The sequence below is a fragment of the Hesperophylax consimilis genome, chromosome 12 (genome assembly GCF_061612785.1).
Source record: "Hesperophylax consimilis isolate HC1 chromosome 12, BYU_Hcon_1.0, whole genome shotgun sequence".
NCBI lineage: Eukaryota > Metazoa > Arthropoda > Insecta > Trichoptera > Limnephilidae > Hesperophylax > Hesperophylax consimilis.
This window is the reverse complement of record NC_142847.1, coordinates 13690958-13835136: the sequence shown is the minus strand read 5'-3', so window position 1 is coordinate 13835136 and position 144179 is coordinate 13690958. Positions and strand designations below refer to the sequence as shown.

Below are 144179 nucleotides of genomic sequence, written 5' to 3'. Positions count from 1 at the left end.
TTTAGTGAATAATGGTTTATTATCATCCATCATGAAAGTTTATTAGCTGCGAGTTAATCCACAAGATATGAGAAAATACATTAAAAACGCATAATCGATAATATATTCATCATCGCGTCGAGTTCAAAGCTACCCAACCAACATTATTAGTATCGTAAAAAGAGTTTATTCGATACGAGAAGTGCGATACATTTTATATTACACAACTACCGACATATTACAAGTGCGCCCCACTGTTGATTTTTGCAGCCACCTCTGGTCAGCCAGCCACAAAGTATCTGAAAAAACCTGACTCTGCAGAAACAGACGGTCCGATTGATATATTCCCCTATCTTAACAAGCGTATTGAAATATTTAGAGCAAAGGCGTCAGATAGGTAAGCGGTATGCTGTCCTTTTTTCTACCGCTATTATCGTGGAAGGTGCTCTGAGGAACTGGCGTCATTGATCTCTTCGGCACTGGTGAATAATGGGGAAACACGACAAACGCGCGCCCAACATATGTACACTGTTGACATTTGTCACATGAGAACGGGTCTAAGACTCGTTCTTGCGTTCAACAGCTCGGCTGTGGAACGATTTGCGTGTTTCCTCCGTCCTATTAATATCTGTCTCTTCAAGAACCTTGTTCACTCCTTCCTCTCCTCAAAAAGACCCTTCCATACAGCATCCCCAAGGATGAAATAGTATGCAAAAATTATCACAAAAATATCTGTAAAATTTTCTATTCTTAAATTAAGGTCTTTCGAATAGTGTATCTCAATTATACCCATCACTAGTAACCACAAAATTCGAACATCTCGCTTTTTATGTGCACTTTCTTTTTTAGGTACTCGAACTTTAACAAACGAAAAGGTAAAAAAAACTTGGCATTCAATTAGCTATGATTGTTACTTATTTAATGAAAAAGACTTTGCTATGTATTGTGTGGACATTAACCGATATAAGAAAGTCTGAATGCGAGTCGGGAAAACTTTATATCACTATTTAAAAGTGTGTTGAATTGTCACTTTTTTATTTTTATTTTTTTATTATTTATTAAATTTAATATAATTACATTTAATACAATATAAGATATGGGTAGTCCCACAAAGCTGTGACAATCAGCTTGTCTGTAGGTTCTACCATTTAATGTTATAACATAATACACATTCGCTTAAGTTTAAATATTAATACCAAATATAATGTTTAGGAAAGATAAACGTTTTGTTCATTTATTAACCACTTTTTTGTCAGTTTAGGGCAGGGTTCCTCATTATTTTTCAAGTTAAAGTTTTCGTTAAATTTGTTATAAATCACAGGTATCAAATAGTCAAGTGTTCTGCTACCATACTTATTTGATATTAGTGGAATTTTTAGGCCTTTTTTTCAGTAAATCTTGTTTTGTGACTATGCACCAATGGCTTTTTGTACGCATTTTCTCCCGCATTATCCATAATTATAATAAACCAGAGAAGCCCTTTAATTGGGAGTAGGCCCTCAGAGCCATACAGTAATTTTAAGTTGTTTCTTTGTTTGTAAATGCTAGGTTTAACAATTTTTTTAATTATCGCAGTTTGTAGATTTTGAATGTATTTAATATTAATATTACTCGAGTGTCCCCAAGTTCGAATTCCATATCTAAGTATTGATTCGACCATAGAATGATATATAAGTTTGAGAGTACATCGAGGCAATACAAATTTTAATTTATAAAAATTACTCGCCAAACATCGGAGGTGGTTACAAATTTTGATCACACTTTTGTCCCATTTAAAGTTATTGTCTACGATTATGCCAAGGTAAGTATATTCGTTTGCAAAATCAATTTTTTCACAGCAGCAAATATTATCAATTTTTTTATGTATACAATCAAAATTATGTGCAGTTATTTTAGGTAAGTTCCACATTTTAAAGCTCGGTGATCTTATATACATGCATTTAGTTTTTTTGACATTAATAATTAATCCTACATCATGAGACCATTTAAGTAACTCGTTAAAGTCAATTTGTAATTCTTGAATAGCTATTTCAGGGTTTTCATTAGAGACAACTAGTGCAGTATCATCAGCAAAAATAAATCTACGGGCTATTTTAAAAAGTTTAGACATGGCAATTACATATATAATGTATAATTTTGGTCCTAAAATTGACCCTTGTGGCACCCCTGATTTAATAAATCTAAAATTACTCATTAAATTCAAAATCTTTGCATACATTTTTCTATTTGTTGAATAGTTTTTGAAAAATGATAGGAGTTTACCACGGATAACTGTGTTGAGTTATCATGGAACCATTTTTTGTATATGAGTACCACACAAAAGTGTCAGCTGTTACCAACCGTCTGGACCCAGTGAGACTATGATTTCATAGGGAATTCTCTTCACACCAAAAAATTACTTATTATTAATTATTCACATGTAGAAACACTTCAGACACAAGAATACATAGTTTTTATAATTTTCAAAAATCATTTATTAAAGTTATAATGACTTTAAAAACAGGCGCGAACGAAATATTTAAATGCAGCTAAAAACGCCCGGTGATTGATCAAGCGTTCAAGGGCGAACGATGACGTCACTGTTGACCGGCCTGAGTAGATCCTGCAAACCGATGGCGGCGGCGGCGGCAAAGGTGTGACGTAGCACTTGTGACGTAGCGGTCAAAATGGCGCATGACCGTTTTCAGAGCCAAAATAGCACGCAATTTTTAAAACAACTACAAAAAATTGAAAATGCATTTAAAAAAAAGAAAAAAAGAGGCACATAATAAAATAATTATCTTTATTGAAATAAATTATTTGCAAAATGCACGAGAATTCCCTATTGGGGAATGTTGTGAGGCTCATGGTAGTGAGGAGAGGAAGGAGACGGGGAAGAGGAAGGTAGGGGAGTACCTGGCTATTCAGATCTGGTTAAAGCCATTTCAAGCAATGTTTCAATTCTGAATGGTGGTCCTACTCCAGGGCGATACTGAAAGTATCTTCCACTCTGGAACGTGCCTCAAGTCAAGTGAAATAACATAAATTCAACCAATAAAATTTTCTTGCGCACGCTGGGATTTAAACCCGCGACCTTCGGACTGCGGTCGAGAGCCTCACCTTCCTCAACTATGGAGTCCGTTTTCTGAATAGAACTAGCTATTCTGGGTAAACTAATTATATTACATTATATACTATGTTCATAAATATATAAACTCATTATCTGCTAAGACTGTACAGTTCACAAGACATAATTTTGCAAAAAAACAAGTAAGTTATTATGAAAATAGAATCAGATGGCGAACTGCGAAAATTTTGATGCTGCTCAACAAGAGTTGAATAAAGTAAATATGTTTCGAATGTTTATAGGCAAGTCGGAAAAAATCTTTTTTTTTTTAAATTATTTCATTTTAAAAATGAAGATATTGTTGGTAGTTCTTATTCGAAGTATGATACAATTAAATATGACCGAAGGAGATAGGTTACCATTAGCTCAGTTGGTAGAGCGGTGCCCTGGAAAGGCAAGGCAAGGCAAGGCCTGCTGGGTTCGAGTCCTAAACGTGACCGTTTCTTTTTCAGATTTTCTGTCTCAAATTTTCATTTAGGAATCGCTAATATTGTCTTCAATAATTAAATATTACAATTACCGGTTTTACTGCAGTGCAATGAGTTCAAAGTGTTATTTTTGTTTTTTTTATTAAATTTTAGTTTCAAGCGCCATTTTTAGGAATCTGTTGTTGATTGAATGGGTAATATACGGGGTACAGTTGTGTGTTCAAGAATTTCGATCTTTATGATAAAAAAGTGTCCTAAAAATGGTTACCAATTACGAAACTTTAACAAGACAATGCACAAAAAAAATTATTTGTTTTAGTTTAATATTAATTTATTTCCCATGTTTATTATTTTGATTTAAAAACTCGTGTTATTTCTACCTATGGAATAAAAAAAGAACACCAGAAGGGTCTTCGATACAAATCGAATGAAAACAAATGTTTTATTTAGCCCAATAGTCCAGCGCTCTGTTTCATTTACACTCGCCTGACATAGTAGATCTCCATCGTAGGTACACGGAGAAAAAAAAACTGATTTATTGAAATCCTGCTCAAAACGTGTTTGCAATTCATTTCCCAATAAAATATTAATCTATTCAGAATATATCGTGTTCATGCAGGTGTACTTTTCCTGATAAATATAATGTCGAAATGTTACAATATTATTTTATGAACTCGGGTTCTGACATCCTAATCACATAGTCGTGTTTTACTGACAGTTTGTAAGGAAATCTGTCAATTCATTCGTTGAAGGCCTGCAGTCTCGTTTTTAACAGGAATACGAATAATTGAATCAGATTGTCAATAAATTTGCAGTATTTAATATCGGTAAGTTTTTTCCTTGTAATTTACTACCTACCTACAGGAAATTATGAGTTGACATATTTTTTAAAATATTTTTCTACGTAAGATACTAACAACTCCTCCAAGCTAACAATATACGTAACAGTTTGTTATATTTTTACCAGCTGTGCGAGCCTTTCATAATATATATAACACCCTCCGACAATTCGTTATTACTTCAATGGTTAAGGTAATAATAATGTAATTATTTATCTAAGTCGAAAACCTTGATGAATATGAATCAATTTAAATTAGATAATGAAGCTTATGCAGTCATGCGGAAATAAATAACATGCGTCAGAAATCACTTTTATCTTCCACAAGTATATTGTGGTAATAAAGTAATTTGATTAATTTAACTCAGAAATGTAACTAAATGGAAATAAAATATGGAAATAAGATGAATGCGAGGGAGTTCAACAAATCGCGTCTGAATATAAATTTGAACGTATGGGAGCAGGTGTGAATTGGAAAATTAATAAAAATGAATTGTTAAAAAAATCAATGTTTGCAAGACATGATTTGAGATTTTCATGCCGTCGTTTCATCATGATTGATGTTTGATATATTTTTTGGTTTGACTGAGGATTGAACCTTCCTCCACAGGGACTGATTAAACTGAGTGAACCACGCTATCACTTAAGCCAAATCCCAATTGGATGGTACCGATATTTATTTCGTATATAAACTGCCGTAATGTTATACAATTTCAGAGAAATGCTTATATGTCGGCTTGTGTTCATGTGATTGCCACCAAATTGATAGAATGCATTGTCATCGACATCGATTATATACTACACATGCTGGATCGGATGTCGGGAAGTGGGTTAATTTTCACATCCATTTCATTCATTCATTCATTCAAGAAAACAAAAGTGAAATTTCAAATAAAATGTAGTCTTTATCTAAGCTTCTATTTTATTTTTGAAATTTTTTCCAAATGAAAAAAATGTGTCTGAGAAACCATAAATGTTTTTGAAATTTTGTGATATTGATTTAAGTGTGAAAAGGAAAAAGGGAAGGAAAAAGATCCTTCATGTCACGCCAAACATAGCTTGTGCCATTGCAAGCAAAGCTTCAAATCTAAACGAGGACCTTAGATACAAGAAGGTAATATCAAAGTTCACTTTGATAATGGGATTTTGAGTTATTTTTAAAGGCTTAATAAATGCACCAAGCGCACCGTCCCATCCCATAATATCGTAAATGATTGAAGATAAACATAGATCATTTTCAGTTTGTCAATATCAAGCACTCCCTTGAGTCTAATATATCTAGGGATGGACTGTATCAATAGTAGCACATACATATTTTCAACTTTAGCGAGTTCATTGTACAATGAACATATTACTTGATTGAAATTTGTATTGTGGACTCTAATTACAGAATGATTATTTACATACATAGTGGAAGATACTCTCAGTATCGCCCTGGTGTAAGACCACCATTTATATAAGATCTAAATAGGCGGTTACTTCCCCACAGCCTCACAAGATACACCAATTAGGGATGCTGTAGTTTCACGGGCTCCAGACGGGTGGGAACAGTTGTTCGATATTCATATAAAAAATGCACACTGTGCAAAAAAAATGCCGATTGTTTTTTGTATGTATAACATAAAAAGAAGTATTCGATACGGTACACATTTAGAGAACATTATAACAGTGCCTGATAAGACGTATGCACAAGAGCCTCAGGCAACAATTTTTATCAATTCATGTTATAAAGACATTCATCACCTGATTGGGATAGATTATAGACTTTAAAAGAGGAAGATTAAAAACTTACTGGATTAAACTCTTCTTCTTTAAATTTTGTATTACTAGGTTATTCTTCGAAAATTTGGGCACACCGGAAAAGAGGCCACCCGCTCCTGGGCTGTTCAGTTGTCCGTTCCTATGGGAGCACAATTTTCAAATGCTTAGAGCGTTTTCTAGAGCTCATAAATCTACAGAAAAATGAACAAAATATCGTTTTGGCTGTAGGTATTAAAAATAAATTAATATTCGCATGTGAGTAGGTTAGAAATAAAATGATTATTAACGGGAATTTTAGATTATTTTTGGTGACTAAAACTGAATAACCAGGTAAATAATAAAAAAAAACAGTTAAAACATACCTAATCTAAGTAAACCTGATCCAACCTAATCAAAACTAAGCTAAACCAACCTAAACTAACATAACCTAACATATCCGAACATTACCTAACATAACCTAACTTTTTTGTAATATTTTGAAATTATTATTTATATTCAATTAATTAATATTCGTAATTTTATCTTTTAAAATACATAACATATAAAAAATTATAATATTCGTACAAAAATACAAAGTGAATGAACAAAATAGTGAAAAATTTGTTTTTTTAGTATTTCTACCTCAATAAAGAGAATATCTTTTAAGTTTGGTGTGGTACATAACGTAATATTGCAACATAACCTAAAAATAACCTAATCTAACCTAACATCACCTAACATAACATAACCTAACATAACGTAACCTAAAATAACTTATCATTACATAACCTGACATAAACTAAAATAACATTACATAACCCAATTTATTATTTTTCAATGTTTTGTAATGTTAATGTTCTGTATTATCCCGTTACCGGTAGGTACAATTATATCATGTTATTAAGTAATGCAGCTGCAACACTATTTCACTTCATGCTGGTAAAAACTACCTTAATAACACCTTAACAACTTAATGGATCTGCAATTCAACCGCTTACAGTGACATTGACATGGTATTCCACTTCTCTCTTTGTTTGCCGACTGTTCTATTGCACGATTGCATTCATAGTTTGTCAAATCATTCACTGCTTAAAAAAAACTTCAAATACTTTGTCGAACCAGTCAAGAGTCAGAATAAGAAAATAGTGTGTATGAGACGATGTGTGAACGTGAATGAAGCAAGTATGTGCTTAGACAGAGTTGTGAGCCTACGGCGAAACGGCGTGATAATTAGCCAGTTTCTAAGTGTAGGTAATTCAAAAGTAAACATATTTTAACATATTAGAGTAAAAAAAATCTTTAAATTCTTTAAATATTCCTCACTCCCACTGGGGAGTGAATTTTGGCATATTTTGCCATTTTACAAAAACGTTTTGAGAGATCGCTTCTCACAATATGCCATATTTATAGAACCTAAATATATGCGATAAACGGCGAAATCAATTGGATTCATTGGCATTAAATCGCAATAAGCAGTTTTATATGTTTTCATATAAATATTTTGAAGAATGGTATTAATTAAATAAAATCATAAATGTATATACAGTGTGTCCGGGGTAAAGTGCACTAACTTCTATATGATTCTATATGATGGTAGAAGTTAAAAGATAAATAACTTTTGTCGAAATTCAAACTGGTTTTTTGCTTACTAGACTATTTTACCTAAAAACTACCTTAAAACGTTGGAAATTCAAAAAAATGATTATTTATTATCATTTTATTATCTTTATTATTCATCATTTTAATTTTTTTTTTAATATATCAACCGTATAAAATATACCATATACAGTAAATTATAAACAGTGACATAAGAAAATATACAATTAACAGAAACTCTAGATGGATATAAAAATTCTATTATATTATTTATCTTTTCTACTTCTAAAATCATGTAGAATCACCCCCTGAAATTAGTGCACATTACCCCCGGACACCCTGTATATGAAACCAATCGTTCCTGTGATGTTATTTTTGCTTTATCCAAGATTGCCAAAGCGGAGAACACATATAATGAGAAAAATAATTGTATGGAAACAATTGTGATCATTGACTTACTACCTTTTGGTTCTAGCCATTTAACGCGCACTCTGTCTCTCCTAAATTTGCCTGACATCGTATGCATTTGAAGTAATAATGGATCATGGTGAAACACAGTTTTGTATAGGAAATTCAAAGTCAGTTCAATTCAGGACCAGACCTTTGGAACACTTAATTCTTTAAAATAGAAAATAAAACATTTTTTAACTTATTTCCACTTGTTTATTTTACCACTACCGGTTTCATCCTATTATGGACATCTTCAGGCTGGCAATTGAAATTCTTTAACAAAAGTTTTGTTAAAGAATTTCAATTGCCAGCCTGAAGATGTCCATAATAGGATGAAACCGGTAGTGGTAAAATAAACAAGTGGAAATAAGTTAAAAAATGTTTTATTTTCTATTTTAATAATATATAATTCCACCACGTATAACAGTAAAATAAATAAACTTAATTCTTTATTCTATTGGATAACATAATAATTTCACTACACAAATGTCATGTTTTATATCTAACATTGGTAAATGAAAATCTACGATTTCAAGAAATTAAAATTATTTCATTAAAGACCAATTCTATAAGAACATCCAAATTAGGCCAAGAAAAAACTTTTTATTAGGTATCTTCAGAATTTTAAGTTCATTAGTTCCAACATAATATTCTTAATATATACCGGCAAGACAAGAAAACTAATTTACTGTAGTGAGTTTCTTACAAATTAAGGATATATAGCACCTGGTATAATTAACTAACTATCAAGTTTCAGATATTCTAATTGAAAAGCCTAACTTTTGCATACCTTTATTATAAATTCATGTTATCTGCTTTTAATGACCAAAAATGTTCAGCATTGACTACAATCTAGAACTAATGTTTATGACTATTTTATGCAAATTATACACGGTACGTAAGAGACGAATTTTTCAAAAAGCATATATCGCTACCTACAATCTAACCTACCCATAATCAAGGTTTTCTCTAAGTAGCTCTGTAGACGTTGAATAAATGTTGAACAAAGTTTCTATCAAGATTATTATTGATTTATTCTACGCCCATAATGACTTTTACACATGTTTAGTGGAATAGTGATAAAGAAGTGAAATTTGCTATTAGTTATATAGAAATTCAATGCAAAAGAATAGTAAAATACTAAGCCGAATTATTAATATCAGTAAGGTATGGTACTATAGCCTTCTTGTAGCTCTATATACTGAACATATCTAGTATTTCTGCGAAAGTATTGCCAACTGCGTGTGAATATTTTTTATCTTTTTTTCTATTATAACATGTGATTTGTTCGTGGTTGGGGAGAAAAATAATTATTCTTCTCAGTTTGTCTCAAATATTTATACTTGGATAAAATGGAAAATATCCAAAAAATTGGCAAAGCGTGCAATTTTTTTACTATTATATACGGCACAAAGAGTGAAGTGACAGTTCTTATTAATTCCCTACACAAACGGAAAGTGTTTTCTAAATACCGAAGTCTTTCAAAATTATGGACGTTTAGAGACAAAATGTTTCGGTAAATTTTTTTCTTCACATTTTCATGTTTGATGTTCAAAAATGTTAATGTAAACAACCCAAAGATAATTTCATCTAGTTTCTAAGACGGCATTTTTTACGACAACTTCAAAAATAAGAAATATATAGCACATTTAAAATACCTTTTTTCCGAAATTCCATTTCTCTTACTTGTGGGTAAAAATATTTTATATCCTGAGGGGTTAAGTCGCTGCTAATGCCATGGTACTATTTAATTATATGCGAGTGGTTAACAGTGGAGCTTGTCGTATTAATTCTCACTCATTTAGGTTTCAGAGAATTTGAACAATTCTTCAAATTTCAAACTTAATTTCAGGTCTGTAAAGTAACTGGCCTATAATGATATAATAACAAAACTTGAATAGGACTTTCACAGAACTTGAAAGCGGACGTTGAAATTTGACGAATTGTTCAAATTCTATGAAACAACTTATCCTTAATATCATCTCAACATACTTAAACGTCTGTCAATTAATTTATAACTAAATTAAACTTTAACTAAAATAAAGCAGAGAGTATGCGAGTGCACAAATATGTCATATTCCCACCAAGGCATCATCGGTTCAATCTACTGCTAGATAATAAGTACTTCATCATCAAGCGTACTTGAAGTCAAATGACACTAAGCTGCGCTATATAAATGCTTTGTTATTATTATCGCACAAGTATTTTTTTCCGGTTACAATTTATTTTATTGGGAAAATCAAAATTTAAAATATTTTGCGATGTATGGTAGAATATGTATAATTGTTGAACCAATTGATTTTCACTGGTGCTTCTTGATTATAAAAGAAAAAAAATTGCCTACGGGGATGGGTTGGTCGGAGGGAAGGGAAAAGGATGGATCTGGCCTGTGTAGAGTTATATGTATTATGTGAATGTTATTTATAATGATGGGGGAAGGATGAATTAAATTATTGATATTTGAAACAGGAAAATATTTTGCTTTGATATAAGTGAAAATAGATTACCTAAATTGCAATGGAAATGTCAGTATCAAAAATCGAAATATTAAGAATTTGATCCACTCAATCTTCTATTCTTCTTTCAATCTTTGTTCATTCTTCCTAATTCTTCATGGCGTTAATACATTACAAATAAAAGTAATTAGTTTTGCTTGTATCTGACATGTCTTTCTGTAATTTTTAGTGTCTACTATTATTTTAACCTAACCAATGTACCTATTCCATTTACCTTATTTTTGTTCGACATGTATTTTGTTTGCAAAAGCCCTACAGGCGTTAAATTAGTACATATAGGCCTCATATTAAATTAGGTACTTGAAACATAGTAATGGTTTTATATTACCCACACTCAGGCAGTGCCTTAGTGGGTTTTCATTTCTTGTGTATACAATTTTGGTAATATATATTATATTATTATTTACTGTCTATTATTATGTATAATATATGTAAAGAAATGAAAATAAATAAAGTAAAAAAAAAAAAAAAAATTAAATTTTAAAACTGCTTCCCAGTGATAACAAACTAGGATAACTTCCCTCCTTTTTCAGATACAGTTTCTCCACAGAAATCTTTAACATTTTAACTACATCACACAACACAATAAGTTTTTAAAACCCATAAGTTGTGAATAATAAAGATTCATTGGTAGGCGTAGCACGTTTTACGCATTAAAAATAACGCACCTAACCCTCTCACTCAGAAAAAAACTAGAAAATGTGGACTTTAAGAAAATCGTCAGGACGAAAAGCAATTTCCGCTGCGTGAAAGTTTTAAATACAGTGGTGCCTCACACAACGAACGCCTCGCACAGCGAATGCTGCACACAACGAACTTCCTTTTCGTTCATTTCACGATTCATACAACGAACTTCGCTTCACACAACGAAGTCGCCCGATCTTCTACGATCACTGCCGATTAATTGCATCCTCCCGCGCAGGCAGTCGTTAGACTCGTTAGTCACTGCGTAGTACGCTTAACTTACGCATGTATCGCAGCAATCGTTCTTCATTACGAATTAAATCGCACACGTATCACGGCAGTCGTCCTTTTAAGATAAACTCAACATTTTTTTATATGATGGGTTCTAAAAAAATACTCTTGTCCGTTATTTCCGGCAGATGTTGAAGAAAAGAGAGAAACAAACGACTTTGGACAGGTTTTTCACTGCACCATCGGCGGAAAATGGATGAAGATGTGCAAGATTCGATTATTTCTTAAAATTAAAAAATGTGTGTTTTTTTCATTATGTTTTTAGATGTATCTAAATAAAAATAATAACAAAAAAATTATCTTTTTTTATGTCATCTTACCATATTTTATGCTACAGAACGAATTATTTTTTTTAACATGTATTGTTATGGGAAAACGCGTTTCACATAACGAACTTTTCGCATAACGAACTTGCTCCTGGAACGAATTAAGTTCGTTGTGTGAGGCACCACTGTATATCAAAACCATGTATCTATTTTTTTATGTACGTTTTCTACTAACTTTGTCTAACATCTTTGGCGTATAATCGGTTTCTTACAAGTCAATTTATGTCGGGATATATTTGACTAAGCGTAGCGAAGTTATGTTTTAACTCGACCGTTTTGCATTTTATCTCCCTGTAAATTTGTTTTGTACGTTCCATTTCCATTTCACAAGGTGATGGCCGTTTTAATGGTTCAGTAAAAATTATTTTTTGAAATTTTAAATCGTCATGTTTATTTATTTTTTCTTTCTTTTTTGCAAAGTTCAATAGGTATTATACCTACCTCGAAAAAGTTAGAAAATACAAATAATTTTCACTGCGACAGTGACGTGATTCACGATTATATTTCACAAAATGTTTGTATTTTAACCTTGATAGGTGTATTTCAAACAATAATTCCAAACAAAAATTAACGGTTAAAATATTTACACGTTTTACGGATACTGACAAACACGCCTTCATATTATAAATTTAATAGTGGATTTTCAAAAACGATCACACCTTTAAAATGGTAACTTTAAAACTTCGAGAAGTTTTGAAATGATTTTTTTGGTTATATTCGAACATTTCAAAAAATTATTTTTCCTAAACACTCATTTCTATTTGTTGCAACGTTTGCTAATCTCAGAAAGTAAACAACAATAAATTCAATTATTCTAGATAATATTATTAATTTTAAAACGAAAATTTGGATCAGAAAATAATACGGTCCCATCTGGGATTTGAACCTAGAATTGATCTGATTTTTTTGTCTTGTTTAAAAAATTCGTTTAAAATCGCTAATATTATCCTCAATAATTTAATCTTACAAATTGAGGTTTTACTCATTAAGTTATTCAAAATTATATTAATTATAAAGTTATAAAAAAAAACATAAATACTCTAATTCAGTTTGCACATGTGATTTGAGTTTTTATAGCTGTACGTGGAATAAGAAATTTTACATGTAGTTTTATAACGACTCTATTAACGGAAGTTTGCTCGACGCTCACATTTTAATTATTTCTAATGAAAGTATTACTAAAATCTTAAATGTTTCTACAAAGATCCCTACGGATGTAAGTTATTCATATTTAGTATTAATAAAAATAGGACCTTACCATTAACATATTTAATGTAAAACCGTTTTAAAATTTTATAAAACGTTTTTCCACTATAAAATTAGCTGTAAGCATCAGATTTTATTTTTACAGACGATGAATTCGTAACTTACCAAGGGATCTTCTAGAAGCATTTGAGATTTTAGTAATACGTTCATCAGAATTAGTTAAAATAAACCCCAAGGAAAGATTGATATTCTAGGCCTGCTAGGGCCACCGCTAGTGGGTGAAAGCCAAAATAAAGAATAATAATAAAAAAAGATTCTAGGTTTATTTAAGGGTATTGTCTCGTCTTAACGATCTGGTACCTCTCTCGAGATGCGCAAATACTAAAATAATTTAGTTAATTCAACCAATTCTTATAAAATAATGCACAAGTCTATCAATACATCAGTTTTAGATACTAAACCTATAAAAGAGAGTGTTTTAAGGGATAGATTTTTTATGTAGAGTTGTTTGAACGAGAATAATAGAAATGTTTTATTTTCTTTAATCTCGTGTTTTTTCATATAACTCTGAAAAAAATATCATCAGTGAAGATTCGCTTTTATGATAAAATACCCAGAAATTCCTAGGAGAGGGCGGAAGTTGTTAGGGGAGGGGTGGGTAAATCCACCCACGTGAATAACAATGACTGAAGGTGGCAACTCACTTTAACAAAAATATTTTCATTCGAAAATGTCAGGAAATTTTGTAACAAATATTTTTAGTCGTAAAAAATTACTGGTAAAAGTACTTGGGGATCAAGTGGATCATCGTGTTCAATTAGTTAAAAATTAATTAGTTAAATTGTTTATTTGAAGATGGTAAAAGTTTATATGAACAAAGGCATAATAATGGTCGAGGGGTAAGGCTCTCGACTAACAAGCCGATGGTGACGGATTCAAATGCGCAAGTAATTTTTATTTTATTAATTTGTATTATATTACAAATTATTCTTTTATAAATTTGGTTTTTTTTTCTCAAAAAAAAATACGATACTGAAAGAGTTATTATTTTTTTTTTTTGACAAATACATTTTTTGTAACGTTTTGAAATCTGCCATTTTCGTTTAGCCGCCAAAACGACGTGTTCATTTTAATTCTTGAATTCGGCGGTATTGACGTCACACCGGACAACGTTGGTGACAGCCGTCTTATTAGCCATTGGCATTTTTATGTTATAATGATGTTGTAGCCAGTTGGAACCGTTTCCAAATGTGCAGTTTTTTTTTTAATATCAATAAAAACACATTTTTAGCACAGTGAACAGAATCAGAAAAATAAATCGTAAATTTTTAACGGTAAAACCAAATAATATATTGAAGACTTGGCTTGTTAAAAGAAATATTATTTACTAGAATATATTATCTCCAATACAAACTATTTCTATCAGACTATATATAATTGTAAGTTTGTGTACGTGTATGTATATGTATGAATCTTTGTATATGTGTATCTTCATATAAAATACATATATATAACCAGATCCCGAATAATTGCCTAAATGGGTAAAGGTAAATTAATATATATTATATAAATATATATACCTGGAAAAGTGATTGTTTTATTATACATATAAGTACATGTCAGATTAAAGATTTGTTGGCCAATTTTACAATCAACGAAGAGTTTCTATCTTCCGATTGTGTTTCGTGTTTTTTTATTGGGTTGGCAGTGCCTACACTTCCTACAAACAAACGCTTATTATGCGCGAACTTCATATCGGTGCTGTGAATTATCAAGTTGAATTTGATTAGAATTTAAGTCATATATTTTAAACATATTTTAATATACCTTAATCTTAATAATATTAGGTCACACTGTTCTCACAACAATTAATAATTAAAAAAATTGAAAAATGAATCTATCAACTGAAATGGGTATTCTCACCATATAGCTACAAATAGAGGCGATACTGCGTACTAATATCTCGTCGAAACTTGTTCCACTATTAGAACGCGATATAGCGTTGCGCGTAAACCGAATGCGGTAGTTTTAGGTAGAGCGTTGGGAGATTTGGAGGTCAGTTGGAGTCAAAAAAGCGGAATCTATTTTTTCGCTTCATGTCTCATCTAAATATAATACATCAATGATTTTGACCAATTCATAGCCCGATTGAACTAAACATAATTTTCAAAAAAAAAACCTCCAGCATACACAATTCTCCCTGATATTATATAAGGTATGGCATACATAAATAAATTGGAATTAATAAATTGTAACAGAAAATATAACAATGGTGATTTAAGTTTTAACGGAATTCGCATAAACGGTTAAGTATCTAAAACTTCCAGTTATTTCGGGGAACAAGATTTAAGAAAAATCTTAAAAGACACGAAATATTTTTAACTATCCCGCAGCCAAGTGGGGGAGTAGGTAGTATCCAAAATTACTATCCTCCTTATATTAGCTGAAATACTTGACATATAATTTTAGTATTTTACGTATTCTTGCGGAAATACATAAGTTGCCATTAACAAATAAATTCAATTGAATAATTGGGATTTGTATAGTTTAAAAACCCACAAGACAAAAAAATGTAAGACCCACTTGGTTACAGAAGTTTTATTTGCATCGTGGTCTGTCAAGAGTTAATGAAGTCTTTTGCTCATAAAAGCAAGACAATTTCAATTGAAATACAAAAAATACTGCACAAAGAGTTCGTGCCTATTCTAACCTTCAAAATTAATTGTCTGCGAAATTCCCCTTTTAAAACGACTCTGTTCGCCAAAGTAAGATCAGTTCGTAATGTAAAGATTCATTTTGGACGTAAAACCTTGAGATAATCCTTCCATACCTCAATTTAGAATAAAGAATCTTTGCAATAATGTCGTAAGAAATTTATTGCCTTTTAAAAACAAGCCTTTATGTTTATGTTTGTATAAAGACAGATATATTTTTTTCATGCACATGACATTTCCGTGCTATGACAAGTTAGTGATTACTGTCTGTGAAAAAACGGTTTATTGTCTTTTAAAGACTTCAAACAAGTAGGTAAAATACTTGACTAACAATGGAAAAATGACAAAGTTTTACGCTTGAAACGGTGTTGTTTATTGAAATACAAATTGTTATCCGTTGTTTTCGAAAACAATGGGTATGAATCAACGATAATCACATTAATAACATAAGATTGAACGGCTAATCTAACAGAAGGACAGAGGCTGAAGTTACTATCGTTTATGTTTCGGGTTGTTTTGATCCAGTGAGGTTAATGATTATGGCAACGCGCGTTAGGAGTCAGGTCCTTTATTTAAGGCTTTCGAAAACTTACAACAGTTTCATCAGGTTAGAAGTCGAGAAATATTGATTTAGTCGGTATTGTGTAATGAACAGAATATACAATTTTGGGGCTTACCTTTATAAAGAAATAATAACAGAACTTGAATATGAATTTTGTGATTTGATGAAAAGTTCTGTGAAATAACTGGATTTTATCTTAAAATACCCTGAAAAAAACACTTATTTCCCATCGTGTAAAATCAGAAAATGTTTCAATAATTGGATGAGTTCTGTGGCAGAGCGCTAAAATCCTTGGCTTTGAGAAATACCTATTCTTATAGATATGTCAATGCAATACTGTAAAGAGATGAATGTCAAAAAAATGTCAAACTGTAAAGAGATGAATGTCAAAAAAATGTCAAACTGTAAAGAGATGAAATCAGGAAAAAATATTAAGTACTTAGGTGTAACCATAGATTCTCAACTAAAATGGACCAGCCATATAGAAAAAACTGTTAACAAACTGAGATATTTAAATTATATTTTTAAAAGAATGTGTAATATAGTTAATATAAAAACCATAAAATTAGTTTATGATGCACTAGTTCATTCATCTATTTCCTATGGAATAATTGGTTGGGGAGGAAGTTACAATAATCATCTCAAACCATTAGAAATTGCCCAAAAATCAATAATTAAGATTATGTACCAGAAAAGTAAATCTTATCCCTCCAAACAATTGTTTAGGGAAACCGATATTTTGGACCTTAGACAAACCTATAGTTTTCAATGTCTTAAATTTATCTACAAGCACCCAAACAATTTTATTAAAAACTCTAATCGTTCCAGTCGAAGATGTGGCGCCTGTGAGTATGTTGTACCCCACTGTAAAACTAGACAGGCCCAGAGACACATTAGTTTTATTGCTCCAAAAATCTATAATTCAGTATGTTCAACCCTTAAAGAGACCACTCGTCAAAATCTTCATTCATATAAAAAATATATCAAAACTTGGCTCAAAACAGCCAAAATAGATATTTTTTTCTTATAAGTTATTAACAAAGCCATTAATTATACTTACAATTAATTAGCTTTAAGAGTAGATATATAATAAAGTCTGCTATGTGTTTGTTGTATCAATTAATACTTGTTGTACCAATTAATATTCATTGAGCACTTAAATATTTTTGGAATTTTAGTAAAAAGTAACTGAAATTACGGTAAAATCAATCACCATGTACAATATTTTATTTTTATTTAAACCACTGTTTTAAATATCCACATACAAATAATAATGCCCACGCACAGGCCTCGCCTTTGTGGGATTTTTTTGTTACTCTCTTTTATTTTTTGTTATTATGTATGTACCTGTATATATATATATATCAAAAAAATTTTCAATAAAAAAAAAAAAAAAAAAAAAAACATTTAAATAGGTTTTTTTGTAAACCATAAAATAAAAATAAACAGATCTTGAATCTTTAATGTTCGTTGTGTGACTTTTCTGATCAAAAAAAGTCACCCAATGAACAACGCTGCAAACCTTTGGCTTTCTTTAGCGTGCTTAACTTTTTTACGCATGGTCTGATTATTTTAATGTGCGCTCTTTGGTGGTCAGTGTCATAGCATTAAAAGCATTCTCGAACCCAATTGGTGCTATGTATGATGATTACGTGGTTTGCGTCGAAATGATATTCAGATTTCATGATAGAGCAAGTCTATTAATTTGGATGTCCATGGGTCAGAGGTTAAATGGATTTATCTCTTAATGTTTAGTGAGTTAACTGCCTTCTTGCACTTATTCTTAAGTGCGCTTAAATAGTAAAATTCTGTTTTCGTGAAAGGCTTCTACCCTTTATGAGTTAGTTATGTCTACCACCATTAAACGCCATTGCCTTTGCACTTAAAAGACTCAGCAAATCTTCGTTTTTATTGGACCTACTAATGCCCAACGTCAACGTTTCTGTTGCTATGATAACTCGAGAAAAACGTCTTATACCTACTTGTTTTTTGTTTACTTATTACTGCACTTTAATAATGACTAGCTTTTTGCCCGTTGCAGGCAACTAATGGGTAAAAATTAATCGCGTGGTGTAGTATTTGAATGTAGATGAGGCGAGGGTGTGGGACTACAAATTTTTAAGTAACATATATTGCCCCTTAAATAACGCCTGCTCGCGTCCCCTTTAGAGTTACATCTCAGTTTTCAAATAGTATGTGGGCTACGCTAGGTTTTTATAGACTGGTTTGTGATTTAATTCTAAAACCTATTTTCCATGTTATTTTCTTAAACATAAATTGCCCCTTAAATAACGCCTGCTCGCGTCCCCTTTAGAGTTATATCCCAGTTTTCAAGTAGTTTGTGGGCTACGCTAGGTTTGTATAGACTGGTTTGTGATTTGATTCAAATACCTATTTTCCATGTTCTAACCTAACCTAACCTCAAAAATACGCAAAATTCAAAAACTTTAAAAAATGTAATATGTATGTTTGCATGTGAATGAAGCAATGAATGTGTGACCACAAATGTATTGAAATATATGGTTGTTTAAAAAGAAATGAATATTTTGAGAAAAAAAAAGAGCCAAGGAGCTTACTGATCATTTTTTCACCGAGCCGTTCGGATTCTGTGAGTCGAGACGCGTAATTTGATATCCATATCGTATGTACGGTTTTTGTCACCAACATTCTTCAAAATTTGTTATTTTGGAAAAAAAAATTGCTCAATTAACACGAAAAATATGTATGCTTGCATGTGAATGAAGCAATGAATGTGTGACCACAAATGTATTAAAATATATTTAGTTTAGAAAGAAATGAATATTTTGAGAAAAAAAAGAGCCAAGGAGCTTACCGATCATTTTTTCACCGAGCCGTTCGGATTCTGTGAGTCGAGACGCGTAATTTGATATCCATATCGAATGTACGGTTTTTGTCACCAACATTCTTCAAAAGTTGTTATTTTGGAAAAAAAAAATTGCTCAATTAACACGAAAAATATGTATGCTTGCATGTGAATGAAGTAATGAATGTGTGACCACAAATGTATTAAAATATATTTTTGTTTAGAAAGAAATGAATATTTTGAGAAAAAAAAGAGCCAAGGAGCTTACCGATCATTTTTTCACCGAGCCATTCGGATTCTGGAAGTCGAGACGCGTAATTTGATACCCATATCGTATGTACTGTTTTTGTCACCAACATTCTTCAAAAGTTGTTATTTTGGAAAAAAAATTGCTCAATTAACACGCAAAATTTAAGAACTTTTAAAAATGTAATATGTATTTTGGCATATAAATGAAACTATGAGTGTGTGACCACAAATATATTAAAATATATGTATGGATAGAAAGAAATGGATATTTTGAGAAAAAAAAGTGCCAAGGAGCTTTCTGATCATTTTTTCACTGAGCCATTCGGATTTTGTAAGTCGAGACGCGTAATTTGATACCCATATCGTATGTACGGTTTTTGTCACCGACACTCGTCAAAAGTCCCAGCGAGTTTTATTTTGGAAAAAAACATTGCTCTATAAACAAAAGCAAAATGTAAAAACTCTTATTGGAAATTTTTTATTTTTAAATTTAAAATCTACCACTACCACTACACTACCCCTACCCCTACCCCTTCCCCTACCCCTACCCCTACCCCTACCACTACCCCTACCACTACCACTACCACTACCACTACCCCTACCCCTACCCCTACCCCTACCCCTACCCCTACCCCTGCCCCTACCCCTACCCCTACCCCTACCGCTACCCCTACCCCTACCCCTTCCCCTTCCCCTACCCCTACCCTACCCCTACCCCTACCCCTACCCATACCCCTACCCCTACCCCTACCACTACCACTACCCCTTCCCCTACCCCTACCCCTACCCCTACCCCTACCCCTACCCCTACCCTTACCCCTACCACTACCACTACCCCTACCCGTACCCCTACCACTACCCCTACCCCTACCCCTACCACTACCACTACCACTACCACTACCACTACCCCTACCCCTACCCCTACCCCTACCCCTACCACTACCACTACTTCTACTACTTGGTACAATTTATCAATTTGCGTGACGCTATTGATGTTGTTTTTCACCACGGGGCAACGGTACCCGTGCGAAATTATTGATCGGTTTTTTTTAAATTTTCAATCCATACGTTATAAAACAACACTACGGACCGAACCTAGAAAACGGGCTAAATCACGCTGTCAGTACCTGCCTACCTAGGACGTCTACCCGGTACCATCTGTGTAGGTACCTGCACCTACTATTAAAAAAATACCGAAAAAATATTTGCATAACGCAATTAGGCACCTACTCGTTAAAAAATAAACAAATGAAAACTTTAAATATGAATCGCTTCCAGGCTAACCTCATCCAATTTCTGCGCTCCTGGTAGAAATTAAAAATCTGCGTAACGCTATTGATGTAGTTTTTCACTACGGGGCGACGGTATCCGTGCCAAATTATTTTTACCGAACTTTATTTTATTTCGTTCAAAAGAATTATCGATTTTTAAAAATATACTGCCAAAGTAAGTACCTCTACAAATTTTATCGTTTCTTTGAGATCACATCCCTAAAATAAAAGCACATCACTTCGGTGTGTCTATGATTGGCTGATTTCTGACTGACCAAAAGCTGACTGTTGGCATTTTTTGTTAAAATAGCAAATGTCAAAAGTTTGGCCGGTTACTGTGACACATTTTGAACCGAACGCCATTTGTGGGACGGCCGAATAACGTTCCTTAACATTCGGAGGATGATTTTTTTCGATAATATTAAAGGCGGACGGCGTATATGCTACGGATTGCAATCATCAAGTTGAGCGTGTAGATTTTATAAAAAAGCATACCGCGTAGTTTTTGCTTGATCACGTGACTTCGCGAAGCTCTCCCGATTAAATCATTTTTTTGCTTGTCGGGCGAACCTGGCGGCCGGAGAGAGAAATGCGCCCTTTCGCAAGGCGCGCCGCGAGCGCTTCCAGTTTCCGCCGCTAGATGCTACTCAAATTTTTGTCGACAAATTAGCCCGAACGAAAAAATTAGTAAACATTTTCATAGAAAATCATACTGAATTTTGCCCAAAACGCGTCCCGCCATAGTGATCCTCGAGTCGAAGCGGCTCAGTGAGAGCGGCGGTCGATTTTCGCTCGCCAGGAATTCGGCAAAAAACAATTGAATGGGACTTTTTTTCAAGCACGCCAAAACGAACCTAGTGTCCTATGCGACTTTGGGGTCGAGTGGTCGATTTTCGCCTAATTTTAAGCGACCAAATAAAACAAAGAAACTGAGTATTAATATATGTACTAGCTTTTTGCCCGTTGCAGGCAACTGATGGGTAAAAATTAATCGCGCGGTGTAGTATTTGAATGTAGATGAGGCGAGGGTGTGAGACTGCAGATTTTTAAGTAACATAAATTGCCCCTTTAATAACGCCTGCTCGCGTCCCCTTAAGAGTTACATCCCAGTTTTCAAAAAGTATGTGGGCTACGCTAGGTTTGTATAGACTGGTTTGTGATTTGATTCAAATACCTATTTTCCTATGTTCTAACCTAATCTAACCTCAAAAAACGCAAAATTTATAAACTTTTAAAATTGTCATATGTATGTTTGCACGTGAATGAAGCAATGAATGTGTGACCACAAATGTATAAAAATATATTTGTGTTTAGAAAGAAATGAATATTTTGAGAAAAAAAAGAGCCAAGGAGCTTACTGATCATTTTTTCACCGAGCCGTTCGGATTCTGTGAGTCGAGACGCGTAATTTGATACCCATATCGTATGTACTGTTTTTGTCACCAACATTCTTCAAAAGTTGTTATTTTGGAAAAAAATTGCTCAATTAACACGCAAAATTTAAAAACTTTTAAAAATGTAATATGTATTTTGGCATATAAATGAAACTATGAGTGTGTGACCACAAATATATTAAAATATATGTATGGATAAAAAGAAATGGATATTTTGAGAAAAAAAAGTGCCAAAGTGCTTTCTGATCATTTTTTCACTGAGCCATTCGGATTTTGTAAGTCGAGACGCGTAATTTGATACCCATATCGTATGTACGGTTTTTGTCACCGACATTCTTCAAAAGTTGTTATTTTGGAAAAAGAATTGCTCAATTAACACGCAAAATATGTATGCTTGCATGTGAATGAAGCAATGAATGTGTGACCACAAATTTATTTAAATATATGTTTGTTGAGAAAGAAATGGATATTTTGAGAAAAAAAAGTGCCAAGGAGCTTTCTGATCATTTTTTCACTGAGCCATTCGGATTCTGTGAGTCGAGACGCGTAATTTGATACCCATATCGTATGTACTGTTTTTGTCACCAACATTCTTCAAAAGTTGTTATTTTGGAAAAAAAAATTGCTCAATTAACACGAAAAATATGTATGCTTGCATGTGAATGAAGCAATGAATGTGTGACCACAAATGTATTAAAATATATTTTTGTTTAGAAAGAAATGAATATTTTGAGAAAAAAAAGAGCCAAGGAGCTTACCGATCATTTTTTCACAGAGCCGTTCGGATTCTGTGAGTCGAGACGCGTAATTTGATATCCATATCGTATGTACGGTTTTTGTCACCAACATTCTTCAAAAGTTGTTATTTTGGAAAATAAATTGCTCAATTAACACGAAAAATATGTATGCTTGCATGTGAATGAAGCAATGAATGTGTGACCACAAATGTATTAAAATATATTTTTGTTTAGAAAGAAATGAATATTTTGAGAAAAAAAAGAGCCAAGGAGCTTACCGATCATTTTTTCACCGAGCCATTCGGATTCTGTAAGTCGAGACGCGTAATTTGATACCCATATCGTATGTACGGTTTTTGTCACCAACATTCTTCAAAAGTTGTTATTTTGGAAAAAAAAATTGCTCAATTAACACGAAAAATATGTATGCTTGCATGTGAATGAAGCAATGAATGTGTGACCACAAATGTATTAAAATATATTTTTGTTTAGAAAGAAATGAATATTTTGAGAAAAAAAAGAGCCAAGGAGCTTACCGATCATTTTTTCACCGAGCCATTCGGATTCTGTAAGTCGAGACGCGTAATTTGATACCCATATCGTATGTACGGTTTTTCTCACCGACATTCTTCAAAAGTCCCAGCGAGTTTTATTTTGGAAAAAAACATCGCTCTACAAACATGTAAAATGTAAAAATTTTATTGGAAAAAATTATATAAGAAAAAAATCTTCAAACTTAATATATTTAAAAAAAAAATTACCAAAAAAATATATTCATAACGCAATTAGGTACCTACTCGTTAAAAATAAAGAGACCAAAACTTAAAATATGAATGGCTCCCGGGGCGACGGTACCCATGCCCGCCTCTCAAATTTATTACAAACACTCAAACTGGAAAAATTTTTGATTAAAAAATGTTTATTTTACAAAACAATAACACCGCTTCACCCTATATAACTTCTGCGCTCTGGGTACAATTTATAAATTTGCGTGACGCTATTGATGTAGTTTTTACTACGGGGCGACGGTACCACTACTACAACTACAACTACAACTCCTACTCCTACTCCGGCTCCTACTCCTACTCCTACTCCTACTCCTACTCCTACTCCTACTCCTACTCCTACTCCTACTCCTAATCCTACTCCTACTCCTACTCCTACTCCTACTCCTACTCCTACTCCTACTCCTACTCCTACTCCTACTCCTACTCCTACTCCTACTCCTACTCCTACTCCTACTCCTACTCCTACTCCTACTCCTACTCCTTCTCCTACTCCTACTCCTACTCCTCCTACTACTTCTACTACTACTCCTACTACTACTCCTACTCCTACTCCTACTCCTACTCCTTTCCTACTCCTTCTACTACTACTACTACTCCTACTACTGCTACTACTACTTGGTACAATTTATAAATTTGCGTGACGCTAATGATGTAGTTTTTCACTACGGGGCGACGGTACCAGTGCAAAATTATTTTTACCAAACTTTATTTTATTTCGTTCAAAAGCATTATCGATTTTTCAAAAGATAAACTACCAAAGTAAGTACCTGCACAGATTTTGTCGTTTTTTTTAAATTTTAAATCCATACTTTTTATTAAAATACAACGGACCTAACCTAGAAAACGGGCTAAAACACGCTGTCAGTACCTGCCTACCTAGGACCTCTACCCGGTACCATCTGTGTAGGTACCTGCACATACTATTAAAAATTTACCGAAAAAATATTTACATAACGCAATTAGGCACCTACTCGTTAAAAAATAAACAAATGAAAACTTTAAATATGAATGGCTCCTAGGCTAACCTCTTCCAATTTCTGCGCTCCTGGTAGAAATCAAAAATTTGCGTAACGCTATTGATGTAGTTTTTCACTACGGGGCGACGGTATCCGTGTCAAATTATTTTTACCGAACTTTATTTTATTTCGTTCAAAAGCATTATCTATATAAAAAAAAATAAACTGCCAAAGTAAGTACCTCTACAAATTTTATCGTTTCTTTGAGATCACATCCCTAAAATAAAAGCACATCACTTCGGTGTGTCTATGATTGGCTGATTTCTGACTGACCAAAAGCCCGATTGTTGGCATTTTTTGTTAAAATAGCAAATGTCAAAACTTTGGCCGGTTACTGTGACACATTTTGAACCGAACGCCATCTGTGGGACGGCAGATAAACGTTCCTAAACCTTCGGAGGATGAATTTTTGCGATAATATTAAAGGCAGGCGGCGTGTTTGCTACGGATTGCAATCATCAAGTCGAACGTGTAGATTTTATAAAAAAAACATACCACGTGGTTTTGCTTGATCACGTGACTTCGCGAAGCTCTCCCGATTAAATCATTTTTTTGCGTGTCGGGCGAACCTGGCGGCCGGAGAGAGAAATGCGCCCTTTCGTAAGGCTCGCCGCGAGCGCTTCCAGTTTCCGCCGCTAGATGCTACTCAAATTTTTGTCGACAAATTAGCCCGAACGAAAAAATTAGTAAACATTTTCATAGAAAATCATACTGAATTTTGCCCAAAACGCGTCCCGCCATAGTGATCCTCGAGTCGAAGCGGCTCAGTGAGAGCGGCGGTCGATTTTCGCTCGCCAGGAATTCGGCAAAAAACAATTGAATGGGACTTTTTTTCTCGCATGCCAAAACGAACCTAGTGTCCTATGCGACTTTGGGGTCGAGTGGTCGATTTTCGCCTAATTTTAAGCGACCAAATAAAAACAAAGAAACTGAGTATTAATATATGTACTAGCTTTTTGCCCGTTGCAGGCAACTGATGGGTAAAAATTAATTGCGTGGTGTAGTATTTGAATGTAGATGAGGCGAGGGTGTGGGACTACAAATTTTTAAGTAACAAAAGATTGCCCCTTAAATAACGCCTGCTCGCGTCCCCTTAAGAGTTACATCCCAGTTTTCAAATAGTATGTGGGCTACGCTAGGTTTGTATAGACTGGTTTGTGATTTAATTCTAATACATATTTTCTGTAACATAAATTGCCCCTTAAATAACGCCTGCTCGCGTCCCCTTTAGAGTTATATCCCAGTTTTCAAGTAGTTTGTGGGCTACGCTAGGTTTGTATAGACTGGTTTGTGATTTGATTCTAATACCTATTTTCCATCTTCTAACCTAACCTAACCTCAATAATACGCAAAATTTATAAACTTTTAAAATTGTCATATGTATGTTTGCATGTGAATGAAGCAACGAATGTGTGACCACAAATGTATAAAAATATACTTGTGTTTAAAAAGAAATGAATATTTTGAGAAAAAAAAGTGCCAAGGAGCTTTCTGATCATTTTTTCACCGAGCCATTCGGATTTTGTAAGTCGAGACGCGTAATTTGAAACCCATATCGTATGTACGGTTTTTGTCACCGACATACTTCAAAAGTTGTTATTTTGAAAAAATAATTGCTCAATTTACACGCAAAATTTAAAAACTTTTAAAAATGTAATATGTATTTTGGCATATATATGAAACTATGAGTGTGTGACCACAAATATATTAAAATATATGTATGGATAGAAAGAAATGGATATTTTGAGAAAAAAAAGTGCCAAGGAGCTTTCTGATCATTTTTTCACTGAGCCATTCGGATTTTGTAAGTCGAGACGCGTAATTTGATACCCATATCGTATGTACGGTTTTTGTCACCGACACTCGTCAAAAGTCCCAGCGAGTTTTATTTTGGAAAAAAATATTGCTACTACCACTACCACTACCACTACCACTACCACTACCACTACCACTACCACTACCATACCACTACCACTACCACTACCATACCACTACCACTACCACTACCACTTCCACTACCACTACCACTACCACTACCACTACCACTACCACTACCACTACCACTACCACTACCACTACCATACCACTACCATACCACTACCACTACCATACCACTACCATACCACTACCATACCACTACCATACCACTACCAGTACCACTACCACAACCACTACCACTACCATACCACTGCCATACCACTACCACTACCATACCACTACCACTACCATACCACTACCAGTACCACTACCACTACCACTACCATACCACTACCAGTTCCACTACCACTACCACTCACACTTCCAGTACCACTACCAGTACCACTACCACTACCATACCACTACCAATACCACTTCCATACCACTACTACAACCACTACCACTACCACTACCACTTCCATACCACTACCACTACCACTACCACTACCATACCACTACCATACCATTACCACTACCATACCACTACCATACCACTACCACTACCACTTCCATACCACTACCACTACCACTACCATACCACTACCACTACCACTACCCTACTACTACTACTACAACTACTTAACTACAATTTATAAATTTGCGTGACGCTAATGATTTAGTTTTTCACTACGGGGCGACGGTACGTACCAGTGCAAAATTATTTTTACCAAACTTCATTTTATTTCGTTCAAAAGCATTATCGATTTTAATAATATGAACTACCAAAGTAAGTACATGAACAGATTTGATCGTTTTTTTTAATTTTAAATCCATGTACCATCCACCCGGTACCATCTGTGTAGGTACCTGCACCTACTATTAAAAATTTACCGAAAAAATATGAAAAATGAAAACTTTAAATATGAATGTCTCGCAGGCTAACCTCTTCCAATTTATGCGCTCCTGGTAGAAATTAAAAAATTGCGTAACGCTATTGATGTAGTTTTTCACTACGGGGCGACGGTATCCGTGTCAAATTATTTTTACCGAACTTTATTTTATTTCGTTCAAAAGCACTATCGATTTTTAAAAATATACTGCCAAGTAAGTACCTGCACAGTATTTATTGTTTCTTTGAATTCACAACATTTCGCTGCTTGTCTACGATCGGCTATTATCTCTGACTAACCAAAAGCCCGCCTGTTGGCATTTTTTGTTAAAATAGCAAATGTCAAAACTTTAACCGGTTACTGTGACACATTTTGAACCAAACGCCATCTGTGGGACGGCCGAATAACGTTCCTTAACCTTCGGAGGATGAATTTTTTCGATAATATTAAAGGCGGACGGCGTATTTGCTGCGGATTGCAATCATCAAGTTGAGCGTGTCGATTTTATAAAAAAAGCATACCGCGTAGTTTTCGCTAGACCACGTGACTTCGCGAAGCTCTCCCGATTAAATCATTTTTTTGCTTGTCGGGCGAACCTGGCGGCCGGAGAGAGAAATGCGCCCTTTCGTATAGCGCCGCGAGCGCTTCCAGTTTCCGCCGCTAGATGCTACTCAAATTTTTGTCGACAAATTATCCCGAACGAAAAAATTAGTAAACATTTTCATACAAACTTACACTGACTCGAGTTTCACGTTTTTACACGCAAAATTGAACTTGAATTCTATGCAAACAGAGAGGCGTCTCGGTCTACTTTTGCTTGAACACTGAAACAAAAGAAAGGCAACTTTTTTCAAGCACACGAAAATGAACCTAGAGTGTGAGCGACTTGAAGGTTCAAGTGGTCGATTTTCGCCTAATTTTAAGCGACCAAATAAAACAAAGAAACTGAGTATTAATATATGTACTAGCTTTTTGCCCGTTGCAGGCAACTGATGGGTAAAAATTAATTGCGTGGTGTAGTATTTGAATGTAGATGAGGCGAGGGTGTGGGACTACAAAATTTTATAAAAAGAAATGAATATTTTGAGAAAAAAAAGAGCCAAGGAGCTTACTGATCATTTTTTCACCTAACTGTTCGGGTTATGTAGGTCGAGACGCGTAATTTGATACCCATATCGTATGTACGATTTTTGTCACCAACATTCTTCAAAAGTTGTTATTTTGGAAAAAAAAATTGCTCAATTAACACGAAAAATATGTATGCTTGCATGTGAATGAAGCAATAAATGTGTGAGCACAAATGTATTAAAATATATTTTTGTTTAGAAAGAAATGAATATTTTGAGAAAAAAAAGAGCCAAGGAGCTTACCGATCATTTTTTCACCGAGCCATTCGGATTCTGTAAGTCGAGACGCGTAATTTGATACCCATATCGTATGTACGGTTTTTGTCACCGACATACTTCAAAAGTTGTTATTTTGAAAAAAGAATTGCTCAATTAACACGAAAAATATGTATGCTTGCATGTGAATGAAGCAATGAATGTGTGACCACAAATGTATTGGAATATATGTTTGTTTAAAAAGAAATGAATATTTTGAGAAAAAAAAGAGCCAAGGAGCTTACTGATCATTTTTTCACCGAGACGTTCGGATTCTGTGAGTCGAGACGCGTAATTTGATATCCATATCGTATGTACGGTTTTTGTCACCAACATTCTTCAAAAGTCCCAGCGAGTTTTATTTTGGAAAAAAACATCGCTCTACAAACATGTAAAATGTAAAATTTTTATTGGTAAAAATTATATAAAAAAAAATCTTCAAACTTAATAAATTTAAAAAAAAAAATATATTCATAACGCAATTAGGTACCTACTCGTTAAAAATAAAGAGACAAAAACTTCAAATATAAATGGCTCCCGGGGCGACGGTACCCATTCCCGCCTCTCAAATTTATAACAAACACTCAAACTGGAAAAATTTTTGATTAAAAAATGTTTATTTTACAAAACAATAACACCGCTTCACCCTATATAACTTCTGCGCTCTGGGTACAATTTATAAATTTGCGTGACGCTATTGATGTAGTTTTTCACTACGGGGCGACGGTACCACTACTACTACTACAACTACAACTACAACTACAACTCCTACTCCTACTACTACTCCTACTCCTACTACTACACCTACTCCTACTCCGACTCCTACTCCTTCTCCTACTCCTTCTCCTACTCCTTCTCCTACTCCTTCTCCTACTCCTACTCCTACTCCTACTCCTACTCCTACTCCTACTCCTACTCCTACTCCTACTCCTACTCCTACTCCTACTCCTACTCCTACTCCTACTCCTACTCCTACTCCTACTCCTACTCCTACTCCTACTCCTACTCCTACTCCTACTCCTACTCCTACTCCTACTCCTACTCCTACTCCTACTCCTACTCCTACTCCTACTCCTACTCCTACTCCTTCTCCTTCTCCTACTCCTACTCCTACTCCTCCTACTACTTCTACTACTACTCCTACTCCTACTCCTACTCCTTCTCCTACTCCTACTCCTACTCCTCCTACTACTTCTACTACTACTCCTACTACTACTCCTACTCCTACTCCTACTCCTTTCCTACTCCTTCTACTACTACTATTACTCCTACTACTGCTACTACTACTTGGTACAATTTATAAATTTGCGTGACGCTATTGATGTAGTTTTTCACTACGGGGCGACGGTATCCGTGACAAATTATTTTTACCAAACTTCATTTTATTTCGTTCAAAAGCATTATCGATTTTTCAAAAGATAAACTACCAAAATAAGTACCTGCACAGATATTATCGTTTTTTTTTAATTTTAAATCCATACGTTATATTACAACACTACGGACCTAACCTAGAAAACGGGCTAAAACACGCTCTCAGTACCTGCCTACCTAGGACCTCTACCCGGTACCATCTGTGTAGGTACCTGCACCTACTATTAAAAATTTGCCGAAAAAATATTTACATAACGCAATAAGACCCCTACTCGTAAAAAAATAAACACATGAAAACTTTAAATATGAATTGCTAACAGGCTAACCTTTTCCAATTTCTGCGCTCCTGGTAGAAATCTAAAATTTGCGTAACGCTTTTGATGTAGTTTTTCACTACGGGGCGACGGTATCCGTGTCAAATTATTTTTACCGAACTTTATTTTATTTCGTTCAAAAGTATTATCGATTTTTTAAAATATACTGCCAAAGTAAGTACCTCTACAAATTTTATCGTTTCTTTGAGATCACATCCCTAAAATAAAAGCACATCACTTCGCTGCTTGTCTACGATCGGCTATTATCTCTGACTAACCAAAAGCCCGATTGTTGGCATTTTTTGTTAAAATAGCAAATGTCAAAACTTTGGCCGGTTACTGTGACACATTTTGAACCGAACGCCATCTGTGGGACGGCCGAATAACGTTCCTTTACCTTCGGAGGATGAATTTTTTCGATAATATTAAAGGCGGACGGCGTATTTGCTGCGGATTGCAATCATCAAGTTGAGCGTGTCGATTTTATAAAAAAAGCATACCGCGTAGTTTTCGCTAGACCACGTGACTTCGCGAAGCTCTCCCGATTAAATCATTTTTTTGCTTGTCGGGCGAACCTGGCGGCCGGAGAGAGAAATGCGCCCTTTCGTATAGCGCCGCGAGCGCTTCCAGTTTCCGCCGCTAGATGCTACTCAAATTTTTGTCGACAAATTATCCCGAACAAAAAAATTAGTAAACATTTTCATACAAACTTACACTGACTCGAGTTTCACGTTTTTACACGCAAAATTGAACTCGAATTCTATGCAAACAGAGAGGCGTCTCGGTCTACTTTCGCTTGAAGCCTGAAACAAATGAAAGGCAACTTTTTTCAAGCACACGAAAACGAACCTAGTGTCCTATGCGACTTTAAGTTCAAGTGGTCGATTTTCGCCTAATTTTAAGCGACCAAATAAAACAAAGAAACTGCGTATTACTGTATATATAATATATATATATTTTTTTATTTTATTTTTTTTATGTGACACCTCACAAGAGTGTCCCTGCCTGTGCAGTGTACAGACAGGGGAACTATGTCACCACCCAGTTGGGCGGCGTTGTGAGGCGGAATAAGGTAGGGGCTGTAGGAAGGGATTTGTTAATGCGGGCCTTGAAGAGGCTCGGATTATAGGAGGGAGGAAAAACAGATGCCGGTAGCTCGTTCCACATACGAGCCGACTTACACAAAAACGAGTCGTAAAAACGGCCCGTTCTCATGAAGCCAACGTCAACCGTGAACGGGTGTTCAGCTCGTGTCCGTCGAGTTTCGTGCACGTGCACCGGTGCATCAGGAATCAATGCTGCTAGCTCCTTGGAGCAGGCTCCATTGAAATACCTGTAGAACAGACACAGCATGCCTACATTGCGTCTATGGATTAGAGAAGGCAATCGGTCTGTTAACAACGGATTGTCAATCAGACGGATCGCTCTCGTTTGCACAGATTCAAGCAGGTTTATCAAGTATTTTGGGGCAACAGCCCAAAGGTGGCTCCCAAATTCAATAGTTGGGCGGACTTGAGACTTGTACAGGGTCAGCAGCTGGTCACTGTTGAAGAATCTCCTAGCCCTGTACAAGACGCCCAACTTTTTGGAGGCCTGATTTACTCGGGCTTCTATGGATCCCCGATACTTGAGCTGGTCTGATATAGTAACTCCAAGCATTTCAATGGAGTCTTTGAACACGAATTGCTACGTATTGCTACACGAATATGTATGAAAATTGAGAAGGCTTTAATATGTTATATACGGTGTCTGGACGTATTTGATACATTTTAATAGATATTAAACTGCTGATATTAAACCTACTAATAATAATAATAATAATAATATTTTTATTCCAGGATGTGGGGAGGTTAGTGCAATCCCACACGTCCCATATAAATATACATATAGATTTACATTGTATAATACATATAATAAATTTACTAATAAGGACAACTATGCAGGGTGTGGTCTTGAGTGCGCTTGGGCCCAGCGCTCACTCAGGAGTGGCGCTTGGTGCTGGTAGGCTGCGGTCACCAACTTGTTGGCGGAGGCCATTAGCCGCATCCTGGCTCCAGTGACCCGGTGTCTCATCAGGCCGGCAAATCCATGCAGTCCTAGTTCCGTGAACATCGTCGATGCGCTGCTGTATCGTCGGTATCCAAATATTATTCTACAGGCGTCATTGTATTGAATTCGGAGTCGTTCCATCGAGCAAGTTCGGTAGTGACACCATGTCTCACACGTATACAGGCCAGTACAGAATGCGTTGAATAGTATTTTTTTAACGGTATTGCTGCATTTGCAAAATCTGCGGGCAATCATATTGGACACTATGCTTAGGCTTCTCCTTTGTCGTTCGATATCGCCATCGTCCGATAGGTCTTCATTAATAATGTGCCCCAAGTATCTCATGTTCGAACATGTTTTTATTTTTGCCTCGTTAAGGTATACGGGGAGCATCTTACTTGTATCTTGTCTTTTTCCGTGGTGGAACGCAATCAATTCCGTCTTCTTCGGGTTGTACATCATATTATGCTGTTTTCCATATTCTTCACAAATGTTTAGGAGTAATCTTAATCCCTTGATCGACGGAGCTAGGAGTATCATGTCGTCCGCGTAGCTTATATGATTCATACATATACTGTTAACACGACAGCCCGCTCTGATATCCAGGCGACTTGATAACTCGTCCATGTATACATTAAATAGAATGGGGGACATGCACCCTCCTTGCCTTACTCCTGACCGCAAATATATCGGCTGGGAGTATGTACTTGCCCACCGTACAACATTTTCCTGCTGGGAGTGCCATCGGGATAATATGTTTATAAATAAGGTAGGTATATTCCTAGCTTTCAATTTATCCCATAATGTCTTATGACAGACCCTGTCGAAGGCTTTACTTAGGTCTAAGAAGCACCCGTATACGGTAGTTTTTCGTTTCTTGTAGAATTCTATTATTTGCTTTGCAGTATATATTGCCATATTAGTGGATAATCTACATTTAAATCCCATCTGGTTATCTTTAGACATAAGTTTATCATGTATCTCATTTAGTATTACCCTTTCAAATAATCTTGCAGTTATAGTTGCTAAAGATATTGGCCGGTAATTGCTGGAGTTAGTCATGTCAGGCTGTCCCGATTTCAGGATTGGAGTTATAATCGTTTTCGTCATTGCACCCGGTATATGGTTGTGTTTAAGTATTGCGTTGAACAGTATGTTTAGTAGTTTGGGTATGTATCTACCTCCGTATTTAATGTGTTCAATACTTAGATTATCATGTCCCGGAGACTTACCAGCCTTGGTGCCTGTTATGGCCTTCATTATACTACTTTCAGATAAGTAAACGTTTTGTCCATCATATTCCATAATATCAGGGACAGACAGTACTTCATTTCCGGAAATATCTGCAAAGGTTCTTCTAAAAGTATTAGCAATTTCCTCCGTGTTTGTGGACCCATCAATTTGGCTGGCGATTCGATTTTTTGGTTTGATCAGGTTGTTGCTTTTCTTCCAGAATTGGGCAAACTGCTTTGTGTCAAGTGATTTTACGATATCATCCATTTTTGTTTGTTCAGAAGAGCTTTGGCAGTGTTTAAGAGCTATTTTGAACTCCTTCCTTTTTCGTTTTCTTTCATCCGCAATGGGACCATGTAATGGTCTCCCATTCTTAATCCACTCCATCAACGCCGATCTGGAATTTTCGTAGTGTTACTTAACTTGTTGATTCCACCCAGCAATGTCACGATGTGTTTTTGGATTGCTTTGATCGTTTTCCCGATGAAATACGGTATTGGCAGCCCTACTTAAGGCTTCAACGATGTCTGTGTATATATTTTCGATGTTTTGTATATGGTCGCATCTGTCACATATAGAATCCGAATTACAAATGGATTCGGAGTGTCTTTGATAGATCACACTAAGTAATGCTTCTGCTACAGACGTATATTCACTGATTTTCTTATTATTATTCCTTCTCCATATTATGTTATTAGGCTGTTGTGGAATATTAAAAATAGTTGCAGTTAATTTTTCAGCAGCGATTACGCAAGATGTCGGCCTGTGATCGGACCAGTCGGTATCATAGTGTATTTTTATATTATCTATTTTGTTTTTAAGACTATTAGTGCATATACAGTGATCGAGCCAGGAAGTGGTATTGTGTGCATCGCTAATATATGTATATGTGTCATTCGGTAGTCTTTCAATATCGATACAATTGTAGTTATTTTCGGTGTTGAAATGAGAGAGTTCTTTCCCGAATATGGAGGATGGGTGAGCGTTGAAATCTCCCATCACAATGGTTTCAGAGTGTTCGTTATCTTGAATGATCGTATGTATTTTGGAAAGGTAGTTGGTGAAGTCGGTAAGGTTGTCCGCGTGACATACCGGCATGTAGACAGACTAAAAACAAAATTTAGACATTTAAACAAAAACAGACATTTAGACTAAAAATTTTAACATTGATTTTAGATTAAAAATTTCAACTCCGGACTTAAAAACGAAAGCTCAGACCAACAAAGTTACACCGCAAAATTAACTCGAAATGTGATGTAGATTCATCGGTTTCCCGCTTGTAACACGAAGTTTCCGGACACCGTGTATTGGTGTGAGGAATGATAGTCGAACACCCTTTAATTTAGAAGGTGTTTTATTATAAAATATATAACTTGTAATTAATAAGATCAATATAAGTTTATTTTGCAAGAAAGGTGAAGAGATGCAGCTCGTCCAAGTCGAGAGTCACGAGTGCCATCTGCTATTGGCACTAGTGTGTTGTAGACTGTTAATTAATGTGTGTTGTCAGTGACTAGTTGTGCCTACATGATGGTACTTATTATTAATATGACAGTAAATCTAATTGGCATTATTTTGTTGCAGACTTCAAGGACCGACTGACCCTGCAGGCCAGGCAGCGAATGAAGACAGAGCTCAGCGTGTCGGTCTCACTCCATAGATTAAGGCAAGACAGGAGGAACTTTGTCTGTGAGAACCGACCATTGAAGACAGAAATATGGCTTCAAAGGTATGCCAACATTAAAAAATTATTTTCATGTCTAACCTTTAAATTATACTTATTTAGCGTCTGACTGAAGCTTGCACGGAAATAGTTATCACGACGAAAACAAACTCTCACATGACAGGACGCAGGAGGAATAATTCAATGAAATTAAACGATTATAACTTTGTATGTGTGATGTCTGGGATTAATTTGCAATTACTACCTCTTGGTAGTAAATATACTTGAGTACGAGAGTCTTAAATAAATGCCTGATTCATTCAAGATTATAAGAAGTTTGTTATCGTAGATAATTACAATTAAAGTCTTACTGGACACGCGTCCGTTCTGATTTGAGTCAATGAGTACTAGGCTGCCGAGGACTAGAAATACAAATGAGCTCCCGAACTAAGAATCGGCTATCCTCGGGTGCAGTCGGAACCTTTCGTACGACAGGTAACTATCACTCAAAATAATCTTAACTGGATTCTAATAACAACACCAAATAACAAGATTACAGTATAAAGGGTGTCCGGGTTTCAGGGGAGTACAAGTGAAAAAAGATAAAATGGATCAAATTTTTTACGTAGTTTTCAGGTACAATCATTGAAGATATATGTTTGTATGGAAAAAATTAAATTCTTCTGTATTATTTCGATTTTTTTAAAATCATCTTTACTTTTACCATCACGTAGAATCACCTCCTGAAGTTTGTGCTCTTTAATCCCGGACAACCTGTATAAGCACAAATTCATTTAATTTATTATGTTGCCAAGGTCATTTTTGTGAAGAATATTAGTCTGGTGCTTGGATTAAAGGTATGATCTTTATCAATAAGATGATTGGCGAATGTCGAAAAACCATTATTATTTGAGCACCGATGCATCTGATGATGCTTGTCTTAAGAAAAACCGGTTGGTAATTTTTAAAATTTATTTAATATTCATTAATGCCCTATCGAGCTTTTACAGAGGAAGTTGACCCTTTATGTATGTAAGTGTAACATAATACATGGATAATAGCATAACTATTTACAAAAAAAATTAAAAAACAAATGCTAATACTAAGATTATCATTAAATCCAAATAATAAAACCCGTCATTGTAAATAAAGCAAAGAGTCAAAAATAAAGTAAGTATGTACATTGTACATTCGTATATAAATACAATTATTCGTGTTTCTTGCAAACCGGTAAGACTGAAAAACAGGAAAATAATTTACAGGCATATAAAAAATAAATACATTTATAAAATATACTGATATGTATTTTAAAACAATGAAAAAGAAGAAAAATAATGTCTGTTGAATCTATAAAAAAAACAATGAATAATAGCAAAATACCAACGCTGTAATTAATGTAGAATTTAAATAATAGTACTTGAAATTGTAAATAAATCAAAGTATAATATAAATATCAAGTATGTCCGTATATGCATACAGTCAATGTGAAACACAAATATGCTAAGGAGTATGTGATATAAATGTTGGAAGGTATAGAGACAAGGCTTTTTTAAAAAGCTAATAAATAATACAATAATACTAGCAAATAGGTCTGAAATTGGTTGCCTTTTGAAATTCACAAAATTATTAACACCAAATATAATCAATAAGCCAAGGTGTACATAATTATAAATAATATTTTTTTATGGGTACACAATAAAAACATACTAACTTCGGTTGTAGGTGCATGAAGTGATATATTCCTTCGTGAAATTATGAATTTATATTTGCTTTGAAGTTTTCAAATTTTTACTTACTGTGGGAATTCAGACAAACAAACAATACAAAACAAAATGAACCTTTGTTTGTCCAACTGGGAAGGATTCAGGAAGGGACAGCCAAATTGTGTATTTAGTACATAATATTCTTACAATGGAATGGCGATTGATTTTTTTTATCAATAATTCTGTATCCGAAACGAGTATTTCTTTTGTTTAAATTTTTTAATGATTTCGTGATTTTGCAAATTTACGCTTAAAATTAGCAAATATTATCTTCAAAATATATATAAAAAAAAATAAGGTTTCAAATAAAGGGTTCATCCTAGACTTGTAGAAAAGTCGATATATGTCGGACATTAAAATAAAAATAAATAAAATTATCCAAGACACTATCTAGATCGCATTTAGTTAAAATTGAATCTTGTGATCGTACATAAAGATAAAAGATAAAGCAGCCAATGAAAAAAATGTGCGGTGAGAAAAATGAAGAACTTGTCGGTAGTTCTTATTCAAAGTATGATACAGTTAAATATGACCGAAAGAAATAAAGTCCATTCGCGCAGTTGGTAGAGCAGCGCCCCGGCAAGGCGAAGGACCTGGGTTCATGTTCCAGATGTGACCTATCTTTTTCCATTTTTCTGTTTCAAATTTTCGTTTAAAAATCGCTAATATTATCTTCAATATTTTTTGTCTATATAGATTCATGGTAAGTATGAGTATTAGGTACGTATCTATAATTATGAAGACGTATTATTTGCGTTACTAAGTATACTGCGGTTGCAGCCAACAGTTTTCTTGTAGTTTATTATTGTAATACTGCACTAAAGAATATGTCCTGAATATAGTTGGTAGTAAAGTTTTCGCCCCTGAAAATTTTCAAAATCTTATAAAATTTACAAAAAGTGTTTACATGGGGTTTTTAAGCCATTTACAACTTTTAAAATGTGGGAAATAGTTCCATCTATCTTAGGCAAGAAAAATTGACAATAACTACTTTAATATGCGCATAGTATAGTAATTAGATATTATGAAGGCGCAATCAACTTGTTCGAAGGAAATCCCCTGAGGTCTCCTGGACCCTGCGGCCAAACATGCCTTAAGTATTATTAACATGAAGTTCCGGTACTTGCCCACTACTAAAGTGGCAGCTAGCAAAGGAAAATTAGTTCCTGGCAACACGAGTCTGAGATTAAACACGAATCGAGTTGTGAACGTACAATTAAAATGACAATGTGACCCTTATTAGGTAGGTACCATTGCAACAACTAGTATTATTCCCCCAAGCAGAACACGTAATTTGTTGAAAGGTAAAAACATTTACAAGTATTTTTAAAACACCTCTTGTGTCATCTTACCTAGTTCTGAAATAATAAATAAATACTGTTAACAGCCTTTCTTGGTTTTAAAGTCTAATTGGATGGTGCACAATTAATATCTCAATTTTATGCAAAACAAATTATTTGAGGAAAACAGAATAACCATTACAAGCACAGTTTACAATCGCGCTGTGCAAGCGGGTTCCCTACAGAGCATCGGACCATTCCAAGGACGGTCTGTGTTACTCCGCGTAGGTTTTCATCTCTGGCTTAAGCCATTTAAGTAATAATCAAGTTATAATGTCTTCGGAATCGTGGATTTTAAATCCATTCAGAAAACAGATAAAGTATGCTTACACCTCATTCCCGAGTAAAAGATTCTTTCAGAATGACCCTGGTGAGAGACAACCGCTTTGAATTAAAACGTTGCTTGAATACGATTTAGGGCTCTGTAGTAAGCGTTTAAAAATTAAGAAGAAGATGGTTTGAAAGTGCAGATATGTATAATACCAATGTTGTATGGGAGCGTTCTAATATAAAATATTTACTTCCTTCTCCTTTCAGCTTTTGGTTCCATTGGCCAGTGGCAGTTTAGGCATTTGAAACTTATTATAAAAAACGATAAGATGAACAAACATGTACCTGCCTTCAAGAGCCGTAACCAAGGATATTTCATCAAATACCATATAATTTTAATAATACGTCCAACTCCAGTAATATATTGTAGATACAGTAAAGCATATTCTTCACATAAAATCCATTAAAATCTATAAAAGAAAACCGAGGCGCACACTCACACCGCTAGAAGTGCTAGTGTAGAATGTTACATCAGAATGCATAAGAAATATTACAAGTTGGAGGTATTGATAATATTATAGGGTATTTGATATTATCAGGTGTAATTATGAGTACTTATCTAGAATCCTTATTACTGATACTAAGATAATGTCACAAACAATCTACGGGATATATCACTGTAATAATTAATTACGTAAGTTATATTAATATTAATTGTAATTATTTGCTATTTTTGTTGGTTATTTTATTACCTCATATCAGAGATTCTATAAGTATACACGCTTATGGCGCCACCACACCGTAGATAGAGAAATTCTCTCACGCCACCGTAATATAAGTGCTAAATATGTATCGATTCATATGCATTTTATATAACCTATATTCAATTATGTATCCTGCAATTCATTTACTCAATTGTATATGGCAGACAGAGTATTGCACCCAACGCACCACTCTGTTCAGCTGACATGATAAACCAAAATAAAAAAGTATTACGCTCTATTGGTACTCACCAGCTTTGGTTATCTTGATGTGTAGATGGAAGTGGGGACCGCACTCGGATGATTTTAAGATAAATTGGATCACGGTAAACACTAACCACTGCACAAGGACACGGCGATCAACACTTGGAATGATTATGTTTTTCCACATCCTTTACGGTGAACCATATCAGTAGTTACTGATGGAAAGCTTTCAACATGTAAAATGGAACATTTTACCAGCTAAATACTCCTCGAAGTCTTATGTCGTGAGAAGGTCAGAAGTCGTTACAGACTTGTTGCCGCAGGCGACTCTTCATACAATATTGCGCAGACCCAAGTTAAAGGTTTGAGTCGTTGCTTTGTAATTGGCAGGGAACAGAAAAAAGCTAGCGTGAACCAATGGCGTTATGAAACATATATATTATTTTGAATAAATTGTGAAAGAACACAAATTAATCAAATAAAGTTTACCTGCACACACCGGTATTCGTAGTGATAACCAATCGTAACCGCCACGGAAGTTTTAATAAGTTACACGTAGAAAAACGAGATATAAAAAGAATTGATAATTTATTAAGATTCCGAAATTTACTAAAAGTTTATCAGGAAACTTGTTAATTCATTCGTTAAAGGCCTGCATTTCCGTTTTTAACCAGACTACAAATAATTGAGTGAGGTTCTTAATAATTAAGCATTTCTCATTTTTCTCCGTGTAGGTATAGTTAATTTGATTTATTTTCATTTTCTTTTTCTAAATTCAATAACTAATTTTTATCCCTAATTTTCATCTGTATTTAATAATATATAACAGTGAGCATTTTGTATGCATTTTAAAATCCAGTAAATTGAATCGGGAAAAGTTGAACGGTTGAATTTTTGGAAATATATGAAAAACCGAAAAAGAAGAAACATTTTCAAAAATGACGGCGTCTCCTAAGATTGTGTTTATTTAGGTAAAAACGATGTCACAAATATAATAAAAAATCGGGACATTTGTCAAAGCGATATACAAATCTCGTCTAATTAATTTAATTATATCTTAAGTTCTCTCTAAGTCTTAGCAAAAAATCTAATTTCGGTAAACTCTAAATTAGGTACCTACTCGTAGGTTTGCCCGTGACTCTGCGTTATACACAAATGAAGTTCTTTTATCGACGTTTTCAGGTTTGTTTTTTCAAGTGACGGAAAGCATTTATCAAACCGAGGCAGTTTATCGTAGGCGTTAGCAATAATAAGGATATATGCAGATCAAAGAAGGTACTTAAAAGGTACTATATATGTACCACAATATACCTATTCTTGTACACAGGAATTCAATTTTATGGTTGGCTGCTTCACACATCCTCGTTTGATTCACTCAGAAAGCCCTGAGTAAATAATATACCTTGATTAAATTGGATATTATAAATTCGTAGCACTTGTTTGCGGTTCTAATGAAAAATTTGTATTTAAACACTTGTTTATAATGTCTTTTGACTTCTATCATGTTATGAAGTCTTTTAATACAAACGTAATAAATAGATTTTTGACACTAACTTATGTTGTATTTTCACATTCGCTAATGGAGCATTTTATCCATTATGCAGTATTTTGATGATAGTTTATGCTGTTTTTTGACAAAAAGCGCTAACTTAAGCATTTTTTTAAATTCAACTTTAAAGATATTTATGATTTTCCCCATCGGGTTTAAAGGGAGTAATACTACGCAACGGGTAGCGAAATAAAGCCAATAAGTCGCATTTATCTTATATTAAATTGATTTCCCACGCAAATCGACCACACGCTTACAAATAATTACATTTATCTTTATCAAATCACTCTAAATTTAGTTAAAAAATATTTATTTGGATAACAAATCTACACACAAACGTTCAGCATTATTGATTGAAAATTTTACAATCAGTATGGGGATTAATTTGATATAAATATTTGCAAATCATGACTATACGATTGCAATCTTCGCCTGATTTCGTAATGTCCGCATTATTGAGATAGAAAAGTGATGCAAGAATGCTGACAAATTTGTGATCTTATCTAAGTAATTCCTTCTTCTTTTGTATGATGTATTAAGTAGAAAATCAGGGTTTCTGTGCCAGGTGGTGCCTCGGATGTTGCCCTGTGGACCTTCCTGTGGGGAACGAATGAAACGGGAATTCGTTGATAATATGCTGTGCAGTATTTTGCACCGCGTCGCATTTACACACGACTGAGTGTTTTAGGCTTCGCCTGTGCAATGTGAATAATGTCATCTTCAGGGTACAACGCTGTGAGAGAACCTTAGTCAGTTGATAGAGAACCCGAATTTACTGGGCAGGAGACCCAAGCTGTCAAATAGTAACTCGTAAGTTTATTAAGTTGTTCGAAGTGTTAATCATTCCAACCGTCAATTTAAACAGTGTGCAATAGTTGTCAATGAGGAATAATTGGAGCAGGTGGATGAGTTTGTGTATTTAGGAAGTACGAGTATGTTTACGAGAGATGACCAGGCTGACAGAGATATTGAAAGTAGGTTAAATGCAGGTAACTCCATTAATGGAGGACTGAACGCAGTTGGCGCTAATAAAATGTACTGGTACCTACCCTGATGTAAGATAATAGAAGAGTAATTATGAGACGATGTATGAATGTGAATGAGACAAGGAGTGTGTGTCAAGACCGAGTTGTTTTGCAGTCCAAACCCTGTTCTTCCCCCTGCGGGTAAACGGCGTGATGGTGAGTTAGTAAACAACATATTATTTTGATGCTTTGTTGGATTGAATACATCTTGCTTGATTTTTTTAAGCATGCCTCCAGTCTGAATTAATTTTTGACTGAAAGGAGTCAATTTCCAAAAAATCAACCCCTTAAAAACCAAGTTTTTTTTACTGAGAAGTATACTTCCCAGGGTGTGTAAGAGATTGCAACTAAAAGTTTATAGAAGGCATTGTCATCGACAACAAGTCTATCTGCACAGTTGAGTCGAGAAATGTGTTAATTTCCATTTCCAAGATTTGCATTAATTCATTACTGAAAACAAAAACGAAATACAAATACATTTATTTAAAAATGAAAAAACAAGTAATTTATCTTTACAAAAATGATTCGATCTTGCGCATGGACCAAGAATGTTGAAATGATTCAAAATAGATACTCGACATGATAACCAGTTCTATCATATTTGTATTTAGCTATTTAACTAAAGTAGCTTGTGCAACGAAGAAAATGAAAAAAAAATCAACTCTTATTCCTGTTTTCTGTCGATGCAGGTAATGAGATTACTTCTGTCCTCGGAGCAATGAACTATACTTGCGGACTTCAATAATATCCACTCCGCGATAAAATCGGTAAAAGCGGTATCGGTTAATGCTGGAGGTAATTGGCAAGAATTCTTGAGTTGTTTGGTGAATGCATACATTATTATGTACTGTTACTACAATCTGCTAGTAGTTCAATACTTACTTGAAGCGTGAACAATGAAAATAAAAACAGGCAAATGAGGTATTCTGACAAACTATGAATAGCGTTAAAAATGCGTGAACGATTTAAAATTTATTTTTCTGTTTACGATTATTGTACTAAAAAATGGATTTTAATATTTTGAAAATAAATAATTATTTTAAAAACGATCTATGACCGCATATTCCGAAACGGTTCCAACTGGCTACTAAATCAAAGATTGCTCCGGTGACCGGTGTAATGTACAGACTACGTAGATTGCTTCCCACAGCCATACTGCGATCATTGTACTATGCTATGATTCACTCCCACTTGGCATATCTTTCGAGTATCTGGGGCTTTGCTACCAAAAAAATGATATCGGAGGTGCAAATAATCCAAAATATAGCCATGCGTAACATTTTTGGATTGCCTTGGGATATATCTATTAAAGATATTTACCGTCACGCACTTGTTTTGCCATTTAAGATGGTTCCTAGCTTTGAGATAACAAACACCATTTTAAATATTATTCAGTGTAACACCCACACAAATATAAAACTGAACTATAACAACGATGTTCACCAATATAATACACGACAACACAACAAACTACATATATCAAAAATACACTCAACAAAGTTCGGACTGAAATCATTAGAATATATTGCCTACACTAACTATAACAAATTGCCTGAAGAATTAAGACAGGTATATGCCTCTAACAAATCTCGAAACGATATATTGAAATCCTATTTTTTCAAATGTTATTTGGAAAACGAGTCATAAGTAGGTACAAACTCTGTTCTGATAGCCGTCCTAATTATCTCCAAATACCAAACTTTGTACATCCAGAGATGATGAGCTTTTTTAATCTTCTCATGTATTTTGAATGTAAAACATCTTGTATTAGGTCTGTTTATTTTTGACCCCGTCCTTTTTAATGTATTTTCCTGATTTTTTTTTATGCATTTATTTAGTCCATCATTGAGGATACTTTTTCAACTTTTTGACACCAACAGTACATAAATCAAATGAGTGATTATAATAATTCATAAAGTCTTATAAGACAATTTTTTTGTGACATATCTGTAAAGTGATTCTTCATATGTTGTGTCTGTATGTTGCTTCTGTGAAATGTTTTGTAAATGTTTTCTTCATACATTGTGTCTGCACATTGGGTTGGGTTGGTTATTTTTAATTTTTAATCTAATTTTTCTATACAAAACTCTTTTTTTTAATTTTTTTACTCTTCTATTTCAAAACTACCAATTGGCGATCCCTTAATGAGTTTAATAACTCATGGGAATACAACATCGTTTGTTGTATGTTTAAAAAAAATAATAATAAAAAATTGTATAAACAGTAAGTAAATCGAAAAATATATTTTGGTGTTATTCGACTATTGGATGTTCTGTAATTATCTAGGAAATAGCTTCATCGGTAGCTACCGACAATATCGATACATTATGTATGTCGGTCAAGTTAACCTTAATTGCATTTGCTAATTGTGTTGTTACTGTATTCATTATAAGACGGTTGCGCAGCATATCTGCATAGTAAGTGTGATTAAAATACAATCATTGTCATGACTGAAGTAAACACGATTTTCCATCCGAAAGCTGACAAACATGAACATTAAAATGATTATTCTGTCATATAAAAATTTAAAAAGCATCTAAGCAATAATTTTTAAAAAATCTAAATTTTTCAAAATTTGTTTCAGTATCTATACCTATAGTTTTTTAGCACTATTTATTTTCGTAGATTATTGTGCTTTACTTTTTTACTTCACTTTTAAAATGAAGAGTTGTAGAGATACCTGCAAGATCTATTTCTTGGAAACATTTAATTTTTTTTAAACCTATTTACTCCAAATCAAACATGATACAATGTAATTGCTATTTAAATTATATACTTAGATCTAATTTAAAATATACAATTACTGTATAAATATACTATTACTGTACAAATATACTATTACTTTACTTAACATTTCACGCTCATATTGAAAAGATCTGTAAATCAGCCATGAAGATGTTGGGTTTTGTCATATACAATTCAAAAGACTTGACCAACCTTGCAGTTATAAGTCTGCTTTACTTTAGCTTAGTGCGTAGCATTCTTGAAAGTGGATCTCATGGGGGCCAGAGGACACTGTCTATGTACCAATGGTCGAGAAGATTCAAAAGAATTTTTTACGATACCTCTACATGAGAGAGTTTGGTTATTACCCATGGCTGTTTCCAACAGCATTTATCTCGGGAATGCAGTGTGTATGCAGCCTTATTTCCAGGAGGGATGTTGAATTACTCCTGATGGCGTATAAGCTTCTAAACGGTTTGGTCTCAATACCAGAAATTCTGGCTAAAATACGATTCTATGTCCGCCAACACAGGCTTTTGATTCTTCCTAGGTGCAGAACTAACATACCAATAATTATGCCCTTGAGAAGAATCACTAGGTTAATTAACTGCCTTACAGGAAATTTGGATATTTTCCACATGTCCTACAACGTATTTAAACGTATATGAAATATTATTATTCAAGACTAAACATTGTAAACCTACATTTGAAACTTTTTTTGTGTCCAACTTGTAAATGTATTTGCTATTCACTTTTTTATAATTTTTAATTACCGATATTGCAATGTGCTGGTTTATACTGTTTTTCCAAATAAATATACTATGACTATACAAATAAATTGGTAATATTTTTATATAGATGTTGTCTACATATTTTTTGCTTTTTCTCTTTTATTACAGTTACTGATTATTTTATACTCTACTACTATAGGAACATTTTTCGTTTTACTTGAGCTTATCATCTATTTACCAGTAAATTTTATGTACGAAAAAAAAAAAATATATATCCCAACTGCTCCCAATTGTCTCGAGCCAGTGAAAGGGGAAGGAGATAGGGAAGAAGAAGGTTGGAAATGACTTGGGTATTCAGATCTAGTCATCAAACACGGCTAAAGCCATTTCAAGGAACGCTTCAATAACGAATAGTGGAATTAAACCAGGGCAATATTGAGAGTATCTTTAAGGTGATTTGAGGTGAGGTGATTTGAGGTGAGGTGATTTTTCACAAAAACGGCGCTATACATATCATCCAAATATTATTATTATCATTATCTTCCAATCTGAAAGGAGCCACAAATACACTTTATACTATTTTTGATAATTTACTCGCAAATTACATCCATAAAATTTACTTGAATTTGAACCCGCAACATCTGAATTGCCTTAACATCGATCGAGGAAGTCACATCACATGCATAGACGCAATGTAGGCATGCTGTGTCTGTTCTACAGGTATTTCAATGGAGCCTGCTCCAAGGAGCTAGCAGCATTGATTCCTGATGCACCGGTGCACGTGCGCGAAACTCGACGGACACGAACTGAACACCCGTTCACGGTTGACGTTGGCTTCATGAGAACGGGCCGTTTTTACGACTCGTTTTTGTGTAAGTCGGCTCGTATGTGGAACGAGCTACCGGCATCTGTTTTTCCTCCCTCCTATAATCCGAGCCTCTTCAAGGCCCGCATTAACAAATCCCTTCCTACAGCCCCTACCTTACTCCGCCTCACAACGCCGCCCAACCGGGTGGTGACATAGTTCCCCTGTCTGTGCACTGCACAGGCAGGGACACTCTTGTGAGGTGTCACATAAAAAAAAAAAAAAAAAAAAAACACAGGGAATACATTAATTTTTGTGTAATGAACTAAAGAGTGAAATTTTTTGCTCTCATTGTCTTCATGTACTCTCAACCTTCTTATCCCCCATCTCATTCAATCCACCACTAAACCACTTTGACTTGGGTATAGTAGAATTAAAATCGATTCACTCCGTGCAATGAGACTTGATTTATTATTCGAAACCTTATCTACAGCCGAGGATTTATCTCATTTATGATTTTATAAATAACACATGCTTTTTAATTACAATCTTATTTGTTAGCTGTACCATGAAGGTCAAAATGAAGCAGACAAAAATAATCCAGAATATTTTGTAACTAATCACACTTTTTTATTTTACTTGTATAAGATTTCCTCCCATCAAGGTTGTTTTAAAATGTCAATTCAAATAGAAGAAAAGCACGAACAATTACATATTTTTTATATGTTTCTCAAGTGAATGGGAGCTTTTAAAATTTCAAGTAAAATTAATGAAAAGTTCTCTCTGAAAATTAGAATAGAGACATGCATTTTTGGTTGACTAAAATTAAATCTCTTCTTCTATTCAATCAAAAATGATCGATATATTTCGATTCCCCCACCCAGGAGGCCATGAGAAAAATAATTTCCCAAAAAGTACTAAATGTTATTCGGTTATTAAATGTTAACTGAGATCTCTTTGGGTATTAAAATTTTCAATAAAAAAGCTTTAAAAAGTTAAGAAAACCGTAATAAGAATCACTGTATATAAGTATTCAGTTTAAATATGCTTTATTTAATGTAAAAAATATGGTTCCGGCCGGGATCGAACCGGCGACCTTCTGCGTGTAAAGCAGACGTGATAACCGCTACACTACGGAACCTGTGCCAATTGTACCAGATAAGCCGCACTTGTGATACATAATAGCAGAAATATTCGAACAGCGCTGGTCTGGAAATATAAAACACCTTTCTCTTACGCAATACTTACCGAATTCATTCAGAAACTCAGGCAGAGAATAGAATCACTATCATATGTAAATAACAAAATTATAAGAATAAAACGCATAAAATTAATGCCTGCAGTTATGTTATGACGTTTTGTTTATCTCCCAACTCATCATTTTACTGTTGTGAAGTTATGGACATTTTATTAAATGCTATTTTCATTCCGATTTGTAAAAACTATATCGGAACCCGCATGAAAAATCTTTTTTACACGATCATTATTTTCGTGCTTAAAATTTCACGCCGATGGGTTTAATAAGTTTTATTTCTTTAGTTGCCATTAGAGAACAAATAATATTTTGGGACGATACTAAATTTTTAATTTTTAAAATCATTTAATGGTAACGTAATTCCATTACTGTTAAATAAATGGCATACTCAGAGACAGCTATTTTTTATTTTTTATTTATTAATGAATAAATATGTACATAAAATATAAAAATTATAAAATAAGCCTTCTTTTCAAGCGGTTAGAGAAATAAAGAAAACAAACATACTACGGAGAGAAAGAAATGAAAAAAAATGTATTTAACAAATAAAAAGTTTATTAACCTTACAATTCCACATGGGCAAAGCCAGCGCGTATTTCACAAAATCAAAATTTCAAAAGTTAATATTCAAGTTATAATTTTATTACTTCCTTATAGGCCCTTTCTTTATCAGAACTTGAATAGAACTTTCACAGACCTTGTTTGTTGAATATTATCTTTGAAATTTGATGTGTTGTTCAAGTTCTGTGAAATAATACTTTTATGTTTTGTATAGCGTCGTTTTTGTGGAACATCACATCAAGTATCGGCTATTTCAGACAACATTTGGCTTAGGGTCGGTACTGCGGAAATTATATGAAGCAAATACACGAGTCAATTAAATGACAAGGATTAGTTGCAATTGTTATTCTTGACAAGAACTGCATATTTGAGATGTTAATTCCACATAAAATGATAAATTATTTCTCTCCAGTGGCAACAGCATTCTTGTAATGTAATATTTTTTTCTTCCATCCATCGTAATCTCTATGTCTTGAGTATCGCACGTCAATAATTTCAATGACATAGGGATGGAAAGTTTGTTGTTATATAAATTTTCTAATGCGTTGTATAATTCTCTTCTCTGGTGTATTTAACTTTTATTTTGCAAAATTTATTTTATGAAACATTCCAATCCAATTCATGGTCTTATTATAATATTCTGGACAATTTTATAACAGTTTTTACAACTCTTTGATATTTGCATAAAAAATTTAGTGAAATTTTATCATTTTAGTATCAAAAATATATTTTTTTCCTGATAACATTTAATTTATAATGTACACAAAACATTTAATTCAAATCAGCAATAAACTTGAAATAAAAATTGGCTTGGGGTGCACCCCCGATGTTATATAATATAGTATGGAATCAGTAACATGATATTATTTATTTGTAGAAGGTTATTTCTAGGCAATGAATAAAGAAAAAAACTAGAAGTGCCTTCCATATAAATTTGAATGGAAATAAATGCGCCACTGAATTAGTACCTTTTGGTTCTAGACCATTTTGCACGGGTTCTGTCTCTCTTAAACTTGCCTGACATTAATACATCGCTATCCCATTTGAATTTCGTAACCATAGTGAAACACAATTGTGTATGAAAGTGTTGGCCCAAATTGGGCTTACATTTTTTTGGATCACGAAACACACCCACAAGACATTCCTGTCTTATTCTTTATTCTATGTCTCTAGTACCTATACTTCATCATCTATCACAATATTTCATTATTTAACCCAAATGATATGACAAATGTTTTTACAATTTTATCTTATACATTTATTTATTTTACCCAAAATTTTTATTAGTTAATAGTTTAAGTACATACACTTTTAGATTTTTTTTACATAAGCATAAAATATAAAATAAAGGCAAGTAAAGGTAACCCATAAAGGCACTGCCTATGTGTGGGTAATATAATAAAAAAATACAAATAAAATAAGAATTGAAATATTCTTTTTAAATTAAATAAAATACAATATAAAGCAATTTTACAATGTAAATTTTAAAGTTACAGTACAGTTATTTAATATTGTTGTTGAAAAGAGAAACATAAAGTTTCATGATTCAATGCTTTTTTATTTGTATTTTTTATAAACAACAAGTAAGTAGGTATGTGAGTAAGGTTTTAAGTTAAGTATTGCCACAATGAAACATGAAAGCTTGCAAAGAATTTTAAATTTATAGTGTTTCAAAATTCATACTAAGCCTTAATATGCACAGTGAAGATACGTACAATATAAAACATAAGAAGATGGTTAGAGGCACGATTCTTTTGTGTATTATTCACGAAGTGAATGGTATCATTATGATGGGAAAGGATGAATCACGAATTATTGCTTTGTTCTTAAAAGTAGGTACCTCATCATCATACATACATATTCCACGATGTGGTCTTTTTCACGAATAATTTTCTTCACTAGCTTTGGTTAAACCCTAGCAGCCCTCTACACTCTGCTAAGCAAAGGAAATAATAAACTATCAGCAAAAAACAAACTCCTAATTTACAAATCAACGATAAGGCTAAAACTAACATATGCAAGCTCCATCTGGGCCCACGCTTCAGAGTCCCATTTTAAAAACTCCAAACGTTTCAAAATAAAGCCATACGAATAGCCAAGGGAGCACCTAAATGAATGAGGGTTTTCCAACTCCATCGAGACTGAAGTTCCCCTCCTTAAAAAATATATCTTAAGTCTCGCGAAAATATTTCATGCAGGAATTCCCACCCATGAAAGCGCGTGTATAAATTGCCTAACCAGGTACGATGAAAGCGTACGTACCAAACATAAATAACCCAAACAGATCCTTCGTAAAGATTAATTTCCCCATATTGCAGCCATGTTCCCTTGCATAATTATTAAAAACAAACCTAAAATACATATTTTTCCAACAACTATTATTGTAAATTCATTATGAAAGAGACAGGGGTATTTTTGGCTCGTAGCTCTGTATGCAAATATATCATAAGTCAAACTCAAAAGTAGGCCTCATCATTCTCAATTTCTAGATTTTCATCTTTCTCATCTTTCAATTTCATCTTCAATTTTCTGCCACACAGTCAGCCCTTTTTTCGACACGCTTCTGGGTCAATTTCACTCTGGCATTTTCTCCATATAACCAGCCAATAACGGTGTTCGGTACTTGCAGAACAAGCTTAGACGGTTACACGCATAACGTCTGCTTATTATTATTTATTTTAGAAACAAAACAGCACATAGATTACAATGGAAATGATACAAAATTACACATTCCATGTCATAGTGGGTACCAATAACACGTTTCTTTGAAATTTCTTACTTGTGGTAGGTACATTGAGTAATTATTAGCGGGTAACATGTAATTGAGTAAGGTAAAATGTGTGTGCATACGTGAGTGTGTTTGTAGGTGTGAGCAGTGGTGGTTTATAGAAGTGAAACGATATGTTATACATTGTCAATGCGTCCGAAAAAACGTCGATGTTGTTTATATTACTGAATGGATGAATTTGTTTCAAATAGTGCTAAATGGCCTGTCCGTTTCAAAGGCATGTTAAAATTGAATAAAGACAAAAGCTAGGTACATTTAATCTATATATTATAAATTTGTATTACGTTTTTGCTGATGTGAAAAAAATTCGTCAATGTAATATACAATATTCTTCTTCTGAATACAATATTTATGCAACGTTTGTACTCAAATGCAAATCAAATGTAATATTTTAGAATGCAAAAATTTACTGGAATTTGTCGCTATGTTGTTATATTCAGTTAATTAACCTTCTATTAGACCTTACCTGTTAGCTACCAATTTTATTAAAAGTGGAAGTTGAATTATTTTACGTATTCACCTTTATCTCAGATAAAATGCCTGCCAAGTGAAACATGAATAACCGTTGGTAGACGTAACTTTTAGTCATGAAGATTTATGTGCTAATTCAATAACATTTATTTATGAATGCACTAACGGTGCTTGTGGTAGATGCGGTGCAATAGATTCCGGGCGGAGTTTAGTAAAAATGATTTTCATGAATACAAGTAGGTTTCCGCTACAATGTTAATGCAATTTTCATGCATAGTGCATGTTTTAAGCGTCGCGACGGTGACGGTTCCGTCTGAATGCTAAATTGTCTTATTTTCACGAGACGGAAATCGTTTAAAATATACTCCTTCATTTCTATCGGTGCAGTGCTAAAATGAAAAGCATATATTTTCTTCCGCAGCCATGTACTTCATTAATTCCCATAGATAATTGTTTGAACCCCCGATTCAATGCAGCGCTTTGACCACGTTATCCGAATGTCATTTTCATCGATTCACTTTCGAGGCACTGCATTGCTGTTCTAAATACATGGATTAACATGTGCAAAAACTTTAAATTTAGTGCATTAGGACTTGCAAATAGATCACTAAACAAGGAAAACCAACGGTTGCACCAAAGTTACGAGTGTAGTGGGTAATTGAAATACAAAACATCTTCCCGTTGAACCATTTAAGATCTCGCACTCTAAGTAATATTAATGATATATTTTTATTCCTAGTATAATTGCACTTGAACATTAAAAAAGGTTCACATTCCATGAGTATTTAGCAACCTGCATGCAACTAACGGAAACTGGATAGCCTTGACAATTCTTTCCGGAGTTCGAAAAACTCGTAATCAATGCAATAGTAGAAACCTTGGCAAATACCTATCATTAATGAAGGGATAATTGTGCCGTTGTTCATAACCATAATTTATGTGGGTATGATATTATATCACTCGTTATGGACTTGAAAACTAAATATTTTTTTATACATAGGAAACGATTAGTTATACTTTCCGGAATCCATCCATCCATTATCAGTTCTAAGAATTACTTATATAGTACTAATGTGGCTTGGTAAAATCCAATTTAAAAAAAGACAGAAAAGACTATTATAAGTCTTTTGAGTTCAAGACGCATGTGTGTAATATTTTAAATTCACCATTTTCTCTAGGTAAACATCCTTCGATAGTGAATAATATGCATAGGTTTTGAATGCAATATTCTCTCGAATTCTGGAACACAAAGGACAGGTTGTGATTTTTTGAAAAGTGCGTTCGTACAGCGAACTCCCATAAAAACATAAGGAAATAAGACAAACTGGTATTATAATTTTACCAAATTTTAAATAGCGCGCATTCAAATTCCGTGCTGAAATAATCCATTCGTCCGAATGATAATCATACTTACTGCCAAGAGCTAGTCCAAAATGAATCCCAAATCCCTTAGGTACGAAAATTGGGAATCTTCTAGCTACCTGAGTGCGGATCATCTGTATGATTTTTTGCTACCAAATTTGCATGGAATAGTATTTTGCAAAAATCTACACATTTTTTTCTGTGATTTTCGAATTTTATGTTCTTACCTATTTAAACAAGTCAATTATTTAAGATGTCACTTTTTTAATATTAAAATAATTGCGTATTTTTGCGTGATTTGTGATTTTCGTAATTGAAACCATTTTTGTAACTTACTATATTATATTCTTTTGCCAAAGACCTTTTAATGTTTCTAGATCGAATCTTTGTTGCAGTCAGGTGATGAAATTCCTTCAGATCTTAGGACAAAAAAATAGTATGGACAATATCAACATAGGATTTTTTGTATTTCTGACAGAATTTTTTTTCTACCTTTTTAATCAATGATTGAATTCACAATTGGCCACAAACCGTCACTGGGTGGTAACGCTGTTTTATCTACCGATTTTTCAATGTGTGGAGCACCGAAAACTTTGCGACTTTTATTGATCCGGCACCGATATATAGCCGGGAGATACCAACTTTTTTCAAACAAACCGATTTATTTAACGACTTGTTTTGTACTTGACTAACAGGTTGGATAAAGAACGAATCTCCGGTAGTATGAATGTGAAACTTATCTAGATCCATCAGAAATTATTATTTCTCTAGTATAATTAACAAAAAAACCACGCGATCAGACTGCTCAGCATCCTCGCTAAGTTTATATCATTAAGACCAGACAATACCCTAAAATAAAGCCAGAATCTAAACGACGTAAGTGAAGCAGCCGTGCACAAAAATATACCACGGTCCTCCTGGTGCATTGGACGGATCTGCGGTTGACTTTTCCCTATAAAATCACTGAAATAAAGTGGGAATCTTAACGACATAAGTGACGAAGTCGTGTAAAAACAATATTCAGCGCACGGCCCGGGGTAATGGACGACCTACGGTGGACTTTCCTCTAGCAGGCTTAGAAAATCGATCTTTCCTTTGGGTTTATTTGTATTATTTCTGATGAAAATATTACTAAAATTTCAAATCTTTCTAAAGTGATCCCTAGGGAAGTTACTAATTCATAGAAAAATAAAATCCGCTGATTTTAGTTGAAAAACGTTTTATAAAATTTTCAAACCGTTTTACATAAAATATTTTAAAGGTAAGGTCCTGTTTTTATTAATCTTAAAAAAAAACTAACTTACATCCGTAGAGATCCCTCTAGACACATTCGTGTTTTACAATTAAAATGTGTGTGTCTAGCGAACCCCTGTTATTAGAGTCTTATGTCGCCTTATCCGCAATGTGAATAGAATTAAGCAGGTACATGGTATACTTGCGTCCCCGCGGTTAACGTTTTGACGAAGCCGAGCTAAAATTTACCGATATTATTATATAAAAAATCTTGCGGTAAATTATGAATTAGTTTAACTTGCGTGTGAATCATAGTAAAAAAAACTACAACAAAAAACTCACCAGAGACAAAAACTTCGGCTACATTTTTACTCCCAAAATGTCAAGAATCACTGGTTAAAGTATGTCAGATATGTCTCTTAACATCCTGTATATGCCAACCGGTTTCGGCTTTGTGACTTCGTCAGGGTAGGTAAACTTGCATCTGCTCTGACGAAAGCATAATTTTTCCGAACCGCTTGGCTCGTTAACAAACTAAATAACCATTACGCCGTTTCACCGCAGGTGTAGGCAGAGTGGACGGACCTACAAACAACTCGGTATTGACACACACTCCTTTCCTCATTCACATTCACTTTTGACATGGCCCGACTTAAGTATCTGATTCACTTGATCGTGCCATGTCTTCCTCGGGCGTCCCCGACTTCTGCTACCATTCAAATTTGCGTTGTATATTCTCCCTACACTCCTTCCGCTCCACTTTGCTCTACATGCCCAAACCATCTAAGCGTCCCTTTCTTAATCTTGTACTCTTTGCAGATTTCTCATACGATCATACATGGTTTTACCACACGAACGTCTCAGGGATCTCATTTCTACAGCACGCAGTCTACTTTCAAATAAAATTAAGAACGTAAACAAATTTTCGGTGTTCTACGTTCGTGTATTTATTATTGTCAATAAAGTGTTTCATGTTTAGTCACCAATCATAAAGGTGACACTTTTAGAGGCACAGAGAGTACCTACGTTTTTTTATGTAGACATCATGCGTTATATGAATGATTCGGTTATGAGTTGTTTTTGATTGAGTTGACATTGAACGTGAATCTATTACCGCGAACTCAATGAACACCAAATAACAGTGTGAAATGGTGACGAACTTCTATGCGTTGTGGTTAACACACTTTACTTTAGATCCGGAGGCTGTGGTTAGGAGAAGAACAAGTTTGTGATAGACTTTTGAAACAATATTAATAATTAAACTCCAGTAATTTTGCTACCGAAATGGAGGTTACTTGCATCAAAGGGGATACTCTCGATTTTTATATGTTGTACGATGACGGCCTTATGATAAATCAATATTTTCAATCTCGTCAAACCTCTCGGATCCTCACAGCGAAATTTTTAAACTTTGTTCAGTTTTTGTGAATTTTGACCCCGATGGTCTAATTTTTCTGAATTATTATTTATGCTTTTTAGAAGAAGAGTAAGTTTGCTGTAATTTTAAATTAAAATGGTCTATGTAGACCTAATAGACCTATAGATAAATGTTCAAAAGGACATACATTGTCATGTCATTGTTCATGTCAAAAGGACATACATTGGTCGACATTCTTATTCTTGAGTCTCGTCGAAGGTTCATAATTACATACGCCATAAGTTATAAGTTGAGAATCGAGGCCCAGAAAATTGTATAAACCCTAGTTCGGGGTTCAAAAGTAGTCAGAGGGGGCTCACAAATGCCCCCCACCTAAAATTGCATGTTTTTTGTATATTTGTCAAAGATCCTGAAGTCTGCCGAGGTCGAAAACTTGGATTTTTGATTAGACCTTTGTCATGTAATAATAATAATAATATAAATAATTGGATGATTTGTAAAGCGCTGTTTTTGTGCAAAATCACCTCAAGGGCGCTGTAAAAACTTATAATACATTTCTACAGTGATCCATGTTATTACTTAACTATTTATGGAGAAAATATACAGTACAATACTTACCTGGTAGGTCACTTGAGATTAACACTTAATTAACATGATCTAATTGTTTATTGGCGAAATTTAGATACAGGATTTAGGACTTAATTGAAAAATTGAATATAACTGGACTTTCTCTTAGGAATGGTATATTTAATCTAAGGGTACGACAGCTTAAAAAGGTAAGTTTTTAGTTTAGACCTGAATTCTGTTGGACTTGTTATGGATCTTAGTTCCGGATGGAGTTTATTCCAAGCCTTCGGCCCAGATACTCCGAAAGCGCGATCACCAAACTTAGTATTTGGCTTGCGCTTAGGTTCTATCAGTCTGCCTACAGCTGATGATGTTGCTGATGTACATTCAATATAGCAAAAAATCTAAATGACCTCATTTGATGCAGAGTAGGATGTTTAAAATAGCTGATAATTAAGTTTATCTTACAAGTTTTTGAAACGTGGCATGATGGATGAGAGATACCAGAGGAGTGACAGCCATTCACACAATAAGCTTTCTAGTATGTATGTAAATGGAAAATATTACCAACATGATCATTGATCATATCTCAGTATCCACTCTTTATATAATGCTTTTTATAATTTGTACACATTTTTTATCAGTATTTCAAAAAAAAACATCGTCAACCGAAATTCCGATCTTTAGAGATAAGATTAGGCAAGCTTAGTGGGTAGACATGTCTGATTACTTACTGAAATAGCACGGCCTCATACTGTAAGGTAGGTGACACATTACGCTATACGCATCACGGCTTAGCCTATCGCTCGACATACACTACCAATGGGAATGTATAGCGAGCGATATGCTGAAATAGGCCAAGCCACGAACATATACTAGTCTGTCACAGGCTTAAGGCTCTTGATTACCAACCTGAAGATCGCGGTTCAAATCCCGGCGTGCGTAAGTAAATTTTATTTGATAAATTTGTGTTATTTCACAACTTACTCATTTAAAAATATGTACATATATATATTTGATAAATTTGTGTTATTTCACAACTTACTCATTTAAAAATATGTACATATATATTTGATAAATTTGTGTTATTTCACAACTTATTCATTTAAAAATATATATATAATTAAGGTTTTCACGGATGCAGATGTAGAATAATTTTCTCGGTTTACCCGCGTAACGTGGTCCTTAAAAGGACTTTTTAATTCCCGATGTTACGGACAGATCTCACTGTCCATCTTTAGAGGATAGTTTTTTATTGTTTTTGTGTTTAATTCGTAGAACTCCATTTAATTTTTTATAAATTTAATTTAGATTAAATTCATTAAAAAATTAGAGGATTGGATGATATCACAACACGTATTTAAAAAAAATGATAGCATTCGTCTTGAATTTATTAATCTTGTGGATATTGTTGTATTTTCCACTTTTTGCCAAATAATTAGTTGTTTGCAACAGGTTGGAACTAAAATTATCAATTTAAAGCGTAAAATGTAAAAATAGGATTTCTGTTATGGACAATTGGGAAAAGTCACAGTACGCTATCGCTTTGTAGCGATAAGACGTATTTAATAAAGTTACAGTACGCTATCGGTTTGTAGCGATAAGTCGTATTTGATAAAGTTATAGCACGCTATTGGTTTGTAGCGATAAGTCGTATTTGATAAAGTCACAGCACGCTATCGGTATATAGAGATTAGGTCGTATTTGAAAAAGTTACAGCACGCTCTCAGTTTGTAGCGATAAGTCTTATTTGATAAAGTCACAGCACGCTATCGGTTTGTAGCGATTAAGTCGTATTTAATAAAGATGATGAAATTTCTATCCAACATTTCAACCATCTATCGATACAATAAATTGGAGTTGATTGTTATTAGCAATGATAAAATAACCATGGAGAACACGTTGAATCTTTTTCCTTTGTTCTGGGGAAAATTTTCACATGTTTTTCTAACCTATTTTATCGACTTCTGGATTATAATTTCCATCGGTCTCTTAATTAACCACAAAATTTTGATTCCAAAAGGACATATTTGTAGTTTTTTTTTATGCTTAACTACTCGACTCCGGAACGGCCTGTCAGTTTTTGTGTTTCATTCCTTCTATAAAATGATTGTTTTTAAGACCAATGTTTTTAGGTAGGTACTCCTTCAGTTAGTTGAGATGACTTCTCTTACATCACCCCCAAGGAAACCTCATATCAATAAGCGAAAACAGAACAAATTTCTAACTTTTATAAATTTTGAATTAAATAACCTCTAGAATAGATAAATTATACTTTCTTAATAACAAATGTGTACCTACATTAGAAGATGTATGTAAAATAAACGATTTAACTTTAAAAGAAAATTATATACTTAATTCCAAATTCTAACTCCTGTAACTCATACACTTACGCATTCACGGAGAAAAATGAGAATTGCTGATTTATTAAAATCGTGTTAAACACGAGACAGCAGGCCGTTTCATAATAAAAAAGTAGTACTTTCCGAATATATTGGAGCACGTGTTCATAAACCTGCATTTGCCATGTAAATGAAGACTAAATGCGAAAATATAACTATTTTGTACGAAAATATAACATGTTCCGACGTTGCGTTAATACATTCCTTTTTTCCGGAAAAACTTAACATGAAATCTATTAGTTTATTCGTTTAGGGCCTGCAGTCCCATTTCTAAAAGAATTATGAATAATTTGAAGAGATTTTGAATAAATTAGCAGAAAAAATAAGACAAAATACTCTATTCAACTGCAGCATACTTAATTAACTAACTAACTAACTAACCATCACGCAGGGGTAAGCAGAGAAGATGGACTGTCAAACAACTCTGTCTTGGCATCAGAGATGTGCTTTATATCAAATAAATCCATTTCAAATGGAAATGCAAAATGCAAAATGGGTATTTTCCATTTTGCATTTTAAATGCTTTTCTAAAAACCATTTTGCATTTTGCATTTTAAATGCTTTTCTAAAAACCTTTTTGCATTTTGCATTTTAAATGCTTTTCTCAATGCATTTTCCATTTTAAATGCTTTTTTGCAACATTCTTCCTACTTTCTCCACTCATCTTTTTTTCATAAGCCCCAAATATCACTCGGTCCTCAACCTCGCTATGAGAGATAATTTACATTTGTCAAGTTGCTCCCTGGTAGGAGCCCTGGCAATTGAGTGATACCATTACAAAAAATACTGATTCAAATACTGAACATGGGGCCATGACGCTGTAATATTAAATGTTAGATAGCAGTTTCTATGTTTTTACGCTGGCAACATTAGTCCCGCGCAATTTTTTTGTGGTTTTATAATCTGTAGTCTTTGTGTTTTTGGATTTACCATCATGTAATATGTTTGTTCTACATTGATGTCCATTATTAAATGACAAAATTGTTTAAAAATTCTATAATTATTTTGATTGTTTGACCTGAGAAACTATTTTGCATTTTCAATGCATTTTGAAAATAGGTATTTTGCATTTTGCATTTGAAATGCTTTTCTAAAAACCATTTTGCATTTTCAAATGGAAAAGTTTTGACCCATTTCCATTTTGCATTTCAAATGGTTTTGGGTACCCATTTTGCACATTTCTGCTTGGCATACACTCCTTGCCTCATTCACATTCATACATCGTCTCATACATACTATTCTATTATTCTGACTCTTGACATGGCCAGACTCAAGTATCTGATTCAATTGGCCATGTCTTCCTCGGGCGTCCCCAACATCTGCTATCATTCAAATTTGCATCGTTTATTCTCCTAACACTACTTGTTACTCTAGTTTACCTTACTCTACTACTCTTCGCTCATTTGCTCTACATGCCCAAACCATCTAAGCGTCCCATTCTTGACCTAACTCATTACACTCACATAAGCCTTGAACTCTTTGCGGATCTCCATATTTCTCACACCGTCATACATGGTTTTACGACACATACGCCTCAGGGATCTCATTTCTACAGCATTCAGTCTAATTTTTCGCTGCCCGTTCCATGCCTCACTTCCGTACATTAGACTGTAGGGGACTGCTAGCTTCGCTTCTCTGGACAATTTTTTGTTAGCGCCAACTGCGTTCAGTCCTCCATTAATGAAGTTGTAACTACAACATACTCTATTCAACTACAGCATACCTAAGTATAACTAAAAAATACTCTATTCAACTGCAGCATACCTAAGTATGACTATATTGCTTACTACCCGATACTTCTGTAACGGGGAATACGCAAGGTTATTATTGGTAAATTAAAAATGAATCATTAATCATAACGTAAGCAATATGATAAATAAAAATGTTTTGGAGAAATCATTAATAAACAAATTGCTTCGCCTATTTCCACCTGAAAATAATACAAATAATCCTGCAATATTTTATTTATCCTCCATATTTTTTTTCTTTTTAAATGATCACGATGTAACCATAATTATTCACATCAAAAAATCCTTAATTTGAACAGAAATGTATACGCACTATTTCACTAAATTGTACATGTGCCATAACACATTGTTAAACTGTTTTTTTTCCTCTAAATGTACACTCCTCTTCTATCCACATACAAATGTTTATAATGAAAGTGCAGTGTGTAAGTGTAAAAGTTATATTTAAAAAAGATGGGAAAATAATGATATACTTTTGTGACATTTAATGTTGGCGAATTTTGTTGAACAAATTAAATACTTAAGCCATAATTATTCTTAAATCTGAACTTTATTACATATTCTTTATCACTTTATTCGTAATTTTTTAAAATTTAAATTTCATTTATTTTTCATCAATTTTCGTTACATTTTTATTGTTTCTTCATCGTGTTCAAAATTAGTTGTGCTTTATATTTTCGTAATCCATTTGGTCGTTAAATTAATAAATAAACAAATTAATAAATAGTTCACCATCACAGTGGTCGAATTCATAGACGAAATACTATCGACGCGAGCTTCATTCTCTCAGTTCCACAATCCACCAATAGACACATGAAGTGTTATTCAAAAGAATCGATCTTCGATTAATTCAACAGGATAATTTGCGGAGAAAAGACTAGTTTGATTTTTCCAGTGAATCACAATGGTACATTCTGTGAATAGTAGCTTAAACAAAATATTAAAGTTTTGGTTTACGTACAAGTTAGAAGTCAATTATGGAAAGAGTCACACGGGGACGTACTATAGGAGCCGTGGGAAGGTATTAATAAAAAAAATTTAATATACTTTGATTAGTAGTTGAAACCTTAAAACTTTTTGCCCGTTCATAAAAAAATATCGGAAAATGTATATTTCTTTTTAAAAATTGATTGTTTTAATGCAATTAAATTTGATGAGACGTGCTTTTCACATTTTAATGAAAGTTTATAAAAACAATGACGTTGGATTAATAATGTAAAGAAATATTACAAATCGAATCTTAAACAAATTCAAATGGTTTAAAACGCATATAAATGTATTTTTTATTATTTAACCCGCGTGATAGACATAATTTGGAACATATTTAAGTATACTACTATTGTCACAAACAAAGTTGCATTCGTTGTTAATTAATAGTTCAGAAATATACTGTACATTATACAGGCTCTATGTAAATTTTTCAACAACATCGATATTGCCAAAAGATCACAACAAGTGCCCAACATTAGATTGGGTTCTTCTTTAATGTATCAGCCGGTGAACATCCTTTGGACAAAGGAGTTTTTCTTATAAAGCTCCGTTGCTTTATAATATGCTCGGTGAAATTTTAAAAACTGTTGGTTCGTTGAATCTATTCATGAAAATGGTAAAAAAATTCATATTGGCTGAGAGTGATGATGTTTGTTGGATTGCCTATGTCGTGGCTTCTGTAATTAATCACCTTAGGAGCCCCATATTCGATGTGATCCAACTGTGTATGTGTTATGTGATTTACTCATTAGATTGAATATAATTGTAAATATGCTCATCTCGACACAGGAAATCCCCAGTGAGATGAGCAGCGTAGGAAAAAAAATCAAGAACGGACAGAGAATGTTGGAATACAACATACCTAAGATATTTAACTCGCGGCCAAATACGTAAAAAAACACGACTCCGTGAATAAGGTTAAATATAATATGCTGAATAAATGGCTATTTGAAAGAAAGGAATTGATAATGTAACGGTAATGGTAAACTGAACGACGATTGAATGGGATAATCAAAATGAACGAATGTGTAATGATGTAAATTGTGTAGAAATTAAGATAAATATTATGAAGCATACATACAATAATTAACAAGCTACTTGCTCACAATCTACAAGCAATGTTTGGCTTTCTGTATATTTATAAATAATTAAAAAAAGATAGCACGCAACTCAATATGTCCTGAGCATTTAATATGATTTCTAAATTTGGTGATTTCTTTGATTTTTAGGAGCTCCATGGCGAGCTGAATGGGGCCTTCGTCCCCGACTCGGACTTGAACATGAATACCTTGAAAAATGGCACAGACTCCCTTGCTAAGGTAAACGCTTTATTTTTTAATAATATATATTTTTAAAATTGTATATAGATCATCTTTATATGTGTATATAGATGAACTTTTAAAATGGAAAAAACATATTTGTGAACTTGTCATATGAATTAGGAGATGTATTTATAAGACTTAACCAAAAAAGTGTCTGATGTAATTATGATTTATTAACATTTAATGGTATTATTGGCTGGGGAGGGACAAATGATAATATTTTAAATCCACTTAAAACCAATCAACGCTTACTTAAACCAGTTTTCACAATCTTCAATCTATACAATAGACAAAATATACAAAAATTATTTATTCATTCTTAAAACAAAAAAGTCAAGGAATTTAAAATTTAATATATCATCAAGATATCATAATAACATTACATTCCTAAAATTTAACTAGGGAAAATGATTTATTATGTAATGATTCATTACTTATTTAATTTACTTTATCAACCTACCTTTAAATCTACAAATTATATATTCAAAATCACGAATTTCAGTTGAAACAAAAAACTAAAACTAACTATTTATTCTACAACTCAACACAGGCTTTGTCCTAGTGAGGTTAAAAATTCTAACGCAAAAAAGGATACGATGTAAAGAAACAATGAATAAATTCGAGCCCCTAGTGTTATTAATGTTTAAATTTTCTCTTTTCGATAAACATTATTTTTCTTATTTGTGTTGTTTTTATTATTTACATTATTTTATTACTTACATGTGTGATTTTATTATAATTGAGCTTGAATCCCCTCACCAAGTACAAGAGCCTTGTATCATTATTAAGTTATTATAATTCCACTTAATAACACATTGTGAATTTGAATTAGTTGTAAATTTATTGTAAAACAGTACATAGATTAAATATACATGAATTTAAATATTTGAATTTGAATCTGTTAGTGCAACTGACCCGTAATAAAACAGACGCTATACGGACTGCAGGTTAGTCACTTATTAAAACATTGGCTTTATCCCAAGAACCTTGGGCATTATCCGAGTAAGGCTTTAGATAAATATGGCAACCCAGCGAAAATGCTTCTTTCTCATAAATCTTGAGATAAGGACAATTGAACAATGACTCGTGAACTTATCTATAATTAAATTAAACGCTTTTAATTTTCTAATCCGTGTAAACAGTTTTTAAGACAGCATAGAAAAATAATTGTATTTAATTAAATAAAATTGTATTTCAATATGCATTTTAATATGCATTAAATTTCATGGAAAACCGGTTCTGTAATACAAATGGTAGACCATAATTACTATACCAAAAATCGTATCGATGTGCTTTGGCGTCATGAGATTTACACCGATATTTTTGTATGGAAGTTCAGCTCCATGCAATTATTTTCAGATACCATCGTTGGTTGGTTAAATCGTAAGCGGTGGTACATAGAAATATCCATTTTTGTTACCTGAGGTATCCAGTGCAAAGTTATGTCATTGTATTTCTGTTTACTCACAGGATATATTGTTTTTTCTGCTTTTCGTGGGTTTTGCCTGTAAGTTTTATATGTAGGTATTATAAAGTGTCCTTAATGTCATAGAAATAAGTTGTTAAAAGGTTTATATTAGATATAAAAAGGTTATTTTTTGTAACTAAATAAAAACATAAAAAAAAATTTATAGTGTTTCATGATTTATAATTTTTATTTACTACTAGGGATTTAATCACGAACCTGCTGTATTATTTTAGAATATTGTTATTACCGTCCATAGTTTTTATAATGCTGTGAATGCCTGAAGAAAAAAAAATATAATTCAGGTAATTTTACGACAAAAACGTTCTGGTTTAGTGTTCAAAAACCGAACTCCCTTAATTATACTCACGTTCTAAAGTGAGAACTTGATTCATTATCACGGCGTAGGTGTGATTAAAATGGCCTTAAGCCGGGTTTAAAGCGGTGTAATGATACCAACGCTGAACCAGCGCGTAGGATGGAATGAGAAAAATTAAATAAATTTTGCATTTTCACTAGGTTGAAGAACCCGAAAAAACTGACACCGTAAGTCAGGGAGAAGAGGGGCCCCAACGCGACCAGTGGGGCGGGGGCCTAGAGTTCCTCATGTCCTGCATAGCCATGTCCATAGGCCTCGGCAACATCTGGCGGTTCCCCTATACGGCCTATTCGAATGGCGGCGGGGCCTTCCTCATCCCCTATATCATAGTGCTGTTCCTGGTGGGCAGGCCGGTCTACTTCCTCGAGATGTACATGGGGCAATTCTCCAGTAAGGGCAGCGTGAAGGTCTACGACTTTGCTCCTGCGATGAGAGGTAAGACAAATAACTCCACTCAAGCGACGGAGATTTACGGGTGATTGGTATTCGATTCAGTACGATTTGATTTAATCAATTTCGTACCTCCAAATATTTAAACAGAAACATATGAACTTCAAACTGCGGCTTAAAGCCAATGAATCCACCAGATTTCATCGTTTATCCCACCTTTTAAAGTTTTGTAGATGAAGAACGATAGTTTAATTTATAATTATTCAATTGATAAAAATCACCTACCTAAATTTGAGAAGCTATCACTTAAGGCGATGCACTACGTCGTGTAATATTTTAAATTGAGCCGCTATCAATAACAACCCTTACGTAGATGGCGATAAGGTTTAAATTCCCGCAACACCATCCGCCTGTTTTGATTTATGCAAGAAAAAAACATGGCCAAAAAGTGCCTTTTATTTTATTTTGTGGATGTTCAGGCATAAATATATAACTTTTTTTCGAATCATTTTATAAATAACTTAATTTGCCACATTATACAATAAAATGATAACGGAAAATGGGTTCGTAAGTAGGAGATTTTGAACTTTAAAGCAGTTTTCATAGGCCTTTACATTATTTTTTTCTGGGCTTATAAAAAGACTTATCTAAAAAATACTCGATTATTTCAAAGGCCAAGGTGTATTCTACTCGCAGTATTTATTTAAAGTATCTGAAACATTTCTAGGCGACCAAATTTTCTAACCAAAAACACGTGATTTTGTATTGCTACGTATGGCATCGCCTTAAGTGGTTGAAAAAAGGTAGTTTTTGATCAAATCTTCAAAACACACGGCTGTTTTTCAGGTCATTTGGGACAGTATGTGTAACTTCTGACAATCGTTATCGTTGCTTGAACTAGAGCAGAATCGTGAAGAATCACGAGATATTAGGGATTTGTGAAGCAGACATCTCATCAAAAAATATTAGAGAGAACATCAGAAATTTGCCATTCGATTGAAGGTCATTAGTAAAGAAATAAATTTTGTTTAAGATTTATGCCAATTCGTTTGTTAAATTGCGGTTCCGGTTCAAGATGGTGACCGTGTTGGAAACTGACTTCTGATGCGGCCAAAGTTTGCATGATCGTTGTTCCTACTACGAGCTGTCAAATCGTGTGCCTACCTGTTAATAAATTGTCACTGAGGTGATTATATTTCTTTTGTCACAGTTTATAATTCCTTAATTAAAATTTAAAAATAAGCCATGGAATATATTTATGATTTATAATTCAGTAGTAGGTACGTAAGTACCTACTTACAAATCTTTAAGAGGTGATTTTGGTTTTGACTTATTTATTAAACACAAGAAAATTATTATTTATTTTGAACGCGATGTCTATTGTTCATAAAACTACTAGGTTAGGGTAGGTCAGGGTAGGTCTTTGGAATGGTAATCCACCGTGTCTAATTATAAGTAAAAATTACTACCTGAGTTATCAAAAATTTCATTAAACTTTGACCCCACTTTCATGTGTCCTAGGTTCCGGCGCCGGCCAGATGCTCGCTACCATCTCCGTGATGACATACTACGCCTCTCTGATGTCCATCATTATCTACTACATGTTCGGTTCCTTCTCTTCCGAGCTGCCCTGGTCCGTCTGCGACGACAGCTGGACCGACTGTTACCCCTCGGGTGACGTCGCATCCGCCGGAAATCTGTCTGGGCTCAAAAGCTCGTCGGAGCTTTATTTCAAGTGAGACTTTATTTATTTAAAAGTGTTTCAAATAATTTCTGTTTGTTTGTTTCAAATAATTTCTAATATTTTCTGTCTGTTAAATACAGACTTGGCGGTAGTGTAGGATATCAATAATAGAACGCGTGTTCGGATATAATGTTTATTAACAATTTAGTACGGATTGACTACTTCTATCTTCTGAGCTGTCGGTTGGGAAAAAGAGAGCGAGCAGATGCATCCGTCATCTTTTATACCTCGATCTGTCATCTCGCTCTTACACATTAAAAAAGCAGGCGTACCACCTAAAACCTTTCTTACAAAAAACCTGTATTTTTTAATATCATGGACATTAAATTACATTTTGCGTGACTGTAGAGATTTTTCGAAAGACGAATTAAGTAAGAAATCGGCATGTATTAGGTATATATATCATTTTTTTACATTAGCTCCAAACCCAGGCCCTGAGAAAAGTAATTCCCCTCAGGGCCTATGTCATCTTTGGGGATGCTGTGTAGAGGGTCTTTTGGGAAAGGAAGGATGGGAATTTCTGGAAATTGAAAAAAAGGAAAAAGGTACGAGGGGTGGGTTGGAACCGAGAGAGTCCTGTGGGATAGGTCAAAAGTTAGATTCTCCCGATCCGGCTTGCCACGCAGTTGGTGACAGACGCATCCGCCGATGAGTCCCGGATAAACCTCACCCCATGGACACGGGCACCCCTGCCAATTCACCAAACGTAGCGAACCACTTGGGGTGATTTATGGCAGATATGTTGGTTATCTAATAAATAGTTTCCGGGCGGCGGTACCCATACCCTCCTCCCAAGTTAAAATAAAATGAAGGAATATAGTTGATATTAATAACGTCTTGCCCGGACGTAGCTTTTCGACAACAATTTGAAACCGAGGAGTAAGGGAGAAGATGTATGAATATGCCTTCATAAGCTGTTATTTATTATTTATTAACGGACCATGCTACAACACCAATTACAACAGATTAAATATTTCACGAAGTTAATACAATAAGAAAGTATTACAAGTACGACACAAATAGGGCATACAAACAATAAAAATAATTTTAAGTACAGACAGAACAAGGTTTTGACGGAGTTCACGACTTCTGCCAAATCAATACAAAATATTACTTACGCAATGACTGACAAAAATCATTATAACTTACACCAAATTATTCAAGTCCCTGACTAGAGTTGTCAAGTCTGGTCGTTCTAGACAATGATGAATGGTATCCATAATTAATTTTGTAAAGTGTTAAGTTAAGGAAAAGCAATTCACTATTCTATTCGAGTCTACGGGAAGGGATAGGCAACAATGTAGGTGAGTCAATCACACTGTTAATAGTTTAGAAAATGCAGATGAGATCATATTTCTATTAATAATATTAAAATAACTTATTTCATTTAATACCCCTTTGCATACAACTCATTTCCTAAGTTTGTCATGCAAGATGGCTGCCAGGCGATTTCCTCCAACCCTAGATTTGACTTCAATGACACTATGTCCAGGGTTTTTTAGGTTCATGAGATGAATTGAGTCGTAATTTTGATATATTGGCTTACGGGTCAAAAAACCCCTTTCTCTTTCATAATGAATTTATAATAATGGTTGTTGGAAAAGCGCTACGCCACTGTAATACTTTTATGAATGGGATTAAAAACGCTTTGTAGATTATTTCACTTGTTTGTTTTCGAACAAGCAGACTTCAACTTGCTGCAGGCGTCGTCAGACGGTGCATTTTAAATTTCAGAAAGGTTATTTTAGTATCTGGGTCAAAGGTGGATAAAACAGAATCCTTCTAATTTATCAGGACAAGAATCGAAAAAAAGCCAAAATATTGGAATCGACTTATTTTAACAATTTGTGAGTGTAAATTACTGATTAAATGTTGCACAAAAGACTTCTCAAATATAGTAAAATGGAGATATTTAAATTCTCAGTATTGTCCAGGTGAAAAACCACCGTTCAGAATCGATATGTTGTTGCTTATAATGTCATTATCCGTATTAGATGACCAGATCAGAATAGTCAGGTAATTCTCAACTTTCCTCTTCCTCATTTCTTTTCCTGTTCACTCCCTTCAGGCATACAACACATTCTGATTTGAGATGTTATAGTCCCACGGGCGTCGGGCACTTGGGACTCTTGAACTTGAAAGTTGGGACTCTCGTTGCTTGAAAAAACTCTAATGCAATATTTTTTTATCATAACTTTATCGGAACTTTGTACGTTTTCAGTCGGAAATAAGTAACCTTACTTAATTCTCAATGGAAGATATTAAGTAACTTTAATGCACTTAGCTTGCAATAACGTGAAAGACAAGCTTTTATACGTGGTAGATATTTATACGTGGCGTGTTATCTGGACTGCACTTTAGTTAAGGGGTGATTTTCTGTTCGGGACGTAAAGGCACTAGTTGTGTAACGAGGGCTAACTCTTTGAAGGGGGTGGTTTGTTAACTAACCTCCCTCTTATTAACATCGTGATAGTTTAACTTAGTAATTGATGCAGTGATTAGCATGATTAACACTAACCAGACCCGAAAGATTTTTTGTGTACGTAAACTTTCGTTGGTAACCAAAACGTTAGTTATGAGTTGTTAGTTAAATTGGTAAAACATTAGTAACACCTTTTTAAATGTACCATTCCATTTAAGACATGAAATTATAACTTATTCGTATTGAAATTGGCATTTAAAAAAATGTACCTATGTAATTTCGAGATTAAATCATTTTTCACTAAAGAGGCCAACAAATAATCATATGATATGATACGAGATTTTCACTGCCAAAAGTACTATCGTGATTACTTTTTGGGTTATTATGCCGTGTTTGGGAGGAATCCTTATTTAATCAACTTTTTGGACAGCGTTACATTGCACATAATCAGATTGGATGTATAGATTGTGGCGATGTGTGATGTTAACAGGGACAACGGGCTAAGCATAATAGTTCTTGGTGTCCGGTTGCATTAAAACTGAAAGCCGAAAACTACACTAATTATTGTCATGCTGATATTCTGGCCCTACACGGAGAAAAATGAGCATTGCTGATATAATAATATACTCTTCAAGTTATTCGCCATCCGGTTAAAAACGGGATTGCAGGCCGTTTCCGGCAATCCGAACATCGAAATTCAAGTACCTGCATTTGTGTCGATAATATATATTATAATGACGAAATGTGAAAATATTAGGATTTTTTTATTAACACGTCTTCTGACATCATGAAAATACATTCCTATTTCACTAAAAGTTTAACAGAAATCGTATCAATTTATTTGTTATGGGCCTGAAATCCCGTTATAACCGGATTGCGAATAATTTGAAGAGATTTTTAATAGATCAGAAATACTCATTTTTCTTCGTGTAAGAGAATGAAAACGTTCTACACGATAAAACTTCTATATACATAAGCAAACATTTCACCACAATCTACCCATCTGCCCTGATGATGGACACTGTAAATGTATCCGAATCATTGGATAAAGAAAGAGGAAGGGCAACATGGCATAAAACCCAAAAAATAATCACGAGAAATAATCAGCAGTTTAATTTAATAATGCCAAAAGTTGGTGATTCGGTGTAGAATTATAACCTGCTTTCTGTTAATATATGTCGGGATAATATATTTTCTCTTCCTTCATTCATCTAACTAGTCAAATAATATGCACAATTAAATGTTTTGTGTACTAAAACAAAGAATGGGAGATAATGAAAGGAACCACACAATAGTCGTAGCTGCATTCAGAAATAAAGCAACCCGACATAGTCAGGATTATCAGGAAAAAGAATTGCATTACACGCAGAACAGAAAAGTTTTATAAACAATGACGTTGCCATTTTTACAAAACCTCGTGGTTAAATTTCAGTTTTCTCGATGAATGTCGTTACTTATCACAATATATAGGTAGGAACCAATTCATTTCTGTCATACCTTACAACCAGTTAGTCATTCTTTAAGTATTTAATTGTAGCATTGTACTTATTATTTTTATATTGTCACTCAGTAAAATAGGATACCATGGATAAAAAATATATTTGAAAAATTACAAAGACGTACAGATTTAAGTGAAATGACAGCCATTGTAATATTTTTTCGTTCATTATACTGGTCCTTATTCTTAACGAACGAACATAAAATATTTGAAAAACTTTTACTGCCTTAGTTACATGCGAAATAAGGAAAATATTGCTTGTGCAATGATGGAGGGCTTGAGAGAGGAATTAAACTGCAAAGCTTGATCTTTTACCCAACGTATTTTTCCACTTAGCTACTAACCTATCATGAGTTTTTATTAAATAAGAAAAGCAAGAGTTAAATTAACAAAACAATAAACACAGTGCTGTAAACAATATATCTAATCTCGTTAGAAGGCGGCACGATGCTAATTCCGGACTAAATAAAAAAGACGAAGAATTAATAACAGGAACGATGTAGCTGGCTATCAGAATCAGGTATTAATTCATTCTTGAGCTCGATCTGGTTCTCTAAGACCAAGCTGTAAGAGACGACCCATCTCGCTACCAGGATCAGGTCTTAAGCCTACTACCGGCTCGGGATCTCTGTTCATTCAAAGCTGCGCACAGTACCTACATCATTTGTTTGGTAGCGGGAGTACAAGCCACATGTTATACCGTTTCTAGAATCGTCTTGGATGAGAACGGGAAAGTATCAATCCTGTTCAGTTTTGTCAGTTGTGGTCTCTTTTCATTTGTGATAAATGTTTGTTTCCCCAGGCGAGTGGTTCTCCGAGAGATCCCTAACATAGATGACGGGATAGGCCTGCCGGAATGGAAGCTGACACTCTGCCTGCTGATGGGCTGGCTCACCGTCTACCTGGTGCTCCTGCGCGGGGTCAAGTCCTCGGGGAAGGCTGCCTATTTTCTTGCCATGTTTCCCTACGTCATCATGCTCGTGCTACTGGTCAAGGCTTGCACCCTCCCAGGAGCAGCGGATGGGATCATCTTCTTCATCAAGCCAGATTTCGATAAAATCCTGGATGCTAAGGTAAAGAAAACACAACTTTTTAGTTATTTTATTCCTTTCTTCCACTGGGATAGTCAAGTATCCGAATCTCATGTTGTGTACTCATGACGCAAACACTTGTCGCCATCAATCAATTTTGAATTCTCGAAACGTTAAAACTAGAATACTTTCATAACATCAATCTCAACAGTGGCGGTTCATAACCCATCTCATTGAGAGTTCAATCGGAGATTAAATAGGAAAAAAATATTCCCTCAGGTACTGACTTGGAAAAATCCAGTTGGTTTTTTCCATATCAATAATATTTAATTAATGTTATATTTATCAAATATTAAAACCAACATCGAGGCATTATCTACCGTTCTATTGTGATAACTCCAACACAGAATCTCATTTCTATACCCTCGTTCGCCGTATACAAAATTTGGGTAATGACTATAAAGATGTTGTTGATATATTCAAAACATCATTCACCAAATATAAACAAGTCACTACCCAGTTTATTTCAGAAAGAAGAATATCAAATATAATATAATTTAACTATAGAAACTACGTTGCTCTGTTTATCTTACCAAATTTTGTAATTTTCCTAGTATTAATTTCCTAGTGTCTAGTTTCCACTTTATTTTTTTTTTGACATTGTTTTTGTTTGAGAGGTTCTGTTTTATTATGTCTTCTATTTTCTTTTTGATTTTACTTTGAATTTGTTTTTTTTTTGATTTTGTTGTGTTTATTTAGATGTTATTTGTAAAAAAAAAAAAAAAAAATAACATATAAAAGTCCAGCCGGGCGTGAATTTATAAATGAATACATAAATTTAAGCAGTATTCGAAAGAGGCAACACCACGCTGTATATTTAAGTCTAAATAATTGCAAATGTTGTAATCCAAATCTGAAAGAGTCTGCTTCCAAAATCTTAAAAAAATCTGTGAAACCATTTGAAATTGAATGTCAAGCGGGATTATTTGGTGAAATTATTTCGTCTATGTAGGCCCGACGGGTTATGAGACCAGGCTCCTTCTGAAATGAGTTATTTATCATTTTTGTTACTTTTGGGGTAGTATTATGAGTAAAAAACTAAAAACGTGAAGGCCATACATAAAACAAAAAGCCTTTTAAAGAAAATTGCAGGAGTAGTGAAGTAGCGAATAAATAACAGCCAAAATGGTTAAATTATTAAGCCATCATCCTATGGGATTAAAGGAAAGATTTATTCCAGACTAAAATATTTAAGCACACTGATCGTACTTTGTCTTCATGGAAAAAAATAATAACTAAAACATAAGAAATTCTTTATCACGTATCTGAAAGCTTTAACTCAATAGTAAAAAAGGCAAACACCTCACATAATCATAAAACAAGAGCAAATCATATGGACAAGCTAAACTTATTTACAAGTGTAATACCACCTTTGGACAAAGGAGCTCTGAATTTTTGAGTTTAAAGTTATGCAAGAAACTACCATCTGATATGAATAACTACATTAAGTCCAGCAAACCATGGCTAAAGGAATTGTCAGGAAATTAAATGACTAATGTTTTTAAAAAATATCGTTGTGGACGTTACTGAAAATACCCTACCCAAACTTTGAAGTTGAACTATTAAGCCGCTGAAGACCCTCTATTCAAAACCTAGTTCACCTAAGTATAGGATGTCCTACAGGATCGAAAATTTATTCTGTTTTTATATTTACATCTTATCTATCTTTTAAAAAAAATAATTAAAATACAATTATATTTATTTGAATTTCAAAGCTTGTAGCGTTTTATAACAAATCATCAGAAGTATGGTAAAATTGCATTAGCATGACACTGAAATTATGTTAAAATATCAATTATGTTAAATTATCAATTATGTTAAAATATCAGTTATGTTAAAATATCAATTACGTTAAAATATCAATTTTCACAGATATTATGTTATCTTACCATAGACACCAAAAACCGAAAAATTCATTCAGATGATACAAATAACATTTATGAAGTCAGTAATTCATTACTGAGATATTCTACAGTTCTATTACATTTTACTATATTTCCATAGTTCTGTGTAACACCTCAATGTCTTCGAATGGACTCAAATTAATTTATTGTATTTTTTTAGCAGGAAAATAAATGCGTTTATTTATTTTATTTTTTAAATTGCACTCAACTAGATAAACGTAACCTGCTCTCTAGAGCATTCCTGTATCGAGATGTGCAATTTTACAATAATTACAGTAAAAAAAGAATAATTTGTTGAAAATATGTACCAATTATTTATCTTTTAGGGTTTCCCAGTGGATCATAACACTAACTATGCCCAGTAAAAAAACATTATACTCAAGTTTAATAATAATTAAAACAATTTTGCATATGCAATATGTGAATCCCATCTGTATAAAACTGCAAATTTAATATAATAAAGAAAAATAAAGTGCTTACAATAAATATCGCGAATTCTTAAGGGAAATTATCTAAGCGAATTGAGCCAATGGTCGTTGGTCTGAAAATTGAACAAACGCGTAAAAATTTGTACGTTGGAAGATACATCCATATTCTGTTTTTTATAGTAGTTTCCATACCAGGATTCTCCCACTTTAGTCCTTTCGTTATTTTTTTTAATATATTATTTTTATCTGCCAGTACATGCAGGCGTATTAAATATCCAACTTGTGACATTTCAATTCAGAATTTTTCAGCAATTTATGATCGATACTTCAAGCAAACAATTTTTTTTCATATTTAAGCAGAAAATTGCAATTATTTACAGCTAGAAAAAGAAGCTTAGAAAAATCAATTCAAATAAAAGAGAGAAATTTTCTTCAATGAACGTTTTTTTCTGTAAATGCGGGTGAAGTGGGAAAATGCCATACAATTGTAGGTTAATTGTTATTAATTCAGATTCAATATATTTTAAATTTCAAATTGCAGATATAATAATAAATTGTCAAACGAGGAAAAGAATAATTTGGCTTTAAGCTTTACCCAATAAAGAAAGAAAAACGTACATTTTCTTTCTAGAGTTTTTAAGAATAAGAAAAACAAAGTACTAGGAAGTTAAAAGAAGGTGAAGAATGCATCCCCTGTTATAAAAAATCGTAATCGCTGTGACTCTACGTCTTAAACGACATGCCACCACAGTACCAGCATATAAAATCATATTCCACCATCATCTCGAAGACTTGCTCGAGTTTCATAAAAGGACAAGCGAATTGTGTCTACAGAGAGCTCGAGCTAGAAAATGCACTTTTCCGCTTGGTATTTCCCAACAAAATGATTGTACTAAGCTACGATGTCGCTGTGTGTTATGGTGTCCGATGTTTTCAAGTGAAAAGTCCAATGGGACTAGGGATATGAACGTGTATTCCATTTTGCTTTGAAGCTGAAACACTCTGCTTTTATGATGTCATGTTGTGAATGTTGGAAATGTTGGTATTTTCACAAATTATGAATACCGTTAGTAATATGTGAAAGGTTTAAAGTTTTTTTTCTGATTCTGATTCTTTGTACTAAAAATGTGTTATTCTAATATTTTCATTAATAATTATAATTTTGTAAACGATCTAAAACCGCTCATTCTGCACAAACTTCATTATGATGTAGAAAACGCCACTGGCTGGCAAGACGACCTAAACCAACAAAACGAACATCTGGTTTTGGCAGCAAATCAAAGATGGCACATTTTAAAACGTTTTTGAAAATTTATTTGTTAACAATATAATAAAAATAACTTCATTGTCATAATTAAAAAAAAAATTGAGAATAAAAAAACTAGAAAATATCATTGTTTAGTATCATGTTAAATAAGATGAATATTATGATTTATTCTGTAATTTAAAATTTTTTTTTCATAAATTACTCATAAAAAATATAACGTAAAATGTTTCGACGGTCCAGAAGAACAATGTCGGATGTGCAAATATGTAGTTTTACATTAGAGCTGCTTAATGTTTCGTTTCTGCAATTTTACTGTTTTTGATTATGTATTTCTCCAATTAAATAAATAGAGGTTGATGCAAAATATGAAACTACACTATATTTATTGATCTCACAAACAGTAAAAATGCAGAAATGAAACTTCAAACAGCTCTACCACAAAACTACAAATTTGCACAGCCGACAGTGTTTTTTAGGGACTGTCGATTTATGGTTTAGTCAGGTATTAAGTATCTACTTACGAACCTTGTGATTTCGGAGGAAATTTTAGTTTGGATTTATTAAAAAAAGAGAAAACTAGAAACACACTTTTTTGGATGCGAGGTCTACTATTCACAGAACTACTAGCTTTAAATTAAAGAGTAAACTAAAATCCATAAATGTGGATGTTCTTGGTATACCTTATATTGTAGGTAATAGGCATTAAAATCGCTTGACAAACGGAATCTAGGAACGTTCGATATCAAGCACAAAACTGGTTTTTATTTATTTTGTAAATAATTTTATAAGAAAGAAAAAAAGTTAGTCAAGTGAAACTGTCACAGACAGTGTTAGCTACAATATTGTTTATTTTAAAAGTTGTTTCCTGTACGCGTTCATATATTTCTATTTAATTTTTTTTTTTTTTGAATAATTTACATTTATATTTTTTATTGAATAATTAATTTTTTTATTTGTATTCTACTCAAGCGAAACGATAGAAAAACCTTCAATTTATCTAGAACATATTTCTAGGTATTTATAATGTACACCAATTTGTTACGAAGATTAATCAAAATAGTGATTTAGCATTAAGTTTCGCCTTAAGCGATGTTTATATAAATTTAAGGGTTGGTATTTTCAATCAATACTAACCTCTACTTCACCTAGTGTACTATAATTGCCAGGCCTAGATACGTCAAGCCGCTCTGACGTCACAAACGTCTCCTGTCTGAGGTCGTGAACGAGGATTCTCCCCCGTGGGACCCCCTCCCCCACAACAGGCTACCTGAGTTGGATACTTCTGTTTTTAGAATCGTGGAATAGACACTTCTAGAGAGAATAGACATTCTAGTTTGAGAACTGTGACATAGACCCTTGTGGTATTAACTAACTATTGCGAAAGTGACAATCACTTTACTCTTTTGTCTAACTGAATTGTATTAAATAATAATGGACTTTTATTTTTTTTGAGAAATTTATTTAGGTCTTAGAAACAAATGAGATGGGTCATGGACCGTTATAATTGAGTGTAGACAACAGAGATGCTGCCACAAATCACATCCACACACTGCGGCGACCCGCCTTCGTTTCTAGCTACACATCAAACGTATAGCGCATAGCGGCTTTGATAGTCCGTGCAGTTTAGTTGTAGCCCGGCGACAGTCAGCACGATTACATGCCATATCTCCTTTTTTTCTATTATCTATGGAGTTACACGAAACATCATGCAAATATTGACATTTCAGAAACTTATTATTTCTAATCATTGAAGACAATATTAACTACTCTCAAACAGAAAATGTGAAGCAGAAAAAGATTCAGTCGCATCTTGAAGTTGCACCCAGGAAGTGCTCTGACCACTGAGCTAATTTGACCATATAAACTTATGTCATTTTAACTGTTTAAATTTCGACTGAGAGCTACCAATATTATCTTCATTTTCTTCACGCATATTTTGAACCGGAGTTACACAGAGACACACCACTGAAATAATTCTTTTTAATAACGAAGTAATATATTTTTCCCACTTCTGGTCAAATTGATAAAATATTTTCAAATTATTTCGACCGATAAAAAATTTTATTATCAAGTCTTGGGCTTGCGAGTTAAAAGTTGGAAATTGACTACATCAGTTTTTTTTTAATTCTGTTAGATCACGCTATTTATCGTAATATGTACAGAGAATTTTATTTTATTTTTTATTTGAATACCGCACTAGAGTCCCAACTGCTCCCAATTCTGCCAAAGAAACTATGGCATCCCCAATTGTGGTTTGTTGTGAGGCTGAAGGTATTGGGGAGGGGAAGGAGATGGGGAAGAGGAAGGTAGGGGAGTATCTAGCTATTCAGATCTTTGTCACCAAACACAGCTAAAGCCATTTAAAGCAACATTTAAATTCTGAATGGTGGTCTTACACCTGAGAGTGACTTCCACTCTGGAACTTGCCGCAAAAACACTATATATTATTTTGAATGAATAAATTGTGTAATATCACAAATTAATCAAATAAAATTTACTTTCCTACGTCAGGATTTGAAACCGCGACCTTCGGCTTGCTAGTCGAGAGCTTTACCCCTCGACCACAGCCTCCGTAATGAGATGGGAGATTAGTTTTTAGCCGAGGAGATTGTGCGCAGTTTATACCTTCAACATAATAATGTACCAGCTCGGTTACTATCTATATTATAAAATGTTTTCCGTAACTAACTAAATAGTAAAACTAATGCTAGATAATTCGTATACCACATGGTATCATGTTAACATAGTAGTATGTAACATCAGGAAGACTCACAACTAAATGCATTGGATTCATAATAGCTTCGGTGAACGTAGATAAAGGGGAACAAAGGTTTTAAGTCCTTTTTTCCAGAGACAAAGACCATCTTTGATCTGAGGTTATCCGGAAAAAATGAATGAACTGGGAGGAAATTTCTTTAATATATTTAATATTTCTTGCTTCTACACTAAATGATATTATATTTATATCATTATAGCGCCGTTTTGTAAGGGCAATAACAGTGTCCTTACAAAAACGGCGCTACACAAATTATCCAATCTATATATATATAGACAGCCCTGATTTACTAAGTCTTATTATCTTCCATATAAAAAATATAAATAATCATCAATTTAGAAAAAAAAATAAAGAACAATATCATTCAGACACTCGCTTGTATCTTGCATGTGATTGGCATTATTTCTAAGAATCAGTGTTCAACTGCACAAAATTTAGTTACAAGAAGGCTATAATAACATAATTGAATAGTAAATTCTGATGGTAGCTTTTATTATTCTTTTGTATGTGTTCTATTTTATAATTTCTTTAACACATATAAAATATTAATAAAATCTAACATTAATGTTTATTTATGAAGTATATTATTATGGACTTCTTCTAAATAAATTCCACTACCTTTATGATCATAATCCACTTAAATTTATATTTCTGTAAAGTTCATATGTGCGAATAACATAAATAAATATCAAAATGTATTTTATACAAATCATAAGATTTGAAGTGCAGATCTACGAGTATATAATAAGCATAACACGCATATAAAAAGGGTACGAACTTGATTATCATTCTGAAAACCGAAATCTGACCGTCCGACTGCTAGTCGAAAATCATATCACTTAATTTTAAATATGCACATATTTTGGAATGTCAGTGTTTAAAATCATACACTGTTTCTGATTCCATAACATGGAACGAAAGAACAAAAGTCTAGTAAATTTTTTTAACACTTAAATCTATTTTTATAGCTTCATAGTTATCATGATTAATTTTTGGGTTAATTATATTTACGCGTAATTATTTAAGAAATTGAGATTCAGAAATACCCCATTAATATTAACAGAGGCGACAAGGCTACTGGCTAAGCTTATAGTTCTTGGTGTCCGGCACTTGACACACATCAAGCACATTTATTTAAATTATTTTAATTAAATACTTACCCTAAGAGGATTGGCGAGCATATCACGATATGACATCGAAATACATTTTATTTATTTAAATAAAACAATAATAATAAAATGCATAAACACACACTTAACCACACACTCTGCCCTCATGATGGACAATATAACGCTGTCCGAAAATTGTGATGAAGTCCGAAAAATCGTAGAAAATTAATTCAAAAGCCGCCAGAGAAGTTGCAAACATAAATTAAAAAGTATTTTATAAAGCAATATATTGCGCAAGCCATTCATAAAATTATTTTTTATACAATTCATTAGTACGTAAGAGTTCAAATCGCCTTAATGCATGATTTATTTATTTTTCTGGAAAAAAGAATATTTTGTAGATATTTACATGCGTATGCAAGGAAATATAAAGAATTTTTTTTAAAATAATTTTTTAATGATATTTGATTGAAAAAACAATTGTTGCAGATTTAAAACACCATGTATTTAAAAGAAATTAATATGAACAATTTACCTATGAAAAAAAAATAAAAAACCCAAAACAATTTCTCAAAACTAATAAGTGTACCGGAAAAATACGAGTTATTACATATAAGTATTGTATTATTGTATCTACTTACCTAAGAAAATCAAAATAATAATAGCAAAACAAAACTGTAATTCTAACCTCCAACCAATTTTCGAGAATCTTCACTTTGTTAAGAAAAAGTGACATTTGACATTCGCGAAAGAAAAAAAAGGTGATGCCCACTCTATAAAATATATTACAACGAACTTAATAATTCTAAAACGGCATGCATTAAGTATACACCAAAGAGTTAAAGGTGGTTTGAACGGTATGTTGGTGTTTTGCAACAGTATGCATTTAAGGGTTAAAAAAATCATCAATTTGTGTATGAATAACACCGGTGTACCATCAACAGTTGACAAATTAATAACGATAATTCTTTTGGTTGCGATAATTCTTTTCTTAAATAATTTCTGAAAATAGTGTCGTTGACTTGAAAAAACCAAACATAATAAGTGAGCTAATTTCACGATGTCATAATTCGCAAAATTTCCTGGTGTTCTGCGTTTTAAGATGACACGAATTTTTTCATAATAAATAATATCAAAGATGGGTTCGTAATGATACAACTATAAGTCTTTAACTTTAAGCAACAGTTGTAAATATGTATGTCATTAAGTTACTAGTTTTAAGTGTGTTGTTATTCTTAATCGTAGTAAGTCACTACTCGTAAATGTAAGACAAATATGTAAGTGAGTATTTTTAAGTAAGTAGTTATGAGCCTTAGTCGAAAGTCACTAGAATTTAGTCTTAAGCTGGGTCCAGACGGATGGATCGGAGCGTACCTCTATCCGTATCGAGACGCCGTACCACCGTACCGTACCGAACGGACGTCCAAACTAGCGTTCTTGATCGCGACGCTGGTACGAAACGGAGGTACGGTACGGAGAAAAGAACATGTCTGGACCCAGCTTTAGACATAAGTCACTAGTTTAAGCGTCAGTCGCAAGCATAGAGCTACAATTAGAGGCGCTACTGCGTACTAATAATTCGTCGAAACTTGTTCCACTATTAGAACACGATAAGCGGTGAGCGTAGACCGAATTTGGTAGTTTTAGTAAGAGCGTTGGGAGAGTTGGAGGTCAGTTGGAGGTAAAAAAAACTGAACCTAATTTTTCGCTTCATGTCTCATCTAAATATAATACATCAATGGTCGTAAGTTGCTAGTTGTAGGTCACTAGTTATTATTAAAAAAAGTATTATTGAAGTGAAACTTCTTTAGGCGCGTAATGGATTTTCGGGGACGGAGTAAAACCGAGTCAGGATCGACACGAAAATGCGGGTACCCCCACCACCGCTCACCGTTCACTGTCCCTCTCTCACCATATGCGCTTGTTGAGGTGGGGGAGCCGCTCACGAACGTTCTCTCTCTTCTCTTCTTTCCTCTCTCTCAGACACCAGCGAACTGCGCCACGCCAAGCATCAGCTGCTTGGTTAGTATACTGCGTCGTGAGTGTAATACGAGTGAAATACGTAATTGATTGTGGTTCATACGGTTTGGTACAGAATTTCAGTGTTAAAAATGAGTAGTGACGAGATAGAGGTGATGAACACATCATTGTCATTGTAATTTCTTTGTAATTTTTAATTGTAATATTGTTATTTATGTAATATTGTATACTTGTGAATAAATTGAAAATTTTTGGAACTATACATTAATCGAACGTCATTCATCTATAAGAAAATATTAGAAAAAGCAAATCCATGCTTCGTCGTTGAATTATTTAACCTCTAATTTTCAAACTAACCTAAGAGAGAAAATAGAGATGATGAAATGAAAATAGAGAGAGAGGAATACTAGAAGTTTCACTTCTGTCTTGCGTAGGCTTGACACACCCACTTTTTATTATTACATACCTATATAATTCGGTGAATACAGATAATTAATTTGGTGCTTATTTTTAAGACATGTTATTTATAGAAAAGTTAGATAAATCCATTAGGATTTATGGTCCTTGTGGAAAAAGTTTCAGGAGTGTGCAGTTTACCACGCGAGTAAATAGCGAACAAAATAGCAAAATACGAAACTTTATCGATTCGTTCTAACTGTTCGTGTTAAGTACTTTAAGATGGGTTTTGTCATCAGTTCTTTACAGTTTCTCTTTTTAAGGTTTTCCGTAATAAGTATCAAAAGAAGTAATCAAAAAACGTTATTATTTTTCGACTGTAAAGCAGAAATATTCGTTTATGAACTGAGTGATCAACTTTTAGACTTTAAGCTGAGTGTGAATTTTGCAGATTGGCTTGTTGATTCATGATAATATTGCTGTAATAATTTCCAACAGCGTAACAAAACTGTTTTGGTACGTAATACAATAATTGAGCGTTCAAGGTTTGTGGATCAAGGGCTTATTAAAGGAACGTGGCGTAACATTAATTTATCAAACTCAAATCATGCTATGACGCATTTGAAATAAATCTTCATATTTAATTTGACGATCTACCCCTACTGTGAATTTCCAACAAAAGTATTAAAATAGACAATATTCTTAATTTTGAAAAGAAATAATAAAAATGTTAGCAGTAAACTATGTTTAAGTTTGTGTTTTAGAGCACATTCACCATGGAGCTTATTTTAGAAGATTAATAATATTTAAAAAAATCAACCTTAGTAACACGTCTGTTTTTAGTAAAAGATATACATAATTTTTTGTTTTTGTTTTACTGACGTTAGAATCTTCCTCTTCAGGGATAGGAGTCAACGAGGCTAACACCAAGGCCAAATTTTAATTGGATAGTACCGACATTTATTTCGTATATTAACTGCTGTAATTTTTTATTTATTAAATGTAAAGTTATCGAATTTCATAAAAAAGTGTTTGCATGTGCATGAGTGCTACGAATCTATTTGCCGAGTATCAGCTCGATCGGATGTCGGGAAGTGGGTTAGTTTCCACTTCCAAGATTCCACCTCATTCATTCAATCAATCAAGAAAACAAAATCGAAATTCAAGTAAATGTATTTAAAAAACAAAACCTATTATAATTGTTTGTTGGTGAAAATATTCAATAGTTTGTGAATCTCGAAGAAATTGATTTGAATTTGAATATTTTTTTATTTATTTATTTCATTTAAACGCTCATAGGGCTTTTACATACAATGCAATTATGTTTTTTAAATACAATAACAGTAAAGAGTTTACATAATATATAAGAATATACAGATTACATAAAATATAAGATTTAACAATGCATAGGTTAACAAAATATAGGTAACATGAAACAAGAGTTTACGAAACTTAGGTAACATGAAATTTAAGTAAATGAAATAAAAATATATGATCTGCCAATATCCTCCAAATCAATTGAATAAAAAAGGATGAAATTGTTGTTCACATTAGCCTATAAACTATGTAACTCTAATTAACAATATCTATTACGCAAGATTAGGATAAGAATCGACAAAAAGTCTAATAGAAAAACATTTAGTTAAGTATTTTAATATTAAACCAAGTATCACAAAATTAAGTATCACAATATTAAACCAAGCATTATAATATTAAACTAAGTATTACAATATTAAGTTAAGTATTATAATATTAAACAAAGTACTATAATATTAAGTTAAGTACTATAATATTAAACTAAGTATTATAATATTTATTTATTTAAACGTATTTTGTAGAGTAGTAGAAATAGTTCGCACATACTCCGTTTAATGTTTGCCAAGTTCATATTTGACATACAGATTTAATAATAATGTGTTTATAGGCTGATAGACATTCAGTACGGTTAGTGTTTACGCAATATTTATTCCCTGCACTGTGTAGTCGGTTCATTACTGAATTTATTTCTGCTTTGGTACCTGCAATGTTACAATGATGAGTATATGAGAATATGAAATGAATGAGTTATTAATTGAATAAGAATTGAACATTGTAAAGCGGTAATTGGGGTATTTCATCGTATTAAACCTTTTTTCTTATTTCTAGGTGTGGTATGCCGCAGTTACCCAATGTTTCTTCTCGCTTTCCGTTTGTTTCGGCAATGTCGTTATGTACTCTTCCTACAACAACTTCAGGCACAATGTTTATCGGTAAGTCGAGGTCATCTTCAACAAGTAATCCCCCCGATCAAATAATATTTTTGTACTTTAATACGATATAACATTTTCGGGTACAATAGAATTTCGGGTAAATACCTTGAAACCAGGAAGGTATAACATGGGGTGTAGCACAGTGAAATCGATAACTTTACAATATCGGATCGATAAGCGTAACTACCGATGATTTTATAACAATTTTCCGAGCACGGTCGCGCTGTTGATAGCCAGACCGATACTGATTATGCAATAAATTAGAACATACTACATACGCTGACAACACTAGAGGTATTTTCTATGAACTGACAATCCTAGACGTTAGACGGCTACGTAAAAGTTAAAAAAATACTTAAATTGACAATATCGAATCTAAATAATAAGTATAGTATACATTGGCAGTCCACATGTTCTTTTTGATACCAAAAAGGAAGATAATAGGCCTTTAGCCATAACTAACAACTTTTGTTTCTCCAGGCTGGAACTGAATATATGATCGCGTCTTAGATGAATCAGTTAAGACTATAGATCGAGTATATGATTTCCTTCAATTCTAAGAGCTTTGTTAGTTTAGCTCTATTCATTAATAAACTATTTATTTTGCATAACGAACGAAATTATCCAAAAAATGTGCATATCGACAGCTTATCCTAAGTTACCTTGGAAGTCGCGTTAAAAGCAACGGTCTTCATCTACCGACTGTCGGAATCATATTTAACTGACCGTTCTTGCAAATATCGCTAACTGACCATAGACAACGGATTCCATCAATATTGTATTGATATAAAGCTTTATCGATCGTCTGTGCTAGACCTCCATGTAGACTGAACCATGAATCTGTGATATCGCCAGCATCGTTCACCGATACCTACTACTGCCAATCTCGCCTTCGTGCCTTTGATTCTACATACACATTATTTATTTTTAAACTTTTTATATTTTTCCATTATTTTTATGCACTTAAATAAAATAATAGCGTTAGTACATATATTTGTAAGTTTACAAATAATTCTCCTGTCTGGAACAAGACAGAATACAAGCTGTTGAAAGAATACAAAAGAAATTATTACGTTTTATATATTTTAAAATAGGTATTCCAGCAATTATGCAGAACTACAACACTCAAATTATATGAAATTCTCAAATTTTCAGACAGAAGAATTTTCACTGACTTGGTATTTCTATATAAAATTCTAAATGATTTAGTTGATAGTCCGGTATTGCTGGAATTGATAAGCTTTCAGATTCCATAACGTAATACTAGAAGTCAGGATTTATTTCAGTGCAAAAAATCTGGGACTAACTACCATATGTATTCCTATTTGCCCAGAAAACTAATGGAGGGAAACAATTCTACCAAGTCAGTGGACATCTTCAATTTATCTTTAAATAAATATAAAATGTTGTCAATAAAGCAATTCAGTTATGTACAAAAAATAATGTATATTTCTTAATATTCTCATGTAAAAGCCCCAAAAAGGGCGTTAATAAATAAAAAAAAATATCTAAATAATTGTGCTTCCATAATTTTAATTATTTTACGAAGGTAATGGTTGATATTTAATTAGTCATTTGAATTTGTCTCATAATTCGTGCAGTTTGGTCAAAGCCTATAACTTCCTTCGTTTCTATAGAAGCTAAAATGAAGGTACCTACTAATGTTCATTTTTTTCATTTTGTCATTCCAGTGACGCCATGATAGTGACATATCTAGATACCCTCACGAGTCTCATCGCTGGTTTCACCATCTTCGGTATCCTCGGAAACTTGGCTCTGGAGACAGGGGTGCCCGTGGAAGACGTTGTCCAGGGCGGCACTGAGTTAGCCTTTATCTCCTACCCTGATGCTATCAGCAAGTTCGAGTCTGTGCCTCAGGTAGGTCATTTATTTACACTCAAATGATGTAGAAAGGTGGAATTTTTTTATGCGATACCTTTACTTGCGAGAGATTGGGTATCACCCTCTGTTCTTCCCTTCGGATTTTCTTGCTGTAATGTTAGAACTAGAACTAGACGTTAGGAGAAAAGTTGCAATGGTGTTAGTAGCACTTGGGCTGCTCAATGAACAGATTTGCCGTTAGCGGTGCAAGGGAGCACTAGCTATTTATTTTTACAAGAAGCAGGACCAACCTACCAATGGTCATAACTTTGGGGAGGATGTCACTATTAAACCAGCATTTTTAGGAGGTAGACATTTTTCTGTTTAACCTCAGTGACAATGAACAAAAAAAAATGCTTTGGCCCGACTAATAATAAATGTAATGTTGTTGTTATTACTTAATTGTAAATTTTGTGAAATGTAATTGGATTTGTTTAGAGGGTTCTAAGGTTTTAGCAATAGCGAACTCATTCTTTCTACCATAACTTACTGCCTATAACTGTGATGATGTAACTTATGTTGTAATTAGTAATGCCTATTGTCGTGTTAAGTAGCAACATTCAATACCAGCTGATAGGAGCCTTATGTAATTCAATTATCATTCCCTCTGCTCGGCGCTTTTAAACATGTGTTATTCAATTTAATATAAAAAAACTGTAACTATCCGGATTAGGTACAGGAAAGGCTAGAACGGCAGGAACGGAAATTATCGACGAAACTAGAATGATTGACAAGGCCGACTACGATACTGATTTTGATTTATCACGTGATCAAGTCAGTACCATCGAGCAAGACCAATTTGCAAATGGTGGCGATTGTTGTTGATACTCTTCGTTTCTTTTGAGTTGTGTGTTTTACGGCAAGCATATAAAATAAACAGAGTGATCAGACTATTTAAATAATGAAGTTTACGGTTAAAAGTAGGACGGTAATTTATTTGTTTACGCCCAATTAGGGCTTTTACATATGATACAATTAAAATACATTTGATATAATCAAAGAGTAAAAAAGATATAACAATAAAATATGTACCAAATATAGAAATATTAACTTAAAGCAACAAACCGAGTAAACTATAGGATGCACATTTCTATAAATTTGGATACATTGAAAATTTATAAACATTACAAAGCTATCAAGATAGACATACAGATTTGATAAAAATATTTTTATAGGCTGATAGACATTCAGTACCGTTGGTGTTCATGTGATATTTATTCCTTGCACTGTGCAGTCGGTTCATTACTGAATTTATTTCTGCTTTGGTACCTGCAATGTTACAATGGTAAGGTACCTTCTGACGAACCGTTCTACTAGGCACATGAAAGTCAATCAGCCTAAGGAGTTCAGGGGAGTCAAACATGTTATTAACAATTTTATAAAGAAAAAAGAGATCAGAACATATTCTTCTATCTTTTAATGTGGCAAGGCCCATGACTTTCAACATTGAGGTGAAGTTAATGTTTTCTATAGGAAGAAAATATATTAAAATAAATTTAAAAAAATATAATTAATTAAAATATATTTTAATTAAATTTAAAAAATATAATTAATTAAAATATATTTTAATTAAAATTTAAAAATATAATTAATAAAAATATATTTTAATTAAATTTAAAAAAATATAATTAATTAAAATATATTTTAATAAAATTTTGAAAATATAATTAATTAAAATATATTTTAATTAAATTTTAAAAATATAATTAATTAAAATATATTTTAATTAAATTTTAAAAATATAATTAATTAAAATATATTTTAATTAAATTTTAAAAATATAATTAATTAAAATATATTTTAATTAATTATATTTTTCTAATGGTGGAGTTATAGTAAATTTCATGAGATTACTAATTATTGTTATAATTTTTCATCTTCCAGGTGTTTTCTTTCCTCTTCTTCTTTATGTTGTACGTCCTCGGCGTGGGATCGAACGTAGCTATGGCCTCCTGTGTAATCACCGTGTTCCGTGACAAGTATCCTAAACTGAAGGGGTGGGTGGCTGCGACGATGGTGGCTGTCTTCGGATTCAGCGTAGGAATAGTGTATATTACTCCGGTAAGACATATTTTTTTGTTATTTACTATGCTGCTTTCAGAAAACTAATCTTCTCTTTTTATTTTATTGTTTATAACAAGTGAAACAATTAACCATTCATTTATTGTATCACCACCAATCCCCATATACCTCAACCACCGTCAGACCATATGAATTTCTTAACTTCTTTGCAGGTTAAAGTTGTGCAATGTGAACAATATTGTAATCAAAACACATAGTTTAGAAAATAAACGCTTTCTCTATGATAGGACAAATTTGCTAGCAAAAATATGAATAATTATTTAGCAATCAGTAAATTTTTCCTCAGTTTTAATTCTATATGTAACTAAGAAGATTAGTTTGGATTACTTTTTAATACATGTGTGGATATAATGCGGCTTAAACATAACTAGGGACACTGAAAACAATGTTTAAATATATTATAGTTGTAAAAAATTGCTGTGAAAAGATTTCAATAATTCAATATTGGTAAATCGAGGAGATGCAGTATGCAATTGTGTCAGTGTTGTAGTTCACTATTGTTCACTCTGATTAGTTTTGCAAGTTCTTTTATGTACCAAGTAAATATTCAGCTGACGTATTATCGCACTGCTGCCCCCTCCATACCATGCCTACTTATTATAAATTGAAAAATGAAAAACAATCACATACAAAAAAAGACAGAGAAGTAGGTACTTGTTCAACTAGTGATGGGTCATAACATTGGAAATGAACTGTAGCTCTGTAAGTTCACGGTGACTCGGTTCCAGCAGATTACTCCATACATTGTCTGGTTCACAATTTGTTGTTCGAAGAGTTATAATAATCAATTAACTTCAATGGTTTCGGCATTATATTCTTAAATAATAATAATAATACTAATTATATTATCTCATACGAATTAGGCTTGTCAATTAGTCTGTCCTAAAACGTGAAATTTTTGTTGTTAGACAGTTAAAGTTTTCATTTTCTGTATTTATAAAATAGTAAATAAAATAATCAAACGTACAATTTGATTTTCATTGAAATGGGAATGGAGTTGATTCTACCTTTGATTTCTGACAACGCCTCAGGGTGGACTACACTAAGTGGCCTAAATCCTACGAATTTTGGGACAAACATTTATTTTGAATTCAGAAATTCAGAATATTCGATTTCCCAAATAGAAATAAAAGTCCTAAGGTCAAAGCGCTATACAATCAGTGGCTCTACTACGCACTAATATTACATCGAAACGTGTTCCATTATTAGAACGCGATAAGCGGTGCGCGTACACTGGGTTCGGTAGTTTTAGTTGGAGCATTGGAAACGTTGGAAGTTAGGTGGAGGTAAAAAAGTAAAACCTGTTTTTTCGGTTTATGTCTCATCTAAATATAATGCATCAATGCATCAGGTATATAATTTTATTCCAGAGGGTTGAGGTAGGTACTTTTGACCTTATTTTTTCAACATTATGAAATCATCTATCGATCGAACTATTTTTTTTTTTTAAAGAAAGACAAATATTTCCGGGTTTTCCTACTACCACTACAGTAAGCTGAAAATGTTGCTTGTGTTGTGATGGAGGACTTAGCCAGCCGAGGAATTGAACACACTACGCCCAAGTGGGACCCAAGCGCGATGTCAACTCGGCCACCGACCGGTCATTGTTACCTGTTAACTATTATCTTCATTTTTTTATTATTGTACATTTGATACAGAAAAACTTATAACTAATATTTTAGACCAAATAATAGACATAATATGATATTGGATATGTGCACAAGACTTGTAATCAAATGTAAAGTACAACGTACGTCGAGGCGTGAATACATTATGGCCTGGTCAACATTAGTTTCTAACTAGGCAGTGCCTGTTCTATGAAATTAATCATGGCATTAACCATCTCGCCGTTTCCCCGCAGGGGTAGGCAAAACATATTTTCAACATCTTCTACATAATTTTTCTGTTATTCAGACCCGTCACAAGTATTTCATTCACTTGATCATGACATGTCTTCCTCAGGCGCCCCAGACATCTTTTACCATTCACTTCCGCAGCATACTATATTATTCTACTTATACTCCTTTCTGCGTTCACCCGCTTCACACGTCCAAATCATCTAAGAACCAGTTTACTTTCATCCTTTCTCCGCCAGTTCCACGCTTAACATATTTAATATTAAAGGTAAATTTTCTGTCAAACATGAAAAGGAAAACAGGATATTTTACCTTTTGGCCCTGACAAAGTCTTACGATGGTTTTCTTACCAGTGGAAAACAGTACCACCTCATAATTAATATTAAATGATAACCACAACAGGATTACACCTAAACTACCCCAGGCACTCCTATCGGTAGCATTTCCTGAACGGAAAAGGCTCGCCATCCTGTTCATGTACGCACATTATCGCGAATGATCATTGTACTAAAAATGCCATTAGATTTACAGATTTAACGGCTTATTACGAGACATCCATTGCCAGGGTTTATGTGGGGGTAATAAAATCTTTCCATGTTGTGGATACTGAACACATCTCGTATTTACTTCAGCAAAAAAATGGATTATACCATTTGTTAACATTTTTTTGTGTAGGGTTTTTTTTACTGATTATTTAATTATCTATTCATTTTCGGGAAATCGACAGTTTATGTTTAATCAGTTTGTACATAAGAATTATGTAGTAAAATAAAACCAATTATGGATTTCCTCCTTGTGACTTTACCTCTACTGAGACAGCATCATATGGAATAAGTCAATTAAATTTGTGAGAAAGGAATATGAATTAAAAAATTTATACAAAACAAAAGATTATATAAAACGAAAAATTTACAAAACATTACATTTATAGCCATGGAGAGAGGTGGTAGATATAAATCAAATCATAATAGAGATATAAACAATGAGACGTAAACATTATTCACAAACCATCAGAGAAATATTCTTTTATGGACCTCTTGTATTTGGCAAGTTCGCAACTGAAAATATCAACCTTGGATAATACGTTATTGTAATTATTGCATAGTCTGTTCAGACAAGAATTCTGTTTAGAGCTCGTTTTGCTTTGATCAACCTTGAACAGGACACAAGAGCGTGTTGAACGCGTAGGTACATTGAATGGAATCTTGTTTAGCAACTCTGGGCATTGAATATTAATGTTAACTACTTTATACAGGAATAGTGCATCCTTATGATGCCTCCGTACACTCAGTGAATCAATTTTAAAGTATGAAGCCGCATATTGTAACAAAAATATTTTAGGAATTTGTTTTGAATTGCTTCGATTTTGTTTATGTGGATTTTGTAAAATGGAAACCAAACAACTGATGCAATATCACAAATTATTATTTATAACTACACCTTTGTTATTCTTATTATTAAACCCCCTCAATAGGTACGTAGGTTGTTATTTATACCTACAAATCGTTAGTATTATTATTATTAAGCGCCCTCAATAGGTACGCAAGTAGTTAAAAAATAAATATTTTTTAGTCCGTTGGAATATACACATAATTTTTGTCTTTTTACATCACTGTCCATTCTCTTTTGTTATAAAACAAGTAGGATATAGTAAAAATCGTTAATAAATATTATACCTGTTCATTTAATAAGGTTCTGCAAGCATTATTTTTAAGACCATATTCCATAAAAACAATATCAGAACAGTTCTTCCCTACGGCAAAACAGGCTTAGCTTTAACCTTTCAAAATGCCTTTTTAAAATTACTTTTTGTATATCTTTGGTGTCGGAAGGAAATCACATGGGCGAAAACTTTACGTACCAAAACTACATACGGGTGAAATGACTCATGCAAACTTTAAAGATTTAGGGAAAAAAAAAATAGAATGGAAATATGTTAGAATTGAAAAAAAATATTTTAACGTTATGTCCTGGATTAATGGTTTTTTACACTTCACTTATTCCATACCGATTATTGATACAAATAAATTACACTAGCTTTAATCCCCGGCGTTGCCTAGGTTTTACAAAGAGTTTATCGAAATCAGATTTAGACGGTAATTTTACACTTATTTTGAACGTCAAGTGTGCGAAATTTCATCAAGAAGTATCAACATTCTGGTTTAAGTGGTGGAAAATTTGGATGGGGGTAGTTTTTAAAAATCTCATGTAAACGGTGACTTTTCTCTTATATTGAAGTTCAAGTGTAAAAAATTTTACCAATATGAAAAATATGTAGATTTTTATAATAAATAAACGAGGCAAAAGACACTCTTCCTTACACAAATAGAAAATAGATTGGGAGCATCCACAGTAAGAAAAAAATAAGAAAAATAGTAAATAAGAAAAAAATTAATCGTTTTAATAAATATTATCACGCAGTTATCGACTATACACTACGCTACAGGTCTTTTTAAAATAATATGGAAGCATTAGATAATCTAGTACAAAACTTCCTTACAACCTCACCGTAAAAAGTGTTTCTGAAAATATAGAATATTTATTAGGCAGATACATTATTTTATTGGTGTCTTTCTTGTTCCTGCGAAAAAATTCTGTTCTTATGTTCTATTCTAGTATATTTAGGAGCGTTGGCCCTATGTTATCATAGTAATTCTAGACATAGCACTAAAGTATACAGAAATTGCTAAAATGTATGTAAAACTTGCCTTTGAAAGATAAAAATAAAAAACCTAGGTTTTATCGTCCAAACCGCTGCAACGTTTTACATTATTCATTTTGGGAGCGACAAAATTTATGAGCAAAAATCTTGCCAGACAAAAAACTGTAAATCATCTTTGTAACATTTATAAGCTTACACAAAAACAATGATTTATTATTTAAATCAATGTCTTGCGTACGAAATATGATTCTTCTAACATGACCAAAACAAGAATAAGTTTCATAAATTAATAATAAATAAAAAAGATTTCTTAAAGTTGTTATTTTCAAAAGATGTTTCAAAAAGTTTAAAAAAAATTTATTACGCGAAGAATAACTGGGTTTAACATGACTTGCTAAAAAGAAAACTGAGAAATTAGTTTCTACAAAATCAAAAAAGTAACACCTTTCAAATACAGAATTAAAATAATCGTATTGTCGGATAAATTTTAAGCTCAGATAAATTATTTTAAAGAAACCTTAGTAGTGGTGTAGTGAAAGGATATTTTTTTTGTTTTTGTTTTTAATCATTAATATATAATAATTTTTAGTTTTTCAATCATTTAATATTAACCACTCTTAAACGAAAGATGTGAAACAGAAAAGAAAGAGTCAAAGAATTAGAGAAAAGAATTAAGTGGCAACTGGGACTTCTGTCTTTACAGTTTCACGTCTTTAGTTTAATATTATCTTCAATGATTAAATATTACGATTTGAGGTTTTACTCTAAATGTTATTACACTATAAAAAATATACTTGTAAGCACTGTACGTACCCAGCATCTTTGTGACTTTTGAGGGGTAAGTAAGGACTGTATTTGAAACTATCTGTGCGCTCAAATACATTCAAACGTGTAAAAATGAGTAGCCTGTCATAATGTTACCCTTTCGTTTGTCCGGATTTGAAAAGATTCTCTTTCAAATAATTTTCCACCTTATGAAACTGTGAAATAGTCGACCAAGTTCGTACGCCTAAAAAAATTATATTATTTACTTATAAAGTATGTAGTTGTATAAAATAAACAAAAATCATAAACCAGAAGATATAATATCCGTCCCAGCCTTCGCGTCTGGCTATGCTAGGGGGTAGTAAGTAGGGAGTAGGTAGTTTCTGCAGCAGAGGGTGTAAGGGTAAGGGGAAATAAGAGGGTAGATTTTATGAACTTGTAATGAACTGTCGGAGGAATGCACTGTGAGATTATAAGACCCCTCCAACAATCCAACCCGTCTGCGTAGTTAATTTTTAAAATATAAAAAATGAAACTTTTAAACTTTTCAGTTGAGTTATGATTCTCTAGATTTATTTTTTGATTTAGTTTTTGAGCTTTGTAATGGATGTGAAAACCTTTTCGTTATTACTTAGACACTTAAAAATGAATGTAAAAATGGAGTAAAAATTTGAAATGGTAAATAAGGTTCCATGATAACTCAACACAATGACAATTCAACACACCTTTAAAAAGTGATATAAAGTCATTAGAAACGATGAAAATTTTTTTTAAACCTAACCAAACTTAACCTAACCTAACCTACATAACCCAGTTAATAATTTTTTTGTTTCATCACTTTCCATGACTTTATATAACTTTTGAAAGATGTGATGAATTATCGGTTCCATGATAAATCAACACAATGACAATTCAACACACTTTTAAAAAGTGATATAAATTTATTAGAAACGATGAATTTTTTCTTTTAAACCTAACCTAACCTAACCTAACCTACTTAACCCAGTTAATAAAGTTTTTGTTTTATCACTTTCCACGACTTTATTTAACTTTTTAAAGATGTGATGAATTATCATTGTGATGATTTATCCAGTCACCATACATTGTCGCAAGTTGCGATTAGTCCTTGAAAATGATATCAAATGTTTTTGATTCAATTTCCAGCATTAGCAAAGGTATTTTTATTTATTTTTTCATGACTTTTCACAAATACATGTTAAATTCTAAAGTTTTCTGAGAAATTATACATACTATTAGTATCATCCCGCCAGGAGATCCGAACCAAAAGTTGCCTAGAAATTGCATTAGATAGATATGACATGCTTCCACAGGATTTTAAAACACATGTTTTAAAATAATGTTATTTGTGAGTTATCATCAAGTAAAAAGAAATGCCGTCTGAATTATTGTATTGTGACACTTTTTGACGAAAAATAAAACCATATTTTGTTTAATGATTTATTCATGTAAATGCCAAATGACAACAATATCACTCGTTATAAAAAATAAAATAAAAACATTACGTCAGCAGTTCGTGGAAAATAAATAATGGTGGTCGAGCTTTTGTTTACTTAACATTGAGCCATTAAACAGAATATGTTTTTAATTTCTTTTTCCATTTCGGTATTATTAATCCTGCCATTGTCACATTTGAAGGCTTTAGAGTATTTTGATGATATTTAAACATAGGCTTATGGCGGAATGCAAAAGGTATGAATATTATAATGCCATCATAAATCATAATTTATTATGAAAATAATTGAATATACTGTATATTTTGTTTATCACTCATATCAATCACAATAGTTATACGTCAATGGAGGCACATGGTATTTATTTCTGCAAAAGGATTGTTTTCAGTTGAATTACAAATAATTTTTCAAACATCCATTTTAAATTTAAATTATAATTTATTTATTTTATTTTATGTGAAACCGTTAGTTCCTACTGCTCCCAACCGTCTGGAGCCGGTGAGACTATGGCGTCCCCAATCGGGGTGTTTTGTGAGGCTGATGGTAGATGGGAGGGGAAGGAGAAGAGAAAGAGGAATGTGGGGAATTACCTGGCCATTCACATCTAGTCACAAAACATGGCCAAAGCTATTTTAAGCAATTTTTCAATTATGGTCTTCCACCTTACACCAGGGCTATTCTAAGAGTATTTTATACTCCGGCACGTCCGCAAATAAACTATATATTATTTTAAATTAATCAAATAAAATTTACTTGCGCATGTTGGGATTTGAACCCGCAACCTCCAGCTTGACCACGGAGGCCGCCTATCGTAATAAATAGCCAATATTAACGAACTATAAACATTATCTACACGAAAACATATTTTTTATTTGAATAACTGACTGACCTACCTGGCTACGTCCGTTATAAAAGCAGTCTCTTTGTTTTGAAAGTATGAAAAAAACCAAAATGAAGTTTGTCTTATTTTGAGACAGTTTCAATTTTCAAGGCTCGTGGTTAAAAAAAATAAACAAAACAGACATGAATATGGATGCCGAATGGTTAAAGGGCGTAAGTAAAAATTAATTAAAAAAATTAGTTAAATATACAGTTTTTATCAGCCAAAAATTCTAATCAAAACTGAATGAATAAATAATTTTTGACAAAATTTTCGCTTACGCCCTTTTGCCTTTTCGGCGTCGATATCTGTTTGATATTTATGATTCTCGAGCTCACCGTTTGAGAGTTTATTCGATCCCATATAAATTTTGGGATAAAGATATTAAAAAGTGCCGATTAACATTTATTTTTAATTTGTTAACATTAATTATCAGTACTTAAGCCTCCGCAGAGCAGCAGGCTCATTATAAGTAGTCCCAGAGAGAGGACGTACGTACGTAATCGACGATCATGCCCTCCTTCCATATTCTTCTCTTCTCACACGTCTTGTATGAAACGAAAGTTAAATCCATTCTAACTAATCCAAGGAAACACAGGCGTAAGCGAAACTCGTAAAATAAGAACATATATGTCAATCAATAAGTTGTTCGGTCATCCAAGTCATTTAACTCATAAAATAAAATAAAATGACATAATTATTCAAATTTTATTCACATTTTTTTTAAATAGAGGATAATTAATCAGAAGGTACACTTTTTACGATGGTGAACAGAGAAAGAATACCAATTTTGAATATTACGAAATGATTTTTGATTTATGACGGGTTAAAACCGCCCTCTAACTGCAGGTGACTGTCGTAATTAAAGACTCATAAAGTCTAGGGGTAGGAGGGCTGAGGGCAGGGGACTGAGGGCAGGAGACTGGGGGCAGGGGACCAAAGGGAGGGTGGGTGGAATGCAAGTGTCTAGGCAAGGGGATGGTTTGGATGAATGCATAACGCAGTGTCAAAGGGCTGGTCAGGTCGAGCTGCTAAAGAGGGCATAAAAAGGTTTTGAGTTTTAGTTTCTTGTTTGATGAGTATTATTAATTAAACGAGAGAAGATTTAAATAAAAGAGAGCCTGTGTTTTTTGTGAGATGAGTTATTTGGGATTGTTTTTTAACTGCTTGATATCATGTTTTGCGTTTATTTTTATATGTTGTAAGAAAGGTTTTAGGTGGTACGCCTGCTTTTTGAATGTGTAAGAGCGAGATGACAGATCGATGTATAAAAGATGATGGATGCATCTGCTCGCTCTCTTTTCCCAACCGACAGCTAAGAAGATAGAAGTAGTCAATCCGTACTAAATTGTTAATAAACATTATATCCGAACACGCGTTCTATTATTGGGTACCACCAAGTCTGTACATAACATATGTAAATAAGTAATTTTATTATGAATATCGCGAGTTCCGACTGCTCCCGAAGCCAGCAGAATTATTGAGTAGAGTGTGTTATGAAGCTGAAAGAAGTATAGAGGGGATAGAGATGGAGAAGAGAAAGGTTGGGAAGTACCTGGCTAGTCGTATTTGATCAGTAAATACAGCTATAGCTATTTCAAGCAATTTTTCGTTTATAATGGTCGCCTTAGACTAACTTTCTCATTTCTTTCTCTTTTCATTTTGTTATTTTTATCCAGATAGATACCTATACCCACCCATCTCATAAACTTTATGCAAATGATTTTGAAAAAAACTGCCAATAAAGTAATGAATATTGTAAACAAGACTGAAATAGTGAACTAACGGTGTGACATACTGGAAAAGCTGACCTGACACATTTCAATGCATAATCTCATAAACAATGGATGAAAAACATGTCACAGATGTTGATGTTCGAAAGCCATGGTACGGTACGTAGGTACTGCAAACTAGGTTAATATTTTTTTTTCATAAGACTCCAATATCGGGAATTATACAAATTTTAATTATTTCTGATGAACTTGTTACTAACATCTCAAATATTTCTAGACGGATACTGCAAACTAGATTAATATTTTTTTTTCATAAGACTCCAATATCGGGAATTATACAAATTTTAATTATTTCTGATGAACTTGTTACTTACATCTCAAATATTTCTAGACGGATTCCTACGAATGTAAGTTATTTAAATTTAAGATTAATAAACACGAGACTTTACCATTAAAATATTTTACCTAAAACGATTTAAAAATTAAACTTAAAAATTAGCGGTAAGCATCAGCTTTTATTTATCTAGACGATTATTTATTTATTTATTTATTATTACACGCCCTAATGGGCTTTTACACACTACAAAGTTTAATAGTAGAGTATCACAGTTATTATAAATTCTACAAAATTAAAACAATAAAGGAAACATAATACAATGAAAAAAGAAAAAATATTAAATGTTACAACAAAAGCATATAATAAAATACGATACATTAGTAACTTAGTACGACTAGTATTTGTAACATCCCCAAGGATCCCTCTAGGAACATTTGAGATTTTAGTAATACATTAATCAGAAATAATTTTAAAAAAACCTACGAGAAAACCTACATAAGATCGATTTTCTAGGCCTGCTATGGCAAAGTCGGCCGTAGGTCCGTCCATTACGCCGGGTCGCGCGCCGAATATTGTTTTACACGACCTCATCACTTATGTCATTAAGATTCCCACTTTATTTTAGAGATTTGTTAGGGCATTTGTTGTCTGGCTTTATTTAAGGGTATTGTTTCGTCTTCAGAAAAGAGCCCAGGAGAAAATACTGTCATTAATAATGTTTGGTGTTTATTTGTAGGGTGGACAATGGATATTGGACCTAGTGGATCATCACGGAGCATCTTTCATCGTATACTTACTGGGTATATCTGAGCTAGTCGCCATTCTTTGGATATACGGTAAGCAAAGTTTTGTTGTGCTAAATACATTCTTCGGTACTTACGATCGCGGTGTAAATACAGTCCTGGATTTGTCAATAGGCCTTATAGGCCGCGGCCTAGGGGCGGCAGAGTTCAGGGGGGCGGCAGAGTTCAGGGGGGCGGCACTCGCTCGCTTTGGTAAGCCGTGGATGCGATTATAAACAAAAAAAGGCCCTGTGGATAGACAGAGTTTTATAACTATTAGACGATAAATATCATTTTTTAAAGGCGCTAATTCCTAGTACTTTAGTTAGATAGGTACTTATATTTATGCTACTGCCCGGCCGGCAAGGGTAAAGGGTGGCGGCGGATCGGGGGCGGGTGATGTAACAGTCACCCCCGCTACCCGCCCGTACGAATACATAATATACTGTATCCGGCCGGCCCGGCAGTGCAAAGCGACAGTTTCGTGTGTATACTTGTGTACATTTCGGAAACATCGCACTTGTCGCAACTCGCAACATTTTCTTCGATTTGATATCCTACCAGATTGTAACGAGTCCAAATACATTTCACTTTTTGTACATTGTTTGTTGGCGAATTTTAAGTTAAGTGGAAGTGCGTTCTTGATTACGCTCCAGTTTCTGTTCACAGGGGTGTGAAAGGTGAGTATGTTAACACAATAATAAATAATAGGTACTATTACATATTCTGGTTCTGCTGGGCTAGATAGATAACTCTAACTAAATGATTTCGGCTCGCTAACAAAAACAAAGATAACTCAAGTTAAAAAACATTAAAATTCAGAGTGTCTATGACCTTTATTACAGCGTCATCTAGTCCAGAACCTTTAAAAGTCGGCGTTTTACATATATTTTTTTCTTTTAACAGAAATACTTCATATTCATATACTGACGAAAAATGAGTGATGGAAGGAAGCGACTGAGTGGTGCTGAGTACAGAAAGATATCAAAATTAAAAAAAGATGAACAACAACATGCTTTTCAGAAAATCAGGAAAATAGAAACTTTTTTTAAAAGTGAAAACAGCAACGATTCATTAAGTATTTCACAAGAGAACTCGGGGAGTGGGAGTAGTAGTAATAATGAAGATCAAGGTACTGGTATTCCAATTGAGCTGACGAGTATGCATCATCTCAATCAGTCAGATCAGCCATGTTTAGTAAAACCTGTTCGTCCTTCTGATTCCGACATTTCTGACAGTGAAATACCTTCAACAAGTGGCAGGAATTTGAGGTCACGCTGTGAAGAAGTGTCTCTTGTCGCGAAAACTTCTGAAATACAATCAACCACAAAACTGAACAAAGATCCAGCCTTATGGGAAATAAACGATTGGACGAGAGACATTATTGCAAGAAATGGTTTCGAACAAAACAAGTCCTGTGATTTCACAAAAAGTGGGAAAATGTATTCCGATCATCGCCGTTATTTACAAAAAAATCTATTTTTCAGAAAAATTAAAAATAATGAAGTAAAAGAAAGGAATTGGCTTGTCTATTCGGAAAACAAAGGCTCCGTATTCTGCGGACCCTGTTTGGCATTTGGATCTATTGAGAACAGGACCCAATTTGACCAGCAAGGTTTCAATGATTGGAAAAATGCAGAAATTCGAGTAGCTCAACACGAAAACTCTCCAAATCATAAGTCCTGTATTCTCGCTTTAAGATCTAGAGGTTTGATTCACGGTTGTATTCAATCTTCACTAACTGCCCAACTAAACGAGGAATTTGCTTATTGGAAGAACATTTTAAAGAGGGTCGTTGCTGTAATAAAAGGATTGGCATCAAGAGGTCTCGCTTTCAGAGGAAGTAATGAAAAATTTGGTGACCCGCACAGTGGGAATTACATAATGCTACTTGAATTAATAGCAGAGTTTGATCCATTTTTAGCCAAGCATATTGAAAGACATGCAAACCAAGGATCTGGAACTACTAGTTATCTATCAAAAACTGTCTGCGACGAGTTCATTTGCTTAATAGCTGAGAAAGTACTGAAATGCATTAGTGATGAGATAAAAGAAGCGAAATACTTTTCTTTAATTGTAGACTCTACACCGGATTCAGCACACGTAGATCAACTGACACTTGTGATTAGATATGTTTTAAATAATGGAGAGCCATGTGAGAGATTTCTTAAATTCTTACCTTCTGTAGGACACAAGGCTCAAGATATGTTTGATGCCATTACTTTAGAGCTAGAAAAGTTAAACATAAATCTAGAAGACTGCCGGGGTCAGTCATATGATAATGCCTCGAACATGTCAGGAATTTATAATGGTTTACAAGCCAAAATTCAAGAACAAGCACCACTTGCCATGTTCGTCCCTTGTGCAGCTCATTCATTAAATTTGGTGGGAACCTCGGCCGCTGAGTCTTGTACAGAAGCCTGTCACTTCTTCATGTTGCTGGAAGAGGTATATACTTTCTTTGTGAAGTCAACCGATCGTTGGAAAAAATTGGCTAATGAAATAGGAAAACGAAAAACGCTGAAGAGAGTAAACCTCACACGTTGGTCAGCAAGAGCAGATGCCTGTCAAAGTGTAAGAGATTCCTGGGATGAAGTACTTACGGTTTTAAAAATGATTGAAAATGACGCTACACAGAAACCCATCCCACGAATTGAAGCAAAGGGAATTCGCCTTAAATTGGAAAAACTGGAAACGGCATTTATGATCATATTTTGGAATGCTATTTTGGACAGATTAAATAAGGTGAGTGCTCAGATTCAGAACTCATCTGTTGATGTACTGACGGTATCTGATCTTTATGGATCTCTTCTCGAATTTACAATAGCAGAGCGAGAAAAATTTGATTTTTTCGAAAAAAGTGCAATTGAAATGAGCGCACTTAAGCAATATCAGGGCGACATTAAGAGTAAGAGGAACCCTAAGAGAAAAAACTTCATAGACGAAGCATCAAATGAGGAAATTGAAACAACCTCCAGAGACTCTTTCAGAGTCAACACCTTTTTGGTAATTCTGGACAGACTGAGAGCTGAATTAGAGAGAAGACATGGTGCATATATAATCTTTAAAGAAAAATTTTCATTTTTAACAAGAATGAGTGAACTTTCAGCACAAAGAGTCTCAGAAAAAGCTCAGTCTCTTGTGCAATATTACTTTAATGATTTAGAAGACGATTTAGTTCAGGAATGTGTACACTTTTGTAGTCACATTTCCTCTAATAAGACGGAAGAGAAACCTGAATCGACATCATTACTGAATCTTTTTAAGTTTTTGAGGAAACAATCTCTGTGTAATGTTTATCCAAACTTGGATATAGCTCTCCGCATCGCACTTTGCACACCGGCTACAAATTGTTCTGGAGAAAGGAGTTTTTCCTGTTTAAAGCGTGTGAAAAATTACCAAAGGTCTTCACTGTTGCAAGAAAAACTTAACTCTTTGGCTCTTCTGAGCATTGAAGCAGACTTAATGAATACTATAAGCTATGAAGATATTATAGATGATTTTGTCCATAAAAAAACCCGAAAAAAATTGTAATTCTTGTTATTAAATTTTACTAATTAATATAAATTGTACTAATTCGTTTGTTTATTTTATTTTTGAATACCTACATCCTACATTTGAATATTTATTTTGAAAATGGTGTGTCACCTAATGGCAGCCTAAAAGTGTTTTTTTTTTTTTTTTTTTTTTTATGATAGATATTATCGGTGGCAATTTCCAAGAAGGGGGTAGGGGGCGGCGCAAACGAAGTGGCCTATACTTGTGAAAAGTACAAATACGGCCCTGTGTAAATATCAAACGCCGGAATAATGAAAAGTTGCAGGTACCATGGAGTTGGTATGGTTAGAACGGCCATAACTATATTTGACCATTCGAGCTAGAATCTAATAAGTAAGATGGATGTGTAAAAAAGGGTAAAAGGATGTGACAACAGATGTGACAGGTTTGTACAACTTACTTCATTATTTCAATGGAAATTTGCAAAATTTCATGAGGTAATTCATTTGGGAGGCGGGTATGGGTTCCTCCGAGAACCATTCATTGAATAACCAACACCTGTCATCCAAGTGATTCGCTACTTTTGGTGACTTAGCAAGGATTCCCGGATTCATGGGGTGAGGTTTGTACAGTTCTTGGCGGCGAAAGTATCTGCCCATAAACTCTGCGTGACGGGTAGAATGGGAGAGGCTGGTTGAGTGAGACCCTTTGACTTCTACAGCCAGATTCGCTAGTGGGAGGGATGAATTCACTTCCCACCCTTCCCTCATTCCCAGAATCTCCTATCCTTCATTTCCTTAACCCTCCACACAGGCCCAAAGATGACATAGGACCTTAAAGAAATAATTTTCCTCAGGGCATTCTAGAGCTAAAGTAAAAAATGACACTTCTTATCGCAAAATTTGCATCATTTCCATGTACAGTTATATTGTTTGAAGGACTCTTTGACCAATATAAGTATAAGTAGGTACCTAGATATTTCATAAATATTTAAATATTTATAAATACCAAATGGACGATAAATTTGCAGTATTTTATGTATCTATATATCACAATGAAAAAACATTAAATGAGTAATGGTTTTGAACTCGAGTAAATGTTATTTCATTTTGGCGAACTTAAAAGGATAATCCCAAAAGTTATGTGTCTTATTTTTTAGAAATACGAAGGAAGAACTATTTTTAAATATTTTCAAGGCTTGAACATTTATCTATTTTGAACATCATCTTAATTCCGTTCGATGAATTTAAGCAATTTTTGAATAACCATATCATACTAGCTCTCAGCCATATTACTGAGGAAGCGTTGAACCTCATATGCCGCCTTGTCGTCGTTGCTAAAGCACGTTTCTGGCCCTTTGTTAAGATTCGAGTGACTTATCCTGCGCACACTTTCTGATATTATCAAAAATATCGGACGGAGCGTTCAAGATGGCTTCCTCGATCACTCACTTCTGTGATCACAAAAACTCTTCAGCAACGACGACAAGAAAGATGATGTTCAACGCTTCGACTGTTACCGCGTGAATTTAATAATAATTCTATGATTTAATAACCTAAATAACCATACATGTGTAAGTACATATAAATACTTGGCGATGTACTACGTCATGTAATATTTTAAATGGAGCTGCTATTAATAACTACCCTTACGTAGATGGCGATAAGGTTTAAATTCCCGCTTAACACCATCCGCCTGTTTTGATTTATGCAAGAAAAAAACATGGCCAAAAAATTTCTTTTATTTTGTTTTGTGGATTTTCAGGCATAAATATTTTTTTTTTTCGAGCATTTTATAAATAACTTAATTTGCCACATTATACAATGAAATCATAACCGAAAATGGGTTCGTAAGTAGGAGATTTTGAACTTTAAAGCAGTTTTCCTAGGCCTTATACATTATTTTTTTCTGGGCTTATAAAAAGGTTATCTAAAAAATACTCAATTATTTCAAAGGTCAAGTTGTATTCTACTCGCAGTATTTAATTAGGGCATCTGAAACATTTCTAGGTGACCAAATTTTCAAACAAAATACACATGATTTTGCATTACTACGTATGGCATCGCCTTAATTCAACGTTTATATTGCGCAAACAACGAATATAATTTTTTTTTGTCTTTCTTTGGGAATTATTATAATATTTTTTATCGTAAAAACGAGATAAAATTGAATCGAAAATTTTCTTATAGATTCCCTAAATAAAAGGTATTTATCGAAAAATACATTGTTTTTTTAAAAACTTTTTCAATTTAGAAATTAAAATATTCCAATTCAAATATCTATATTAACGTTTAGTTAAAATACTAAAATCTAAAAGGTAATTTTATCTTTTTTCTAAAAATAGTATTTACTTTTACCACATCAAGAGATAAATAACCTTCTTTGGCTGTATAAACAATGTATATATCTTTCCTTGAACGCCGTAGCATGGTCTTTAAATTTCAGTTTTTATTAGTAAGGATTTAACATACACAGTTGTTTATTAATTTTATAAAATATTCATCACGTTTTTTAGTAAGGCTGTTTGTGTCTAATTTAGTCACGATTAATTTCTACGAATAAATGTGGATCTGTCGTTAAGGAATTTTTGATTATGGGAAACGCTATTGAGGAATATTGTGAAGTTGAAGCGAATGGGAGGGAAATGTGAAGAAACATGAGATCGAAGTTGTGAAGTACTTGGGTATCGATTCTCCAATCCAGGCCACTCGCAACCGCCATCGAAAGTACATACATTGGTCGACATTCTCATTCTTGTGTCTCGTCGAAGGTACATACGCCAAACGTCAAAAGTAATTCCACTCAAACAACGAGTAGATTCGAGTGGAATGACTTCGTGAAGAATCGAGGCCCTGGTAATTTAAATGAAGTAACTAAAAAGTTGAGTATGAGTGTGAAGGAAACGTTTTAATATCTTCTACCTTGATATGTAATGGTATTGTTTGTTGCCTTTCAGGTGTTCGGAGGGTCTGTGATGATATTGAGTTCATGCTAGATATCAGCGTTGGTTTCTACTGGAGATTATGCTGGGCTCTGTTGACCCCCATCTTGCTGATTGTCGTCTTCATCTACTCTCTCATCACCATGGAGCAGCTCACCTTCGGCGGTAAAGAGTACCCGATCAGCGCTATTGGTGAGCAAACTAAAATTGACATATTACAGGTTATGGTAACTGTTTATTCGTACGAACCATGAACCGTTCGTCTTCTTCGCATGCATTATTTTAGTCAGAATATTACCTCATAGATTCTTCTTAAAGCAAACTTTTTTTAGATAAGACCATTAAAAAAATAATCCCTTGAGTTAATTGAATCGCAAAACGGTACTACAAAGCTGACCATCAGGCACTTAAATGTTTTTAGCATTTATTTAACTTCTCATCTGATAAAATGGTAAGTAATTTAATCCTAGGCTAAGTGGGGGCAGTGAGGTAAGAGATTATTAATAATTAAAAACAGATATTTGTTTCTGTATTCTTCTACCATATTTGCTTATCATAATACCTGCTATTTGTATACGTTTGCGTCTGTATGAATAGCTCGCCCCCAATCAGTTAAACCATGAAAAAGTTTTCATTATCTTCATTTCAAAGTAACATGAAGTTTCATTTCCTTCTAAATGGAAAAGAGGCTTTATTCAGAACTTTGGATTGTCTAAAATGTCAAACGAAAAACCATTTAACAAGTAAAGGTTTTAAACGAAAAAAAAAATTATTTTCTCGACAAAGGGAGTCTTAAAAAAAAATATATACATATATTTTTTAAATTAGGGCATATGTATTCATAACTAGAGAGTTTACTAAATTAGATGTACCGAAGAAATGCAAACTAAAATATAATGATTTACTAAAAACTCATTTTTAATTAAAAACGCAAAAAATTAGATGAGTAAATCAGTAACATGGATAGAATAAAACATAATATAAGTTGTACACAATTGTACACAGCTGTACACAGTTGTAAACAGTTGTACACAGTTATACAGAGTTGTAAACAGTTGTACGCAGTTGTAAATAGCTGTACGCAGTTGTGCACAGAAACACGCAGCTGAACACAGTTGTACGCCGTTGTACACAGTTGTACGCAGTTGTACACAGTTGTACACAGAAACACGCAGTTGTACACAATTGTACGTAGTTTTACACAGTTTCACGCAGTTGTACACAGTTGCACGCAGTTGTACACAGTTGTACACAGTTGTACACATTTGTACACAGTTGTACACAGTTGTACACAGTTAAATACAGTTGTACACAGTTTTAAACAGTTTTACAGAGTTGATTACAGTTGTACACAGTTTTACACTATTTTACACAGTTGCATACAGTTGTACACAATTATGCACAGCTGTACGCATTTGTACAGCTGTGCACAGTTGTACACAGTTGAATATAGTTTTACACAGTTTTACACAGTTGTATACAGTTATACACAGTTGTGCACATTTGCTGTACGCATTTGTACACAGCTGCACGCAGTTGTACACAGCTGCACACTGTGTGACACAACGACAATAAAGCTTATTTAGTCAAAAGAAATGACATTTTACGTTTTTAATAATTTTTATCATTCTAAATTTTTTACCCTTGGAATTTATTCTTGGCAAATGACAAAATCTATCTTTATTTGTCAAGAGAAACCCTAATAAATTTAAACAAAGGAAATACGCATCCCAAACATAGAAATACAGTAATTTTCTGGAAATTTTTATTTAATTTTAATTTATCGCTAGTATTTATTCTTGACGCACGAGTTTCAATTATGAAACTGACAATTCAGAAAAATTTTCTGTAATAATCTTATAAAACGGGTTTTTTTATTAAAATGCAAATATCGAATTCTCGTGATGTGAACGATATTTAAAAAAGGAATTTTACATTTCTCATAAAAATAACAAACTTAATATAATTTTAAAATTTTCACCGAAAAAACGCTTGTTTTATTTTATTTCATATTTAATTATGTTAACACAGTAGGTTGGGCAGGATTATTTTTTATACATGAACCATGAACTCGCCCAAAATTATTGACTCGCCTAAGTTTTCTCTAAATCATGAAAAAGTTGAATATTTTAATTTTATAATTTTAAATACAACTGAATAATGTGGCAAATATGCGTATTAGATATTTGCTACACCTTTTGATTATTTTTTTTTTTCATTTTGGTAACTATTTATAAAATTATTGCCACTTTACTTTTTCGTCGGTTCATATGAAAATATTTTTTAAATTAAAAATACAAATAACTTTGTTAAGATAACTTTTATTTATATACACCTTCTTCATGTTTCGTATGAACTCCAGAGTGTACATTTAATCCTGATGATGTGAACATCGTTCACGAAACATGTAGAAGGTGTTTATAAATAAAAGTGATGTAAACAAAGTTATTTGTATTTTTAATAAATAAATAATGTCATAACAACATAAGTAGTTGCGCGTGAGGTTTTAAAATTGAATAGCCTTAAAATGTGTACCCTTCACCCCCCTTTTCCCCTCGTCCCCTTTCCTTGACCCGGGCCAAACGACAGGGGGCATTGTTATCGTTGCATCTTGGTCCGCGAACATTCGTGTAATTTTGTGAATACCCGCATATGTTGAACTCGGCTGTGATTGTTTTGGAGAATCACAATCGTCCAGTGAAATGTTTTCACCCGCAGCAGTGAATGTCACTGTTTTTTTGTGTTGAGTGAGCGAGTGTTGAAAGAAATTGCCCTCATTTGTATGCAAGCTGATAAGTGTAAAGGAACCAGCGGCTACGGAGGAAGAGACCTAGGGTAAGTCTTTGGCCTTTCCCACTCATTTCCTCTTGTAAACAAACACTAAGGCAAATTCAATTCGTTTTTGTTTTGTCTAAGTCATTATCGCACTTACCGCAACCCACCACGCACAATTGCGAACGAAAGATTTGCGCACCACCAATAAGCTTAATGAAGATTTTTTCTTCGAAAAGTGAAAGTGATAATAAAAATAAACGTTAGAGGTGTACAGTTTATTTATTCTGTAGTTAACATCTATATTAGAGTATAAAGCTTGGTGTTTTATTTTCTTTTTAACACAGTTTAGTTAATATTTTGTAACTATGATGTAATACACAACGATTTAAGAGACCATATAGCTGTTCCAAAAATCGAATAAAATGAATATACGGGTAGTAGCTGTTTGTTCCCATAACCGAACTAATTAGCCCGATGAGTTACATACATGTCAAAACCGGATTCGAAACCTTTTTTATATTGCGCCAACGCACTGTAATGTAACTCAATAGCTATAGTACAATCCATTTGCAAAATGATGCGCAATAATTTTATAACTCCACCCAGCATTTCAAGAGAATGCCCCACGGTAATGAAAATCCACCCTTAATTTATTAATGGCGCCCAGTTTGCAAATTGAATTTATGCATGATTAACCCTTTTCAAAAATTGGACCTTGTAATTACATTAGGACCTTCCATTACCTTCAAGAATTTTATAGATCATGAATGATTTTTGACGAAATTATTTCATAAAAATGTATCCGCCTTTAGCAGCTTTGAGGTTTAGTATAAAATTTATTTTAATATTGGCTGTGCAATGTGCATTATAATCACATGTATCTACTAGGAAAAAACCTGCAAAAAATACTGACGTGCGAATCACGGAATTATCCGTAAATTGTATTGGAATAGGGACAATCGTTATTATAGGCCCTTAGACTAACCTTCTTCTGATATTGTAGGTATAAACATAATTCCTTTCGTTATGTTTCATTATCAATAAATTTTAAAATAATTATCACTAATAACATAGTAGCCAAAGAAAAAAGTATGAAATTTCCCAGGACATATTGTATAGGTTCATTTTTGAAAAAGAAAAAAAGTTCTAAATGATATCCAAAAATATAAACAGACAGGACGTTTTGTTTCACAGAATTTAAACAATTCATCAAATTTCAAAGTTGATGTGTAAGTTCTGTAAAAATTCTATCCCTGTTACATTATTATATCATTATTGACAAGTTGCTTCACAAAACTGAATCTGAACTGTTCAAATTCCGTGAAACAGCCCGCCCTTAATCAATTTCACCACTCCACGCAATTCGGCAAGTTAAAAAATATAAAACTAACGCATTGATTTAAGCGCTTGTTATATGCCAGCGGATTTTCTCAAACTGTCAAAATCTCTTCATTTTTTTGTCGCTAGAGGGCGGTAGTTGTACATTAATGAACTTGTCAAAATACAACGTCAAATGTGCGTTCATCATGTCGCGTTCATCAACGTACGCAATCGGAAATCGGAAATAAGTAAAACAAACAGCTTAGTAAAAAGGTATGACTTATTTGCAGAACCTACTATTTTGGTAAAGTATTTACTTTGACATTTTTTATAGATGTTTATCATTCATTTGCTGTTGTTAAATCTAATGAGATTTGAACGGCTTTTGGCTTTACGAATCGCATTTGAGAAACATTTCCTATGCAAAGAAAGGTTGTTTTGCACGGTGTTCGGAAACTCGTGGTATAAACGGTATAACTTGTGAATGAATCTACCTTTCATTTAAAGTCAATTTTGGGTTATGATTTTTTTTTATTTGAGCTTTCGTTTTCGAGAAAATCGAAGGCGGATTTATTTGGTAGATTTAAAAATTTTATATTTGATATACATATTAATAATATTGACCTCGAAAAATAAAAGAAAGTTTTTTTAAAATTTATATATTTGTTAAATTATTCAGTGTTAACTAAACAATAATCTGTTTTAACCATGGCAGTAGCTATCGTGCAAGGCATACTAGTACTGTATCAAAATATAACTAGCCGTTGGAAATAATAGTTATATTCATTTAACGACCAACGCTATTGAAAAAAATTACGTCAATGGGTTGAAATATAATACCTAAATACAAATATTATTCAACGAATCCACGATTCGACCTATTGTTTAAGATGTATTGACGCGTAATAAATATATGAAATGGTGAATCATTTAAATTTACTGAATTTAAAGTTACTGTTCTTTATACAAATAGAACGGCATCATATACGCCTAACAAATTTTTGCCACATTTGGGTGTTTGAAATGTAACCTGGCTATTATAGACTTAGAGGCCTTGTGTTTTCTCGGTAGGGAAAAAATTGTTTCCTAAAAAACCCTTATTATTTGGAACTTTACAACACAATACATAGATAGAATACCTTTGATTTGACAAAGTGTGAATGGTTACGTGTGTATACGTAGAAGATGTGTGTATTATATACATATTTTAAATTAAAAATATTGTGTAAAACCGTTGTTAATGCGATAATCATGGATCGAAGTTTTAAAAGTGGGTTGTATGGTGTATCAATGTTTTTATTTTTTATAGTCGAATGCCTACAACAACTTCAAAAAAAATAGGCAGACTGAAAAATAATAGTCCATTAATTGGTATCAAAAAATATGAAGTCCTAGAATGATATACGAAATGTAGTATTCAGCCGTTTTAGAGAGCCGTTTTCCAGCAAATCACCATTCTGCCTTATAACCCACTCTTAAGCGAAACAAGATTCAATGCAATGTAAAAACGTATGTAAATTGTATTGGATGATTATTTTATAAGCAATAATTATTAGCGTGAAACACTCATCCACATTGAAAAATCTCCTGGATACATGATGCCAACGGGACTTGTTTGACCGTGTCCTTTCGATTTCCGGTCGACAGCTCTGACCACTGAGCTATGGCGACTTATCTCTTATCCGCGAAATAATTCAATATATACTAGTGTTTCATTCAACAATTACTGCTTGTTACATTTTTTCACCTGAAACAACCAACTTTATTTTATATGAGAAAGGCATTGTAAGTGCTAACTCTCTCACTGGATGGCGTCGAGACAAATTGTCTACATTTTTTTGGTGAAGATACTAGAACTTGTCTTATATTAATTTTTTTTTGGTAATCTATTTAGTTAATTAGTTGGATGATAACGAAATTTGAATAAGATGCCAACCATCTACCGCCAGAGGCGCTGGAAGTAACTTGGCCTAAATGTAGAAGGTAATGATGTAACTAAACTGTAATTGACAAGTAAACGGTAGGTATTCATGCTAAAAAACCGTTTTCACGTGACCACGAATGATTTTGTAGGTGTTTTCTGTAGTGGAGTCAGGGATCCATTATTTCGACAAAGCACCTCCAGGTATTCAGCTTTGGGTGTTTTCACTCTCCTTCAGGTTATAAATAATGGTGGCAAGCAAATTATCTGGACGTAGTTTTAGCGGTTTCCTTATTGCAACGTAAAAATTGCCAACGTGAGATAGCAGGCAACATAAAACTTACGGCGACTGCAAACATGAGCGGACTGAATATTAAAAATAACCCTCCTAAACTTTGAAATTTTCTACGACAAAAATTCTCAAATAAAAAATAACCTCTTAATATTAGAAAAAACTCCTACTACCAGTAGGAGTGCAAAATTTTTCTTGCACACACGGGGAAAAATGAGTATTGCTAATTTATTTAAAATCTCTTCAAATTATTGATAATCTGGTTGCAATTTTTTTAGTAAATTCGTAATAAATCGGAAGAAATGCTCATGCATCTGAATTTGCCTTGATAATACACAATGATAAAAAGGAAAATATTAGCATTTTTATGAACACGTGTTCCGACATCGTTGTAACACATAAGTATTTTACTGAAAGCTTATTAGGAAACCTATGGGCCTGCGATTCCATTATTAACCGGATTATGAATAATTTTAAGGGATTATTAATAATTTCGCAATGTTCAATATTGGTAATTTTTCTCCTTGCAATGATAGAGGACTTAGCTGGCAGAGGATTTGAACTCATGACGTATTTGCACAATCAGCTACCAATAGGTGTACTTTTTTCATTCTTTCAATAAGTTTTTTTGTAGAACTACCGTAAATAAAGTTTTTAAACCAACAAATGAAAACAACTTCTGAAAAAAGGATATCTTATCTAAACTCTCGAATGGTGGGCTTTGGCATAATAAAAGTTACACACGTTTGTCTGTCATGAATATATAATGGACCAACGCAACTATTTGCAGCTCGCTACCACACTTCTATCGTGAGTTACGCACCTTTAAAATATTTACTGAGGTAATACAAGATGTGCGTTCCATACTTTATGTATAATCGGAAAAATAGTGTTGAAATGTATTGCTAAAAAACAATATCTTTGGATTTAAAAAATAATTATATTATTAAATTTGATTTTAATTGAATTTAAAAAAAAATTAAACGGAGTTATACGAATTAAACACAAAAACATTAAATAATATCTTTGGAGCATACCATTTCGTAATCCAAAAGTTTTGTATTTGTAAATACACAACTAACTAAAAAAATAACATAGGTTGTCAGCTATAATAATACAACAATGGTTGTCATTCTGATTGCTACAAAAAAAACGTGTCGGTAGGTACGGAATTTTTTTTTTCACCTCGAAGACTAAAAAATATCTATGTTTTGGTAAACTTGTCGAATTTCACTGCATGTAAAAGATCTTGGTTTTATTTGTCAATCTAAAGCCGAGGGTTTAAATCGCATTAAATAGGTTATTAGGATTATTAAGGTAAGGTTATTTTAATAATTTATGCGTATTTCCTAACCAGAGAACTTTACTTTCATTAAAAAAATTGAACTTTTATGCATATTTTACCATCTCCCACCACATAAATAGTTATTTTTTGTAGTAATTAAATTAATACCATGTGCTATTTATATATTTTTGCGTTCTAAGCGTGAAGCGGAATTTAAACAGATTATTATCGATGTTTTTTGTGTATGTAGAGAAACAGCTAAAATTTAGTAATTTAACTGTAAATTCAACATAAACAAGAGTTTTACTCATCTAAATCAACTTAAAATAATGTACTTCCATTGCGTTGAGTTAATTCAGTGCATTGATACGTAAATAATTCGATTACGAGTCAAAGCTCAACAGCGGAATGCAAAGTGACGGCATAATTTGTATAGTGCACACAAAATAATATGCACTTTGTCACACTAAGTAATTGGGACACGCTGCACTGGGACGATTTTAGCTTTGTTTGTGGGAATTGCGGTCATCAAATAGTATCCCATTCTCTATTTTGCGTCGGGGAATAATGATGCTATTAACATGATTAATTGAAATATGTTGTAAATTCATCTCACGTAATACACATTATTTATAATTTTTTCAAAAATTTGAAACCACTTTTTATTAATAACGTGCTGACGTGTACCCGGCGTTGCTTGGGGTTATCCTTAAGAGATAGACAGTTACCAAGCGGTACTTTTCTGTAGGCTTTTTTAAGATGTACAATTCCGTAGTACATTATTTTGATGTATATTATATTAATAACGTGCTGACGTTTACCCGGCATTGCTGGGGGTTATCCTTAAGAGATAGACAGTTACCAAGCGGTACTTTTCTGTAGGCTTTTTTAAGATGTACAATTCCGTAGTACATTATTTTGATGTATATTATATTAATAACGTGCTGACGTTTACCCGGCATTGCTGGGGGTTATCCTTAAGAGATAGACAGTTACCAAGCGGTACTTTTCTGTAGGCTTTTTTAAGATGTACAATTCCGTAGTACATTATTTTGATGTATATTATATTAATAACGTGCTGACGTTTACCCGGCATTGCTGGGGGTTATCCTTAAGAGATAGACAGTTACCAAGCGGTACTTTTCTGTAGGCTTTTTTAAGATGTACAATTCCGTAGTACATTATTTTGATGTATATTATATTAATAACGTGCTGACGTTTACCCGGCATTGCTGGGGGTTATCCTTAAGAGATAGACAGTTACCAAGCGGTACTTTTCTGTAGGCTTTTTTAAGATGTACAATTCCGTAGTACATTATTTTGATGTATATTATATTAATAACGTGCTGACGTTTACCCGGCATTGCTGGGGGTTATCCTTAAGAGATAGACAGTTACCAAGCGGTACTTTTCTGTAGGCTTTTTTAAGATGTAAAATTCCGTAGTACATTATTTTGATGTATATTATATTAATAACGTGCTGACGTTTACCCGGCATTGCTGGGGGTTATCCTTAAGAGATAGACAGTTACCAAGCGGTACTTTTCTGTAGGCTTTTTTAAGATGTACAATTCCGTAGTACATTATTTTGATGTATATTATATTAATAACGTGCTGACGTTTACCCGGCATTGCTGGGGGTTATCCTTAAGAGATAGACAGTTACCAAGCGGTACTTTTCTGTAGGCTTTTTTAAGATGTACAATTCCGTAGTACATTATTTTGATGTATATTATATTAATAACGTGCTGACGTTTACCCGGCATTGCTGGGGGTTATCCTTAAGAGATAGACAGTTACCAAGCGGTACTTTTCTGTAGGCTTTTTTAAGATGTACAATTCCGTAGTACATTATTTTGATGTATATTATATTAATAACGTGCTGACGTTTACCCGGCGTTGCTTGGGGTTATCCTTAAGAGATAGACAGTTACCAAGCGGTACTTTTCTGTAGGCTTTTTTAAGATGTACAATTCCGTAGTACATTATTTTGATGTATATTATATTAATAACGTGCTGACGTTTACCCGGCGTTGCTGGGGGTTATCCTTAAGAGATAGACAGTTACCAAGCGGTATTTTTCTGTAGGCTTTTTTAAGATGTACAATTCCGTAGTACATTATTTTGATGTATATTATAAGGTTTAGCCAGCGTTTAGCAATGTAGTGCTCGAAAATATAATTTTTCGACTTGACTTTCAAACATCAACTTTTCTCTGCTTTTTATAAATATAATATGTATATTGCATGTATCATATATGTAAACCTTCCGGAATTTTTTTTAAAAATGATAATTAAAACTCTATCAAAATCCGTTGCGTAGTTTAGAAGAGTTAAGCGCACAAACAGACAGACGCCGAGAGCGACTTTATTTTATACCATTAAGAGACTAGTAGTTACTACTCCACTTCTCCGGAGTAACATCGCATTGTTTTTTTTTTTAATCTTTCGTTTTTCTAAAAAAAAAAACGATAAAAAAAACCGATATGATGAAATAGGCCAAACCACGAAAATATAGCGCGCTTGTAGCGTGGTCTGTCACAAGCTTAATACTAATACTTTTTAAATATTTTCATTTAATAAACATAAGATAGGCACTTAACATTTGAGGGCAGTCTCATTGACCACCCTGAAATTGTTATTCAGTAATTTAAAAAAGGCATAAGAAAATCTTTAAAGGTTCTCCCGGTAGAAAGTAGCAGTAGTTTTAGATCAGTAGACGGACATAAATGTTTTGTAGCAGATATAATTTATTACAGGGCGCCTTTTATTAGGTATCTGGGGGCAAAGTGTACAAAATTCTAGAGGCGATTCTACATTTTTGAAATGTTTATGTTAAACCCACACAGGAGGCTCCGAGAAAAATAATTTCCCTCAAGGACCTATATCAACTTTGGGGATGCTGTGTGGAGAGTTTGGTTGTAAGAAAAGGAAGGAGAGGAAGTTTTGGGAAGGAAAAAAGTATGAGGAATGGACGCCACGTAGCTGGTGGGTAGGCACAATCTGAACACACCTCACCCGATGAACCCGGGCACCACCGCTAAGTCACCAAACGTAGCGTACCACTTAAGTTGACATATGGCAGAGTTGTTGGTTATCCAATAAATGTTACCCAAACCCCCCTCCCAAATAGAAACATATTACACGATGGTAGAAATAAAAAGATACTTTTTAAATAACTTCGAAATTCCGTTTTTTTCCCATACAAAAATATTTTTCCACAGAAAAATATAATTTTTTTCATTCAAAAAAATTTAACTTTTGTATCTTAAAAATTTAAAATTTCAAGAAAAGTTTACTTGAAGAATCACATACCGAAGTTTGTGCACTGTACCCCCAGGCACCCTGTATAATAATTTTATTTTATATTTGTGTCCTATTCAAAAACTGTTTATTATTTTGGATCTCAAAGCTATTTTATGACCTTATACTATAAATACAGCAGGTCAATCCAAGAATATTGACAAGCCCGTCACTAAACATTGCGAAATTCATATAGTTAAAAATCATAACCTCGTAATATTATTTATTTATAATTGAAAGAAGTTTTGAAAATTTTTGTGACAGATTTTTATAAATTGAAAAACTTTTGAAATTTTTTTGTTTTATCTCAATCGTTTGCTTTTTTGCCTTTCAGCCTGTGGATGGTCCCTGACAGCTATCGGAATTCTACAGTTGCCTATCTTCGCGACATTAGCCTTCTACAAGAGGAGACATATAATAGGCTTCGGAAACGTGAGTTCACCTTCAAAATAATCTTAAATTTTTCTTTGATTGGTTAGGCAGAGTTGGTGGAACGCCTTACAACTCTATCCCGGTACACAGTACCTACTGGCTTCATCATATTATGCTTTACGAGCCGATCCTATGGGGGGATGCACCCATGTAATTTAGCGTAACTCCATAGTTCAAGACGAAAATGACGTTGTTTAATACAAAAATTTAAAAGGGAATTTGATACACTTTGGTAAATTGGTTTTGGTTTTAATGACATCTTCAAAAAGAAGAAATATATAGTACATTTAAAATACCTTGGAAATATTCCGAAATTTCATGTTTACACAATAGATAAACAACCCTGTTTTGGCTGTGTAAAAAATATACGTACATATATTTCCAGGAACAATTTTGTGTTAATAACTTTATTGGTACTGTTTTCACATAAACATAGTCGTTTATCAATTGAATAAAATGTTTACCACATTTTTTAGTAAGGTTGTATGTATTTTGGAAACAGTTACGATTACCGTAACCAAAAATCGTAGTATGGATGTGAAAATACGAGAAAATCACAGCTAAAATTGCAATTTGAATGAATTTCTTAAATAAATTTGTTCAATAAGGAATGAATAAGGAAGAATTTGTTTGAATAAGGAAGCATCTTGTAAATAATGTCACATAAATATGAAAAAACTTGCAAAAAAATCAATGAAACTTTAAAGTGATTGATATTTTAATTTTTTCACCAGCATACGAAATTTTTAAAAAGTTTTTCTATCTTAACGATTGTCAAACAACTAAGCCGAATACATATTCCACTCACAATAGGATTCTGTGGACCCACGAAATTTTGTAAGAAATAGGTATTAATTTTAATAATTTCCTCGACCTGCAGCACAAAATAAATGAACTTGAGAAGTTTCTTTTCAAATGATTGCTGTGCCGCCAAATTGTTTTCTTAAGACCAACTTTACTGTTAAGTGAAATCGTGACTACCTTCAGGTGCACTGCAATGTGCAGTATATATAGTTAGGTTTTAGAAGTTTTGAACGCATTTCAATATTAAATTATTTATTTCATCAAAAAAAATACAGAATATATAATAATCATTAGTAAGTAAAATACCTGTATGTAAGTGAGTAACAATGACATTGTTGAAAAACTAATGTTACAATAATAGAACAGTTTCTAATACAAGTAAATATGTATATAAGAGTGTTATATAGATATGGCATAATATACTATATTTTAAGTTGTGTCTTAGGAATTTTGTCTACGAAAATTCCTAAGTAAAACGTTGACATGCCTGTCAATTATTTCAAATATAATTTTCAATATTACAAAATACTAGCCGTCTTCTAAGGGTAAACTGAGATCAAAATTGCATTAATTGCATGATAATACCTTTGTATATAGAAAAATTGTAAAAACTAGAGATTTATTACAATCAAACTGAATACTTTTCAGTTTTGTAAGACACTATGTAAAATACAAATGTAAAAACAACTGAATAAATAAGTCATAAAAAATGAATATATAAATTCCTTTTGAAACGATTATATCTAAAGGTTGAACTAACAGTTTTAATTTACATCATGTTTATTTTTTGATTTATTATGCCGTGCTGCCCTTCCTTCTTCTTTAGCCAATATTTCGGAATGCGTTACAGTGTCCATCATCGGGGCAGATGTATATTTGTGTGTTTATCTACGTGAAGGTGATACCGTGTTGCGCGCCGGTTTTCTTAGTGCCGGTTCAGTATGATAATTAGTTAATTTATACTGTTTTCGTCGATTAGTTTTGGTGTACCAGATACAAACAACTATAAAGCTCATCCCCGCCATCTCTATTAATACATTTGATTTTTGTGTATTTTGATTACTTCTGTAATTATTAGCTCGACGTGAGTTGAAAAACAAAGTTCTATTTTCATTATGTATGCATGAGGTGATCATTAAAATAATAATTCACGTATTCAGTATTCAATACTACCTACTAATTGAGAAGTAGGTGATCCTTTTGATAGTGGTATAAAGTACGGGGACTGATATTAAACCCCGGATACAGAGAAGTAATTGTGGCCATTGGCGTTGTAACAAATGTCCCAAATAAATCGCGCGCATTGAGACACTTCTCCTATAAAAATGTTTTATTAGAACGGAATCCGCTTTGGATTGTTTTGTTTTTTTTTTCGGTCTAAAGTTTAATATCGGAAAGAAATTTTATGATTTACAAACCAATAAATGCCCATATTTAAAAAAAAATTGTCTGATTTAAATGCTGATTTTATTCATGTTTTTAGGACACATTGTTTATAATGCTAAGTGAGGGAGGTCCAAATGTTGAAAACTGGGGTATTACGAACATAAATAATAATCGCGAAGACGATAAAATCTTTGACAGTTTTTGTAAGCGAAATTTTTGATAGCAGTTATTATACTTCATATATATATTAGGTTTTGAACGTATTATGTTACCAAAAACATCAATGCGTCTACTTTTCACTGAATGTAAAATATAACTACATTTAATAAATACACAATTTTGTAGGAATAGATCTTCAGAGATCTTTAGTATCGAATTAAAGGCAACAAAATAGTAGTAGTAGTAACTAAGTAGTAGTACAGGGTGCGGCAGAGAGGACGGAAGGTTTTAAAAAAATCAAAAAATAGTAAATTTTTACTCAAAAACAAATTTATTTATGGAATCAGGTTCGCGAGGAAATAGCATTTGAGACAGTCAAGTGTGGAAAATCACATCAGGCATGTGGTGGCCGAAATCGTTGATGCAATGCTGGAGGCGTTATTGGAAGTTCGCTTAGACTCTCTCCAACATCGCTCTATATCATAGGGGTGAAAGCGGAGATCCACATGCAAAATTCGCCTTACCGAACGATCACTGAGGCGAAGTGCAGCAGCATGTTTCCGGGCAGATCGAATCGGACTGCGAAAAAAGGCTTGGCGAACGCGTTCAACATTTTCAGGAGTTCGAACGGTTTGCGGAGCTCCTCTTGGTCTTCTGTTGATCAGTTCACCACGCGTGCGAAGTGATTCAACCCAACGAAGGATGGTGTTTCGAGAGGGAATAGCTCTATTCCGATGAATGTTGAAGTGGAGATGAAACTCACGCTGTACGACGGTGAATGACTCATTATTTCGGTCGGAACAATCATAGGCAAAAACGCGGTGCTCCACCGTCCACGGCTCCATGACGACAACTCAAAACAATGCTAGAAACTAACGAGTCCAGCGGCACCCCCCCACTTCTCTCGTAAACGGAGGGGGAGAGTACTACCCATCTCAAAAACGACCGTCCTCTCTGCCGCACCCTGTATTTCTTATGGAAAGTTTACATATATAATACATTCATTTTATATTTATAGAACGTAGACGTACATTGCTAACGCTGGCTAAACCTTATTAGATGCTTCAAAATAATGTAGGATGTCACTGGCTCCAGAGAGTTGGGAGCAGGAGGGACTCTTGGGTAAACAAATAAAAAACAATAATTTTGTAAAATGTGGGTTAAATGGATTCTGCATAACATGGTCCAATTAAAGTTACAGAACGCAAATCTTCTACGGTTTATAAGTTGATACTATGGAAATAAAAAATAATTATTTTATTTTATTTTTATTTTTCAGAGAATATATGCAGCTTTCACCCCGAGGGCCGAGTGGGGTCCGACAAACTCCAAGATCAAGAAAGAGTGGTTGGCGTATACTGAACAGAAGAAGGATGAGAGGGCCATAAGACAGAACCTACCCAAATGGAAAAAAATCTTCTACGATGTTTTCGGATACTGAAAACAAGGCTGTGAGCTCTGCAATGAGAATCATAATAATTTAATTCAACTAATTTCTTAAATTTTATTCCAGTATTAAAAAAATAAATTAGCCATTATGAGACGCTTCGCAAATGCGAAATATCAAAATTGATTTTTATTGAAGGAAGTGAAAATGAAAGTAAAGAATTCTTTATCATTGGTAAAATATTAAAAAAAATATATGTATGCATTGCGATTTAGCTGTTTTAAATTTGAGAATCATTTTTCAATAAAGAAATACCACAGATTACTCAAAAAAATATTGATGAATATAGTAAAAATATTAATATTGAAGAAAGTCTTACAGCATAAAAACAAACTTTAATTTCGAATGAAAACAATATTTGAGATTACCTCAAAGAGAACATAACATCCCACAAAGTTTACTCTTCTTGAGCATTCCTCGCACAGAGTTTTGGTGGCCGGGCGGTAAACACACAGTTGTCAATCTTGTCCGCGAAGGCACTATGTCAGAGAGGAACCGGAGCACTCAGATTCAAAAACAATTTTTTTAATTGTTTCCAAAAACACATGCAATAAAATAAAACTTTTTTTTTCGGAATCGATGTTTATTGTTCTATTTGATTTTTTGATTTTTTTTATTTCTATTTAATTCCTCATCTAGCCAAATAATTATTAGGTGTACCCATTCATTGTTGTCATACAATATTAGGAAAATTTACTAAGCTTTCTAGATTTTAGTATCACTAGGTTAAGTAGTATTATGACGATGTAAAAAAATCAATTTTTAGTATATAGTATAAACATTATACCTACCTACTTTAGCTCTACAAATATATTTTTCAACTAAATATCATCTATTGATAATCAATAATTTAGTATAATATATGGCCAGTTTATAAAGGTTTGTTCAGTTGTCACTAAGTATTACGTAGTGATTAGAAAGATAAAGATATATTAGTACGTATTTTGTATATAGCTTGTGCGTGAAAAATAATTCCAACAAATAAAAAAATTGTTTTGGCGAAAGGAAGAAAGAGACGACTCACATTCATCTCGTCCCGTACGCGTTCCTATATCATTCATTCGATATCGCTGACATAGTCAAAGTTTGTTCTTATTAGTGCCAGGAGTGTTTAGAGATTAGTTTGAATGGTAGAAAAAGTCAAGGACGCTCGAGAAAAAACGCATTATCTATGCAGTAGACTTATACCATATATAAGGAGACGAATTAAAGTCGATATGATGTAGTTTTTTAACAATGTGAATTTATTGGTAGTACATAAAGAGAGTAGTAGAAGTCGGAGATGCCCGAGGAAGACATGAAACAAATTAATCACTGTGGTAAAATGAGACGTAAGTAATAAAGGAAGAAAGAGGTGTAAGGATAATGTATGACTTGGAAGTGAATGGTTGAAGAGGTCAAGGACGCCCGAGGAAAAAGTAGCACGATCTAACAAAATGTTTCTTTGTACCAATGTGTCTTGAATATCTATCGGAATAACGTTTCCAACAAAATGTAACAAATGTTTCTTTGTACCAATGTGTCTTTTGTATCTATCGGAATAACGTTTCTAACAAAATGTTTCTTTGTACCAATGTGTCTTGAATATCTATCGGAATAACGTTTCCAACAAAATGTAACAAATGTTTCTTTGTACCAATGTGACTTTTGTATCTATCGGAATAACGTTTCTAACAAAATGTTTCTTTGTACCAATGTGTCTTGAATATCTATCGGAATAACGTTTCCAACAAAATGTAACAAATGTTTCTTTGTACCAATGTGACTTTTGTATCTATCGGAATAACGTTTCTAACAAAATGTTTCTTTGTACCAATGTGTCTTGAATATCTATCGGAATAACGTTTCCAACAAAATGTAACAAATGTTTCTTTGTACCAATGTGACTTTTGTATCTATCGGAATAACGTTTCTAACAAAATGTTTCTTTGTACCAATGTGTCTTGAATATCTATCGGAATAACGTTTCCAACAAAATGTAACAAATGTTTCTTTGTACCAATGTGACTTTTGTATCTATCGGAATAACGTTTCTAACAAAATGTTTCTTTGTACCAATGTGTCTTGAATATCTATCGGAATAACGTTTCCAACAAAATGTAACAAATGTTTCTTTGTACCAATGTGTCTTTTGTATCTATCGGAATAACGGTTCTAACAAAATGTACCAAATGTTTCTTTGTACCAACGTGTCTTGAATATCTATAGGAATAACGTTTTCAGCAAAATGTATCAAATGTTTCTTTGTACCAATGTGTCTTGAATACCTATCGGAATAACGTTTCCAATTTTAATCTTTTGTTATTTCACTGCACTGTTCCGTGATTTTATATGCAGTTACGTGTTATTCTTACTCTGTTGAAGCTTTCCTTTGAATAGTTGATTAGCTTTACTAATATTAATTTGAATAGATTTTCTGCTCTAAAAACTGTGTATATATTAAGAATTTTGAAGGTGTTAAATAACTAAATATTTTAATAACAATGTAACCTTTTAGATTTATATTAAAAATATCTTAGGTACGCATCGTATTTGTATGATGTAAGAAAGTTAATTTGTTGAAATTACTATATTATACTATAAACTATGTTATTTAATTAACTTAAAGAACAAATTTAAAACTTATAGAGTGCCTGATATGATTTGAGATTTCACGGCCAAAAGGATTTTTTTGCAGTGTTGCGCTACCTTCTTATTTATCCAACGTTTTGAACAGCATTACAGTGTCCAACATCTAACCCAAACGAAAACAGAATTAAACAGGAGCCAAAAGACTGCGCTTTCTTGCCTTATGTTCACAATCTGACGGACAGAACTGCAAAGATTCTGAGAAAAGAAAGTATGAAGACTAGCTCTTAGAAGAACACAGTATCGCATCTAAATTCATAAGCACACATAACAATATTCGATTTCACATCTGCCCTGCTGATGGATACTATAATGCTGTCCGAAACATTGGCTAAAAAAGGAGGTGGAGTAACACAATATAATATCCCAAAAATAAATCACTATACACGGTGTCCGGAAACTCGTAGTACAATCGGGAAACTGGAGAATCTACACCACATGGGGAACCCAAATAAATATAAAGTTTTTTGATTTGAGCATTTTCACAAAAAAACAAAAAAATATATTTTTCGTATATTTTAGGGTTAAAGTTTTTTCTGGTGTTTAGGGTTGAACAACAGATGTTTTAACCCTGCAGAGCAGAAATATTTTATGATTACACCGGATTAAATGAAGGGTGATTTCAAAATAATGCTTCAAATCCGAGTTTCTTCATTTGTTTTACTTTAAAATAGTTTTAATTAGTTGGGTACTTTGATCTTCAGTAATAATTTATAAGAATTTGATTAAAAAAAAAATTTAAAAAAAAATAAAAAATCAACTTCTAACTCGATTTACTCGATAACGAAAGCTCAAATCAAAAAAATATATACTACAAAATCGACTCCAAATGTGATGTAGATTCACCAGTTTCCCGCTTGTACTACGAGTTTCCGGACACCCTGTATAATAAAGTCACTATTTAATTAGTTTGCCTGAACATTTTGTAAAACTAAAAGCTTTCTTTTGTATATTGCTATTGTAGTAGTTGATGTTATAGCTATACGAGAGCAAAATTAGTACTTCATTAAAATTATGGACTTATTACAATAGAACATTATAGATTTCCATTCGAATTATTTTTTAAGTTAATTTATCTAATTTCAATTAGCAGTAATGATTCTTCTGTCTTATTGTGATATTAAAACCATAAAATGAGATAACGAAATATACTAACATCAATTATATTGCTTTGTAAATTAAAATTTTTGTTACCCAATAAGTGTGAATAAAATATGAAATAAAATAGAATTTTGCTTTTATTTCTCTACGAAAGAAATTTATTTTGATTATATGGAGATATTCGTAAGTATTAAGTACCTATATCCTTTCTGAGTATTGTGTTTGTAGACGATTATCAAGTATGTATGAGTTATTTAGTTAAAGGTACCGGATTGAAATTTTCTTTTGATTTGACATCGAAAAATGCTAACTCAAAAACCGACCTGTTAAATGTACTTTAAATCGCAATAAAAATGGAGTTACTGATAAAAACAATGATGACAGTTTCAAATCAATGCCTTCGCTTAAATAGGAAAGTACTTACCCGATAAAGGTTTTGTGACTGACCGCTTTGCGTGTACTGGACAAGTCCAAATATTCAATTACTGTTCTAAAACAAAACAATTTTCATAATATGCTCTATTTGAAATCTGTCACTTGCCATTACAGTGGAGTTTACAGAAAACGATGTGTTTGCGTTTAGAAATAAAATAAATTGATACTTTCGGTATTAAAGTATCTTTGTTATAATTTGAATATTAAATAGGTAGGCAAATGGTTTAAACTTAACTATTGTCTCTGAAATCATTTAATTTCCAAAAGTAAGTTGATTGTATGAAAGAAACGCAAAGAACCAATGACATTACAATATATCAATAACAACAAAAATATTTAAGGGTTTAGGAACATAACTTAAAATCTTGGTCAAATTTGCATTAATCTTGTCGAATTCCGCCGTATGCTTAGTACGAAAAAAATATAAAAATCACTTGGTTTCAACTTCATTACTACAAGAAATAACTATTTATGTGGTGGGGGCCAGTAAACGATGCATTCAAGTCTCATTTTTTTAAATCATAGTTATGTTTGAAGGTTAGGAAATACGTCGAATCATTAAAATAACTCAAACAAAACCTAATTACCTATTTTGTGGATTTAATAAAACCCCCGACCTAAATGGTTAGAAATCAAGTGTTATTTTTTAAAGAGTCTTTGTATGCAGCCGAATTCGATAACTTTACCGTTTTTTTTTAGCAAATAACTAAAATCAAAGATGCAAAAAATTGTTTATATGACTTATTATGACGCCTGTAACAGATTTTGATTTGAGTACTCATTATTAAAATTTAGTAATAGTCTTAACATTTCCTTCACTGCCCTGATTAAGGCTTACAAAAGTTCAGAGATTTTTTGGGTTCATATTTTAATGGCACTATTACAGAGCATCAACACTATGATGACCGAATCCCCCAAACCACGCCAAAGTGACAATATCTCCGACTCCGGAATCGTGGACGAGACTCGCGGGCAATGGAGTAACCAACTCCAGTTTGTCATGTCCTGCATAGCCATGTCCGTGGGCCTCGGCAATGTGTGGAGATTCCCCTACGTAGCCTACACCAACGGCGGAGGAGCCTTCCTCATCCCCTACTTCGTAGTGCTGATGTTGGTCGGAAAGCCTTTATACTTTCTGGAGATAGCCATCGGCCAGTTCTCAAGCAGGGGCAGTGTGAAGGTGTATGATTTTTGCCCGGCTATGAGAGGTAGAATAGTTTATTTTTATTTTTGTATTTTCGCATATCCAGCAACGTCATGCCCATGGACATCGGCAAGTGCACTTGTGCAAGTGTTCCTACGAGGCCTACTTCAACAGCAGGGGAGCCTCTCTCGTTTCCTAACCCGTCTTTCTAATACTGGTTGGAAAGGCTCTATGAAATATAGTTGGAAAGGCTCTATATTTCCTCAAGATAGCCATCGATCAGATCTCCAGTAAGGAGAGTGTGAAGATATACGATTTGAGCCCGGCAATGGAGATTTGAAAGCTTTTTTTAGTTTTGCGTTTCAGATACTCGCTACCCTCATTTTCACGTCTGTTGGCCTTGGGTACGTGTTCCTTGTTCCCCTACTCAGATTTTTTCAAATTGTATTTGAGTACATTATAATCTTATAAAAAAATACAGGTATCAACCAAATAATTCATTGTAAAACTACCGTTAATATAGTGAGCGTATTTCTTATGATGATTTTGACACTGAAGCTACAAGATTGGAGATGTCATCAAACAATAAAATATTCTATGACATTCACTTTCGATGATTCCGTACCCTTCTAATGCGGGAAGGGTATACCTAAGGTTTGTTGGTTTATTCGTGTAGTTTCCTCTACAAAAAAAACGCTGGTTACAAGACATGGTTTGGCCATAAATTTGGATTTATGAATGTAGGGAATTTAGATTCCGGGATTCCGATGAGGAACGACGTATACTCACACCGTACAATACAGTTTGAGAATGTCACATTTTAAATCTTTGACAGTGTTCTAAAAGTATTTTTGAGCATCATCGGTTGACGTGATGGCATCGAATTGTCAGATGTGAATATGCCTCTGCCTTTTAACGGCAATTAGACCGAGTTTGAAGTGTGTTCATTACTTTAATCTTCACACTATCAACAGCCTCTGCTCTGAGCTTGGAGCAGCTAGAATATTGGCTCCATTTGAATAGATCATCCACTCCACTCATTGCAAGGCAGCCACCAACCAACCACTTTACCAAAAACATGTAGTCTATATCACGTTTTGTACTTTTCAACAATAAAAGTTTATCTTTAGGTTCCTACACATTCTTCTTACATGTCCCCCCAGTAGGTAAATTATCCAAATCCTGCAATATAAATAAATAGTGGTATGTGACATTTTTGCACTTGTTTTTCAGGAGTTGGTGGAGGGGCATCAATAGCTATCTCATGTGTGATGTCATACTACTCTTCGCTGATTGCTCTCATTGCATTCTATCTAATAATCTCATTTTCAAGCACACTTCCGTGGACCGTGTGTGAATCCACATGGTCTCATTGCTACTCATCATCAAGTAACGATAAAACGGAGTTTTGCAATCGAAGTTCTTCGGATTATTACTTAATGTAAGTCGAAAGATTAGATACCTACACTAAAAAAGTATTAAGCGAAGTAATGCAAAATCGTGTATTGATAATATGTGATAAGTCTTTTTACAAGCCTAGAAAAAATATCAAGCCTTTAAAAGTGCTTTTAAGTTGTTTAAGTTTTTTAGATTATTATCGTAAAGCGTTTTAAAAAGTTCACAAAATTAAATAAAACATCGATTTTGAAGACGGATTTTTTTGCATAACGCCATCTTCGTAAGGAGTGTTACACGTCGAGGTGCATCGCCTTCAATTATTTCACTGTACAGATTTTTCATTTACTTTTATTATTTTTCTTCTCTATGTGGTTGGATAGTTAGTGGTAGCTTCCTACATGGATGTTCAGATTTTCCAGCCATTTAATAGCACCCAGCGTCACATCGTGCAATATTAATTTTAGTGGACACACTTCCACAACGTATTCTGTAGTAATATCGAACCTATCCAAATTTCCATAATTACGAGTCTTTAAGTTCTCATTTGTGCATCATGTACACATATGTGAGTGAACTTTGTGGATTTAATATTATCCACGCTTTTAAAAAATTCAATATGAAACAAACAGTTTTACAATTTCATACAAATAATTTAATTTTACATGTTGTATTAACCAGTGAATTTTCCACATAAAATTCATGTTACATACAGAAAACAACATAAATAAACAGGAAAACATAAAACAACTTGATCAACACAATGAAAATAACTGATATATCTTACACACCGTAATGAAAACACCTTAGTGAAAATAACTGAGATATCTCAGATATCTTACACAACTTAATGAAAATAACTGAGATATCTTAAACACATCAGGGAGAGAGGGTAAGTAATTAACAATTTGATTTAATTTTCTCCGAAATGCATATTGTATACTGAACCAAGGACTAACGGAAATATCGGCGTCTAAAATATATTTTTGTATTTTGTGAAAAATACAAAAATTTAAATAAAAGTCTTTCTGAAAAATGAATATTGTGTGTAGTTAGTTTTTGAGTGTGGGATGTGGAATAGTTTGTTTGACCGTGTGTTCCGAACTGGACAGTGCAAATGAACATTTTATAGAAGATAGTATTTGTCATCAGCGTTGTGGATAATTTCGAATAAAAAAAATGGTCGGATATATCTCTTCTGTCTTCTATGTTGATAGTTTGTGGAATGCTAATGAGTCTTTTAAATTTTTGGGGTGGTAGGAAGGATTTAAAGTCAGAAGTCAAGTTTCAGAACTTTTTTGTATTCCTTCTAACCTTTCAATATTAACTTTATATTGGGTATTCCATATAACTGATCCAAATTCTAATATTGAGCGAACCAAAGAGACATAGTATTTTTATTACTTAACACTATATGGTCGGGCATTTTACCGCCAAATTGGGGGCGAAGGGCGGGTGTTTTTTTAAATTTTAGCGCCAAAATTAGACTTTTCGCAAAATATTCATATCTTATGATCTATTTGATATTTTTCGATGAAACTTTCAGTGTCTTACTTTAAAAAGACTTCTCTATTTATTTACTTAGCAATGTATGTGTTATTCCTTTTTTTGGACAAAAACTTTCTACTTTCTTGGGAATCTTAGAAAAAACAGTATTTCACAATCGAAATAACATATCGAAATTCATTCATACAAAATTACAAGATTACTTAGAAATTTTCAATACATATTAAAAAAAACCATAACCTAATAGTGCTTCAATGTGTGATAGCGTTCGAAACACTTTTCTTTATGCAGGGGCACATTGCAAAACTTGCACATGTAGGTACATCGTTTCACTGCGTAGTTTGTGAGCGGAACATACGCGACAACGATTTTACTATTTTTATTTTTTTGTGTTTCATTGTATTGACAGGTGGATATATTGGGTACCGCCGACAATAGAAAACACATGACCCCGCACCCATTTAGAACCCCTTGTTTACAAGTTTCCCGCTCCTTACCGCTTTGCGCAACAAAACGAGTAAACTCGTCTCCCGCGTCTTACTGTAAAAAGGCGTATGACGAGTTTTCTCGTTTCCCGCAAAGAATGTGTTAAGGTGATCTGTATGGTTACGTCACTCTTATGATGAATCCTAGAATTATGTAGGCACTGTCAGATATGAAATTTATATGTGATCGGAAAGACATTCCTGGGTTCATTATTATACCTAAGTCCCTTACTTCACTAGATCTTTTTAGTTCTACGTCTTTGATGTTGTACTGGAATATAAGAGGGTTAATGCTTTTGATGAAAGATATTGTGTTACATTTTTCCAGAAACCCTTAAATGCATGATTTATTAAATTTTCTGGAAAAAAATATATTTTGTAGATATTTACATGCATATGCAAGGAAATATAAAGAATTTATTTTATTTGTAATTTTTTAATGATATTTGATTACAAAAAAATTGTTGCAAATTTACAACACCATGTATTTAATAAAAAATAATTTGAACAATTTACGTATGAAAAAAAAAAAAAGAATTCTCAAAACTAATAAGTGTACCGAAAAAATACGAGTTATTACATATAAGTATTGTATTATTGTATCTACTTACCTAAGAAAATCAAAATAATAACAGTAAAACCAAACTGTAATTCTAACCTCCAACCAATTTTCGAGAATCTTCACTTTGTTGAAGAAAAAGTGACATTTGACATTCGCGAAAGAAAAAAAAGGTGAGGCCACTCGATAAAATATATTACCGTGAACTTGATAATTCTAAAACGGCATGCATTAAGTATACACCAAAGAGTTAAAGGTGGTTTGAACGGTATGTTGCAGTTTTACAACAGTATGCATTTAAGGGTTAAGGAACAGTTGGTTGTTCGCACAATATATTCCAATCTCCTTGCAATTCTAAGCAAGCAAACGTCGGGGAAGTTGCCAGATTCCGCACTTTTATTCGGATCAAGTTTTTTTAAATAATTAAGTACATATGATTGATTAAAGTTAATGGTGTGTATATGTAAATTGGAGTTGTCATTATTATCAGAGTTTATAGGGTTAGAGCACGGGTCAGAATTTTCTACAAAAACTGATCTAAAATAATCACCAAAATGGTTTCTCCATCAGTGCAAGAAATATCGCCAAGGTACATTTTTTTGTAGTAGATCGGAAGAAGATAGCTTTGATTTAACGAATGACCAGGATCACCGTTTGCAGAACCTTTTTATTGAATCTTCTGCCGTCAAAATAAAGTCTTCATCTTGTGAGTTCACAACTAGTCTTCAGCGGAATAAAGGGATTGAAAAACACCTTTACCTTGTAGTTAATGGTTTAATGTTGTATTTTTCCTCATAGAAAAAACGTGTTGAGAGAAACGGAAAACGTTGACGATGGAATTGGCTTACCCGAGTGGAGGTTGACACTTTGCCTGTTTTGTACATGGCTTACTGTGTTCTTGACGCTGGTACGCGGAGTGAAGAACTCAGGGGTGTATTCTTACTTTTTGGCTCTTTTTCCATACGTTATTATGCTTGTCTTACTGATCAGAGCTGTAACCCTACCTGGTGCCGGTGAAGGCATACTTTATTTCATCAAACCAAATTTTGAGGTGATCCTAGAACCCAAGGTTAGTAAAATTAAAAATAGCGTATTCTTAAAGTCTATTTTCAGTTGAATTTACTTAATAATTATTTAAAACTGCTTTGTTTAATATATAATTAGAATACTTTTGGACGAAATGTATTTTAATTTTTTTTTAATTAGGTTTGGTTTGCGGCAGTTACTCAGTGCTTCTTTTCCCTGTCTGTTAGCTTTGGAAGTGTTATTATGTATGCATCTTATAACAAATTCCAACAAAATGTTTCCCGGTAAGAAAAATAGTAATTATACATGTATCTAAAACTTGAATCATACGTTTTCTTTTTTAACGGAGTTATTTCTTTTACTACCGTAAACAGAACCGGATGACAGTTAGGTACATTCCATTATAGTTTTATTTTAAAAACCCCCAAAGGGCACACAATGGTTCGAAGAGCTTTAAAACATAGAATGAATGTTTACCTCGAGGAGGTTTCTTCTGGATGTACGAATAAGGACGTTAAATCTAATTTTTTATAGGCCCAATCATGTCTGATTATATCTAAAAGGGATCGAACTGATAATCTAGCTTCATTTAAGGAAAGCAATCTTCCATGATATAGTTGGTGCAACTTTAAGTGACCAGCTCTGATACGGGGACTCTATCGAAGCTATAGTCAAGTTAGCTTCTCAGAAACTTTTCGCACTGTGCAGATCTACAGAAAAAACCCGCAGATACGTCAATCGTACACATCTGCTAACCCTGTAAAATATTGTAAGTGCGCCTCATTGTTGCATTTGGAAAACCACCTTTGGCCTTTAGCCACAAGATACCTGAAAAGCCTTGCCTTGCTAAAACGGGCAGTCCGTTTGATGAATTCTTCTATCCAAACGGATTGTAATATTTAAAGCACATAGCATCCCAAAAAAACATCCTCCACATAGCATCCCAAAGATGACGTTGACCATAAAGAAATTTATTTTCTCCTTGTTTGTTCAACTAACACGTCTTAGAGTCTAAAAAAACGATTTGATGTATTGTTAAATTTGATATCGGAAATCCATTTAATCAATGTCACTAAGTAGACGTTTGGAATGAGTGACATCTCTTGACATAAATGAAAACGTAATACGAAATGTATCAATTGATAACTCCCATCTATTGACCAAGACAAAAAACTTATACCGAATAACCCAAAAAAATATTGCAACTGACACATTTTGACATTTTATTTTTTTTACGCCCAGCTGGGCTTTTATATGGTTTTTAAAAACAGAATATACGTAATGTACCTAGTGAGCCATCGAAAAAAATTGAATCATGATATAACTGTAAACTGATAAACTACATTGATCGAACTGCTGATTTATTTCATTCCAGTGATGCAATGATTGTAACGACTCTGGATACTGTGACCAGTTTGATATCAGGCTTTACAATCTTTGGAATTTTGGGAAATCTTTCAAAGGAGACTGGACTATCTGTTGAGACCGTTGTGGCGGGAGGAGCTGACCTGGCTTTCATTTCTTATCCAATGGCTATCTCTAAATTTGAATTTGTTCCTCAGGTAGATTAACTCATAGGTTTTCCAGATCATTAAAAAAAATATCTACGTTATTCATTTTATTCATCATACCGTTATCATTTTAGCTTTTCGCAGTTTTATTCTTCCTGATGTTGTATATCTTGGGCATCGGTTCTATAAATTCTATGACTTCTTGCATAATAACTGCCACTAAAGATAGATTCCACTGGATACCAACCTGGGTAGTCGTAACATCTGTCACAGTTGGTGGATTCTCGATAAGCATCATTTACATAACACCCGTGAGCATATTAATATACCTTCGTTGGTTTTTGCTTATTTCAGGAAGGCTAAGTATTTTTAAAGAAATTATAACTACAGATGAGAGTTGTTGACTATTTTAAGCCCATTAAGTGCTCTCTATCAAATGGCACCAACAAGAAAATAGTAAAAGAAAGAATAACACCAGAATTGCCTTGTGAACGTTTTTCGTGATCCAAATATTTGCCTAATCGTGGCTTAAATTTCGGATACAAAACTATGCTCAAAACGAAATTCAAATGGGACAGAGATCTACGATGTCAGGCGAGTGTGAGCGATGCTATATTAGGCTCAGTGGAACATTTTTTTTCCATTCAAATATGTATGGAAGGCACTTGCAGGTTTTTATAACCAAGACAAAATTAAAAAAAAATCTATTCCCACTGGCATAGTGCTTAATTTCCACTTAACTGAAAAAGCCAATCTTCATGCTACTTTGTGATAAAATATGTACGTAGGTAGGATGTGAAAAGTGTACATGAAGTATTATTCCTTCGTACTCTGCGTGACCGTCAAGTAGACATAGTCCAAGCGATGACCGTAAAAATTATATCCGATAGGCAACCTCGACTAAATGAGTGTAGATGTTTACATAAGGTTCGAATATTTGCGTCTTCCACAGTGTTCTCCTCAACATTTTATCGGCTGAACGATATATTCTTAAAGAGGGAACTCATACCTATATTTTAGCATCGGTTTCATTCGAGTAGCCGATAAGATATGTTACTGCCTGGAGGTTACCTTTAAGGTCGTTTGTCAAGTGTTTCTCCCCATGCAAATGTTGGTTAAACGTGTTTTAGTAAAGTATTTTATAATTTTAGTAATTTAAACTTTTAGTAATTTATACTTTTAGTAATTTATACTTTTAGTAAAGTAGCAAGTCGAATATTTTTGCCCCAAACACGACACGGGAAATGGTCCCTTTCCCGGACTCCCCCCCAGTCAAAATCTACGTGAACGCGTTTTTTTAACTAATCTTTTTTGGGGTTAACGCCCAGCACCCATTTGGTTGAAGTATCGGATATAATTTTTACGGTCATCGCTTGGACTAACATTGGTTTATTATATTTAACAACAATCCCTCATTAGAATAACTTTCTGTGTTTTTTATTTTAATTTTTTTTTATTATCAATATAAAGTTTTTTTACAGGTTTTTTTTTTCGAAGTCTGTCTCACTAGGATAAACCTATGTCGAGACAGACTTGTTTTCTAGTGATTTATTTTTAAGGTACTATGCTGTATTGCGTTACCTTCTTCTTTATTCAACGTTTTGGATAGCATTACGGTGTCCATTATCAGGACAGATTTGAAACTTTTCTTTGCTTTTATTTTATTTATTTAACCATTAAATTTACTATTGTAGTACTACCAGAAATTATTTGATAACTGAATAATTTTTGAAAAACTGAAGTGCACTTTTCATACTCCATTTTAAAATTTGATTTATATTAAACAAGTACCTGCTAATAATAAAGGGTCATGAAAGAAGCCCTGTGGTACGCCGACGATTCTTATTATTTGATTGTAAATTGTACGACGTTTCATTCACAGGGAGGACAGTTCATGCTTTACCTAGTTGATCATCATGGGGCCTCCTTTATTATTTACTTTCTTGGAATTTCAGAAATAATCACAATTGTTTGGATATATGGTGAGTTTTTTTTTTAAATCTGCTAGTTGTAATTTAAAATTAATGAGTTTTGGAAAGTGATGTTCATTTTTTTGTTTATGAAGGAATTAGGAATCTTTGTGATGATATTGAATTCATGGTAAGAAAAGAGGTCGGAATATACTGGAGGGTTTGCTGGAAACTCATAACTCCGGGAATGCTGATTGCCATATTTATTTATTCTTTAATTGAAATGAAACAATTAACCTACAAAGGTGTTAAATATCCAACTGCAGCATTGGGTGAGTCATCAAAAGCTATATTGTCAAAGTTATTTATTTATTTATCACAACAACTGAAATTAAAACTATTTTTTTAACTGAATGCTGTAGAAATGAGATGCCTGAGGCGTATGTGTGGTAAAACCATGTATGATCTTGTGAGAAATGTGGAGATCCCCAAAGAGTGCAAGGCTGATGTAAGCGTAATGAGTAAGATCAAGAAATGGACGCTTAGATGGTTTGGGCATGTAGAGCGAATGAGCAAAGAAAGGTGTGTAAGAAGAATATACGATGCAAATTTGAATGGTAGCAGAAGTCGGGGACGCCCGAGGAATCAGATACTTGAGTCGGACCATGTCAAGAGTCAGAATAATAGAAGAGTATGTATGAATGTGAATGAGGCAAGGAGTGTGTGCCAAGACCGAGTTGTTTTGCAGTCCGTACTCTCTGCTTACCCATGCGGTTAGTTAAACGACACGATGGTTAGTTAGTTACAAATTTTGTATTTCAGCTAGAATACGTGTGGCTAGCATTTCAAAACCTGTGTTATAGAAATGTAAATATATTACATTTTTTTCTCTAAGCCACTGTTTGTTGTTAGTGTAATAGATTTATAAAATAACACACGCGGTCAACGAATGCCCGCTCTATTCATTCCCCGGCGGGTTTGATGAGGTTCACATGGCGACGCCTGAGGCCCTAGACTGGCTCACAGACCAAGATACCCCCCTCTGACCCCCCACCTACGAAAGAAGAGAAGAAAATAACGCACAGCAACATTATGAAAGATGGCATCTAATATAGATGTGTTACATCCGATGGAGTCGTTTTTTTGCTATCTTATCTTCAGACCAGCGAAAAGGTGTCTCATGAGGGAGCAAAGTTGTAGATGCAGACCTTGTAAACATTGTGGACACGCTGTAGAAGCGATAGAGGCCAACAATACTCGTGCTATTGTATAACATTCGTGGTTGTCAAATGAAGCTTGTATGATAAAGGTGATTTTTTTTTTTAATTTTTTCAGTTTGTGGATGGATTTTAACTGCTACAGGAATTCTTCAGATACCATTGTATGCGGCTTTGGCTTACTATAGACGGAGAAAACTTCCTTTGAAGCCAGGAGAAGTGAGTTGTAACATAATTTTAGTTTTTTGTTGGTCGTGTTGAATAATTAGTTTCAAAATATGAAAGTCGAATGCATACCATCTTATTAATTGATGTTTTTTAGAAAATTCTCTTGATGTTTACGCCGAGAGACGACTGGGGTCCACTTGATAAAGATATAAGGCAAGAGTGGCTGCAGAACCGGGAGGCTAAGGCAGCCGAGAGAGCAAGCAGAGAAGGACTCTCGAAGTGTAGACGGTTCTATAATAATTTATTCGGTTACTGATTTTCAGTTTAAAAAAATGTCTGTATTTACCACCATAATTTTTTTTTGTGCGTAATAATACATATCCTTAAGCATTATTATATTAATGATGCAACAATTGGCCTATTTTATTATTTACAAAATTGTTATAAAATACTTTCTACTATCTCCCGGAGTAACGCATTTATCATCTATGACATCTAATTATTTATCGCTTTATCACAATCAGCTCGAATCCGAGTACTAAAGTATCTAGAGTACATTTAAACAGAGTTACAGATAGACACATACAACTGAAATTAGTATTTTTGAAATAATATAATGATTACAAGGAATAAGTTCTTACTCTCACCGTCCAGAGTCTCAGAGTGCAAACTTATTCCATTATCGCCTCACTGAACGACCTGCTTTCAGAATTCTAATGGCGTACGCTATGTTGTGCAACAAGATTATAATAACTAGGGCTTACGTAAACTCACGAGCGACCATCAGCAATCGGCTTGCCGTGACTTATCTCCTGATTTTAACCATTTAACAGAACAAAGAAATTTACGTTGGTATTTTTGTAACTCTAAAGGCTTTATTATTATTACTGTCGATTTGTCTGGATATTGTATTTTTTAAAAATTATTCTTCTAACACCAAAAACCGATTATGGAAAAAAAATAGAAGATTCAAATGTGAGGTTATATTTGACTTCAGAGTCTGACAGATGGACGATTGACTTGAAAAATGGCATAACTCAATTTTTGTTTAAAAAAAAAACTATATCACATTTCCTTAGAATCATCTCCTTTCATAAAGTAACAACTATTGCTTAGCAACGTTTAATGTTGACGTGAAAAATATTCTCTTACAATATTAATGTGATGTATGGTAATAAGTTGAGTATTTAAGCGATAGATGGCGGTAGTCATAAAGCTTACTCTAGAGTCCGTCAGATGTCGCTAGAGTGTAACAGATGCTTGTGAGGTTATAGTGACAGGGAACAAGCTTCTCGAACCAGAGAATTACCAACCCTCGGGTAATGAACAATGTAGATAAATCCAGACCTATTATTTGTAACGTAATAAACACAATTATAAGTAGAACCTTTTCCTTTTTAACAAAGAGTTCACAACCCTTAAATCTGCAAAGTAAGATGGATATAACAACTAACATTGTTCCTTTGAACTGTGTTGTTTTTTTTTACATTAGCTCCATACAACGTATCCGGCGCAAAGACCTAGACAAACCTCACCCCATGAACCCGGGCACCCCTTCTAAGTCACCAAACGTAGCGAATCACTTGGGGTGACCTATGGCAGGGTTGTTAATTTTCCAAAAAATGGTTCCCCATTGTAGCTATTAACCAATAACAATATTTTAAATTGAGCCTCTATCAATAACAACCCTTACGTAGATGGCGATAAGGTTTAAATTCCCGCTTAACACCATCCGCCTGTTTTTATTTATGCAAGAAAAAAACATGGCCAAAAAGTGCCTTTTATTTTATTTTGTGGATGTTCAGGCATAAATATTTTTTTTCTATCATTTTATAAATAACTTAATTTACCACATTATACAGAAAAATCATAACCGAAAATGGGTTTGTAAGTAGGAGATTTTGAACTTTAAGGCAGTTTTCATAGGCCTTATACATTATTTTTTTCTGGGCTTATAAAAAGACTTATCTAAAAAATACTCAATTATTGAAGACAATATTAGCGATTTCTAAACGAAAATCTGAAACAGAAAAATCAGAAAAGGATACGGTCACATCTAGGACTCGAACCCAGGACCCTTGTCTTGCCGGGACACGTTCCGGCAATACAAGGGTCATCAATAATTAAAGATTACAATTTGAGGTTTTACTCAATTAAGTTATTCCGAAAAATAAATAAAAAATACTAGATTATTTCAAAGGCCAAGATGTATTCTACTCGCAGTATTTAATTAAAGCATCTGAAACATTTCTAGGCGACAAAATTTTCAAACCAAAAATACATGATTTTGCATTACTACGTATGGCATCGTTTTAAGTTACTTAATACGACAACATATTTATTATGGGAACTGGTAACACTGTTATTTCACTATCAAAACCTTCAGCACTTAGTACAGAGAACACTGTTCAGTTACCATTTATTCGTGTGTATGCAAATTTTAATTGGATTGTACCAGAGCAACATCAAATGGTATCGTCATTAGTCGAAATTGGACGATTCTAGATGTTTTTGCTTTACCAAATGTAATGTACAAATCATTTAGCGTAGGAGAGGTTTTAAAGACATTTGAAAATAGATGTGTTATACTAAAAAAACCTTTTTTTTTTGAAATAGTGGCGTTTATATAATATTTTAAATGTAAAGATTTGAGTTTTTCTTATAAAAAATAGGATAAGACGCCATTTTTTGGGCGGGTGGTGAAACTTATAAGAAATGAAATTAAAGTAAAAAATTTTTTTTCTAAATATTTTGTTTACACATTTGTCAACAATTAAATATAGCTTATTCTTATATGAATATATTATTCACAGCACCAGCAGTTTGCACACTACAACTAACTGTCCCTAAAGAAATAATGCTTAAGGTAATACCAACGTAAAATTATAATAATTTGCAAACATGATAAGTTAATTTCTAGACAGAAACGGAAGATAGACCTCGTCAACTGCAAATTCGTCGTCTAAATTAATCCAAACAATTTTGGGCACTGCCGCGTACTTCACGAAACGAAACAAATCTTTGTCACTAAAGCTAATCATAAAAGATCGGTTCCACTTTGAAAGTGTTTATCAAGTAATTAGTTTATTTAAAGCTAGACTTGGTTGAATTAGTTCGGCATGTAACATAATCCGAATATAGGTCGGATGCCTAGATATTAGTAATATTACACGTGTTTACTTTGATTTAAATAGATTAATGTTCTTAATTATTCTATGTAAAACCAAATTACTATTTACGTGAGGGGTACATCTGTGCCTTTTACTGTCTTCGGCAGATCGAGTGCTTTTGAAGTGTAAAATATTTTAGGCGTGATAATTTACGAGTTGTTTTGTGATACAGTTCACTTCAATCAGCATGGTTCTATATGTGAGGATACTTTTTTTTAAATAGTATTTGTCTTTGTAGAGTCAATACACTATTCATGAAAATATGATAAAAACAGCTGAAAACACTGTCCTGGCGATGAAAAATTCCTCGTATAACCAGACTATTTGTCTATTTTAGATTGATTATCAATTAATAACGTCAACATCCCTTATCGCTCGATGAATATGTAATTTAAATTTGTATTTTAAAAATATAAGTTGTACTTTATATTTGGAAGTATGGATAGGTGTACCTTTTCCCCCTTTTCTCCTCTATTGTTTTAAGAAAGCACAGCCTCCCTTGCTTCATTGCCCGAATCACAACTAATTTACAGTAATTTGGAAGTGATTTAAAAAACATTCACTAGCTCCAATTTGAGTAAGTTTCCTATTCTTTTTAAAGTTTCATGAGATCATCCCAAAATATAAGCCTCTCTGCAAATGGGTTTGATATGAGATGTAATTCCTCGCCAATGTTGAGTGTGATGACATCTTGTGATGACGGTGCTACTGGTTCCCAGGAAAGTGGTACATCGGGTGTTGTTTTTGGCGTTGGAGTGCTGAAAAAATTAATACAAATATATTATGTACTTAGTAATGTGCAGAATTGGGACTTTAGTGCTGAAATAAAATATACATAATATGCATATAAAAAAGCCAATTCCACACCTGAGTACACTCTGGGTGATACGCTAAGTGTCGGAAGTATATATTTCTAAAATTATCGCTCTGTTAATGCTGTGAGGTTGGAGATTTTAAGTGAGGAATGATTGAACTTAGATCTTGAAAAAATGCCTTTTTAAACGAGGGATTAAACTTTCTAGCTGGTAGATCATTCCTGGGCCGAGGTGCTAACTTGCTGAGCAAATCTAAACTGAGAACGAATGTTGGTTTGATGTTAGTTCGTCAGTGTACTTTTCACTAAATCATTGGTAACAGAAAATATACAAACAAATTGTAGAAAATTTAATTATTTATTTGCTCAAAATGATGTCGAAGTTAATTCAACGTAAGGTGGAAATAATATAGGTACAGCAATAATTTATTAAGCATGAAGCAAGAACAACAGACTATATTACTTTTTATAAACTTACCCAAATTTAGCAAAGTCTGTCCACATTTGAAGTAGTCTTTTTGAAACAAGCTTATCAGTATTTGTACGAGGAATGTTACCAATTCCATCTCCCTCCATATAAAACATGTATGCCAACTCATCATCATGAGCCGTACCTGTGTAGGTGAAATTACAAGTTAATCTACAGAGGTTTACCGATCCACTGTATGAAAACCTGTAAAAATAAGTTGGAGACGAATGCTTGGCCAATTGCTTCACTGACGGAATGGCACCTCTTATAAAGGCAAAGTCTGAAAGAAGATCTGTGAAATTATCAGATATATTTTCGGTATTTGGGAAGTAATACTGTTTGATTTTGTTTACTATAAAATCGGTTCCATTTTCACCATATTTTTCAACGAGTTCGTCTGGTACAAATCGTTTAAGATCGGGAATAAGATTATTCGCTATTGCGTTAGAATCAATTTGATCCATGAATTCTACAGTTCTGAAAACCAAACCTTCATGCTCGACCAAGCCGGTAATTGTGGGCACTTGATTGAATTCACCCGTATTTAATATCTCTTCTGGAGAGCGGGTAATAAATGGAGTTATTCCTGGCAGACTGTTTTCAATTACTGGACTGAAGGAAAGTCGTATTTTACCAGCCAAAGAGCCTATGGTCCCATCCAATAAATTTTTTTCTGGTAAACTTCTCAGAAACTGACCAACGTCAGTAGTTTTTTCATTAATTCCACATATTTTGGCTAGTTCTAAAGCCACGCTTTTGGGATTTGTTTGCCGAGCCCATGGCATTAAACTTGTACCTGATTGCATTATGGCCTTAACGAAAAGTCCAGTTGACATGGGAGATAGCATGTGATATTGAACTGAAGCAGCCCCAGCGCTTTCTCCGAAAATAGTTACGTTATTCGGATTTCCGCCAAAATGGTGTATGTTTTGCTTTACCCATTTCAGAGCGAGTGTTTGGTCTTTGAGTCCCGCATTTCCAGGAATGTCTTCTGTTCCCAAAGAAAGGAACCCAAAAACGTTGAGTCTGTAGTTGATTGTTACGAGAGTTACATTGTATTCAACAAAATAATCTCCTCCATAGTAAAACGGACTCCCATCTCCCGCAATGAAACCTCCTCCATGAATCCACACCATGACGGGTAAGAGAGACGTAGAACTCCTATTACTTGGAACGTAAACATTGAGAAAGAGACAATCTTCAGACCCTAAATAACTCTTCGTTATTATTTCATATTGAGAGCAAGGATTTCCAAGTGAAGTTGCATTTCTAACTCCGTTCCATTTTTCGGCCGGTTGTGGATCCTATAGATAGAAAAATAAATAAATCCTATAAATTAGCATTACTATTACATGATACTATTTGATTTATCAGAGTTCGTATCATTTTTAGGTATTTTAATATTAAATAGATTAAAACTGTTGACGTGCCCGAAATCGTAGATCCCCAAGAGGAGGTTTAGCGTATGGTATTCCTTGGAAGCTGTCATACTGGAAACCTGAATTAGTAGTAACTGTTCTTCCTTGCAGCACCCCTTGCTTGACTTTTATACTAGGGCTTGTTAATGGCATTCCACTGCACCTAAAAATCATATAAGATTATTTTAAAGTATGTATTTAACTATAAAATTAATTATTATTCAGCAAAAATTTATAAACAATAAAAAAATAACGTACGATATTAGTTAATGAAACAATATTTAAAAAATATACAATACGAAAGGGAAAAAGGTTTTGAATTTTTTTAAAATTATTTATAAAATACATGAACATTACTAAAAAACACACTGTAACGTTTGATTCCAGGAAAATACAGCATCACTTAATCTGTACCTAACTATAACAACTGAAGTGTAGTAGAAGTAATCTAATAATGAATGCACAAAAACAAATTCACTATATGGGGGTAAGCCACAATTTGATAAGCAAGAAACAATTTAATTAAAATTTTTGAGGAAAGAAAACACTTTGTGGCTTGACATTATGCAAATGAAAAAAAAAATCTTTGTTTAAAACCACTTTACATACATATCGACTGGTTTTAATTGATCTCGACCTTCATCAGTTTATATGTTTATTGTCCCGATGAAGGTTGACAATCGAAACCGGTCGATCTGTATATCTCAGATAAAGTGGTTTTAAACAAAGAAATCTTTTCTTGTGTTAATTAAATTTAATTAATAAACATTCACACTCCATTGGAGAATTTTTTCAAGTGACGCTGATACTTCAAAACAGTATGCATAAGTCAAAAACATTTTGTTTTTCGTGCAGTAAAATAGTGAAAACATAAAAATGTGAAAATAACAGATTATATTTATAAGGAAGTTCTGCCATATAATTATTATGCGTGACAAATAATTGTAAGCAATAACTAGTCGCCTGAAATATCAATACAAATTGAAAATATCTCCCGAGTAAAAATTAATGCCGCCAACGGGAATCGAACCCGTGCCTTCTGATGTCCGGTCAGCTGCTTTGAAACCACTGAGCTATTTCGGCTTATTTTGAACCCGCCAAATAATTCAATAGTCAAGCACCTCAATCAACAATTACTGCTTATTATATTTTTTCCACCTGTAAACAACCGGCATACATTTTTACTCGGGAGATATTTTCAATTTGTATTGATACTTCAGGCGACTAATTATTTATTTGTTATACTTTATGCAATGCATAAAACCTTGTCTTATAAACATTAGTTTATTATTAAAAAAAAATTATGCGTGACAGCTGTTTTGCCTTCTGAAGACAAACTGTAAAGTTATTATTAACCTTCAGAAAGCGAAAAAGCTGTCACAAATAATAATAACTACACAGAAGAAGTTGTTTATAAAGAAACTCTTTTTTGTAAATTGAATAAAAATATTATTGAAAGTAAAAATTAGAATTAAAATGGAGTTCAACAAATTAATCTTACTAACATTGAAGATATGTACACAAAGTACCTAATACTGTCAGTATTTTCCAAAAGTGAGAATTATAGAGAAAAAGACAACATTATGCTTACCGAAAACTGCTTTCTAATGCTATTAATATTATCACAATTAAACAAATGAGACCAAAGGTGTAGAAATCCATTTAAAAGATAAACTGGGAAACGTCTGACTGGCGCAACGTTTCAACTTACTACTCGAATAATAATATTATCAACTTTTAAATGGAATGTTTGTTATGTAAATATATTCTCTTGTGTTTGAATGCAAATTTATAACAAGATGCCGTGGTCGTCACAATGCCTTCTTCCACACATCAGTATTAACAGTCTTTGCTGGAAAGTTGAGGTAGATAAAATTCAATAATGCAAACTTTCCAATTTCCAGAGAGTTCATTTAATGAATTTATACCGCCTAATATGATTTAAGATTTTCACGGCCAAAAGTATTTTTGTTATTTGTTTTTGGGGTATTATGCCGTGTTGCGCTAACTCCTTCTTTAGCCAACGTTTCGGACAGCATTGCAGTGTCCATCATCAGGGCAAATGTGTTATTATGTGTTATATCAAATAACACATCTGCCCTGATGATGGACACTGCAATGCTGTCCGAAACGTTGGCTAAAGAAGGAGTAAGCGCAACACGGCATAACACCCCAAAAACAAATAACAAAAAAATTATACCGCCTAATTTATTTCAAAGTGTTGTAATGGTTGTTATTAACCTTCCAATCTCGACTGTTGTAATTTTTTTGTATTTAAAATTACATAATTTTATCTGTCTCTTTTATCTTTTCAATGGTTTGCACTAATATGTAAATACGTACCGCCATATTCAAAATATTTTTTTGAACAAAATATTACTTCGAATAATTTTTTTTTTAATAATTACCATTTTTACTTTGCAAAGTAATGATTTATATTCACAGTCCTTCTCACTAGGTAGGGTAGGTAGGTACTTCTCACCTGAAGGCAAACTGTAGGTTGTTGTATGGGTGTTAAATCATGTTTTCCTCATCTTCATGTGCGTTGATTTAAAAAAAAATATCTCCATGGTGTTTTTATTTTCATTTGGAAGGGTATTTTATAGTTTTGAAGCATGGAAATTATGATTTTTTTCTGACCAAAATATGTATTTAATTTTGGGATGTTCAGCAGATTTGAGGTTTTCGTTCTTGTAGTGCAGATGTGTTGGTCAGTAAGGTACTCATTTTTATTATTTAAATTTTAGTAGAATATTTTTGAGTAGAGTTTTATAATACGGAATACTTTATGGAGCACTGATGAGATAAATCCAAAGAATAAATAAGAACACAAGAAACGCCTTGCGGACGTGTTTTCTGATCCAAATGATTGCCCAATAGTGGCTTAAATTTCCAATACAATTCAAATGGAACGGAGATCTACAATGTCAGACGAGTGTAAGTAAGTAAGGATGGGTTGTTTCAGAGAATTTGAACAATTCTTCAAAATTTTAAGTTAAAGTTCCGTGAAAGATTTTTTAAATTTCTATTATTATTTCAGTTCTGTCAAGCAACTAGCTCATCATGATATAATAACAGAACTTGAATAGAACTTTCACAGAGCCCGAAAATGAACGTTGAAATTTGATTAATTTTTTCAAATTGTCTGAAACAACTCATCCTTAATGGGCTAAATGGAACATTTGTTTGCATTCAAATTTGTATGGAAAGCACTTATAATTTTTTTCTTTTTTTATTCTAAGGGAATAAGAAGGAATTATCCAAACAAACACTTTTAATTTTAAAAATGAAGCATAACATAAATAAAAAGTTCTAGAGTTCATTGAACCG

The 144179-nt window shown here is 33.4% G+C and overlaps 3 protein-coding genes and 1 non-coding gene across 4 annotated transcripts; 2 read left to right on the top strand and 2 right to left on the bottom strand.

Annotated features, from left to right (window-relative positions):
• The first annotated feature begins 35573 nt into the window (after window positions 1-35573).
• Window positions 35574-119887, top strand: LOC149419181 (sodium-dependent nutrient amino acid transporter 1-like). The gene is made up of 12 exons (XM_089637720.1): window positions 35574-35600; window positions 62691-62780; window positions 64768-65062; window positions 66539-66752; window positions 71484-71754; window positions 83778-83881; window positions 85573-85759; window positions 87647-87823; window positions 98286-98385; window positions 104786-104962; window positions 116000-116097; window positions 119726-119887. Exons 1-12 carry the CDS (start codon window positions 35589-35591, stop codon window positions 119885-119887), a joined length of 1887 nt encoding a protein of 628 aa, XP_089493846.1. The 5' UTR covers window positions 35574-35588.
• TRNAV-UAC (transfer RNA valine (anticodon UAC)) lies at window positions 47775-47847 on the bottom strand. Its single transcript has one exon. It is a non-coding gene; the product is annotated as a tRNA-Val (tRNA).
• A 5071-nt stretch (window positions 119888-124958) lies between the features above and the next one.
• Window positions 124959-135283, top strand: LOC149419180 (sodium-dependent nutrient amino acid transporter 1-like). The gene is made up of 9 exons (XM_089637944.1): window positions 124959-125265; window positions 126435-126642; window positions 129945-130215; window positions 130353-130456; window positions 131548-131734; window positions 131818-131994; window positions 133566-133665; window positions 133749-133925; window positions 134929-135283. The coding sequence occupies exons 1-9, from the start codon at window positions 124959-124961 to the stop codon at window positions 135069-135071; spliced, it is 1674 nt and encodes a 557-aa protein (XP_089494070.1). The 3' UTR covers window positions 135072-135283.
• Window positions 135284-136778: 1495 nt separating this feature from the next.
• LOC149419179 (juvenile hormone esterase-like) lies at window positions 136779-140735 on the bottom strand. The gene is made up of 2 exons (XM_089638136.1): window positions 139441-140735; window positions 136779-138906 (listed from the first exon to the last, which is right to left on the bottom strand). The coding sequence occupies exons 1-2, from the start codon at window positions 140565-140567 to the stop codon at window positions 138744-138746; spliced, it is 1290 nt and encodes a 429-aa protein (XP_089494262.1). The 5' UTR covers window positions 140568-140735; the 3' UTR covers window positions 136779-138743.
• Window positions 140736-144179: the final 3444 nt, after the last annotated feature.

What these genes read in the sequence shown, in the direction of transcription:
- LOC149419179 (XM_089638136.1), bottom strand. Translation starts at nt 140,567, where the DNA reads ATGGTGTGGATTCATGGAGGAGGTTTCATTGCGGGAGATGGGAGTCCG. An exon ending in ACAGACTTTGCTAAATTTGG is followed by an intron (nt 138,907 to 139,440) that starts GTAAGTTTATAA and finishes TAATTTTTTCAG; the next exon opens with CACTCCAACGCCAAAAACAA.
- LOC149419181 (XM_089637720.1), top strand. An exon ending in CTTTGCTCCTGCGATGAGAG is followed by an intron (nt 65,063 to 66,538) that starts GTAAGACAAATA and finishes CATGTGTCCTAG; the next exon opens with GTTCCGGCGCCGGCCAGATG. An exon ending in CGCCATTCTTTGGATATACG is followed by an intron (nt 98,386 to 104,785) that starts GTAAGCAAAGTT and finishes GTTGCCTTTCAG; the next exon opens with GTGTTCGGAGGGTCTGTGAT.
- LOC149419180 (XM_089637944.1), top strand. Translation starts at nt 124,959, where the DNA reads ATGACCGAATCCCCCAAACCACGCCAAAGTGACAATATCTCCGACTCC. An exon ending in TCTTCGGATTATTACTTAAT is followed by an intron (nt 126,643 to 129,944) that starts GTAAGTCGAAAG and finishes TTTTCCTCATAG; the next exon opens with AAAAAACGTGTTGAGAGAAA. An exon ending in CACAATTGTTTGGATATATG is followed by an intron (nt 133,666 to 133,748) that starts GTGAGTTTTTTT and finishes TTGTTTATGAAG; the next exon opens with GAATTAGGAATCTTTGTGAT.